We start from the raw sequence: 144,179 nt of genomic DNA, 5'->3' as shown, positions 1-144,179 counted from the left end.
AAGCACAAGAATAATGGAGCTCTTACTTCATCATCAAAGTTTACCCCTGCAGAACTTAACTGACTTGTAACTGTATTAAAATCATTCAAATGGTCTGCAATAGATCCACCTTGTGACATCTTCATATTAAATAATTGTTTCATAAGAAACACCTTGTTTTAGGCCGATGGTTTTTCATATAGTTTCTCCAACGCCTGAATCAAACCCTCTGTCATTGTTTCCTTCGAAATGTTGAAGGTGACCAACACTGCGAGGCACAACCGTACTGTTCTGAGTGCTCTTCTATCGAGAATGTTCCATTCTGCATCTGTCATAGCCATTGGCTTATTTTCTTTTCTGCTCAATGGTAGGTACAGATCTTTCTGATATAGATAATCTTCCATCTGCATCTTCCACAGCGGGAATTTTTGGCCGTTAAATTTCTCGACCCTGAACTTACCATCTTCTGCCATTTCTCCCACTCAAACGAGGAACCCTTCTTTCCTACGAGTTTATCAGTGAAATAGACCTTCAGCTCTGATACCAATTATTAGAAAAATTATATATGACCGAGAAATGCAAGACATATAATATGCAGAAAAAACACAAACACATAAAACAAGAGAGACACAGATATACGTGGTTCACCCAGTTTGGGCTGTGTCCACCCCGAACAGCCAATCCTTCCTTTTTATTATTGATCTAGAATTTATCCATGATAAAGAATGAAAGGTATTACAGACTCATGTGCATGGATGTGCCTATGTTACTTATGCAATGGATCGATAATATTGCTAGAATACATAGACACTGAGGCAATCAAAGAAAACATAACAGTAAAAGATGTAAACAAAACAAGTTTAATAAGGAGTTTACCCAATGCTCCTAGGCTACGTCTCCTAGTCCGGCCTTTCAGTGGTGGCCTCTCTATTATGTTTTCAAGCAAATTTTTTACAACAGTGAGCTCAATTCGAGACTCACTAAACATAATGAAGTCAGTAGGAATGGAGTGCACAGACTCTCCTTACTGAAACTCGACCTCTGAGGGTCATAGTAGTATGACAGGCCTATGTCGAGGAGTTTGCTTGAACCTCTCAAGCCTTAAATGGAGTACACAGACTCTCTGACTCTCTCTAGCTCTGTCTGGCTTGATGTTGCCTTCAGGTTAGCTCAGCCTCTACTCTCTATTCTCTGCTATTAGCTTTATGCATCTCTTCGTTGTATGCGTCTGTGTTCTGCTTCTGTCAGTTCATGGCTTTAAAGCCTGTCTGTTCTTTAACTGCTCATTTCCGCTTCTCAGCCTTTTGGTTTCCTTTCCTCTATCAGTTCGAGTTCCTCTGCTCTGCGTCATCATCACTGGGTAACGCCTCGCAGGGATGTGGCCACCTGTTTGCTACCAAACTAGTTGTCAACTTCCCTGAATCATATTCGAATGGCCATTAAATTTGTTTGCTTCAAGATCACCCGCGAACACGAATCGTTTTCCCACTCATCATCCATGTCGGGCTTCAAATCCCCTGTCATCTTGCTTTTTGACCTATCAAATCTGGTCAGTCATTGGGACGCATCTCTGCCATTGATCTAGGCCCCCCAAATCCTACGGTCGTCCTTCATATCGGGCAGACAAGTCACATGGTGTTTACCCATCTAATGCGGGCGGTTTTCTCTCTCTTCTGCCAGACGCATGTCATTCAATGTGTGGCATCAGGTGGGACTTAGTCAAAACTGCTTACCGCCTCGAAGCCTTCCGATATCCTGCTGGTTTTGGGGAATCCTATGCTATGGAATTGAAACAGTTACTCTTCCAAATTTTATAGCGTTTTCAAGTCTGGGTGATTCGGGGCATTCCTCCACTAAGGGGGACGCCCTGCGATACGCGATTAATCACGTATCAGAATCCACCTCTGTTTCTTGATCTGGCCTCTGGTTTTGCCAGTTTTGTGCCATTTCGCTTTACCATGGGCCAACGGTCTGTACGCTCGACTGAGGGTGCTCGTTGCTCCGCTATGGCCACAACTGCAATTGTTATGAGGATTCCTTCTGATAGCTTTGATCTTTTCTAGGACTTGAATCTTTTAGCATAATTTGAAATAGTCATGAAAACTTAGAGAGTTTTTAGGATCCAATTCGGATCACGGCCTTCCCACTGAAAAAGCTTTTGGACCACCAAAATTTGGTTTTCTTTAAAGTATCAATCAAGTGAGGGTATTGCTTCCTTGCTTGCTCAATTTCTATCCATTTCGTACTGCTTGGCTTTGAACCTTTGAGTTCGATCCTGAGGTACTCAACATTTCCTCTACATGTAGTTCTTACCTTCCTGTCCAGAACTGTATCTTCCTGAAACTCATTAATATATTCAGGTAACAAATCATCAATAGAAGGCAATTGACTCTGCTCTTCGGGATCTTCAATTAATGAAGGTTCAAATAGTCTCAAGCTGTCTGCATTAACAACAGAGTAGATGTGCATGTAAGCTGGTAGATCAAGGCGAAAGCATTCTCACCAATTTTTTCAAGTATCTTGAAACATCCATACCTTATTGGCTTCAGCTTCTTACCTTCAACTTGCATTCTGTCTTTGCTGATATACAGCCAGACTTGGTCACCAACTTGGAGCTATGCTCCATCCGATGCTTGTCATGCCTTACCTTGTACTTGGCTTGGCTCTTTTCCAGCTGTTCCTATACTGCCTAGTGAATCTCTTGGATTTGTTCAATGAACTTGGTTGCCTTATCCACATCACTATGTCCATCAACTACTATGTCTTTACCAAAGACAAAATCCAAGGGTGACCTTGGTGTGAAACCAAAACAGGTCTCGAAAGGAGATCTCTGTGTAGAAGAATGTTTAGCTCGGTTGTAAGCATGCTGCACAAAACATAAATGTTAATCCCAAAGTTTGGGATGCTTGCTGCAATAGCCTCTGAGCAACTGGATCACTGTCATGTTGACCACTTTTGTTTGGCCATCTATTTGCGGATGAAAAGTTGTGCTTTTCTTCAGCCTATTGTCCTTCAATTCCGACAAGCTTGACCAAAATTTCCCAACAAATCGAGTATCTCGATCAGATATTATGGAAGTGGGTAATCCAAAATGAACCTATACATGTTGAAAGAACAACTTTGTAGTTTGTTCAGCTGTAATATGTTTGTTACAAGGTATTAAAATGCACATTTTGCTGAACCTATCCACAACAACATATAAATAGTCATGACCTTTCCTAGATTTAGGCAGTCCTCCAACAAAGTCCATGGAAACACTTTCCCAAGGATGAGAAGGAACTGGTAGTGGAGTGTACAAGCCTAGTTTTCTATTGTTGAGCTTTCTTTTAGCACACATGGTACACCCTCTTACATATCTAGAAAGTGTCTCATTCATTTTCGGCCAATAACAAAATCTTTCCAACAGTGCAACCGTTTTACTTACACTTACCTGATATTAGAGAAGTGTGTGCTTCTCGAATTATCTTTACTCTTTCAATTTGTGGAATGCATAGCTTCCCACAATGATACAAGAGTTGGTCCTTAATATGATAATCCAATTCTTCTACTTGTTTTCCTTTACTTAAAGTTGCATATACATCTTTAACATATATATCTTGAGCATATTGTTCAATGTAGCTCTCATGCAATATTGCATTATGCTTAAGTATAGTAGATGCATTTATAATTGGTCTAGATAACATATCTACAAATTTATTGTGTATGCCCTTTTTATATCTGATGACTAAATGAAATTGTTGTAGAAAACTCATCCATCTATAGTGTCTTGATTGTTGCAACTTATTTTGGGAGTGTAGATATTGAAGTGGTTAATGATCAGTATGTATAACTGTCTCTTTGCCTATTAAGTAATGTTTTCACTTTTTCACACTCTATACTAATGCATACAATTCTTTATCATATGTGGGATAGTTAACTACTGCAGAATTAAATGTCTCAGAATGATAACATATGGGTTTACCGTGCTGCATCAACACTGCTCCCATGGCATAGTCACTGGCATATATTTCAAACTCAAATGGTCTTTGAAGATCGGAAATGCTAGTACTGGTGTTGTACTAATCTTTTCTTTCAAGGTGTCGAAGGCTTTCTGTTGTTTGCCTCCCCACTGAAACACCTTGTTCAATCCTGTTAAATCATGTAAGGGAGCTGCAATTAAGGAAAAGTTAGAAATAAACTTTCTCCAATATTGTGTTGCTCCTTAGAAGTTTCTAACTTCTGTAGCAAATTTGGGTTTAGGCCAGTTTACAATGACTGCAACCTTAGAGGGATCTATCTTCAATTCACCACCCCCTACTATATGTCCTAAATAATTCAAAGATGTTTTTCCAAATTCACATTTTGAGAGTTTAACATAAAGTTTTTCTCTTTTCAAAACGTTTAGTGTCTGCTTAACATGCTTTAAATGTTCTTCCCACATTTTGCTAAATATAAGAATGTCATCCAGATATACAATAGCAAAATCATCAAGAAAAGGTTTGAGTACATCATTCATTACTCTCATGAAAGTAGCAGGAGCATTAGTTAAGACAAAAGGCATAACCAGCCACTCATACAATCCCTGCTTCATTTTGAAAGCAATCTTCCATGCATCTTGCTCTACAACTCTAACCTGATGATAGCCACTATGCAAGTCTAACTTGGAAAAATAAACAGATTCTTTTAACTGATATAATAGATCATCTATGCGAGGAAGGGGATAATGATTTTTGATCGTTATCTTATTCAATGCTCGGTAATCAATGCACATTCTCCACGAGCCATCTTTCTTTTTCACCAAAACAATTGGAGATCTGCATGGTGATGTGCTAGTTCTGATGAACCCCTTCTCGAGCAGCTCCTGTACCTGCTTCTTGATTTCTGCATTCTAAAGCGGAAAACCTTTTATACCTGTGGCTGCAATTGTTGCTTCATCCTGAGTCTGACCCCAAATCTTTTTGAATAACTGCAGTAGTCTTCTTCTTCTTGCCCTTGAACTTCTTAGGTTTCAGCTCCAGATGCAGAATGCAGCAGTGTTCATCGTCATGCCCATCCTTCTTACAGTGAGTGCATGAGGACTTTCTTTTTTTTCAGTGCTTGTCTTCCTTTCTTTCCATTCTTGTTTTCTTTTCTCCTTATTTTTTCTTACAGTGGGTTGGGATGATCCCCCAACTTCTGGGTTCCCATTCTCACCTCTAGCTTCTAGATGCGTAGCCTGAACGGATACCTCATCTATGCTAGTGGGATTAAACATGAGGATAGTGTGCCTCATGTAGTTGTGTAGACCACCTATATACTTCAATAGAGTCTCAGGTGAGTCTAAAGAAATTCCTATAATCAAATCTCTTTTCCTAAATTCTTGAGTGTAACCTTGTACACTTTTCCCTTTTAGTTGTTGAAGAGTTTGCCAGCTCATCATGGCTTGCTGCATGTAGGCTACTAGATAGAATTGCTTTTTAATTGCAGAAGCAAATTCACTCCAAACAGAAAGAATCTTACCATGTTTCTTCGTGTCAGCTTGTGTCCTGCCTTCCCAACTTACCAAGACAGTGCCTCCAAAGCATAGGTTGGCCAGCTGAATCTTACTCTTGTCTGAGTCAATGCTTTGCACTCTGCTCTGCATTCAACTCTCCATCATATATTGGTAAATCAAATTTAACATCTAATTTAATCAAAGATGTCTTCTTTTTATTTTCAGGGCTATTAGGAGGCGTGAGAAATTTTTCTTCTTTCCCTTTGCCTTTAGAGTGGTCATGGAGGAGAGATTCTTCTACTCCTTTGTCTTGTTTGGAGCTTGATGAATATTCATCTCTATGTTTCTTAAAGTCCCTATACATTTCCTCCACCATGGATTTCAAGGTCATAAAACTATCTATGAATTGGGGGTCTGATTCCAAGGGATTTTCTTTTGAAATTTTCCTCTTAGAATAGACTCTTTCAATTTTCAGGTTAGTTTCAGCCAATTCTCCTTCTCCTAATTTAAGCTTTGATCTAGTTAGAATTCAACAACAAAATCCAACACAAACTTGTCTAACCTTAGTAACCCTATGCTCTGATACCACTTGATCTGGGATTTATCCAAGATAAAGAATGAAATGTATTACAGACTCATGTGCATGGATGTGCCTATGTTACTTATGCAACAGATCGATAAGATTGCTGGAATACATAGACACTGAGGCAATCAGAGAAAACATAACAGTCAAACATGTAAACAAAACAAGTTTAATAAGGAGTTCACCCAATGCTCCTCGGCTACGTCTATTGGTCCAGTCTTTCAGTGGCGGCCTCTCTATTATGTTTTCAAGCAGAGTTTTTACAACAGTGAGCTCGATTCGAGACTCACTAAATAGAATGAAGTCAGTAGAAATGGAGTGCACAGACTCTCCTTACTGAAACTCGACCTTTAAGGGTCATAGTAGTATGACAAGCCTATGCCGAGGAGTTTGCTTGAACCTCTCAAGCCTTCAATGGAGTACACAGACTCTCTGACTCTCTCTGGCTCTGTCTGGCTCAATGTTGCCTTCAGGTCAGCTCGGCCTCTACTCTCCATTCTCTATTATTACATTTCTGCGTTTCTTTATTGTCTGCCTCTGTGTTCTGCTTCTGTCAGTTCATGGCTTTAAAGCCAGTTTGTTCTTTGACTGCTCGTTTCTGCTTCCCAACGTTCTGGTTTCCTTTCCTCGGTCCGTTCGAATTCCTCTGCTCTGTGTCAATGCCTCGCAGGGAGGTGGCCACCTGTTTGCTAATGAATTGGGTGTCAGATTCCCTGAATCATATTCGAATGGTTGTTAAATCTGTTTGCTTCAATATCGCTCGTGAACACGAATCGTTTGCCCAGCCATCATCCACGTTGGAATTCAAATCCCCTATCATATTGCTTTTTGACTTGTTAAATCCGGTCAGTCATCGGGACGCATCTCTGCCTTTTATCTAGGCCCCCTAGATTCTACAGTCTTCCTTCATATCGGGCAGACAAGTCGCACGGTGTTTACACATCCAATGCACGCAGTTTTCTCTGTCTTCCACCGAACGCGTGTCATTCGATGTGTGGCATCGGGCGAGACTCAGTCAAAATTTTTTACTGCCTCGAAGCCTTCTGATATCCTGCCGGTTTTGGGGAATCTCGTGCTATAGAACTGAAACAGTTACTCTTCCGAATTTGATAGCGTTTTCGGGTCAGGGCGCTTCGGGACTTTCCTTCACTAAGGGGGGCGCCTTGCGATACACGATTAATCGCGTATCAGAATCCACCTCTGTTTCTTGATCTGGCCTCCAGTTTTGCCAGTTTTGTGCCATTGCACTTTACCATGGGCCAACGGTTGCGCGCTCGATCAAGGGTCCTCGTTGCTCCACTCTGGCCACAACTGAAATTGTTATGAGGATTCCTTCTAATAGCTTCGATCTTTTCTAGGACTTGAATCTTTTAGCATACTTTGAAACAGTCATGAAAACTTAGAGAGTTTTTAGGATCCAATTCAGATCAATTATCCAGCAAAATGAAGAGACACAACCTACAGTAGATCCGTTGTAATATCCTCTGTTTTCTCTCACAGTCTCACCTATCTGTTTCTCACTCTAAGAATACATGTCTATTACACAGCCTCAATGCAATGCCCTCATACAAAGAGAGGGGTTGCCTTCTAGGGAAAAAAACCCTAAACTAAACATAAATTCTACCATCAAATCATCTACCTAATGAACGGCCCATATTGACTAGAAATTACTATACTTTTACAAGGCAATTTTACATCCCCTCCTCACACCCCCCCCCCCCCCCCCCCATGGAGGCGTGTACAATCTTCCTAGGGTATACATCCGACGGAAACAAAGACCTCTAAATAATCATGATCCACACCCAATACAACAGTGACTATTCGCGTGGTATGGCTCAACTAGAGTTAAAAACTGCGCAGTTTTTAAGGGGAACAGTCTGGGCTACAAGAAGGCTGGGCAGGAGAAATCTGTGCAATTTTCGGAACGAGCGGGCAGCGGGGCTTGGCAGCAAAAACTGCACAATTTTTGGAGGAACAAGTTAGGCTGCAGGGAGGATTGGTAGACAAAAATTGTGAAATTTTTTGAAGGAACTGGCTGGGAGCTTGGTAGCCAAAATTGCACGATTCCTAGAGGTAATTGACAGCTAGATGTTGGGTAACCAGCAGCAGAAACTACGCAATTCCAGAGGGTAACTGGAATTTTGTTGCTGGGAGCTACTAGTGAGAAAAATTTCGTTGATGCTGGGAGGCCGCCCTACTGATCACCTCTGCACAATTTCTGGGCTAAGCAGACTGATGGGCAGCAGAGGGGTTGCTCATGAAAACTGCGCAATTTTTTGGGTGAGTAGTCGATTGACTGTCGAGAGGGCTGGCTGGAAAAATTGCGCAATTTTCTAGGGTAGACAAGGACGGGCACTTAGTGTTTGTCTAGCCTATCTGCGTAATTTTCACAGTCAGCAGAGTGGGCAATGTTTGCAGCCTCTGCACAATTTTTTAGGGGAGTCAGCCCCGGGGTGGCTGCTGGGTCAAACTCTTCAGTTGACCAACATGGAGACTGATTTATTTGCTTACAATCAACACAGCTTGAAATGACTTGCTTGGTGCTTCGACACTATTTTGGGTGACATTCGATTGAGCGGATGGCGGGGTGATGGTCTGGCTGTCAGAGGGGAGTCTGGTCATCATATCCTCAGTAAAATGACTAAGTATGTGAATGAGTGAAAGATTCATATGTGATCTCGCGAACACACACTTGCATGACTTGACGATGAGACAACTCAAACCATCCAGACATACATGTTCAACATGACTAATTGACAGTACAAGTGGCAAGCGCAACACTTGTGATTGATTGTTGGTCGACTTTGACGATGCTTGCACGACAGTGAATGTGACTCCATGTGTGAGTACGACATATGTTTTCATAGTGAACACAGCAAGTACACATGAAGCGAAGACTTTGAGCATGACCACAACATGGTCGTAAGAATGAATTTGACATCAACATGAAAAACTTGGATGAAATAAACAAGAAAGGTGGATTTTAAGACTCACACGAGCTCACAGAGTGAACCCAAGTGTGTAAAGTCATCAAGCGATACTCTCAAGGGAGGCTCTGAAATTGGTTGCAGGCCAAAATTTTGGAGGGTAGTTGTAGCCGCTACAACACTTGGTGGCACATTGGTGGAACTCCAGCTTCTCTGTTTTGGTTCATTGCTAACATAGGGTCTTTGTCTTTCGGGGAGTATTGAATCGTTGTGCAGGTTACTTCGGCTTCCCCACTTCCCCCATGGACATACGTGGGTCACCTTTTTCCAACTCAGTCAAACACAATCAAAAGTTCAACCTGATCACAGTGTTTCAAATCCGGGAAGGGTAGTTTATCTCATGAGTTGAATATTTTCAAAGTATAAATTTTCATCTCTGGTGTTGCTCCACTACCAACAGGCCTGGACAATACCCTGACGAAGTCACGCGGGACACACGCATTGCTCCACTACCAGCGAGCATGGTCAATACCCCAATGGATTTGAATGTTTCACCTCTCTATGCAGGAAGCCTTTCTCTTCTTTTGCCTTTGTATTTTTTAAGAGGACTGTGCATAGGCACTTATTTACTTTTTGGGTGGAAGAGGGATCCCGACTTATTGAGAGAAGAAGAGGTTTTTCCTTCAGAGAATCTTGTAAGACCTCTAACATAGGTTTTCTCATTTAGATTTTCCCCTTCTCCATTTCTACTAGTTGGACGAGCTTGAACACATAGAGCAAAGGGTTGAGTACAAGCATGGGGATTCCCAGTGTGGACACAAGTTCATGGTTGAACCAAAACTTCCATTGCATATGGCTCGTATTTTCCGTCAATACTTCATTGGTCAAAGGTTGTAACCATGCACAGAGAAGATGGACACAAGATTGGCCAAATGCTTGCAATGTCACAAGTCTCTTCAAATTTCGGCCACATACTCTATTCAAAATCCAGAACGTAGTGGTTGGCAGCACTTATTTCTGGAAACAAAAATAGTAAGATATCAAGCAAACAAAATTAATGCAAACAAAATAGTAAGTAGAAAAACGAAATAAAAACAAAGACAGTAAGCAAGGAAAACAAGATGAAAACAACAAGCACCAAGCAGACTATGTACATGGCATGAGCGCGACCCGGCGTACTAAAAGCAATGCTTGAGATCATGGTCATTGGAAGGAAGGTTTTCAACCCTCTCTTCAAGTGATTGCAAATGGCATGTGTGTGTGTCACACTTCTCACTGGCCAGTATTACGCTACCAAGTTCCGCTACCAGAACTTGGTGGTGTTCCAAAAGACCTTTGAGTGAAAACGACACCACTGCTTCAGATATTGTTTGCAGCATAGGCGCAACTGATGGCATGGGGTAGTAGCTTTTATTCCGGGAGCGGTTCAAGTTTCTGAAATCAATGCATAAGAAAATTTCCCCAGATTTATTATGTGCAGAAATTAAATTAGAAACCCAAGTATGATGACGAACTTTGTAAGTAATCCAATCATCCAAAATCTTAGTCAATTTTTTTTGTATAAGGAGTTCAAACGACATATGTGTTTTACCTGGCTTTTTCTGCAATGGCTTGGCTCCTCCTTTACTTGGGATCCCATGTTGGATTACTCGCATGTAGTGTGTACTCGGGTCATCATCTACCCATGCGAACACATCCCGGTACTATTTGATCAAGCGGTCAAAGACTTGTCGCTGTTGTGGTGTGTAGTTTGTACCAAGACTGACTATCTTCAAATCATGATTGGTTCCCAGGTTGCTCTGTTTGTTCGTAGTGGTGGACCTTTGGGTTATGTTGTTTCTTAGCCCTTGACAGAAGTTCTACAAATCATAAAGTTTGTTGAGAGCAACCACACCCTTGGGGATGGGGTTTCCTTTCTTTCCCTTAGCTGCAGCTTTCATTGGTTGCTTGTGCTTGCCTTCATCAGTTGTTATGTCCTTGAAAGCATCAACATTGTTCGCAGGGTGCAATATCACTTTGAGTGTGACCACGTTGGGGCTGATGGTCCTTTGTAAGCTCAACATGAGTGCTTCGTACTCAACAATGTTTTTTGTGCACTTGACCTTCAAGTAGCTTGAACTAATGCATTTTCTATTGTTTTGGGCGACTGAGATATACCCAATCCTTGAGTCGTCATGTGTCTTTGATTCGTCAAAATCCATGGCCCACAATTTGTCTGTACATGGACCGTTTGATATGCTAGTATTGTTGCTACTGCTAATGATATTATTGGTACAATGCACTTTACATGTTTAATTACCATTAATTGGGCAAGGAAGGAGTCCCAACTACGTGTCTAGTGGGGTTGGATTTGGTCGTGCAGGATAACACCCCAATGTTGTTTCTAGGAGGCAGTTGCCAAACATGAGTTCTGCGAAGGCCAACGGTTTATTCTCACCATTAAGGGGGGTAAAATTGTGCTTCATATATGTCTCGGACAAAACCTGGATTTGGTTGCATTTTCCCTTGTATGGAAGCCACATGTGGGACCAGTCTGTAGCAAAATATTTTTCCAGCTTGCTAGACTCACAAATGGTTGGTACCTATGTTTGATCAAGTTGGATGATTCGCACAGATGTCTCGCTCCATTGCGCATTGATCTTCTTCAAGATGGAGAGTGGCATGACGTTGGTGGCTACGCCAGAATCAACCAAGTAGTTGTGAACATTGTAGTTAAAATTTTCAAAGGATAGCAGGAATGTAGGGAAACCTAATTTTTCTTCTTCCCTCTGGAGCAAGTTGAGCACAGTAGAAATTGATCCCAGAGGTGTGCTTTCTCCATTGTTGGTAGAGCCTGTGTTGTACATTGTTTTCTATCCTAATGCGTGCAACAGAATGTCTCGTTGACTCTAGATCTTACCTAACTCGAAAAAACTGATGTTCACCCAGTTTTTCCTCATGTCATCAACAATGTTTTAGTCCATAGGTGGTAGACTCACCGAGGTGTCCGGGGTAGAATGGATGTTTGTGTCGTTTGGCAGGGTGTTCTATAGTTTGTTGCTCATGGAGGAACTCGTGTCCGTCGTTGTCTTCCCAGACTTGTTTTGTGCTTTGGGGCAGTCGGTGGATCAGCCTTCCTCATCAAAAGTCTCATCTTTTCTTGTGCTTCCCCAAGTGTAAGGGGATCCCCTTTACTCCTGATATTGTATTGGTTACTTTTCTTTTGGGGTTACTTCTCAGTGTTCATCTTCGACATTGCTTGCGAGAACTGATACGCATTCACCACATGCCCATAACTTGATGGTTCATCAAGTGCAACCTCTTCATCATCATCAGTGTCTTCTAATTGCTCCTATATACTGTTTCTCGCATCGAGTGTATGACTACATACAGAGCTTGTGACTTGCTTCCAGTCTGAACAAGAGTTCTCGCGGTGATGTTCTTTATGGAATGAATAGAACTTGGGATTTGTGCATTATTCAACCTGTAACACATATTTTTGCACAGTTTTTGAAGCGAACTGGTTTCTGCCTACCTCTGCTTGGGTGGATGTCTTCTTGCACATGTGTATGTTTTCCATTATTTGATTTCAGACACTTCCGTAGTCAAGTTCTTGACGAGGTGAATGATGGTTTCAATATCAGTCGCTTCCTTATATCTACCCTTGCTTGCCATCGCTTGGGACTTCCTACTCGCATCTTTGGAGTCCTTTGTTGGTTTGTCATCCTTGATGACTCCAATTGTGCACGTCTTTTTCAACAGCAATAGCCCCTTCACAGCTTTCCAAGAGTGTTGTTTTTGCAGCTCGCTTGATGAACTACACAATGTTGGTTGGCAGTGCAGACGTGTAGTAATCAACAGTGATGGAGTCATGAGGTTTAGTGTCCACTGCAAACTTGTTCAATATGTGTGTAAACCTATGATTGAAGTCTTTTACTTTTTCTTTTCCCTCCATCTTCAGGCTTCCCAATTCTTTGAGTAGCATGGCTCGGGTCTTGTCATTAGCAAATTTTTCAAGGAACATGCGTTTGAATGCACCCCAGTTCTGTATAGAGTTTGGTGGAAGGTTGTGATACCATGCAGCTGCGTGACCATCCAAGGTACATGGAAATAATCTACATGCTACATCGTCATACCGTACCTCAAGGGTCTGCAACTGCAAGTAGAAGTTGTCCAAGTGATCTTCTGCCTTCACCATGCTGTCAAGGTTAAACTTGATGTTCATTCTCTCCACTCGCTTTGGCATCTTGTGCAGAAAATTCGGGAGAGCCAATGGTCCCTAAGTCATCAATTCCAGATTTGGGTCAGCCATCTCTTCTTCTTCTTCGTCCTCTTCCTTTCTTTCATAATCTAGCAGTTCCGGCTCTGAATCCATTGGTTCATCTCCACCTCCGCCTCCTCCATTGCCTTCCCCTCTACCTCATGTACTAGACTCTTATCCCAAGATCAAAAGAGTGTCTTTTTCACCTTGCCGAAAGACCAGAGGTTCCTCTCCATCTTCAATAGCTTCTGCCATTTTCCTTCGAGGGTGGCAAGGACTTCTTCTTCCACTAATGATACAACAACTCATGCAGGAGTGGCTTTTGGCTTCCTTGATACATATGGAACATGTTGTATGCATGGGATCAGTCTGACTACTTTTACAAATTGGCGAGTAATGGGATGGACGGAGTGAAGGTGATGATACGGAATCTTGTGTTCAGTCCTGGGAGGTGAGGAGTAACCAACCACAAAGTTGCGCGTAGGTGAGAGGGAGTGCGAGTTACTGCCTTGACCAAATGGTTGATGAATGAGTGTGATAGGAAATTTAGCCATATATAATTGGTTTCCCTCCTTCTAGTGCCAAAAATGTTGACGGTGTTGAACCCGCCAACATTCAGGAGATCACCCCGGTATGAAGTCCCAAATAGACCTCACACTGTTTGGTGTGGGAGTCTCATCCGGTGATGTCCTGGTTTCCATTATCTTAAATATTTTCCTCAACTCTTGCTTGTCAGCACAGGAGAGTGGTCTATTTTGTCTTCGAGAAGTGATGTTCGCATTCCTAGTGATTGTAAGTGTTACTTGTGTCAATGGTTCTTTCACTGTACAGGGAGAGGGTGAGAGTTGGTAGTAAGTCCCAACTATGCTAGGAACACACAACACAATAGGACATTCACAGCTTCCGGAGGAACAGTCCACATGGATGCGATAGTCACAACACATAAGGGAGGATAACACAAGTGCAACAGTTGTTACAACAAGTTTTATGTGAAAGGTATGTCTGATGTCCGGGAAGGTAGCCACCACGAGCGAGATAGCGTTAACAGCATATACAACACATTTTCATTAATATATTATGTATTACAACAAGTGAAATAGTTCAAGTGTGAAACATAGGTTAAAGAAACATGCATCACAAGTGTTTAAGATTATTCTTACAATAGTTACAATACATGTGTGAAAACTTGTTGTCATGTTAGGAGGCTTATGAATTAAGCGAAATTTCCAAGACACATCATTACACCATAAATCACTGACCACGTGAGCGGGGCGTTAGAGCCACTACTTACTCCTCAAAGAAAATATTACAGACTCTCTTGGCTATGTGGGAGGAGCAGAGGTGAAAATTCATTTGCATGTACAAATGAGGGGGTATTTATAGTCAAGGGTGAAACTAGCCCTTGTGGTTGGTTGACTACCCTCATGACTGTTTGACTTCCAAGACTCTTCAAATTTACATGACTCTTTGTACAACAAGTGGGTCTCTTGGGCTTCTACGTTACATTACATTGGTAGACAGTATGTCCCATAGTAGAGATGTGGATGACATGACTCATGACACGACTCGACATGATAATGTTGGTACATTCGTGCTATTGCTGGTGTGCATGTCAAGCCACAGTGTTTTTGGGTGATGGATGTCCTCATGGTGTGTCACAGCTTCACCTCTGCATGGCAAATTGGGCAGAGTCTTCGATGGTCATTGGTTTGCTTGATATTTCTTTTGCACTTTTCTCCTTTCTTGTATGTTGGAAGGCTTGATAGGTTCGTCTGTTTGTGAAAGGTGCGTGTTCGTCTGTTCATCCGTCCGTGAGCACATCTTGCATGTTTTCTCGTATGTCCATCCACGAACACATCTTTGCATAATCATTTGTTCACGAGCACATCCCTTTACATGCATCATTTGCTCGTCCGTTGGTGAACCTGCCCTTCTTCATGTGCTCCCTTCGTTCATCCCATCCATCGTCGGGCCATGTTTGTTTGTTTACAGGTTCCTACAGTCACTCATGACAAGATGACTCAAATCCAAAAACCTCTAGTCTACCATGATATGTGATCATTTCGGATGCAGGTTACCGGGAGAGGCAACAAGGTTGCAAGGTGAGATGGAGGCTTTGGGCACTACTGATGAAAATTGCGCAAGAGTCACTGGTTGATGAATATGGGAAATCCATATCGACATTGATTTTCCATGTGGTCTGGCTCAGCTAGAGGACAAAACTGCACAGTTTTTTAGTGGAACAGTTCAGGCTGCAAGAAGGTTGGGCAGGCAAAATCTGCACAGTTTCCGAAACGAGTGGGCAACAGGGCTTGGCAGCAAAAATTGTGCAACCTTTTGGAGGAATAGGACAGACTACAGGGATGCTTGGCAGACAAAAATTGAGCAATTTTCTGGAGGCACTGGCCGGGAGCTTGGCAGCCAAAACTACGCAATTCCTTGAGGGAATTGGCAGCTGGCTGTTGAGTCACTACCAGCAGAAACTGTGCAATTCCATAGGGGAACTAGAAGTCTGTTGCTCGGAGCCGCTGGCGAGAAAAATTGCATTGATGCTAGGAGGCCAGCCTGCTAATCATCTCTGTGCAATTTCTAGGTTGAGCAGACTACTAGGCAGCAGAGGGCCTGCTCATGAAAACTGCGCAATTTTCGGGGTGAGCAGCCAGTCGACTGTCAAGAGGGTTGGCTGGAAAAATTGCGCAAATTTTATAGGAGAGATACGGACAAGCATTGGGTGTTTGTTTGGCCTGTCTGCACAATTTTCTCAGTCAGCAGAGCGGGCAATGCTTGCAGCCTCTACGCAATTTTTTAGGGGAGTCAACCCCGTGGTGGCTACTGGATCAAACTCTATGGTTGACCAACATGGAGACTAATTGATTTGCTTGCAATCAGCGCAACTTGAAATGACTTGCTTGGTGCTTTGGCACTGTTCTGGGTAACATTCGATCAAGTGGATGGCGGGGTGATGGTCTGGCTATCAGAGGGGAGTCTGGTCGTTAGAACTTCAGTAAAATGACTAAGTGTGTGAATGAGTGAAAGATGCATATGTGATCTCATGAACACACACTTGCATGACTTGACGATGAGATGACTCAAACCATCCAGACATATATGTTCAACATGACTAACTGACGGTATGAGCAACAACAACAACACTTGTGATCGATTGTCGGTCGACCATTATGAAGCTTGCGTGACAATGAATGTGACTCCATGTGTGAGTGTGACATATGTTTTCATAGAGAACACAGCAAGTACACACGAACTGAAGACTTTGAGCAGGACCAGAACATGGTTGCAAGCATGACTTTGACATCAACTTGAAAAACTTGGATGAAATCAACAAGCAAGGTGGATTTAAAGACTCACACGAGCTCACAGAGTGAACCCGAGTGTGTGCAATCATCAAGCAAAACTCTTATGGGAGTCTCTAAAATTGGGTGCAGACCAAAATTTTGGAGGGTGGTTGTAGCTACTAAAACATGATCATTCACTCATAAATAACTCATGCATGCCAAATCTTAGAGTTACACAGTTAAGATAGGAGTTCAGGGATAGTGTACTATCAGTTGTATAATCATCCAAATTGTACAGGTGGTGCATGCAGTAAGAGGAAGGCCTATGAGAATTACGCAACTCATATTGAGGAATTTCCCTAATTAATAGAGGGCTAATTCACAAGGAAAAAATGCAAGGAAATAGGGACTTGGGCAAGCAGAAAATTGGTTAAATATTGGTATGGTCTTGTCTAGGAAGCTACGAGACATATAGATCTAGTACAGGGGTTGCTCAGGCTTGAGAAAAACATCGTAATCTTCTAATATTTTCTTAATAATGAAATATACAGATAGCAGGGGTTTTTAGTTGTGGTTTTCCCCAGGAAATCATTGTGTAATGTGTTGATTGAATCATTTCTCTTGTATGCTTCATGATTTCATGATTGTTTAATTGTTTACGTTGATGAGTAGAGTAGATTCAAGTCTATTGTTCTAGTAAATTACAAATATCAGTTTGAATCTATAAGGAATTTCTACAGCTCTCTCCTCCACAATGTTACATTCATTTGGTGTGACTGGGTATAAGGCCTCCCTATCTACAACATTCCTTTCAGCTCTCATTAATACAAACTAGGGGCATTGGCTAACCCATTTATGTGAGCCTTGGTTAGGATCTTCCTTTCCACTTCTAGTATTATTCAACTGCTTTAGAATTAGCAAGTCCCCCTCCTATTGACAGTTTTGGATCCCACCAACATATAGGGGGTCTCCCTGATATGAATTCCCAATTAGACCTCACACCATTTTCTATAGGAGCCCCATCCAGAAATGTGGCCCGACTGCCATATACTTAAATATTTTCCTTGGTTTCAGTCATTAGCATGAGGGAGTGACACACATGTACTTTTGAATGAGCAAGTAAGTATGCCTTGTGAAATGTTCAACTATAATACGTATCCAAATTTTTTCACCATAAAGGAAGATAAAGTGAACCTTTAGAAGAAAAGTATTAGTATTATACCAATAAAGACGCATGCATATACATATTAAAGAATTGTTGATTGTCTAGCGAAATAGTTCACATGGACATAACAATCATTAAAACAATTGCAAATCGCATTCAAGAAGGTGAGCACCAAAGCCAATGAAATAGTTCAGCTTCTTTAGTACGTATGAACAACACACATACTGCAAACATATAAAGAATAGTCTTTTTACATTCATGATATATGCATGAAAGTGTGTTGGCTCAATGAGCTTCAAATATTAAGCGAAAGTTCCAAAATACATTGATACAATGAGACACCACTAGATCCAGTAGTGGACCCTTAATCCACTACTTTCTCTCCAAAAGAACAATCTCTCTCTAATTCCTAGGTGGAGAAGCCAAGTGTTATAGACATTTTTGTGCCTTACAGCATGAAGCATGAAATGTCCATAATCTAAGGGATCCAAAGTCCCTAAACATGTTGTTCCTACCCCTAGGGGAACAAGGTCAGCAATCCACAGCAATCCAAACAAGTTCTCCACTGAAAATTACTCAAAAACAAGGCAATTCTGGATCATGTCAACTGCTCCACTGAGCATCTGTGCTGAATGTCAACTACTCCATGGACCACCTGCGTTGAATTTCAACTCCAACAAAGGCTACCTGCGCTGAGCGAGTTTTGACATGTGGAAGTCTCATTCCTCAATGAGTCAATGCCCAGGAAGCTTCCAAAATGACACTTGGATCAAGGAATTCGACTGGTGATAAGTAAGAGGTTCTAGATCTCCAAGTGGAAGCAAGAACCTCCAAGTGGACTCAAGAACTGAAGAAGAACTGGAGTGGGAGAGGACACTAGTCACATCTCAGGCTGACTCATCCTCTCTCCAAACTCCTATATATGGATCTCTCTCCCATGAGATCCAGGGGCTGGAATATTGTGAATGTAAAGAATTGTTGTTGGTTTGAGTTTAGAACTATTGGGTGATTTGCTTTGAAGGAGGTGAAGAGGAGATTTCTTTCTGCTGGGAAGGTGATGCTGGATTGGGCCTCTTATGGTTGTATCACTTCCTGAACCTTACTTCTTCCATTAATAAAGCATTTGAGGTTCTTCTATATACATGTGTCTCAATGGTGTATTGTTATACTTGTGTATTTGATTTATTCTAATCCTTGAATCAATTATGAATGTATGCTTCTTGTAGTTTCCCTCTCTTGCCATTTTGCAGGATCTTGGTGTAGCTGAGCTAGTGAAAGAGCAAGGAGCTGGGGGGCAAGCAGCAAGGAGAGAAGATTGGATCAACCATTAGCGAAAGACATCGGTTAAGTGGATCTCTTTCTCCCCTATTTTACATTTCATAAAGAAGTAATCTCAGATAGCTTTGCTTTGATTGTTGCTAAGGAACTATCACCCTTAGAGTGGGATAGGGTCATTCCGTATTGGATACTTTTCCCAACAACAAATTGGCGACTCCGCTGGGGATTGTATCTTGTTGGTTGTTTGTGTTTTTGCTATTCATTTCCTAAACACAGGGAGTACCGAATCGAACTGCATTTGGGTCTTTCAAATGCAAAGTAGAGGGCAGCTACTCTAGCTCAGTTTCTGGGCATGTTTATGATTTGAAGAGCTGATCCACAAGGACTCTGAACAGCTCTTAGTGATAGCTTTTCATCCTCCTTTGAATCATCCTTTAGTGTGTACTTGATTGGTAGCTTTGATTTGGCCAAAAAATGTTGATTTTTGAGCAATCTGTGACCCAGAACCCAAGAGAAACGAGAGTTTCTCTCTTCATTGCAGGCACTGTGAAGGCAGTCTGCATTTCAACGCAGGTCCCGAAGGGGCTACCTGCGCTGAATGTCAAACTAACAGTGTTCTACCTACGCTGAACCAGTGTGGCCTTGTGCAACTGGGGTTCTCTGCTTTCTGTTGCCCTGTTTTCATCCCTGTTTTTGCAGCCTGTTATCAGTCAATGTACCTATCTGAAACCACCTTTCTTTGCCACTATTCCACCTCGGTTGTGTAAAGAAACTGTATTTGTTCTTTGTGTATTTCTTACATCATTTGCAGTTTCCCATAACGAAAGTGAACTAGTCTTGTTGTGGCCTCTTAGATCTAGACCTGCAATAAGTGTCGTTCTGATCTTAAGAGTTAGTTTGTTTGTTGTTCATAGCTGATTGAGCTTTTGCTTTCGTCATATGGTTTGAATTTATGTATTTCTAGTGTTGAAACAAGTAAATCTTAAGGTGTCTTTCGATTTTGGACAAAAGCTTGTTTGCTTTCACTTGAAATTGAATTCGAAGTTATACAACAGTTTTCTTTTTTGTAGTACATCAACATTAAGAAAGAGAAAAGAAATACCTGCATTGTGCATGTGCATTTTGACAGCTTGCATGTTGATTTAGGAAAAAGTGCATTAGTGTGTGCTCTATGATCTGTGTGAAAAGATGATGTCTTTCTTTTCCCTCAGTAGTTAAGATTTTCATAAGTTGAAAAGATTGAAAAAGCTTGGTTCTCATCTTTAGACTGCATTTAGGAGTTGTACCATACATCTCGTGGTGATCCATAAAGGCAAACTGCTAAACAATATCAACCTAAAATAAATTGAATTTACATAACAACGCTTTGAAACATAACGCAAACACATAAAGGTCTAAGCTAGAGACGTGTTCCGGCGTCGTTAAACGTGATATCTTAGCGTTGAGTGGTTGGGTGATTCCTCCACGGTGAAGCGATAAGTATCAATACGGACTTGTGCTCCCACGTACCGTCGCGTATATATTGGGAGACCCCTATAGGAACAAAGCCTTTATCCATAGCAAGCCGTGTCGGCCACCCTACTGATCGCAATGCAGTGAACACAACATTCACGAAGATCGACCACCCGTACCGTAAAACGTATTATGTGGTTTTGCGAAAAGTTTGGCACACCCTCTGCCTAGAACTCCAGAGTAGTTTCTTTTGGCCTTTTTCAAACTCTATAACTGAAAAAGTCCATCCGAGCATTTGTCACTTCGGGCTCGTTAAAACATCGAAGGAGACTAGAGTCATCTTTAGCTTTTTCTCGACTCTTAAAAAGTGAAAAAGCAAGTTGTGTCTAAAGCATCGTTATAAAATTTATTTTAAAACGGAACATAATCACCTCCTATTCCTGCGTTGATTTGTAGGTTGAGAACATGGAACACACCAACCAAGGAATTCCCCATGATGGAAATCCTAGTCCTTTATCCTCTTGGGGAGAAGTTGGTGCGCCCCACATGGCCACATTGTCGCTTCCAAGACTGACAATTGGCCTGCCAATCTGGCTATTCTCAACCAATGTAGTTCAGAACACCATGGTTCCTGAACAGTCGAGTCAACAGTTAGATCAGTCTAGAGCTGCCCACCAGCCTTCTACTTCCTATAACTCTTCCTCCAATCCTTCATCTTCGCAAGGTAGAGCCGGCAAAAGCCAAGCTCCCATGGAGAAGAAGGAGAAGAAGAAGAGAGAGAAGAAGAAGAAGGAGCCTAAGGCGACTGGGGGCAAGCAAAAGACATCTGACAAAAATTCACACACAGCACAGACCGGGCCTAAATCGCCATGTGTCATATGTAGAGGAGACCACTTCCACAGAGATTGTCCCTGTATTCCCTGGATACTAAGGGACTGGTCCCCTTGTTTGCACAGTTCGGGAGCATCAACCTCTGATAGCCATGTTGAATGCTTACCGTCAACCAGCGAAAGTGAAGGTTCAAGACAAAGAGGGGGAGCAAGATCCCCCTGCAGACTGTGTGAAGGCGATCACGCCATCCACCGTTGTCCCTTCTTAGACGAAGCGAAGAGAGTTTTGGAAGATCGTCCGGTTTCACCGTTGAGACTTCCTCCTGGATACAAAAAACTCGTGCCAAGTCCTTCATTGGTTGAGAACACAGCTGGCCCACTCAAGTGGTCAGCTGAAGCGTCAGTCATTGAAAATGAACCTACTGAATCCAGACCGGACGAAAGTCCAAAGGTCGAAACGGCAGTTGACCCGGTTCTCCCTTCAGAAGTTTCATCTTCAAATGACACCCTCACTGAAGAGAATAAGGATGACACCATCCAGATTCTTTTCATCAACACAGACTCTGACGAGCGTCAGGGCAATGCGCCCATTCCTTTATCGCAGGAAGGAACATCGTCAGGTTCATATCCGGCCGTGTATTCGGTCCCACCACCAAGCAACCTGGTTATGTCCTTTGACTGGAACCAACTAGGCAGACCCCGGTTGCCACCCAGTATACCATTCAGAATCATAGTCCAAATATACAGAATGGTAATGGCTGGCACTATCATTGATGAAGGGGCATCTGTGAGTATCCTTTCCTCTGTTGCTTGGAAAGCACTGGGTTCCCCGGCGCTTTTGCCTGAGATAAGAAATCTCTCGGGTTTCGATAAAGGAACCAGTCGACCATTAGGGATCCTCCCCAATGTGCCCATTACATTGAAAGGGAAGGTCGTTCAAATGAACGTGATGATCGTTCAAGGACCATTGGATTATAACCTACTCCTTGGACGAGACTATATATATTGCATGGGAGCAATAGTCTCCTCACTCTTTAGAGTAATGTGTTTTCCACACGAAGGAAGAATGGTCAAGCTCGTAGACCAACTTTCATTTCCGGGATCACGCATCGCAAATAGTCACATACCAACCCTGAATGGTCTATTCAATCAAGAAATGTCTCCACCCCCAGTCCTTCTTCCCGATGAGTGCGAGTGATTCGGAAAGATGGGACTGGAACCCAGGGGGCATGCGTCCTGGTCTGCTTCGGGCAGAGAAAACCTCAGGTATAGGGTAGGTTTCCGCGGGAGAATATGACTAGTCCATACCCCGTCCGTCTAGGAAGAGGGGTTGTTCTGGAATAAGATTCTTTTGTCAAAGTCATGTGAGTTGGCGATCATCGTCGCTCACCTTTGGTAGACATTGCCGAAGAAGTGTTTCGTTTGAAAAATTAATAGAACAATCTTTGGGTGACCTGAAAGAGGTAAGCCTCTCTCGGTAAAACAAATGTTTTGTCTTTGAGTAGTGTTCTTCTCTTGTCGCAAGTAGCTGTTCTCTTGTCGCAAGTAGTTGTTCTCTTGCGATCTTGCAAAAATCTATTGAAGTTGGGCTAACGAGAAGGCAAGTAGTTGTTCTCTTGTGATCTCGTATAGATCCGCTAAAGTTGAACTAGCAAGACAACAAGTACCTGTGAACATCCAAAGAAAAGCAGAGGTGGAATCGTAAGGCTAACCTTGAAACCTTATTTTATACCTGGGGGCATGCAACCCTTTTGGAGTGCAAGCAAAGAGCGGTTATTTATCTGTTTTTTGGATTAGCCGTTTCCGAACTTGCATAAAGAAAGGAGCGGAGCAAAGCTTAGTGAGATGAAGCTCCATAAAAAATAGAATCTTGAGGGGACATTTCTTATCTTATGACTGGTATAACGAGCAGTTTTAGTAAGGTTCATGCTCGTTAAAAAATAAACGCACAATTGAGCAGTTTTAGCAAGAGTTCATGCTCGTTAAAAAATAAATGCACCTGTGAGCAAGCTTACCCCCAGAGTTCAAGCTCATCCAGAAAAAATGAACCGGTAAATAACCATTTGAGACCGTAAATTCATCAGCCATAAAAGCCTTGGTCGTGTTTGCACCGTCACCTCCACTTTTCATTTGGCCGATCGTTCACCTCCACTTGATTGTTTACCTATTTTGAGGAACAGCTGCGAAGAGTGATTTCACCTAGCCATCCTTATGACACTGCCGCGATTGGAAAATTCCAACCTGTACCTGGAATCTGCTGCTATCCCTGTTTATCGCTCATTCCTCGAAATACGAGTCTTCTTTGAGCTCTTTTCTTCTGACTCGTAAAAAATGAAAAGTTTGCCGAGTTTTGGCCTTCCAGCTCGTTAAAATGACCGGAAGAGCTATCCCTCCTCTAGATTTTAATCTTTTTGGACCTGAGGGATTATTGTACAAAAGATCGAGCGCTTGTCTGGTTCGGCTCGATAAAACTATCGAACATTCATCCCTTCTGTATTGTTTTATACTTTTTCGGACTTAAGGGATTAGATGACGAAAAAGGACCTTTGGAGTTAACTTTACGTACCTTTTCAGACTCTCTAAAAATGAAAAGGACCGAGTTGTCGTTGTCGCTAGACTCGTTAAAATGCAGTAAATAGCGACAAACTTGTCTTTAGACGAGAACGAGTTTCCCTATCGCTAGGCTCGTTAAAACATAGCGATGGGCTTACCCGAAGGGCAGGTTATAGAACAAGTATATGTTATCCTCCTCAAGCTTGACAAAAATAAAGAGGTACTAGTCAGAAATGACTGGGGAAAAATTGGGAGAACCCCAAAGCTTTAATGGTAGCAAGTCGCTCTTTGAACATGACACTTTTCCTCCGTACCGCATCGGGTTGGTTTGTTTCCTTCACCGGTCTCATCACCATGGTCTCGCCAAACCATCCACATTTGGGGTAATGCTACCTCCATCGCATCAGTGTCATTATATGTTCAAGAGATGTTGTTCAGAAAGAGTCAACCGTATCCCATCCACTACCATACATCATCTTTCATCCTCTCATGACCGCCACCATGAATCATATTTCACAGATCGTTTTCACCTTCATCACAATCATTAGCTCCATTCCGTGTCACTGATGTGGGATTCATTAAGGCCCTCCTTTGACGAATCGCTTCTTGTCGACTTCAGCTCATTATCCAAGAAGTTGATCTAGGAACACCCCCCTCAGTACTTTGAAGCTTGCATGCCTCAATGGCAAGTTTCTCACTTCCAGCGACAGGTATACATCAATGACCTTCGACCGAAATATTTTTCGTGGTGTTCGACGCCAAGTCCTTTATTCACACCACGTGGATTGTACTGCCGTACCTTGAGGGTCATCATCATTATCGGTGATTCCTCTCGTGCTTGTTAACAGTGTACATCATTGACTGGTAATCAAGCGATGTCTTTCCATGTTCGACTCCAAGAAATTCTCACATGGATCGACTTGTACTTAGAGTGAAGATCGGACGAGTTTGAAGACCCCGGATCTAGTTTCATCCATCCAGGCTGCGATATATATTCAGGAAATAAATACATTGACATTTGCAGCAGATGATCATCCTACTCAAAGGATGATAATTTCAACCGAGAATTATCAGTCTACCATCAGACGATTGTCTGTTCTATGTACAGAAAAATGTATTTATAAAGTTGAGCATGGGAATGCCCGCCTCAGCTAGATCATGAAAGCAGTATGAAAAATAATGTATTGTATTGTATCTTATTACAAGTCACCTGTCAACGATTGAATGAACTTCGGATCCTCCTGATAAAGCATTTCACCCGATAAACGACCTCATACTTTAGGGGGCAACTGTTATAGACATTTTTGTGCCTTACAGCATGAAGCATGAAATGTCCATAATCTAAGGGATCCAAAGTCCCTAAACATGTTGTTCCTAACCCTAGGGGAACAAGGTCAGCAATCCACAACAATCCAAACAAGTTCTCCACTGACAATTACTCAAAAACAAGGCAATTCTGGATCATGTCAACTGCTCCACTGAGCATCTGCGCTGAATGTCAACTGCTCCATGGACCACCTGCGTTGAATGTCAACTCCAACAAAGGCTACCTGTGCTGAGTGAGTTTTGACATGTGGAAGTCTCATTCCTCAATGAGTCAATGCCCAGGAAGCTTCCAAAATGACACTTGGATCAAGGAATTTGACTGGTGATAAGTAAGAGGTTCTAGATCTCCAAGTGGAAGCAAGAACCTCCAAGTGGACTCAAGAACTGAAGAAGAACTGGAGTGGGAGAGGACACTAGTCACATCTCAGGCTGACTCATCCTCTCTCCAAACTCCTATATATGGATCTCTCTCCCATGAGATCCAGGGGCTGGAATCTTGTGAATGTAAAGAATTGTTGTTGGTTTGAGTTTAGAACTATTGGGTGATTTGCTTTGAAGGAGGTGAAGAGGAGATTTCTTTCTGCTGGGAAGGTGATGCTGGATTGGGCCTCTTATGGTTGTATCACTTCCTGAACCTTACTTCTTCCATTAATAAAGCATTTGAGGTTCTTCTATATGCATGTGTCTCAATGGTGTATTGTTATAATTGTGTGTTTGATTTATTCTAATCCTTGAATCAATTATGAATGTATGCTTCTTGTAGTTTCCCTCTCTTGCCATTTTGCAGGATCTTGGTGTAGCTGAGCCAGTGAAAGAGCAAGGAGCTGGGGGCAAGCAGCAAGGAGAGAAGATTGGATCAACCATTAGTGAAAGACATCGGTTAGTGGATCTCTTTCTCCCCTATTTTACATTTCATAAAGAAGTAATCTCAGATAGATTTGCTTTGATTGTTGCTAAGGAACTATCACCCTTAGAGTGGGATAGGGTCATTCCGTATTGGATACTTTTCCCAACAACACCAAGGTGAAAAGTATTTTGCTTGAGTAATGAGGCTTCTTTTAAAACAAGAGGAATTACCTTCCATATTCCTCATTACTCTTGGACTATCCTCATGATTCTTGGATTTATAATGTGACCTTTTGACTTCTATGGGACTTTTGGACTTTTCCTAATGACTCTGTGACACTTGGACTTCCACATATTTACATTTACAATATTTTCCAGAATCACATCATCATGTGATGACAACATGACAAGTCATAGACATTGATACTTGAACATGGAGTTCTTTGAGAAGTGACGACATTTCCACTATGTCTTCAATATTTGTAACAGATATTGCATTGTTGTTTCCTTCTACCCTCCAAAGGGTCTTGAGAAATCATGGAATCTTCATGAGTCACTTTGATCATATGTATCCATCATTCCTTCAATTGTCACATCAAGGTTCCTTTGTGCCTTTGTCTTCAAGAAGCTTATATGGGTTGTAAATGCCTTCAAGATTCTTATGTCGGTTTCTTTTCCTGAAAAATCTCCTCACATATATTTTTCATGCTTTATTGAACACTTGCAAATATAGATCACTCATAGCAAGCAGACATTAGCTAAAAAACCTCCTACGCTATCATGTTTCATGCAAATTTTATAATAGTGGCTCAACAGTGCATAAAGGAGCGAGGGAGAGACCTTATGGGAACAAAGTTCATTTGCAAGAGATAGAGGAGGGCTTCACTTCTCATTGATACTACACCATGCACAGCTTTGGAAGAGGAGGATGCATGATGGTTGTAGGTCGTTGTTGCAAGAGGTAAGGCATCATCATTGTTCACCAAAAATGCGCCATGCACTAGGGAGGAGATCCAGAACCACAAGGATAGCATAGGGTGCACTTGTAAGGCACATAGGAAGGAATTACTACCTACTATAAGTGCACAGTGCGCTCAACTGGGAGACAAAGGTTTGACTCGTGTAGGATGGAGAAACAAGCAGGGTCTGTTGACTAGAAATGCATTGTGATATGGGAGGGAGAGAGAGGAATTTTATGGATGTAGGGCATGGTTCTAACTAAAAAGGATGGTATCCACTAGACCTTAGGAGTGCATAGTGCACTCTTCCTAGCCTAGAGGATAGGCTTGCAAAGTCCGAAAAATGTCTAAGTCTAGAAGGGTGAAAGATGGAAAAACACACTGACTTAGGGGTATTTTCAAGCGTAAGATATCCCAACTCATTAGAAAACCTTATACAAGACCTTTGAATAAGAAATATACATCAAAATGCGAGTTCACAAGCAATCTCCAAGTGCAACAGACAAATTATGCGCAGTTGTGACCAATAAGTGTTGTTTTGTGACTAGGAAGTGTCCTGTGACTCCAAAGTGCATGAGTGTTTCTCTTACTGATCCAATGACACTTAGGAAGGAGCATGGACACTTTTAAAATGTGTAGAAACATAAAATTACACTTTATTACCAAAAGAGACACTTCACATACTAGAAGGTGGGCTCCAAAATTTGAATATAACAAAATTTTGGAGGGCGTTGTAGCAACGACAACACTTGGCGACACATTGGGTGAATTTCATCTTCTCTGTCTGGGGGTTATCTTTCAGTAAATATTTATCCCTTTAGGAATTATTTATTCATCAAATGGATTACTTATAATTTCCCACTTAACCCGGTTATAGATGTAGCACCCACATTTCCTTCCTTGGTTTAACACACCAAAAACTCTTGCCATTTCACAATTATTTCGATCTAGGAGAAAGGTAATATGTAATTTTGAGTTAAAGATAATCAGAGTCTTATTTTTCATATTTGGTGTTGTTCTACTACTAGAAATCCTATTCAGTACCCCAGCAGAGTCACTACAGGAACACAAGCATCGCTTTGCTGCCAACAAGCCTGTTCAGTACCTCGATGAAGCTGCTTGCTTCACCTCTCTGCACATAAAGCATTTCTCTTCTTTCACCCTTTATTTATTTGTTTATATAACTATACTTAGGCACTTATTACTTGACAAGGGAGGAAGAGGGATCTTGACTTATAGAGAGCAGAAAATTTTGTTCCTTAAGAGAAGGTTATATATACCTTTGATATTCGTTTGCTCGTTATTTATTTTCCCCTTTCCCTTCTCTACTTGATTGGATTAGCATGTAGAACACCAAGTAAATTGAATACCAAGTTAAGGAATCAATATTATAGAATAGATACGAGTATCATGGTTCCACTCAAAGGTTTCCTCTTGAATGTATCATATTTTCGATCTAGAAATTACTTGACTTAAGGAATTTTTCCACAAAAGGAAGGAGAGCTAACAGATAGCCAATTATTGAGGTTGTCACAACCCTTGTTCATTTCACAACATAGTATTTTTATGCCATACATACAGTCTCACACAAGGTCTTATTTATGCACATTGACTAATACAAAGGAAAAAGAAACCACACTTGATAGGAACAAACAACACAAAATCAAGAAAGAAAACTATATACAAGAAGGGTCATAGACCAAGGATGCTACTGAAAGTAGTGTTTAAGATATCATCCATTGATGAGAAGAGCATCAATCCTCCCATCTAGAAATTTTAGCTTGTAATAATGGTGGACAAGCTTTTCAATGATCATGTATGGTCTAATCCAAAGAGCTTGAAATTTGGTGTGCTTTCCTTTCTCTTCATGGGCTTTGTCCCACTTCAACGCTAAGTCACCCACACTGATATTTTTATTCCATGAAAACTTCTTATCAAACCATTGCTTGATTCAATTTTGATGTATGGAAAAGTTCACTTTTTCTTTGAGCCTTTCTTCCTCAAGCATGAGAAGAGTATCTATCCAATTTTTAAAAAGGAGAAACAGTTTTCCTTGAGATTCCTTAGAAATATGCAAGGTGGGAAAGTATATCTTCGGCAAAAGGATAGCCTCTTATCCATATACCAAGAAATAGGGAGAAGTTTTTGGAGAGGGTTTGGGAGTGACACGACCAGCCCATAGTGCATTCACCAAATTTTAATTTTTTTAACTACGGTCAAATTCAACTTTGGACACCTCATATGATGAAGATAATAGTTGCAATGGATTCCTCTTTTCGAGAGGACCAAAATTGACCTAAATATCACCTTATTTGGACAAGTTGAAGTTGGTTTTTGAAATTATTTATTTATTCATGTATATTGGATTGGGTTGGCCTGAGCACTTGTACAATTGGACAGGTCGGCCTCAACCCCAAGTGGATCCTCATGAAATCCTATATATATAAGAGAACTAGAGTTCATTTGGACATGTTGATCGAGTCATATTCTCTTCTCTTAATCTCTTCGTTCGCATGGGTATGACGGAGCAAAGATCATGCAAAGGGTATGGATCTTCATGGTCGAATCTCAGATGTGTCTAGGGTTTATGGATCTTCGACGTTGGCTCGTAATTAAGGTTTTTCATCCCTAGACGCTGGCACAGTATGGTTAGGAGAGAATTCGAGAAGCCTCAGATGTTGCCACAAAGTATCTAAGGGAGCGTCTGAGAGGCTAGGGTTTCTGCATATCAGTTGGTCCCAAACATTGGAACAGAATGGTCTAGGGAGCGTCTGGGCTGCCATAGACATTGGCACAATAGCCTCAAAGGAGTGTCTAGGTTTCCTTAGACGCTCGCACATAAGCCTTGTTGGAGAATCCAGGGTTTGAGGTAGATCTGAGTATGTTTGACCCTGGACGCCCTCATCCAATTCTCTAAAGAGCGTCTAGATCTGTCCCAAATGGTGTCATCCAATTCTGCACAGAGCATCCAAATTTTTCTTAGAAGCTCACACATAGTGTCTTTGCATGTGTCCAGGACCCAAAGATGAGTTATCAGTTTGCAGTAATGTTCAGCATTGTTCATCATAGTGGCAACAGTATGTAGCAGTTGTCTATAGTTAGTGACAGCACATTACAATCCTCATAATCAAGGTTTTTATTATAAGCATGATTAGATCCATTTCATGGATAGCATAGTTGTTTTGTTTCATAGATAAAGTTATGGACCATTATACTCTCTTTTTCTGAATCATTTGATGACGATATAAGAAGAAGAAGATTTGCAAGGGTTTTCTCCATAGTGGGTTTTGTCCTGGTCTCGGATCAATCTGGTGTCTCTATGTGTGTGCATGATTTTATTCTATTGTTCCTTTATGTTCTGCTACATTGATGATGGTGATGATGATGTTGTTCTTTCTACATAGTTGCATATGCTAATAAATAATGATGTAAATATGAATAATGTAATGATTATATGGGGTGAACTTAATGTGTTAATGAAGAAATGAAATTATCAAAGCAAAGAACAATGTAGCCCTATGAAAAATTAACATGGTATCAGAGTTGGGCTCAAGAAAAGCTAAGGATATAACCCAGATGATGAGATGTTTTGATGGAAGCAAGATTAGGATGGTGAAGACCTAAAAAAATCCTAGGGTTTGAAGAAAACCCTAGGAAACTTAATTATTAGGATTTGATGGATTCTATTAGGGTTAGGGTTTCAGAGAAACCCTGGTTTAGGGAAACAATATGAGATATGAAACCTAGTATGGTCAATGTGAAAATGCTCAAGCACTTTTTGAAGATTTGATGAAGCCATAGATGGGATAATATCTAGTAGGCACCATTGGTTTATGGATTATGGACATCAATGGCTCTTGAAGGTTGGATCAAGAGGGAAAGAATCACCTCTCATTGAAGATAAGTATTTCTTAACCTGTGATGCCTCTTACTCTTGTTTAGACTTATGGATCCGATTATCATGTTAATTGTTTTTACTTCATGCATATGTATTTCAGTATATGGATGTTTCTAACCTCCTTGATGAGCTAAGATGAGTGGATCCTTCTTGAGGATAATTTGAAATGTAGGAAATATGGCTAGAGCTGGAAAAGGTTAAGAGGCACTATCAGATGACAAAGTGCTTCAAGTTTCCTAAGTCTAATGAAAAGGTGAAGATGTATTTGAATACCACAAGGTATGAATGGTATGTTGTAATAACATTTATGGATAGGTAATCCGTAAGGTATGATGAGCATGTCTTTTTCCTTAATGGCTCATACATGACTATGAAAGTGACTTGGATATATGTTTACTATGATAAAATGAAGCACCTGGTGTTGAACATTTTGATCTTCTTGAACTCTATGAGGCTACCTAATGTTGATACATTGATAAACTTGATGTTTGGCCAACATCTATCTATTATCTTTATCCTGTAAAGAAGTTTGGCACCCTGACTCTAGTAGATGATACTCTTGATACTTTCATGTATAGGTCATGATGGATTTCATATAGAAGGAAAGTTCATTGATACTACTGATAATGTTTGTGATAAGCATGATGAAAGCATATGGTAAGAAATATTGACACTCTTGTTGCTTTGACTTTATTAAATGACCTTACTTGATCTTATTGATAATGAAAAGCATGGTAACCTTGATGTTAGAGGTATAACTATGAGATTGATATCTAGATATCTTACTAACTATGGTCATGTCTTGATGTGATGAGTAACTATGGCATATCTGATTGACCTAACTTGTGGGATTATCTCCATAAAAAGTGTTATTATACTCATAATCTTTGAGATATGATGTTACACTTGTCTGTTTCTCTAATCTTTCAATTCTAATCACTTCATGAAAGATTGATGACATAATGTTGATGAACATGATAAATATATATTTATGATCTAATAGATATGTTGTTGCACGACTCAAGTAGAGACACGTTGATGACATGAATGAAGTAGATTCCCAGTCAGAGGGAGAATCTCTTCTCAAGATTTGTACTCACATTACTTTTTGTATTTTTTTTGAAATATAATTTATGTGCATCTAACATTATTGTAGCAAAGTCTCAAATCTGAAGCCCATACAAAATTAGAGTTTATGTTCCGAACGCACACACGGAACTGGTAGATTTCGTTCAGGAAGATAAAGACACTTCCATGCTAACCTGAAGGGAGAGTCCAGGGGTTTGAATATAGTTTACCATCATATAAATCTATCTAAATTTGTTTGAACTCTGAATCAAGGTGTCTCTGACATATTCTACAACTGTAAACTGATTTCTAAAGTTGTTGAGTTAAATTGTTGAGCACGCACCCCAAAGCTTCAATGACTAAAAAACAAAAAAACCTTCCTCTTTTCCAAAGATTACTAACCTTTTAAACTAGCTCACTTGGTCAAAGTTACTTTATGAGAATAGAGGTCTTCAGTTCAAGTCTTTATTTACGTTGAGTTACTTTTTCAAAAAGCACATGTATCTTATGTTTTAAAGTTACTTTATGTAAAAGTGTTCTCACCCATTATAAAAAGTGAGTTACTTATAATTCTAAAGTCTCTTCATCTCTTATTTAAGTTAAAATTTAGTGGGTAGCTCATAAAGTACCATTGTAAAAGTGACTTTCACTTATTTATAAAAGTGGGTCACATAAAAAATAAAAAAAGTGAGCTAATTAGCTTAAGTTTGGAAAGGAGGAGAGGGGGGATTTTTTTTTAATATAATATTATCATTCACTTCCGCACATTCACGCACTTCGTCAACATCTTCAACAAATTTTCTTCAAAAATCCATAACTTCTTCATCCGAAAGTCGTTTTCAGAGCCGTTTTTTTTAATTGGCCTAATTTTTCGAGATCTTTCCATTGGAACACTTAGTTTCAGCATCTACAACTTCAGTTTTTGTTAAAATGGAAAGTCCATGCCAAGTTATTCTTGAAAACATCAACTACTTCCAATGGTGGTCCTACATTGTGGATTTACTTAGAAGTAAAGGTCTTTACAGAATAGCCCTAGGCCAAGAAACTAAACCTAAAGATGAAGATAAGGCAGCCAAATGGGAAAATGGACAAGATCAAGCACGTGGGTTGATAGGGATGTCTATTTCTCCAGAACTTAGATTCCATATCGCAGAACTTGATACCCCTAATGAAGAAATGAAACATCTCACTAAATTTTTTGGAATCAAAAATGAAATTAGAGCCCATCAACTCAAATATGAGTTGCTTACATTGACCTGAATAATTTTTCTTCCATTGAAGATTTTTTGTCCAAATTCAAGACCCTTAGACTTCTCTTGGAAGGTGTTAAGGTTAAGAAAGAAGATGGTAGCCTTATCTATTCCATTCTTACTAAGTTGGGACCAGTCTGCTCTGTGTTTATTTACACCTTCCATTCTACTAGAGAAGCCTTTATTTCTCAAGGACAACTACAAGTCCCCCTCTTTTAATGTCTTTTGTGATTCTTAAATAAGAGAATAAGAAAAACTTTTACATCTTGGTCTTCTTAATCTTGGAAACTCTTCTAATAAAGCCTTAGCCACCCAGAAACAACCAAATCCAAAGAATCCTAAGAAGCAGTATCCTAAAAAGAATGGTCCTAAACAAAACAAGGGTCCTGATAAATTTCAGTTTCAAAATGAAAAATCAATTCAAAAAAATGATAAGGCAAATAAAAACGAAGGGAAGAATACTAATAGACATTGCAACTTTTGTAATCAAGATGGCCACTTAGAATCCAAATGCTTTAATAAGATGGAAGCCTTGGAAGCAACAATGAAGAAGCATAACATCCATTTGGAGCACTCTTCAACTTCAACTTCATCTTTAGGAATAGAACTTTCTGCATGTGGTTTTCAAGCATCTCGGTTTGGTTATGCACTAAATGTATCTTTTTCTTCTCATTCTCATCAGTGGCTCATTGATTCTGGAGCTTCTTATCACATGGCCAAAAACAAAGCCATGTTTTCTTCTTTAAATGGTTGTAACACCAAAAATATATATGTTGGTGATGATAGATCTCTTAGTGTTGTAGAGACTGGAACTATTCATCTAGAAAATGGTCAATTTAATTATGTATTATGTGTTCCAACCTTATCCTCCAACCTTCTATCTGTATATCAGATAACTCATTCAGGTGAAGGTAAAACCGTTGAATTTTCACCTCACGATGTTGTAATTAAGGACCTAAGAGATCCTAGACAGATTTTAGCTATTGGAATTGTTGATAATTCTACAAGGTTGTATAAGTTTAACAAATTTGGGTCATCAAATCTTCCCTCGGTATTTGTTGCTCATAATGATGAAGTGATCAAACTTTGGCATGAGCGATTTGGTCACTTAAACTATTTCTCCATTCAAAATATATGTAAAGAAAACATGGTGAAATCTATTCCTATGGCATCTTGTAGATGTGGTGTTTGTTTCGGATGTGTAATCGGAAAACATCATCAGGATAATTTTGAAAAATGTGCCTCTTGGCACGCCTCAACCCCTTTACAGCTTGTGCATAGTGATTTATGTCGTCCACTTCCAATTGTTTCATTCTCTGGCTACAAGTATTTCTTAACTTTCGTTGATGATTTCTCCAGACACACTTGGGTATACTTCTTAAAACTCAAGAGTGAAGTATTTAACATGTTCTTGGCCTTTAAGGTCTTTGTTGAGAAACAATCTGGACATCAAATTCTTAATCTAAGATCTGATAATGGCGGAAAATATGTTAACAACAAATTCATCAACTTTAACACTGAGCATGGAATTCAAATGCAACATACTATTCCATATACTCCACAACAAAATGGTGTAGCTGAAAGGAAGAATCGCACCTTAAAGGAAATGGCTAATTGTATGCTTCAATCTAAAGGACTTAATCTTTATTTTTGGGCAGAAGATATTAGCTGTGCAAATTACATAGTAAATCGAACTCCTACTAAGGTTTTAAAGAATATCACTCCAGAAGAAGCATGGAGCTCAATTAAACCAGATGTAAGTCACTTTCATGTTTTTGTAAGTGAAGCATGGGCCCATATTCCAGATGAGAAACATAAAGCTTTAGAACCTAAGAGTGAAAAATGTATTTTTGTTGGATATTCTAAAGATTTCAAAGGATATAGACTTATTCCACTTAAGTCCAAAAATGTTATCATTAGAAGAGATGTAAATTTTGTTGAAAATATATCGGCCTACGAGACTATTTCGGTGGATGTGCCACCTCTCTCTATCCCTTTTACTTCTGAAAATATTTCTTCTTCAGATGATGATAGTGAGGATGACAATCCTCCTCCACCTTCTCAGGATCCTCCTTCAGCTCCTCAGCTTCCAAAATGGGTCTTTTCTACTCGCGATGTAGCAAGTGATCCTACAGATCAGCGATGTACACGTTCTCATTTCGATAGAGCCTCTTCTTTACTGGCTCAAGCTTCAGTGAATTGTGATCCTCACACCTTTGTAGAAGCTCCAGGCCACCCAGATTGGGACACAGCTATGAATAAAGAATATCGTTCATTATTGGCAAATGATACATCGGATCTTGTTCCTCTTCCAAAGGGACGAAAATTGTTAGATATAAATGGGTTTACAGAACCAAGTTTGGACCATATGGAAAAGTTGATAAACATAAAGATTGTCGTATTGCTAAGGGTTTTTCACAAGTTGAAGGCATTGACTATACTAAAACCTTCTCCCCTATTTCCAAAATGATCTCTATTTGCCTTGTTCTTTCCCTTGCTACCTCTTTTAAATGGGAAGTCCATCAGATGGATGTTAAATCTACCTTCTTTCATGGGGACTTGCATGAATAAATCTATATGGAACAACCTCCTAGCTTTATACAAACAGACTCCAACCTTGTATGACGACTTAATAAATACATTTATGGTCTCAAGCAAGCCCCTCGGGATTGGTATGCCAAAATGGATAGATTTCTTTTAGATGTTAGCATTTCTAGGTGTCATTCTGAAAATACTATCTACACCGAGAAAGTGGGTAAGTCTCTTATCATTCTTGTTAACAATGTAAACTTTGAAATGGGAACTATAAACTCAAAATGGGAACTCTGGCCAAAAAACCCCAAAAAAACATCAAAAATAGTGCTAAAAACGAAAAGTGTGTCTACTGGAACGATGTTTTTATTTTTTAGGTGTCAATTTTGAACATGTTTTAAAAATGGCGGTGACTACGAAATTACTATGAAATTTTCATGCAAAATATAGCTTCAAAATGAAAGTGATGATACTCAAACAATGATTTTTTTTTTAGGGTTAATTTTCAAAATTTTAAAAAAATGCTAGTAAAACCAAATTTTTATGTGTCAAACAAAGTTGTTTATGAGGGAAAAAAACACATTAATGTTTTTGGTAGAATATTTCCTAAGTATAAATTCAACATGTTTTCAACCATAACATGCTAGATACAAAAGAAATTGAAATTTTTTCAACTGTAAAATTAAAAAACCATGACATTATGAACAAATTACATCACTAAATGAATTCAAAAGTAATTATTTGTATATTGAATAAAACATACATTATATCTCTAATTTAATATTACATTGTAGATATTTTAAACAATAAAATTTATCATAATTAAGACATATAATCCAACAACATAAAAATGACACATAACTTCTCATTTAACACCATATGGAAAACATTAATTTTATTTGAAGATACGATGCATACATCAGTTATATAAACTGTCTTAAAAAATTAGTCAAAATCACTCATATTTTCTTGCACACCATCATAATTCACATCTTCAGATGAGTGACTGGATGCTGACGAAGATGTTCCATATTCTTCTCTTTCATCAACTAGTGCCCCATCTGAGTCCACATGCATGCCCAACATTTCAGGTTTCACAATTCTTCTAGATCTACGACTGGTTTCAGCAAACTCCCATGTCAACATTGTTCCTTCTGGTAACAACCTTTTCAGAATCTCTATCGTCTTGAAGCGAAAGTTCCTCTCTTTGTTAAATTGAAGTCATAAACAAGTATGTCAACATCCTCCAATTTTAATATGTCTGTGCGGCGGCGATTTATATTTGTACCCTTTCTTTTTCTCTTTCTGCCATTTTTTTTGTCAACTACCATCTCTGGCTTATACACACCATTGAATGGGTGTGTATTTGTGGCATACCAATGTACTTCAACACTTTTAACATCCTCATTTTCTGTAAAGACCTTTATGACTTTAGCAACCCAAAATGGATAGCCATTGGGATCTCCATCTGCTAGCACTGCAATCATGCAACCCTCCTTAAGATCCTGTACTGAACCCCTATAAAGGTCTTCCATGGCTTCACGTTATGCATGATATCTTCTGGAACCAATATACATCTCTCTTTCCGCTACCTGTGAAGAATTAATAATACCTTGAGATTGTTGTTATTCAACAATGTTTACTTCCTCATGTTCATTCGACACATTTTGTGGCCAAATAAATGGATTTTTCAAAGGTATATCTTCATTTGTTTTTGTTGAAATGATATCACTTTGATTATCGAAAAATGACTCCCACCAAACTGAATCAGCAATGTCGAAGTACTCATATGTATATCTAATACATTTTTTAATTTATTCCAGGCAATCAGAATAATTTATATCTCTATTCTGTCTGCGTGCATTCTAAACTTCACCAACTGATTGTAATAACAATATTTTTGATGCAAATATTGGATGATCTGGAATGAACTTCAAAAATTGCAAACTTGATGACGGTGCCCATTCTGTAGTAGTTGAATACTTCTTGCCCCATATTAGTGTTTTCCCATCAATTTTTTTGATACGAAATTGATGTTGGAAGCTAATGTCATTAAGTTGCTCAATGCATTTCCCCTCACCATATGATCCCATAATAAACCTTCGCATGTCAACAGTTTCTTCCAACACATCAAAAGTAGGCTCTGACATGTATGATTTCTTAATACATTCAATTAGTGATCGCAAGCTCCCAACTTCCTTCCTCCTCAATGTGACTGAAAAACCACTGAACATCTGATCAATATGGTCATGGGTGTGCCCAACAAGAAGGAAACCAACCTTTACCTTTTGAAAAATTCTCAATTCAACAAGCATGTTTAGATATCCAAAAACAACCTGATTTTTGTTTTCACGGCAAGTGTTGTCCAATTGTAGATACAAAACTTCAAGAAGATTACCAGACCAATGAGAAATCACATCATGAATTATGGTTATGTTCAGATTTGCATCATTATGAATATTTGGAGCTGTGAAGTACACCCTTGGCAACATTTTCCCACTGAAGACCATACAACTGACCAAGTGAAACTGAATAAAATTTTCCTCCTGTAAATTTTTGGGTGTGCGAACAAAATGTGGTAAAAGTGTTTTCTTCTGGTCCATACCATCAATTAGCAAACCCAAATATTTATTCGGATTATCATAACACTTCTTTCGATGCTTGTACAACTTCTTCCTTTTGTTTTTTTGTTGTTCGCGATGCTCCTGAAGTTCTTTGACAGTTAAATCTACACAACATAAGAAATTCATTAAAAAATATGTTTTCATAGTTGAGGACTATACAATTTTAAAAGTTAAAGTTATGAATTATTACCTCTTTCTGAGCCTTCATATTTGTCCCTTTTTTATTTAAGAGAAGCACATGTACTGCAAATCCCCATCCTTTTCTTCTTAGGAATACGGACATTGTTGAATTCTTTCTTCCATACCTTCACAAAATATTGATATGTAATAAACCAGCCATGTCCCTCAGCAACTTCTGCATATTCTTTGTATAAGTTGTAGATTTCTCGTCTTGAAAAATTATCTGGAATATGTATTGTCTCTCTATTTGGCATACACTCTCCATGCTTTGAAAAGAAATCTTTCATACATGACATTGCAGTATTTGATAATGGCCCAAACTGTCTGTTATGACGTACTTCTAAATAAAATGTGGGATCCTTTTCCAAATTTTCTTGAATTCTCGAGAGACAAAAATTCCCAATCGAATGAAACATTTTGAAAGCTTTTCTACACATAAATAAATTCCTAATATAATAATCATAACCTAACAATGTAGATTGCATGCACCCAACTAAATATGAATTTTGCATGCTTTTATTCATTGACAAATATCTCTTCCTGCTTTCTAATGCAAATGTGAAATCCATATGTTTCAAGCAATTTTTTTGGCAACATTCACTTGAAATGAGAGCGTTGATAGAACTTCTTCTCGTCATATATTCTGCTCTACCCCTTATATACTAGAACAGCTTGCATTGATACGAAAAGGTATGCTCCTACTCCTCGATACAATATTTCTTGGCAACATCTCCATCATTGGATCATCATTTGTATAAGGATTTTCATCATCATTAAGAGGAATGTTATCCACACTATGACCAACTCTGCTTTTCAAATATTGACTTGGAGGATATTCTTCATCTTCCCCTTCTTCAGTGCTACTGTCATAGTCTTTAGAATTCGGACTAAATGGAAAATTTGACTCGATGTTTAATGGATATTCTTCCTCATGTGCATTGTCAATGCTACTCTCATAGTCCATAGAATTAGGACTATGTCAAAAATGTGACTGTTTACTTATTGAAGATGCTACATCCTGTCCTTTGTCACTAGTGCCTTTATACTCATTAGAATTAGGACTAAGTCAATCATCCTATCCTTCATCGTTGTTGTCTCATAGTCCTTAGAATTAGGACTAAGAGGACGCTGTGACACTCCATTCTTTTGAAATTCATCATCACGCTCTTCATAATTGTTGCTCTCATAGTCCTTAGAATTAGGACTAAGTGGACACCGTGACACTCCAATATTTTGAAATTCATCATCCCGCTCTTCATCACTACTGCTCTCATAGTCCTTAGAATTAGGACTAACTAGACACCATGACACTCCATACTTTTGAAATTCATCATCATGCTCTTCATCACTGCTGCTCTCATAGTCCTTAGAATTAGGACTAAGTGGACACTTTGACACTCCATTCTTTTGAAATTCATTATCATGCTTTTCATCACTGCTGCTCTCATAGTCCTTAGAATTAGGACTAAGTGGACACCGTGACACTCCATTCTTTTGAAATTCGCCATCATGCTCTTCAAAACTGTTGCTCTCATAGTCCTCAGAATTAGGACTAAGTGGACACCGTGACACTCCATTCTTTTGAACTTCACCATCATGCTCTTCAAAACTGATACTCTCATAGTCCTCGGAATTAGGACTAAGTGGACATCGTGACACTCCATTCTTTTGAACCTCACCATCATGCTCTTCATCACTGCTGCTTTCATAGTCCTTAGAATTAGGACTAAGTGGAATATGTGACTCTTTATTTATTTGAAATTCTCCATCCCCTCTTTCATCAGTGCTGCTCTCATAGTCCTTAGAATCAAGACTAAGTGGAAAAATTGACTTTATATTCATAGTGGAAGAATTCCCGATATATTCATCAATATGAATAGATTGTTACGCGATGAAGATGTTGATGGTGTATAAATCGAAACTTCACTATCAGAACAATCCATCCCTTTCAAATAGAAGATGTTGAATGATACAAATGGAGAGTGTCCTAAGGATATTATATAGCTTAAAGAATGAAATTTTCCCTCCAAAATTATTCCCTCCAAAAAGTTTCACGAAAATATTTCCCTGGAAAAATTTTCGCGAAAATATTTCCCTCCAAAAATTTTGTTAGATTTATTTACCTTCATTATTTTATTCTACAATTTATTGAAAAATGTAAACTAAATTTTTTTATGAAATAAATCACTAAAATTAAAATTGTAAACTACAACTTCTACATTAATTATTTTAATAGTTAAAATATATAATATTTATTAAACAATTGAATTTTTTTTAATTTTTATAATATATTCTAAAACAAATTAATCCCACATTGAACCCGTTGTAAAACAATTCTACAATATTCGCTTTATAATATTTTAAAACAAATTATCCCACATTAACCATATGGTAAAACATCTTCGTAATTTCACATATATTAAATTTCATTATCACTATTACTCACGTCACATCCAGGTTTTCTGAAGTTCGTTGAAAGACACGTGAACTTGTGGAGCAGCTATATTGCTATCAACAACATATTCAACGAAGAATTCTCGAAAGGTAAGTTAATTTTTTTTTCCTTGAAAAGTTTCATATTAAATTAATTTAATGAAGAAGAATTTTTTTTTAAATTAATAATTTTTTTGAGCCAAAATAACAATTACGTCCATCGTGAGCATGGTGGGCCCGATCAAACTCAATCACCCAATAGCTGTGGGTGGGCCGCCATGGTGTCAGGCGGTGAGCGGGGAGGTCAGGCAGGGTGTGAGGGCGCAGGGGGGTGGGGTGTGAGAGTTGCGGCGCCCACCCCGGTAGCTCGCCCACCTGTCGCGGGGGTTGGGTGATTCTCAGAATGACCCAACCCCCACAGCGGGCGAGCGAGCTGCCCGGGTGGACATCGCAGCCCGACTCGCCCCTATCACCAACCCCCCAACCTCAACACTATGACCCCCTTCAACCACACCATGTGCCCCTGCCTCCTTACCCCCCCTCCACATCCCCACATGACTCGTCACCACTCCCATCCCTACCCGCACCTACCCCCTCACCCGCATTCCCTCCCCGTCATCCACCCCCTCACCTCACGCGCAACCCTCCCCACCCCCTCACACTCGCCCTCCCGCCCACCTCTCCCGCCCCCGCTCCCTCCCGCCCCCGCTCTCCTCACCCCAACCCTTCCCCCCGCGCCCACCTTCCACCACTCCCAGCCCGCTCCTTACCCCCTCCCACGGCCTCCCCACACCCCTTCCCGCTAGGCCCCCCTCCTTCCCCACGCCCTCCTCCCCCTCTCCACCCACAGCCTCCCCCTCACACTCCCCCCTTCCCCCCCTCACACTCCCGCCCTCCTCCCTCGCCCACTCCCCTCCACCCCCCCCCTCGCCCCCCCTCACACGCCTCCCCTCCCTCACCCCTCCCTCGCACACGACCCCCCCCCCACCCCCCTTGCCCCCTAACACTCCCCCTCCCTCGCCTCGCCCCCCTACCTACCCCCACTCCTCCCCCCCCTTCACACTCCCCCTCCCTCACCTCGCCCCCCTCCACTCCCCTCCCCCCCTCTCCTCCCATGGCCTCCCCCGCCCCTCCCTCCCCCTGCCGCCCACGGCCCCTCCGCAACGCCTCTCCCCCCTCCCCTCCCCTTCCTCCCTCCTGCCCCTCCTCCCCCCGCCGCCCACGGCCCCTCCCCACCCCCTCTCCGCCCCTCCCACGGCCTCCACCAGTCGGGCGGGGGGGCAGGCCATCGGTGAGGGCTGGGGAGACCAAGGGAGGGGAGGGAAGAGGCCGTGGGTGGCGGGGGGGAAGGGGGATAGGGGGTGGGGAGGGGTCGTGGGCAGTGGGGGGAGGGAGGGGCGAGGGAGGTCATGGGAGGGGAGGGAGGGAGAGGGGGATGGGAGGGGAGGGGAGGGAGGGAGAGGGGGACAAGGCAAGGGAGGGGGAGTGTGAGGGGGGTCAGGGGGAGAGTGTGGCGAGGGGGGGAAGCGGGTTAAGGGGTAGGGAGGGGTCGTGGGTGAGGGGACAGTGTGGGTGGAGAGTGTGAGGCTGGGTGGGGGTAGGGGGAAGGGAAGGGTCGTGGGCGAGGGAGGGGTTCGGGGCGGTCAGTGAGGGGGAGTGTGAAGGGGGGGTAGGGGGTGGAGAGGAGTCGTGGGCGGGAGGAGGATGTGGGTTGGGAGTGTGAGGGGGAGGAAGGGGCATGGGGGGAGTGTGAAGCGGGGGGTGCGGGGAGTGTGAGGGTCGTGGGTGGCGGGTGGTGTGGGGAGGGTGGGAAGTGTGAGGGGGGGCGAGGGGGGAGGGGTCATGGGCGGGGGGGGTAGGGGGAGGGTGTGGGTGAGGGGGAGTGAGAGGGAGGGGCAGGGCGTGAGGGGGTGGGTGAGGGGAGTGCGCGTTTGTGGGGAGGTGGGGGCACGTGGGTGGAGAGAGTGGCGGGGAGGGCGTGCGGGTGAGGGGGGGCGAGAGGGATGGCAGAGAGGCGGGTGGGTGTGAGGGAAGAGGGTCGGCGTGGGCACGTGGGGGTGGAAGGGGGCCTGGTGCGGCACCCTTGCACGCTCGCCCCTTCCACACCCGCGCACCCCTCTCGCCCACACCCACCCGACCCGCCCGCCCTCACCCGCTCGGCTGTCCACCCCACCCCACCATCCTTCACCTAACCTCCTGCCCGCCCACCGACCCGTCCGCCTGCCCGTTAGGGTGGATGGGCGATTTGGATTATACAAATAAAAAATTTATGATATATTTTCGTTGTTAATTTAAGTTAATATGTTTTTGTTATTTACTGATTTATGTGTTTCTATTTTTCAGGAAAATGGCATCAAAGAAAATTTCTGTGAATCTTTATGGACCAAAGACTCTTAAAAGTGCATCTTCAAAAAACATTGGTGAACGAACTCCACCTGAGCTCATGGCTACAAATATTTCAAGTGCCTCAAGTCATAAGAAGATAATTTCAGACTGGAAGAATTCAAAAGAGGTAAAATTTCTATCAAGGGTCTAGTATGTGAAAGAAAAAGAAAGCACAAATATCAATATATATCTATATATTAATATACCGAATGATAATGGAAATTTTGAGGTGATGGGAAGAGTCATAGATATGTGTTTGGTACCGAACACTGAAGTTGTTTACATACTTACAAAAGCTCCCAAGTCACATGAAATGATTAAATACCGACTATCATATTCATTGTATGACACGAGAGAGGTATCTACAAAGTTGTGTAAACAAATCATAAATGAGATGACACAAAACATCGTAAGTATTGTTATTTATATTTGTATTTTGCGTTCTTGAAAGTGTCTCGCTATATTTTTTTAACTTTGTTTTTATTGACATATGATATTTTGTTTGGCAGAATTTTATTGAAAGTTGTTCAATTAGGTTGGGAGGCATTCATTTCATAGAGCATGATATCATGAAAGTTGTCAGTAGTTTTTACTCAATGTTAGAAGAAGATATGGAAAACAAGCAAAATGTAATAATTGATGATGCTACAAAACTACATCCAAAGAATCAGGAAAAAAAAAGAGCCTCTGTTGGATAAATCTAGCAAGGGTAAACAAGTTACTTTTGAGGACGATGAAGTTGAAACTGACTATGAAGCATATGTTTCCATTACTGAAGATGACATTGGAACTCAAAAAAGTCGTAAACAACCAAAATTAATAATGCCCAAGAATAAATTTGTTGAGAATGTTATGACGAAGAAAAGTAAAGTTGAAGATTTTGAAATACTCATTACCAGCAGCCAAGAACCTAGTGAAACTTCAAAATAAAGCAAAGAAATCATTACACCATGAGTTGATTTAGATGATGGCATTATCAAAACAAAACAAAATGTCATTCGACAGAATTTGACAAAGAGAAACTTAATTGATAGTGGTCATACATTTCAGCTTAATGTCAGACAAACCTATAAGGCAAGTGAAGGACAATGTCAATATCAAGTCAGAAAGCCACATCATCTGCATGTTCACAACTTGAAGACATTGATGAGGTACAATCCATATGCTCATGTGGTTAGTTATGTGCTTCTTGTTGATCCACTTCAAGTTCCCAACAAAGAAGCATTTGATAAGTCAAAATGTTTTGAATACAATTATTATGTGCTTGGGGGGAACCATTCTGTAGAAGCTCAAAGACAATTGATGGAGGAATATCCTAATAACCCACGTTTTCAAACAATGAAATGTATCATTTATGCTAGTTTAAGTGAAACAGAAGCAAAGTTAGTGGCATGGGATCATAATTCAGATAATGAATATAGGATGTCTATTGCTTTCATCCAAAGGGTTAGATTTATTCATAGTGAATTTCAAGAAAAATGTGGTGGGGATAGCATAAATGTTACTACAAATTTCCGAAAGGAATATTGTATGGAAATAGGCTATCAAATTGAAGAGAAAACCAATTCAAAAGGTGGAAAAGGCAACAAAAATAGTGATTTATTCAGAGGTGTTGATAACATTTTCCAATTGGCATTTAGAACTGGAGATGTTTGGAAGTTGATTAATGAAATTTTTAGCATGTGGGAAGACATTGGCATTAAAAACCAGAGGGTCAAAAAGTCTAAGCCATTGATATGTAGCAGCAGTAAATCAGCTCCTGAACTGAAGCAACTTCCAGAAGATATGACTATCACGCCTTGGAGGGCGATGCAAGGAGTGAAAGATGAAAAAATTGTCAAAAAAATATTATCTCGTGTGAGGTCAGGGGAATTATCATTGGATGAAATGTCTGAAGAATTTCAAAAGTAAGTTTGTTGAATTATTTTTATTTATTTCTAGATTATAGTTATCTTTTAAATAAAACATGTTGTTCTTGGTAGTATTTGTTATACATATCATTATATTAACTTTTTATTACTTTATCTATGCAGTCACAAAGTTTACATGAAAATTCAAGAACAAATGGTTAGATTGTTGAATGAAGATAGTTCGGATGATGTTGTACGCAATTATCCAGATTCAAGTTCTACATCAACATTAAAATATTTTTATCTTGCGTTTAAAAAGGTATCTTGATTTATACATTCATTTTTATTCATCTGTGTACTATTTTTAATTTATAACTTACACATATATTTTTTTATTTTATAAAAGATGAGGAAGAAAGATAATGGAGCACCAGACAGTTTCAAGACTTTTATTGAAAAATAAAGATCGAAAGATTGAGGAAGCAACGTATTAAGAATGTTGAACTTGATCCAACTCTTAATCATTTCATTTGGAATGGGCTAGACACTATTCAATATCAAGTAATACAAGGCGACTGTGAAGACATTGCTAAACTCATACCAAAAAGGGATTATGCCCTAGTTATTGCAGATATTCCCCATGGTTTCAATATTCCAAACATTTACTATGATAGTGACCCTTATACTTATCAAGCTTTTAATAAAGTGGTTGCGGGATTTGTAGAAGTGACGTCATCACCATTATGGAGATTTGTGACATTTCATTCAGACACACAATTGGCAATGATATTGTCAAGCTTCAAGGGGAAAACAAATTCAATGATGCAGCTTAAATGGTAAGACTTTTAAAATGTATATTTGATTAATGTTGAAATTTTCATTTATGTACAAGTTAATTGAACTTTTACTATTTCATGTTACAGGCAAAAGTCAAATATTCTTAACAATGAATATCAACAATTTATAAATGATTGTGAGTTCATTCATATTGATAGTTGGGCAAAAGATGATAACCATATGTCTATGATTTTTAATCGGGTGGACGAAAAGAGTCATAGACAAATATTGACTTATGATGCTGTTGTGAGAAAACTAACATATGACGACAAAGAAACAAAAGGAGAGATAGTTAACATTTATCAAAAACCACAATTATTGATTAGCTATCTTCTAGACATATGTTCAAATGAAGGAGATTGGGTTCTGGATTTATTTTCTGGCTCAGGTAAGTTTTATTACATGGAATTGAATTTCAATATGTTATTTTTTTAATTAATATGTCATTGTACTAATTTACTTCATTATTTCTTTTGTGCTCAATAATTAGGTACAACACTAGCATGCTGCCTTCAAAAAGGAAGAAATTTCATTGCAATTGAGAAAGATCCATTACAATGCAATTTCATTCAGCAAAGAATTAATGCTCTTCAATTTCTTTCAGATGCAATGCAAGAAATTGGGTTGAAGAAAGGGGACTTTATTGAATCACATGTGGCAAAAAAGGCAAAGGAACCCCAACCACCATTACATGGAATGTTTGGAAAGACATACATTGGGAGATTCGCAGACATCAAAGATCCATTAGAAGAGGAAAATGAGCAAAAGGAAGCAGAAAATATTGTGGAAGAAGACAATGATGAAACTCTAGAGGACGAAGAGTTTGGATTACGTGACATTGTTGATTAAATTTAAGTTATGCTTGGAAATCAAGCTTTGCAATGTTTTGACTTTGACATTTTATGAGAAGAATAATCAATCAATTAAGGTTTTTATGCGTTCAATATTTGTAATATGTGATTTTCGCATTGATTTTCAAGTTAATCATTATTTTTTGAAAAAAAAATGATTATTATTATTTTTTTGACATGAAGTTCATTAAAAAAAAAAAAAAAAAACTATTATTTAACCATTTTTAGTTAAAATTTTGGTATAAAAATTGTGATTTTGACATTTCAATTCTAGCAAAAAATTATCAAAACGTGTATTTTTTTGTTATATTTATGTTAAAAATGGTTATTTTTATGTCCATTGTTAAAAAATATTGTTTTTTAGAAACAATTATTTCATATGGAATGAAAAATTAATTAAGTATAAATATGTAGATTATCGAAAATTCAAAATATCGACTTTCTAATTTAAAAATGAAAAACAATAAAAACCTCACTACAAAAAAAATTAAAATTAAAATAAAAAACAAGAAAATATGAAGAAAACGACCACTTCAAAAACTATTAAATTTAAAAAATAATTATTTACATTTCATACATTAGAAAATTTAAAGTCAAAAAATAAGTCTTTTAAAAAAAGGGTGTGATGTAGAATACTCAATTTTTTAAATCAGCATGAAAATCACTATCATTCTAAAATGTAATGTACATAAAAAAAATAAAGTGCCAAAAACTATGCTCTAAAAAAAACATGTGTGTTCTGCATCACCCCTTTTCAAAAACAGGTCACTTTTTTGCTATCTCTACGAAATGGGTAACAGTGTCAGTTCTCGTTTCAAAGTTTACACTGTTTGTTCTTTATGTTGATGATATTATCCTTACTGGTAGTGATCCCTACCTTATAAACCATGTGAATTCCAGCGTTAAAAATCATTTTGAAATGACAGACTTAGGACACTTGCATTATTTTCTTGGTCTTTAAGTCTTGCAATCCAAGGAAGGCATTTCCCTTTCCCAATCCAAGTATACCTGTGATATTCTACATCACTTTCACATGGAAGAATGTAAGCCATCTCCTTCTCCCTTTCATTCTGGAGCTAAACTTTTAGTCACTTGTACTTCCCCTGAAGTTTTTGCTACCTTATACCTTCAGCTTGTAGGAAAACTTTTGTTTTTGACCCATACTTGTCCTGACCTTTCCTTTGTTGTTGGCCTTATTGCTCAGTTTATGCAAAACCCACATGAAATTCATTGGAAAGCAGCTAAAAGAATACTTCATTATGTTCGAGGTACAGTTCAGTTTGGGATTCATTACAGTGCAGAAGCATCTCCTCTATTAGTTGGTTTCACTAATTCTGATTGGGCTGGTGACCTTGATGGTCAGAAGTCTACTGCAAGTTATGTCTTCACTCTTGGTTCTGGACCTATTACATGGGCTTGCAAGAAACAAAGTGCCATTTCTCTTTCTTCAGTAAAAGAAAAGTACCATGGCGTCGTAGAAGCTAGTAAAGAAGCCATGTGGCTTCGTCAGATCCTGTCATATTTTGGCTTTCAACAGTGGCATCCGACTACACTTTGGTGTGATAATCAAAGTTTCATTCAACTATGCAAATATCCAGTCCAACGGCAGTGCAGCAAACACATTGAGCTACACATGCACTTAATCAGAAAGCTCATTCATGGCCATGTTCTTGAAGTGAAATATTGTTCAACCTATGATAAAGTTGCAGACATCTTTACAAAGGCTCTCATAGAGGCAAAGTTTACTAAACTTCAATTTATGGTTGGAGTTCAGGAAGTTGTCACTAAGGGGGGATAGGCTCTTATGCCTCCTCCCTTCTCCTATTGTTTCATATTTGTACATCCTTCAATCCTATCACAAATTGTTCTTAAGGGGGGGATGTTAGGATATTCTGACACATAGGAAATAGTTAAGTATAACTTGGTCTAATGTAGAGTTAGGTAAAGTGTGTTTCTTACTATGTACTTTTGTAACTTACAATCTGACGGTCACGATATGTTCTACACATGAAGTGATCCAATGGTTCATTCTCTCCTCAGTATTACCGACACTTGATCTGTGGCTTAACACCTTTTTGGTCCATGATCTCTATTTAAAGATCATGGAGGGTCATTTGTAGGGTGATCGTTCATGAGAGAATCTTATGTAAATTTTCTTTCTTTTATTAATAAATTACCTGAAGTGGTCGTGTTGGCTCAGGTCATGGATTGTTTCCCTCTTTGAGGGTTTTAACCACGTCAAGAATACTCGTGTATTGATCTGTGATTTGCTTGTGAGCAGTTTCCTTTGGTGTTCTATCTAAGGAACTTACCCTGTAAATTCCTACAAAAGATGCAGTATTGTGCATGAAATCATATGGTCATCTAGAGGATGTCAGTACCATAAATGTGTTGCAGATAATAGTAAGATCTAAAAGCAGGAAAAAATTGAATGATTATCTTAATATGAACATTCAGACTGAACTTATGTTTACAAGTGATTGGGACATACATATAGATATGTCACTATGTTTATGCTATAAGAGGTTTGCATGATTTGGTTGATTGATATAGATGAATAGTGTTTTGTCATGATGCTTGACAATAACTTTGAATTGATGATTGAAATATGTTTTGACTATATATCTCTCTATGATAGAAAATTTGGACTTGACCTGATGTCTAATGATATGATTTAACAATTGTTGATTTGCTCTAATGTTTTTGCTATGTGGGCATAATGACTTATGTGGGTATTTGGAAAATGGTTTTGTATTAACCTCCCTATTCCTATCACAATGGTTGAGGTAGTGATAATTGTGATTCAACATGAAAATGGAACCTACATGACACATCATTGGCATATGAATTTGCACCTAGTGAAAGAAATAACATATATTATGACTATGAGAATTACTTGGTGAAGTTTGGATTGGTATTGCATGATAGACGATAACTTGTTGGCATAAATGAAATCAAGACTTGATATGAGCTCTACCTATCACCCGACTGATTATGTTGGCTTAGTAAGGTATTATGCTTGTAGAGAGCATTGCATTAAGCAAGCTCCCCGATCCAGATATGTCCATATTTGACAGTTATCTGATAAAGTCAGGATAATGAGTTCCAAGGTATGGCTTTGATTTTGACTATGGTTTTGGTTTTATATCTTGATGGTTGACTCTTGACAAGTGATGATCCTATGATGATCTAAGTAAGAGGGATATGGCCTCTGAAGCTGGAAATGATGTATCATGGCATGATGAATCAATTTCTGGAATTTGGGAAAGAAATTCCATATTGTAAATCTATTTGAAAATGTTTTTGAACAATGGAAATGAAAATCCTTGGACACTCCTATTTGAAGTTAAAAATGTTATTGAAGTTGACATGGCATCCGACAGTTGTTTGAAGCATTGATGTTTCATTTTAAACATCCATCTATATATATATGATGCACATAGAACCTGAATAAATTCATGAGTAAGCCGCTTCATTCACATAGACTTGCCATCATGCATCCTTTGAAATATCTGCAAGAGGTGTTCTATTTTTTAAGCTGAGATATTTCTCCTATGATATGTGACTGCATGGATGTATTGTTGATGTTTGAGATTGATGAGCACATTTGGATGTTGCTTTAGTATAAGATCTACCATGATATCTTGGATGAGAGGTCCATAGCATGACCGAGGTTGAATATGATGTTGCTAGCATGGCTAGCTGCGAGGCAGGATGAAGAAGCTCCTTAGAGAACTATCTAAGCATGATCTGGATATGATATGGATACATTGCGATGACATAGAGTGGGATCCGATTGGCAGAAAATCCCATATATATAGTTGGGACTGAGATACTCTCATATATTGAGATAGTGCAGCTATTCGAAACAAGCTTAGGCTTGTGGTTGGAACCTCCTTGAGAGGAAGGATGATTTTGGTATCCTTTGTGATTTATATGATTATTTATGATCTAACATGGTATTTTATTTGATGTCTTGTATGAAAAAGAAACAACTTCTATTGATACAAGAAGACACCAGATTTGAGTATGATGAGAGTAGTGCTAATTGAGGACATTGAGCCAGCTCTTCCTCCTTGTCTGAGCTCCCAGGGTGAGGAATTGAGATAGAGGGCTCCTGGGGTTAAGGGAACTCTGTACAATAGGGTATGACCCCTATCTATTACCCATAGGGTTGGAGATGTTTCTCCCCTATCTTCATAGGGTCAGAGAATGTTGCTCCCATGTTTGGTCTTTGAAGAGTATACCCCAGTTGGCAACATACCCACAAGTTGGGCTTGTCGTGAATACCACTCCCCATTTGGCCAACGGGTTGAGAGTGTACTTGGGGTGTACAACCCAAATTGATTATGATGCAAGTGTTCTACCACATGACTATTTCGGGTCATCGATGGGAATATCAGTAGGCAATAGGATGGGTTGGGATAACCCTATGCGATTCCAAGTTGAGATTGAGCTCCTTGATGTGATCCTAGGGTTGAGATGTGCTCCCATGTGTGTTTGGATATCCTATTTCTTGTTATGGGATTGTATATGTATAGCCCCTAAATGAGATTTTGAGTTGAGATGTGCTCACCGATATGGTTCCAGGCTGAGATGTGCTCCTTGATGATATGCTCTATGATGATGATATTCCAGGTAGTAGCCCATTGGCAGAGATTTCGGATAATAACCTGATGGATAGAGGGTGGTAGCTTAAGCTCCCCTCCGGTAACAAATTCTTCTTCTTCTATATTTGAGAATGTTCAACATATGAGCAGGAACAATCAAGAGATAATCATAAATAAGTAAGGATAGATCGAGATGTACATTGATGATTTATGATGATGAGATACTTGAGGTAGTCATGGCATGATGACTACATGAAAAATATGATCAGTGATGATACGTGATGACACTTGAAGATTCTAGAATGGCATATTGATCTATAGACAGATATTGGCAGGTGGAATTCTCCCTAGTTGAGAGGGAGTGTTAATTTTTTCAACTACGGAAAAATTCCACTTTGGACAGCTCATATCATGAAGATAATAATTTCAATAGATTCCTCTCTTCGAGAGGACCAAAATTGACCTAAAGATCACCTTATTTGGACAAGCATAAGTTGGTTTTTCAATTTATTTATTTATTCATGTATATTGGATTGGGTTGGCCCTAAGCACATGTACAATTGGACAGATCGACCTCAACCCCAAGTGGACCCTCATGAAAGCCTATAAATAGAAGATACTTTAAGCTCATTTGGACACATTGATCAATCCATCTTATCTTATCTTATTGTCTTGGTTCGCACAGGTCTAACGGAGGAAAGTTCGCGCAAAGGATTTGGATCTTCAGGGTTGAAGCTCACACATGTCTAGGGTTTCTAGATCTCTAACGTTGGATCATAACTAAGGATTTTCATCCCTGGACATTCACAGAGTATGGTCAAGAGAGCTTTAGGAAGCCTCAGACACTGGCACAGTGTGTTTAAGGGAGCATCTGGGAGGCTAGGGTTTTCGCAGATCAGTTTGGTCCCCAGACGTTGGCACAGTAGCCTCAAGGGAGCATCCAAGCTTCCTTAGATGCTTGCATAGAAGCCTTGTGGGAGCGTCCATAGTTTGAGGCATATTTGAATATGTTTGACCCTAGACGCCTTCATCCAGTTCTCCAGAGAGTGTCCAGATCTGTTCCAGACGTTGTCATCCAATTCTATAGAGAGTGTCCATATTTGTTTTAGACGCTCGCACATAGTATCTTTGCATGTGCACAGGACCCAAAGATGATTTATCAGTTCACAACAGTGTTCAGCACATTAACAGCAGTACCCAGCAGTTACCTATAGTTAGTGACAACACATTACAATCCTCAAAATCAAGGTTTTGGTTATAACCATGATTATAATTGTTTCATGGATAGCATAGTTGTTTTGTTGCATAGATAAAGTTATGGATCATCGTACTCTATTTTACTAAATCATTTGATGGCGATCTACAAAGAATAATATTTACAAGGGTTTTCCCCATAGTGGGTTTTGCCCTGGTCTCGGACCAATCCTAGTGCCTCTATGTGTGTGCATGCTTTTCTTCTATTGTTCCTTTATGTTCCATTGCATTGACAATGATGATGATGATGTTTTTCTTTCTACATAGTTGCATATGTTGATACATAATGATGTAAATATGAATAATGTAATGATGATATAGGGTGAGCTTAATGCGTTAATGAAGAAATGCAATTATCAAAGCAAAGAACAATGTAGCCCTATGAAAAATTAACATCAAAGCCTTATGTCAGTTCTTTTGTTCAGAGAAGACAGTTTTCTTGATAATGTGGATCATACTTTTGTTGGTTGTTAGAGCTGAATCGTTTCCCTATGGGTAGTAGTTTGATGCATCCTTTAAAACAATACCATTTCTAATGCAAACTAATAAATATTTAGCGAAGAAAAATAGCCTTGAATTATCAAAAAAAAGTGATGTAGGAACATCGAACCTGCTTATGATGTTTTGTTTAAGAAATTAGGCTTCTTCCTGATCATTTACTTATCTTAGCATAACTGCTTCGGTCCACGAAATAATTTGTTGTAGTTAGAATGTATCGATGTTGCTTTGATGAATGAGGGAAGATTTCACCATTAACATCCAATCCCCAATGTTGAAATGGTTCTTCGACTGTTATGGGTAGCAATGGGGCAACTGACCTTAGATCATGACCAACACATCTTTGACACGTTGGGCACTTTTGGGCATAAGCATGAGTATCCTTAAGAAATGTAGGACAATAATAACCGGCCCTCATCACATTATGATCAATGGTATTGCCAACGAAATGTCCACCTATTGGTCCATCGTGAAGGTCTCTTAACACCCTTCTGAATTTGGAGGCTCTAAGCATCTAAGCAAGACACCAATTTGGTGCTTTCGAAAAAGCACACCATGCATAGGCTAGTAAGATAACGCTTCCAAGCATATTTCCATCTTTTGTTTAGCCGATAGATGTGAAGGCAAGGTGCATGATCTAAATATTATCACATATCTGAATACCAAGACGTGGTTGTACTTGTAGGAGGAACTTTCTCAATATTATACATCACTATTTCTTGTTCCCAACGAGAAGGATCTTCTTCTAGTGAATCCACCACTTCAGGTGTGAGCCGACAGAGACCATGGCCTTTGACAGTATGAACTGGCTTGAATTCAAATTCATATTCTTGTAAACACGTCATCTAGTTCACTCTCCTCTCACCCATCTCTCGTTGTACAAAAAGTGTCCTAACATATGGATGAGGTACATAGATAATCGTGTGAGCTTTCAAGAAGTAGGGCCTAAAATGCTTGACCACCTTATACATTGTGTACACCTCCTTATCAATGATGAGATAATTTAGTTCTTATCCTTGTAAGCCAACACTCATGAAAGATATAGGCCGCTTGTTTCCTTGATTGTATTTATGTATTAATACGGCCACAATAGATGAGTCAGAAGTGAAAATATACAACATGAAATCTTTGCCAAAATCTGGACTATATAAGGCTGAAGCATAACTATGGCTTGCTTCATCTAGGAAAAAACATATTTTCCCCTCTTATCCCATTTATATGTAGCATCTTTCTTTATCATCTCTTGTAATGGTTTGAAAATATGTGTGTAGTTAGAGAGGAACTGGCGCAGGAAATTAATCTTTCCCAAGAAAGAGTGTATTGCTTTCTTGTTCACGAGAAAAGGGATTTGAGAAATAGTTCGGACCCTTTCTGCATTGACCTTCATTCCACTCTTAGAAATGATATGTCCTAATAGATTACCTTTGGACACACTAGAGATGACAAATATGAGCAAACCTCTTCTTAGAAAATGTTGTTACATCATCCAAGTAGACAACTACACTTTGTCGATTCAATCCACAGAATGTGATTTCCATGGCACATTGAAATGTAGTGCCAACATTGATAAGCCCAAATAGCATGCACTTAAAACCAAAATTTCCCCACTTCATCCTGAAAGTGGTCTTTAATTTGTTTGATTATGCTACTAGAACCTGATTACATCTAGAGAATCCATCCAGTAGTGATAATATCTCCGACCCAGATATCATATGGAGTATCTTCTCCATCAATGGCACAGGGCAATTGTCCTTGTCTGAATCCTAGTTGAGGTTGTGAAAGTCAACACATAGGCCTATCTCACCGGACTTTTTCCTATCAAGAACCAAGTTGGAAACTAATGTAGAATGTCGAACTTTAAAAATGATATGAGCATCCAGCAACTTCCTTAATTCCTTTTGAATCAAGGGTTCAAGCGTCGAATGAACTTTCCTTAACTTCTGTTGAAACGAATTCACCCCTTCCTTAATAGGAATGACATGTTGGATGATGCATGTATCATATGTATTTAAATCATCATATATCCATGCAAATACATCTCGATACTCTTTAAAAAGGAAAATAAAATCTTTTCATTCTTAAGCAAAACAACATGTACTGAGGTTCACATACTTTGAATTTTCTTTGGTTTCTAGATTGACTTGTTCATGTGATATCGTTGAGATCTAAGTCTTTGTATTCACTAGTCCTCTGAAAAGGTTTTGTAGGTCATATAATTTCTCAAGAGACACCACATCTTTCGACATTGGATTCCCTTTAGATGCTTGCACTGCTTCCTACAAAGCCTTCTCGTGATCATCTTCTTCAATAGTCGTGTCTTTGAACACATCCGCATTGTCCATGAAATGCAGTATATGTTGGTCATCATTAAATACGCAAAAGTTAGTGAAATTTTCGGGCACAAATGGCTTTAAATAAATAATTTCAATAGAAAAACCATCATTTAATGGTGACATTCTAGCAACTACATTGGTTAATGTATATGTGGCAACATTACCAACTCTAGGAACATAACTAATATTAAATTCTTTAAAAGAATGTGTCGCCATCTCTCTTGTTGGTAGTTTTTCAAGTTAGGTGAAACACAGTGAATCATATTCCGTACCTGACAGATAACAATATTTGAAACACCAATTACCTTAAGTACCTCTACCTTGATGTTTATGGCTTTATTTAACCCCAAAATGAGTGTTTCGTATTCAGCAATGTTATTTGTGCACTTGAACTCGAAGAAACATGATGAGATATACCTTTTATTCTGAGGGTTAGTGAGAATACAACTAGCTCCATGACCGTCTTGAGTCTTAGAACCATCAAAGTATAAGGTCCAAATATCAGTAGTTGTTAAGCTAGTTCCTACACTAGTATTATGCACATCTATATTACATGTTTCATTTGCACAGTTGGATGACAAGGAAGGAGATCCAACTGTTGGTATAAGTGAAGGATGTGCTTGATAAAACTCGTGATCAACTTCTAGAAACCAAGTTCCAAAGATAATATATGTAAAGTCGACTGGCTCATTATGTCCCTCAAGTGTTTTCATGGTGTATTTCATGTAAGGCTCACTTTCCACTCGAATCTAATTATTTTTGCCCTTATAAGAAAGCCATAGTGTGTCCAATTAGTTGAAAAATACCCTTGTAGTTTGGTGGACCAATCTCTACTCAAAAGCAAACCATAGGCTTCGGGAATGTCCACGATAACAATATTAATGCATTAGTGAACTTTGTGGTCTGATGAAAAATGAATGATAAAATTATTAAGTTCACCAATTGCTCGAAGTAATGATCTATCCAGTTGTATGATCCATGCATCAGTTTTTTCCCAATTAGCATTGAATTTCTTAGCAACAGATAATGACATGACATTTGCAGATGCATTGAAATCAATGAGTCAATTATTGACATTATAATTAAATGTTTCAAATGTTAAGAGAAAAGGGGGGCAGAGAATGTTAGTATTTAAATTAACATTAACTATAGACTCGAGAATTCCACGATACTTATCGGACATAACTTAAGAATCATAAACCTCCTTACCTAACAAAGGTTTTGATGCAAGTGCTTGGATGATCAATTCACGTTGCCCTGTTATCTTTGCGAGCTCAAAGATTGAAATGTTGGCACGAGCTCTTTTCATATCCTCAACAATTTTATAATCAATACTTTCATTTCTAATAGGTTGTGTTGAAGTATCTGGTGGTGTAGCTTTGTTTGAAACTTCAGGAGTGGTGTACTTACTCTTATTGTTGGAAGTGTTTTTCGGAGTAGGGGCACTTCTTATTCTGCAAACTCTAAGCAGGAATAGTAAGCGGTAAAATATTTCTCAATAATTTCCCTTTAATCTCTTGCTCATAAATAGGTCCTTTGCTCCTCAAATTATATTGGTTAGTTGTTTGTGGAGGAGGAGCTTCACTCACAGGTGGTTCATCAACACTTTGTTTAGCAGCATTATATGATACCAAATGTATTAACTGAATGCCCAACACTTGAACTTTTCTTGATCATAGTAGATTCATTTGCTTCTTCAGTTTGCTCAAATTTCTTTTCTACTAATAAAGTGTCTACAAAGTTGGTCATCATAGCAGTCATGTTGTGGTTCCGTTGGGGACATGCTTTATCATAATGCCTCTCCTGATGGAAAGTACAAAAGTTGTCCATGCCCAACCTTTCACCATTAAACACAACATTGGAACTCTTAGCAGATTTAGCCAATTGACTATTGTTAGTCTTCGTAAATAAATGCGGCTTAAAATACAAACTATTGGTAGTTACCTCAATTGACTTCCTATTTAGTTAAGATAATTCATTAGTGAGAAACTTCAAATATTTAGTCGAGCTTTCCATGTCAAAAGATTCTTTCTCTTTGGCTTTAGTGGAAAAGGCTTGAGTCTTCTTACCAGTATCTTTGGAGTCTCTAAACTCTTTGTGATCATCAATGGCTCCAACAAAACGCAAGTCCTTTTCAACTACAATCGTTTATGCAAGGTTCAAAACTAGTGTATCCTTTGCGGCTATTTTAATAAACACGTAAATATTATTAGGCAAGGCAAATGTGTAATAACTTTTAGTGATAGTATCATATGGTTGAACATCTGTAGGGAATTTATTCAACAAGTGTGTAAATGTATGATTAAAATCCTTCACATTTTCCTTTCCCCCCATCTTAAGATTATTGAGTTCTTTGAGCAACATGAAGGGAGTTTTATCATCGGGAAATGTATCCAAGAATAACTTCTTAAACTCCCTCCAACTACGGATAGAATTAGGCGGAAGATTGTGATACTAGACTGACGTTCTACCTTCTAGAGTGTACGAAAAAACTCTACAAGCAACATCACCAAAACATACCTAAAGCATTAGAAAATGCATGTAGATTTCATCAATATGATCCTCATATTTCGTCTTCTTATCAAGATCAAACTTTGAAAATAGCTTTTTTGGGTGTTTAGGCATGCGTGTTGAAAATAGCAACAAGAAATGCTATAAATAGCATTTCAGGTACCAGTGTTGGAAATAGCAACAAGGAATGATAAATTAGATTCCAATTTTAGTTAGTCCCTGAACTAAAATTGATAATTAAATTTGAATTTGATCTTAGCCGATGTTTGAAAAATAATTAATTCATTCATCTTGAGTTAATTAATTGGAGAAAATCAAACATGAAGTCTTTGTGAAGACATGCAACAGTTATCCCTTTGATTGAGAAAGTTATCTCTTAATTAAGGAGATAAGGATGAGTTGTAATTAGTTAGCTCAGTTAATTGAGTTAAGTCCAGTTATATTAGTTCCAAACAGTTTGTGGAACTGATTGTGAGTTCAGTCAGTTAATGCATGCATGCATGCAACTAGTGTTCTCCAGATAACTGAATATTCTCTCTTAAATAACTCATGCATGTCAGTTCAGAGAAATACCCAGATGAAATTAAAGGAAGGGATAGTTTACTATCAGTTGGAAGAATTTTCCTATAAAGGAAACTCACCCATGGAGAAAGAATTATCTCCTTTAGGATTGCGCAGTTATTTCAGAGGTTAGTGAGCAGTGAGTGAGGTAATTACACACAGGTGGAAGCTTGAGGACCCAGGAGAAACTGCGTAAGGAAATAGGAGGCTTGGAGGACTGAAGGAAGGCATATGTGTTGTCTATTCTATCTATGAGCAACAGTGAGGGATTGTACTGAGAGGTGGATAGCTTGTGAGCTAAGCTTTGTGTAATCCTAAGATATTTCCACTTGTATGATAATACAGATATCGGGGTTTTTAGCTGAGGCTTTCCCCAGAGTATTCTTTTGTGCTCATGTGTGATTGATTTCTCATTCTCTGTTATATGTGTTCTATTTGATCTTGCTCAAAATCAATTAAGCTTCCGCAAGTTTGTTTGTAGAAGTAGATCAAGTATTTTTCTTAGTATATTGCATTATCAGTTTAATCTATGGTGAAATTTCTTCATGGTATCAAAGCAAAGGTGATCAAAGCGAAGAATAGTATACAAAGAAGGGATAAGTTCAAAGTTTGAAGTTCCTAATTATAGAATTTGAATTCTTATCACATCTCAAATTTCACCAATGGCGTTCAACGGTTTAAGACTCGAGTATGCCCTCGATGGCAGCGAATAATATAGCTTGGAAGGATCGCATGGAAGCAGTGTTAAAGGACAACGGTTTGAAGGACTTCATTGATCAAGAAGTCCCCGAGCTAGCAGCAGCTAATGCTACATAATTGGAAAAATGGAAGAAATGTGTGGCTAGAGCGAGGAGAATCCTTCTGGAGGGACTTCGAGACCACATAGTCTCGAGTCTCCATGGGAAGGAGACACCGTTTTCAATGTGGAAAACATTGAAAGATCTATATTAGAATAGCAGCGATCATAGAAAGTTGGCGCTGAAAGACAAGCTTTGGAAAATCAAGTGTGAAAAGGGCGACACGATCTCTATATATCTGAACAAGCTCACCACCTGCGGGGATGAGCTTGGAAGTGTAGGGATCACGACAGCCGATGATGACATGGTGAGTCTTGCTCTCCTCGGTCTTCCTAAGAGCTGGCATAGCTACCAAGACTCGGTAAATGGAAGAGAGAAACTGTCAGATTGGGAATGACTTTGGTCGAATCTGATGCAAGAGGAGATAAGGAGAAGCACCAGAGATGGTTCTTCATCCAAGGAGGATGAAGAAAAATTGTGCCTTAGCGAGAAAGGCAAAGAAAGGTAAGGAGAAGGATTCTCATCCCAAATCAAGTTCTTCCTATGGTGGGAAGAAGTTTGACAAATCGAAAGTGTGATGCTTTCATTGTCATGAGGTGAGCCATTTTGCTACAAATTGTCCACTGAAGAAATCCAATAAGGGATCCAAGGAAGGATTAGAAGGTGAGGCACTGGCGTCACAGTTCGAGTTGGATTTCACCCTCTTCGCATGCATGGTTTCATCCATGGTGGGATGTGGTTGGTTTAGCTTTATTCCACATGACCGACAATAAGATTTTGTTCAGTACCTTGGAGGAGAAATATCTCTAGATACTCATAGCGATGGGTAATGATTTAAAGTATAGTGTCCCAGGTGTAGGCATAGTTGTTTTTCAAAGGGAGCATGGAGCTCGCATTACCTTGACAGATGTGAAGTATGTGCCAGGACTGAGGAAAAACTTGGTATCGATCGCAATGATGTAAGACAAAGGCTATGATGTAGTCTTCAATAAGGGAAAGGTTTTCCTTAGACACATCACCACGAGACAGGTGAAGCAGATCAGTTCACGAGTCAAGAACCTATATGCTCTTAAGGTTCAAGATAGATGCAAATCCTTAAGGAGCAAGGCAACTGTTGGAGACTTGGTGGTTGAGAGGGAGAGTATATTACCTCTCAACATGCAGCACCAGAAGAAGTCTCAGACAATTATGGAGGAGCCACAATTGATGAAGCAGCTTCAGAGGGTTGTGGAGCAGCCACAACTGGAGAAGACAAAAGGAGACCGAGTGGAGGCATCCACTCATGCAAAGACCTCCAGTAGTGGGAAATTTCAAACCAAGTGGGCAAAGGGATCACATGCATCCATACCTCCAAGTGGGAGGTGGGGCAATGTGGAGTGATAGTTCCAAGAAGGTTGAAATAGGTGTAGAATCCTTGAGGTACCCAGCCTCTTTGATTATACCTTGCTACAAGAGCCCCGACAAGGAGTAGTAGGACTAGCTGAGTGGGTAGAGACAGATGTGGATGGAGCGGCAGAGGAAGCTTCAACATCAGAGGATTTTTCTAGCCCAACAGGGAGGTCAGTTGGGAGATCAGTTACTTACTTCTCAGTAACTAAGTTGTAGTGCAGCAGTGGGCAGAACGATGCAACATGATGAGAGGAGATGCAGTGTGGATGCAATGCTGGGAGACAGGACCAGCAGTAGCACGAATGCAACAGGAGGAATCAGTGTGATTGATGTAGTCAGAGATCAAAGTGACAGAGGCTAGAGCAGTTAGATACTGAAGAGCACAGAGGTGCAGAGTTTTTCAATCGACAAAGGCAATAGCAGTCAGAGACTTTGATGACAAAGGCATCATTCTGATTCAGGTTGGATAATTTTTTTGTTTCTAGAGTTGCTGGAGCAACAACACTAGGGAGAAGTGTTGCATGCAAAACATTCCAAAGGTTCAGGATCGGGTTCGAGTTGAATGTCTTTCTTGTTGAGAGGGAATGTTGAAAATAGCAACAAGAAATGATAAAAATAGAAATGTTATAAATAGCATTTCAGGTACCAGTGTTGGAAATAGCAACAAGTAATGATAAAATAGAAATGCTAAAAATAGCATTGCTATAAATAGCATTTCGGGATAGATTCCAATTCTAGTTAGTCGCTGAACTAAAATTGAGAATTAAAATTCGAAATTGATCTTAGCAGTTGTTTGAAAAATAATTAATTAATTCATCTTGATTTAATTAGTTGGACAAAATCAAACATGAAGTCTTTGTGAAGACATGCAACAGTTATCCCTTTGATTGAGGAAGTTATCCCTTAATTAAGGAGATAAGGATGAGTTGTATTTGAGTTGTAATTAATGAGCTCAGTTAACTGAGCTAAGTCCAGTTTGATTAATTCCAAACAGTTTGTAGAACTGATTATGAGTTCAATCAGTTAATGCATGCATGCATGCAACTAGTGTTCTCTAGATAACTGAATATTCTCTCATAAATAACTCATGCATGTCAGTTCAAAGAAAGACTCAGTTGAGTTAAAGGAAGGGACAGTGTACTATCAATTGGAAAAATTTTCCTATAAAGGAAAATCATCCATGCAGAAGGAATTATATCCTTTAGGATTGCACAGTTATTTCATAGGCTAGTGAGCAGCGTGTGAGGTAATTACATACAAGTGGCAGCTTGAGGACCCAAGAGAAACTGCGCAAGGGAATAGGAGGCTTGGAGGACTGAAAGAAGGAATATGTGTTGTCTATTCTATCTATGAGCAGCAGTGAGGGATTGCACTGAGAGCTGGATAGCTTATGAGCTAAAGCTTTGTGTAATCCTGAGATATTTCCACTTGTATGATAATACAGATAGCGGGATTTTTAGCTGAGGCTTTCCCCAAAGAATTCTTCTATGTTCATGTGTGATTGATTTCTTATTCTCTGTTATATGTGTTCTATTTGATCTTTCTCAAAATCGATTAAGCTTCCGCAAGTTTGTTTGTAGAAGTATATCAAGTATTTTGCTTTAGTATATTGCATTATCAGTTTAATCTACAATGAAATTTCTACAATGCGATGAAGATTTCTCGAAAGAGAAAGAGGCCCTTGGTCCATCTAATCCAACTGTTAATCAACCATGTGCTCTTCTTCCTCCCTTTCTCCTTTTGATTCTAAAGAGTCTTCCCCTTCACCGTTCAAATCTTCATTATAATCGGGCTCTTCTTCTTGTCTTGATTATTCTTTCCCAGAAAATTGAAAATCCTCCTTGTCTCCTTCCTCCTCAATGGGTGGAAGATCCCCTTGTTGATGTGTTCTTTCAGTAGAATCAATTAACTCTTCAAGGGTTGCAATAACCAAATATTTCATTGAAGAAACCAGTACGTCATGGCGAGTTGTTTCTTTCTTTATCGGCTTATGAGGAAGAATAGCAACGACAGGAAGGAAGCTAAGAGCTCTTGCAAATTGACAAGTAATAAGCCAGATTGTCCAAAGTTGATCATATGTAACTTCAAAAGATTGTTCCAGACTTCAATGAGAGGACTCCCCTATCTCATGAATATGAGTCGGATTTGAACTCATACCATTACTATCGTACACGAATTGTTAGTTGTTAGGATGTGATTCATCAGGCATATAAAGGTTTCCCTCCTTGTAACGTCAGAATGTTGATAGTGCTAGATCTCGGCAACATACAAGGAGTCTCCCCTATATAAAGTCCCAATTAAACCTCACAATGTTTGGTATAGGAGCTCCATCCGAAAATGTGGCTCGGCTACCATACACTTAAAGATTTTTCTTGGTTGCAGTCGTTAGCATTAGAGAGCGACACACATGTACTTTCGAGTAGCAAGTATGCCTTGTGAAAAGTTCAATTGCAATATGTATCCAAGTTCTTTCACCGGAAAAGAAGAGAAAGTGAGTCTTTAGAAGAAAAATATTAGTATTATTCCAATAAAGACACATGCATATAACTATGAAAGAATCGTTGATTGTATACTGAAATAGTTCACATGGACATAACGATCATTAAAACAATTAAAACATAAATTCAACAAGGTGAGAACCAAAGCCAATGAAATATTTCATTTTCTTCAGTGCATATGAACAATACACATAAAGAATAGTCTTATTACATTCACGATATATGCATAAAAGTGTGTTGGCTCAATGAGCTTCAAATATTAAGCGAAAGTTCCAAAATACGTTGATCCAATGAGACACCACTAACTCCAATAGTGGAGCCTTAAGCCACTCCTTGCTCTCCAACAGAACAATCTCTCTAATGCCTAGGTGGAGAAGCTAAGGTGAAAAGTTTTTTGCTTGAGTAATGAGGCTTCTTTTATAACAAGAGAAAGGACCTTTCATATTCCTCATGACTTTTGGACTACCCTCATGACTCTTGGATTTCTAATGTGACCTTTTGACTTCCATGAGACTTTTGGACTTTTCCTAATGACTCTTTTGTCCATATGTGACTCTTGGACTTCCATATATTTACATTTACAATATTTTCCAAAATTACATCATCATGTGATGACAACATGACAAGTCATAGACATTGATGACTTGGACTTGTAGTGACTTGTAACATGGAGTTCTTTGAGAAGTGACGACACTGCCACTATGTCTTCAATACTTGTAACAGATCTTGCATTGTTGTTGCCTTCTACCCTCCAAAGGATCTTGAGATATCATGGAGTCTTCATAAGTCACCTTGATCATCCAAATCCATCATTCCTTCAACTATCGCATCAAGGTTCCTTTGTGCCTTTGTCTTCAAGATGCTTCCATGGGCAGCTTTTCCGGAGAAATCTCCTCACAAATCTTTGTCGTGCTTTATTGAACACCTGCAAGTATAGATCACTCGTAGAAAGCAATCATTAGCTTAAAAATCTCCTACTCTATCGTGTTTCATATAAATTTTCTAACAGTGGCTCAACAATGCGCAAAGGAGAGAGAGTGAGGCCTTCTAGACGCAAAGTAAAATTGCAGGGGACATAGGAGGGCTTCACTGCTCATTGAGATTGTGCCATGCGTAGCTCTAGAAGAGGAGGAGGCTTGATGGGCGCAGGTCACAGTTGCAAGAGGCAAGGCAACATCATTGTTCACTAAAATTGCGCCATGCGCTAGGGAGGAAAGTCAGGACCACAAGGAGGGCATGGGGCAAACTTGCATGGCACGAAGGAAGGCATCATTGCCCACTAGAAGTGGACAATGCGCTCAACTAAGAGATAGAGGCTTGACTGGAGCAAAATGGAGAGACAAGCACGATTGACTGACTAGAAATGTGTTGTGTGCTAGGAGGAAGAGAGAGGAATTGTCTGGGCACAAGGCACAGTTCTAACTAACAAGAAGGGTCTCGACTAGGCCTTAGGAGTATGCAATGCACTCTTCCTAGCCTAAAGGGCAAACTTTCAAAGTCTGAAAAATGTCCAAGTCTGGAAGGGTGAAACATGGAAAAACACACTGAGTTAGGGGTATTTTCAAGCCTAACAAATCTCAACTCATCAGAAAAACTTAGACAAGACCCATGACTAAGAAATATACATCAAAACGTCAATTCATAAGCAATATCCAAGTGCAACAGAGAATGTATGCACAATTGCGACAAATAAGCGTCATTTTGTGACTAGGAAGTGTATTGTGACTCCAACATGCATAATTGTTTCTCTTAGTGATCTAATGACACTTAGGAAGGAGCATGGAAACTTGTAACATGTAGAAACAAAAAACGACGCTTGAAGACCAAAAAAGACACTTCACATACTAGAAGGAAGGCTCCAAAATTCAAATATAGCAAAATTTTGGAGGGTGATGTAGCAATGACAACACCTCCCCAACTGGAGACTCAATGACCCTTTCCAATTGGCACCCTGGAATATTGGCACGAATCTTCTCTTTCGCTCTCGTTGCAAAATTAATGCGCATGTTTTGGCCTCCAACACTGATTCCCTTTGCATGTTAGCGAACAGTCTCGGTGGGCGTTGGAACTCTTCAACGGGAGCTATCTAATTGCCTTTAGTTTGCATCCCTATCTTTGTCTGGTTTCTATTTATGTTTTTGAACCTGCTATTGGTACTACTTTGGCCGGCGTTCTTACTAGCCACTCTCCAAGCATTTCTCAGTCTGCTCTTTGGGCTTGGTTCTTTTTCTCAGGGCCATCTCTCGCATATTCCTACTTCCTCGGTACGCTCTATGTTTTCCTCTACACTCTTCTGACCCTCAACTTCATCTAACATTTGTTTACCTAGCCCCTCCTCCACCTCACGTGGCACATCTCCTTGGGCCTACCACTTGTCTCCTCACGTTCCTGACAGTTTGCTCTTATATCCTTGTCAGGGCTCTCACCATGCCCCATCAGTGTACACGTGCCCAACGAGGAGAAGCCTACTACCAAGAGCAAGCTTCTCAGGGATATACACGTACCCACCAACGCATGGAAGAATCAGTGATCGGGTTTTGGGATCTCACCTCAGGCCCCATCCAGGAGGAGCTAACTTGTATGGAATGCAAGAGAGCCTCCCAACTACAACAACTTTCAAACACAAAATTTATTGCTAAATTGGTTGATTGAGTGTCAAATGTTGGACATACGCACCACTGCTTCAACTAGTACATGTACATCATGGACTTATATTGGCACTTGAATTTTCTCCTTGGTAGAATTTTGATGGATTGGTTTGAGCATCAAACAAACATCCTACACTCTCCACAGTGGTTGCACCATCACGTTAGGGACATGGAAAAGCGCTTGAATCACATTGAGCAACATCTTAACATTCCTCCACCAATGGGAAACACCTCCAACAACAATGAAAGCCCCATTCAAGGTGTCGGTACCAACTTTGATCCGTCTACTTAGTCTTATGTTGTGCTCCAACTTATTTTGCACTCTAATTTCACAGCTCATCCTAATGGCCAACCCGACCTATTTTCAATAAATGGATCATCTTTTAGTCTTTTTTTAAATTATGATATCCTAAGCCTATCTATGAAGAGTGCAGTTTTGGTTATGGTTTAATCTTCTTAATGAAGGATTGACCTAAAATATCTAGCATAACCATATATATTTTAACTTAAGACAATACAATACTTACTCAAAAAAATTACCAACACTCAATTTCACATTATAATTTAAAAATAAAAAATTAAATAAACATATTAACACTACTTCATGTTATAATTTGAAAATTACAGCAATAATATTTTGCACACTAACATTTTTTCGTCATATTATGCTTTCCAAAAATATTCTTCAATTTTAATTAGAATTCACCATTTATATAGATGGTTGAATTGATATGCAGCGTAAAGATATGTTTTTACATGCTTGTATTTATGCTTATAAACATTTTTTAGCCTTTAATTTTAATTAAAATTCCCCACACTTCATTTCAAAAAAAATTAAAAGCATAAGAAACATATTTTTATGCATCATTTCAATTCAACCATCTTTATGAACATTTTGTTTATTTTTATCTTATATTTAAAAAATAGATATCTAGTATATTTTTATTAGAAATAAAAAATTAAAATTAAATCAAAATACATATATATTGCACCCCTTTATGATTCCTTTTTAAATATTATAAGTTTATATATTTTTTAAATAATAATAATATAATTTTAGGGTCACATTCAAAATAAACATTGAATTGGCATATAAGACATCCTTATTTGTGGGACAACAAAAGTCCTTGATGCAACAATTTGATGTTAAAGTTTACAAAAGCATACAAACTCTACCCCACTCTAAGTTTGAACCTATGACCTCCTCGGAAGAAACACATATTTTTATCCATTTAAGCCACTCAACTTATACCTAAACATGCCTACATAAAGTACTTAATAAAATTCTAATAAAATCTAAACATCAAATTTCAATCTACATTTCAAAAAACGAAAATCAAATCTAAAATTGAAATTAAAATTTTATTTGCAACCTTATGTTCAAGAATCTTTTCACAATTTTTGATTTGCTACCAAGACATACATCAATCCATTTACCCCTTTACCCCTTTGCATCTAAACCTCTATTACCTTTTCCAATATCACTATATAATAAAATCTTCTCCTATGTCACGATATAAAATAAAATCTTGAGCTTCCCTTACTCCAATAAGATAAAGCAGATACTATAACATAATATTTCTAAATACTATCATGACATTTCAATTCTTGAAGTCTTGAACTCTGCCCAACCGCTTTTGCCTAGATAGTGCCACTAAATTAATGCATAAACAACAATTTGATTGCTAAAGTTTATAAAAGCGCACATACTCTATTCCCTTTAGATTTGAACCTATGACCACATAGAAAAAAATTATGTTTTTAACCATTAAACCTACTCTAAGTTGTACTCACACATGCCTTATTAAGTGCTTAATAAAACTCTATTAATCTAAACATCAAATTTCAATCTACATTTCAATAAACAAAAAATCAAATCAGAAACTAAAAATTTATTTTACATTCTCATGTTCAAGAATTTTTTCACAAATCTCAATTTTCTACCGAGACATACATTAATTCATTACCCCTTTGCATCTAAACATTTATCACCTCTCCAATCTCACTATATAAACAACTTGAGCATTCCTTACTATGATAAGATAATGCAGAAGCTACAACATAATATTTCTATATAACATGTTACTACTAGTCTGGAAGTCTTTTACTTAGATAGTGTAATTAAATGCACACATAATAATTTGACAGCTAGCCTACAAAGGTGTAAATACTCTACCCCATCTAGATCTGAACCTATGACCCCCTCACATGTGAGATTCGGAATGGGAAATAAAGTTGAGAAAGCTATCCATACTCTACCCCTTGTAGATTTGAACCTATAACCTCGTAGGAGGAAACACACATTTTAAATCATTAAAACCATTCAATTTATACTTAAACATGACTAATAAAGTATATAGTATATTTCTAATAAAGTATAAACATCAAATTTCCATCTACATTTCAGGGAACAAAAAAGTCAAATCTGAAATTGAAACTCTATCCTGCATTCTCATGTGCAAGAATCTTTTCGCACTTCTCAATTTGATACCAAAACTTACATCAATCCATTACCCTTTTGCATAATCTAAAGATCTATTATCTTCTTCAATCTCACTATATAAACAACTAAAGCTTTCCTTAATCTGATAAGATAATGCGGCTACTACAACATAATAATTGTAAATTCTCTAACATTATTTTATTATATTTTTTAAAATAATGTACGCACAATAATCAATTTGACTACCAAATTTTATAAAGTTGCACATACTCTAACCAGAACCTCAACCATTAAACCTACTCAAGCTATAATTAGCTTAAAATATAAATAATGTACGCACAATAATCAATTTGACTACCAAATTTTATAAAGTTGCACATACTCTACCCGTCTAACTTTGAACCTATAATTTACAAGGAAAACACATTTTCAACCATTAAACCTACTCAAGCTATAATTAAAATATGCTAAATAAAATAGGAGGAAAACACATATTTTCAATCATTAAACTCACTCTAAGGAAAACACATTTTCAACCATTAAACCCACTCAAGCTATAATTAAAATATGCTAAATAAAATAGGAGGAAATCACATATTTTCAATCATTAAACCCACTCAATCTGTAATTAAAATATACTAAATAAATACTTAATCCAATTCTAATCAAATATAAACATCATATTTCAATCTACATTTGAAGAAACAAAAAAAAACTCAAATCGAAACTGAAACTTCATCCCACATTCTCATATTCAAAAATCTTTTCACAATTTTCAGGTTCAAAAATCTTTTTACCATTCTCAATTTGCTACCAGACATACATCAATCCTCCATTAATCCCTTCGAAAAATCTAAACATCTATTGCCTTCTCCAGTCTTACTATATAAACAATTTGAGCTTTCCTTTACTCTGATAAGATAACACAGGAACCAGCTTTCCTTAACCTGATAAAATAACGGAGATACTACAACATATATACTATTTCTAGATATCATAACATGATATTTCTAGTGTGTGAAGTTTTAACTTTCCCTGGCCTCTTTCGCTTAGATAGCTATGTTATTATGTCGTTAAAATAATGCACACAACTATGATCTATTTCAAGACAAACTGACTTCCACCACTTTGTTCAACCAAAGTTTCATTGCTATTAGTCTGATACTGGATTCTTTTATCTGAATGAAAAAAGATATGTATATTTGAATCATGAAACAAAACTACTCGTCACGAGCCTATGAGAGCAACATAGCGATTTCATGCAACAGGACGAATAAGTAATCATAATGTGGAAATGTTTATCCTCGTGGGAAACGTTCGTATCCAAGGCTCATTAAAATTCCAAATCAATTGGAACAATCCCGTGCGTGGCAAAATATATAGTTCCCATAACACATTCTTGCACATGAGCATGCGCAAACAAACTTTTTCAGCTTAACAACGAACACCTCTCTTACTTTAATCATATAAGAGTAGATTGAATCATGTTCTTATGTAATAGACCAGAGATGAAATCCGTCTTACCTTTTAAGAGTCCAATAAAATAAAGTCAGTCATAACAATAGCCTGTTTTTTAATCAACACTTCTATATACCACCAAGCATTGCAGTTGATTAAATCGTCTTTACACAATTCAAATAATATTCAACAGAAGATCCATATCCAAAACATCACTCACAAACAAATAACCTGCAAATACTTACACGAGCACTTCAAAAAAGCTGAATCTCTAGCAGTACACTACCTGTACAATGAATTGAACATTTTAACTTTTACCTTTATTCTTTTTGTCATTTTTCCGTGTGAAAAAATATTTCATCCTCACAGCTGAAGATAACCTCTTTGAAAAGAGAGTTAAGAGCATTGAGATGGTGTTGTATTCTTAAAATCATTTTCACAATTAATGCACATACAAATATAAAGGGAATTAATTTTGGCATCTCAACTAGCTCATAGTTATTAAGAGTTATCAAGATTATTTGAGAGATTAAAACCGGTCAATACAAGTTAGTTATATACTATAAGCTTAAATAACACCACTTTCACTAGCCAAGAATGATATGCTATTGTCCATTTTCAAGATAACTTATGCCGGTCAATAAAAGTCCATTAGTCACTATAGCTTAGATAGTACCACATTCATTAGCCAAGAATGATTTGCACTCGTCCAATTTCAACATAACTTATACCGGTCAATAAAAGTTGGCTAAATACTACAGCTGACATAGTACTACATTCATTAGCCAATAACGATCTTCCTTTGTCCACTTTCAAGGAGACTTAAACCGGTCAATAAAAGTTGGTTAAATACTAAAGCTTAAATAGTATCACATTCATTAGCCAAGAATGATTTGCCTTTGTCCATTTCAATGCAGGTCAATGGAGTTCTCCCCTGCCTCAGCACCACATAAAACTACAGCATAGTTGTTGTTCTAGTGTCTCGAGTCCAGACACAAATATACCAAGTTCAAGAGAAGGCCAGGTAAAAAGATCAGCTTCAGAATCGGAAAAGAGATCTAATCTCAGATGTATGCTGAACCCTTTTCCTTCCTTGAAGAATATCTTGTCAAGGAAGCTGCATGACAAGATATGACAAGTTTACACACAGACCAACCTTCCATTATACATTTTACAAAATAAAAATGTTAAGCTATGCATGGATATCTTTTTACAAAAATCAACATTAACTAGCAACTTAGCTTTTGGACAGTAGAGACAGCTTACGTCCGACTTTTCAATAAACTATGGACACTGAACAGGACATACATACGATGCCCCACCTGACTTCATTGGGTTGCTACTGCTGTATGGTGGCCTCCATTTGAAACCATGCCTCCCACTTGGCCACTTTCTGCTTTCCCAGATGAAATAGAATGAAATGCAGATGAATGAAATCCTCGCCTCTGAGGATAATTGTAATGTGCGCCATTTGTCACACTTACAGCCACTCCTACTTGACCAGGACCAACAGTTCCAGGATGAGGAGTGCTAATGCCATTGCCTATAAATGCTACACCATCAGTACGTTGCATCCTGTCAGACACTTGTAATGCAACATCCTTCCCTGCATCAGGATTGACCACCTTATTATCTTGGCCTGTAGAATCATGAGAATCCTGATCTCCTGACGCAACTTCCTGATTATTTCCGTCTTTTTTGGTGTTAAGAAAACGACCACCACAACCCCTTGCTCGTCTTAAAGCATGGAGGTGCCGGGATTCATGAAGATATGGCTGCAAAAATGATTTCAGTAAGTAAGAACTTTATCTCTTCAATGTTTGAAAACTGAACAAGTGACCTTGAAATCTCCATCTCACAGAACTGATGATTCAATCTTCACATTTGAACATCAACTTAGACCACAAAACTCTGCAGATAAAAAGAAATTGAGGAATACCTACCTTTGCTAACACAAATGCACTAGTAAAGATCAGACCACCACATCATAGAGAAAGTTTACTGTTTGAACTAAAAAGCTGTTGACAGCCCAGAAAGAGACATCTACAGACTCTTCAAAATTGCTACTTGTGGAAAACCTACTGCCCACAAAATATAAACATTTCTGAAACGACCATAATAGGCCTGAAATGTTTTTCCAAAAGTGGCAGCACCAATATCCATCACAATTTTAATTATTAAGAGTATCTAAACAGTTGTTTCAAAAACCATCCCATCTTCAGATACCAATTGCTGGAATAAGTTTTCCGGTAGAAATCTCGGATACATAGATTTGGGCTACAAAGAATGGAATCAATTATCAACTTCAGTTGGAAAGCACCAAGATAGAAGGCTCCTTTGAAATTGCATTCAATAATGCTTGGATTGCACCATGGTATTTGCAAATGTCCATTCAAAAAATGGCACCATCGCTTCCAGCAAACAAATCTAGTTCAAGCAAATATTTGAGTCTGGATCCAGGAGAAAATCCTAATTGCACAAGTGAAAGGCTTCATGACAAAAGAAAATAAGTCTATGGATACTACAAAAGTAGAAGAAACAAAAGACTGTTCTCGAGAAATTATCTTCTTTTGATTTTACTGTTCTAGTCATTGGATAAAATAAGCATTACCGAGCAATGCCAAAAGGAAAGAACATAAACAACTCAGGCTCAAGAATGATGGATCAAAAGATTAATTGATATAGACCTAAACATTTCCTGCTATGAACCATCCTGTAGGAATCTCAAGAAAATAGGATCTATCTTAAATACAATGATCAGTTTATTGGTAATGAATCATCAGAATAAGGGTGAATGGTCATACTACCTTATATGCCTTTCAAAATATAACAGTTCGTGTTTCTTAGACAATTGACTCAGTAAAGCCACAAATCTTAAAAATCTGGACCCTGGAAGTTAAGGATGGACTCCATAGACAGCTATAAACAACCTGCTTACATCGCCATTTATGAAGACTGCAGAAAAATATCCCTAATGTATAAATAAATAAATAGATGATAGATGATGAAGGATAATATCATATTACATATATTGTGAATACTTTTGTTGCAGGAAAAGCCTCCCCTCCCCATGTATCTGAGTCGTGAAACAGTTTAGTTACAGATATGTGTCCAGAACATGATGAAATACACGGGTGGGTGGGAGGCACACAGCCTGAACAGTATGCCGCATTTTGGACCCAGAAATATGCCACCATTTGGGCCATGCAGGTGCTTAAAGATACATAAACCCAAATATACTTTCCTAAATTGTTATTTAGGTACCATTGTAATTTTCTCCATCATTTCATTCTAAATTTCCTGGTAATGTGCTATTAAAAACAAGATCTGTTTTTTGAAATATTTGAACTTTTGGTAGTTTTTAAATACCCTATTTCCTAAATTTTTGGGTGGCCGTGGGCCATGCTTCCATGCTGTACTGATTTCAAAATGCAGTTCCCCATTTCCAAGCTTTGAAAAACTTAGGGCTATATTTATAGAAATACATATGAAGGGACACTTGAAAATTTTATCTTATGCAAAAATATATAAATATATATTGAACATAAATATATAAATAAACATTTATTGTTATTATTGTCAATTGGGGTTATCCCGGGTGGTTGGGAGTTTGGGAGGAAGGAATGTAATTCTCCCCACCCAAGATGAGCATTTTGTGCACTGTAGCAGCCCACGGGGCATAGGCCTCACTTCTTTGTACTTGCATCCATTTCCATTCAGAGAAAGAGAGCAGAGCAACCTCACCTTCCAGTTGGGTTTCTCCAAAAAGTGTTCCTAGGTTAAGATGTGGATTGTGTGTTTTATTTCGCTATTCTCTATTTTCTGTGTATTTTATCTATTGCATGCATAAGCATAACATAGTAATTAGCAAATCCAAAAATCTAAAGATAAATTAACCCTCATAGGGTAGATTTCAGATTTTAAGCATAATTTTATCAGATCTATTGTGACAAACTGTTCAGTGGAATATCCACAGAAATTTACAGATCTAATAGCAATTCAGAAGTAGAATGCAAGGAAAAAATTAAATACGAAAGATGAAAAGGCCACACCCGAGATAACGCTTGCTACAATAACAAGAATAGCGCAACCCCAAATATTGAAACTAAAAGAACAAGTGAAAAAAAATGTCATCATACTCAGACACAAGAATCACCCATAACTCCATAGATATAAATCAATGTTGCGAACATCGCGATCGGGACATGAAAGGTACCTTATGAATCTTACCACGTGGTTGGCTGCGGAATGTGGCTCCCCATCGAACATTGGCATATTCTTCATGGATTTCGATGAAGAATATCTTGGGGTCTCTGTCATATCTATGGCAGGAATATATGTGGTCAACATGTTGCTAGGTCCTTAATGACATGGGAGTCGCGAGGGTGAATGAAATTGCCTTAACAAATGTTTGCTTCACCCTAGAAGCATTGAATTTGAAGTTCAATGACGAACTAGGGCTTCATTCTTCAAATGGAGTCACCAATAATGTTATGTCAATATGTCGTATGGGGAACAAACACACACTTCGTGTCCCCGACAACGACACCAAAATGTTACCACTCAACCTAGCAAGGGGCATAAAAGGGACTCCTAAAGGGACAACTGCTAGATCAAGGGAAACGGTGGAGGTTTAACCCACCGTCACCTCAGCTAAGACAACTTACTCTTTACAAACTTTCATTGATGGAAGGAGACCCGATATATAGAAAGTCATTTGTGAAGGATGAATCAACCAATGGATGTGAAGTGACCTTAATGATCCTTTTCTTAAAAGGGGGGGTTAAGAACAGAGCTTGCTTTCTAAGCAAAGTACAAAGATTTCTAGGATAGGGAGGTGGGTATTTGAGGGTTAACCTTGTAAAGGAGTTTCCCAATCCTAAAATCCTTATTGAACTTGACTTCCCGAATGGTTCTTGAAGAATTGCTTTTCAAAGGTGTGGGACCACACGGGACCAAGTGGACCCAACCTAGGTTAAGGGGAGAGAATCTAGCAACCAATGATGTTCTTAACCTAGACAAGGAAGGGGAAAGGATCAAAGCAAGAATTTCCAATTAAAAGTATCAAATTGATCCTATGAGATGCTAGCCTAGGGTATACCAGCGCAAAATTTGATCTCAGAGCTAGAGCTTGGGTTATATGACAACTCCACCATCGGAATGGCTTCAAAATTGGGAGGAGGCCTTGAGGACACAGCAACATAGAAGAGGCTAAGAGATTGAACTTTTTCTTGGGCTATTTTGTCGGGATAGTGATGCCCTAGGTGACCCAACTTGGTTAGACCTAGAAGAGAGAGGGAAAGGTGGAGAAAAATGTTCTTTGAGTGATTACCTATTGGAGGACAAGTGCCTTAATACCTTGGGGAGAATGGAGGCTAGGAGAATGATGAGAAAGGAACTTGTATTTCGGTCAAGGAGGCCTTAAGGACTACTTCACATAGGCTTTCGGGCAAGAAGAAGAGACCTAAAAACTTGTATACATCGCTTGGCATAAGAGATGGCTTATCAAGATAAATTCACTGGTCGAATTATCCCTAGGAGATTTCATTCACACACATGGCCCAAACATTGATAGATGTTATATAGAAACAATAATTATACAATTTTGCAATTATGCAATGCAACAATTAGCCCTAGTATAGCGAAAATCCCATTCAATGCATATGACAAAAATAAAACAAGAATAACATTAAATGTATGTACTTACATGTAATAGAACATATCCAACCATCATCAATTTGACAATAAAGAAGCTCCAAGATAAAATACTCCAATCCAAACATCAAAATTCATCCATGCTCCAATTCATCATCCCAGAAAAAGTGCGAAATTTGCTAAAGAGAACACTGATCCAATCCCGATCCCGATGTTCCATAGATATAAATCAATGTTGCGAACATCACAATCTCCCACTATTGTGAGCAATCATAAAGACTCTGCAACACAAAAAGTGAATATAAAGAGAGTCCTATTGATGACCTTCTTCTTGAGGCATTTTATCAAAATCATGTAGTAAATACCTTGGAGATCATTCTTCAAGAAAGGATGAAGGAGGAAAAGTCCTACCTGTCTAAAGAAGAGTATGAATGGCATCCTAACTAACACCAAATATATAATGAAGAATGCGAGGATTCTGAGGAAGATCATGATAGTCGAATAAACGAAGAAGCTACGAGTGACTTTTGGGTTGTTGATTGGGGAATTGGGTATGATTATAGAAATGAAGACCCCATGGTTTCTCATGTCCATAAGAATAAGCTCAGGGGAGAAGAAAAATGCTATGCCCCTTCTGAATAACAATGTCAATCCTTAAAAAATACAAGATCTCAAAGAGAAGTGTTGGGTTGTGTTATATTCTTTCCACGTAGTTAATAGGGGGTTTGAAGGGCACTCGTAACTCCACTTTATGGGGTCTAGGGCAGGGCCCTGAAAAATTTTGGTTTTGGACCCTATGTTAGGTTGGGCGGACCCACCTATAGTTTTGTGCATGATTTTCGCACATGTTTTTTGAACGTGATGGTTTTCAGTCCATGGTATTGGACGTGATGGTTTTCGGTCGATGATATTGGATGCTTCGGCATGTATAAATATGTATTGTAACATTGAAAGGAATATAATGAAAAATCAAGCTGGTAGTCCCGGTTTTGGGATCCAGGGAAAATCTCTGTGTATATGTGTTTTATGTGTTCTGCACTCGCATTATTTATTTTCTGTGTTTTAGAATTCATATGCAGAATACATATGCAGGTAATTTTTGTACGGGGTTAAAACCTACATTTGGTATCAGAGCAGATTTGGCTTCAAGGGGACGCCTTTGTTGCTGAGGGGTTTTGCTCAGGCCTATTGTAGACCCTGTTCAGTGGAAGATCTGCGAGATTGATTCTGGTGGTGAAAGAAGATGGCGAGCAGTGGAAAGATAGAGATCGAGAAATTTAATGGTCAAAGTTTTGAGTTGTGGAAACTCAAGATGGAGGATCTGTTGGTGGATAAAGATCAGTGGATCGCGGTAGATCCACGTACTAAACCAACGGGGGTGTTCGATGAAGAATGGAAGAAGTTGGATCGGAAGGCAAAGAGCACAATACGATTGTGTGTCTCATATTCAGTATTGTTGAATGTATCAGGGGAAGCTACAGCAAAGGCTTTGTGGGACAAGTTAGGGACTTTGTACCAATATAAGTCTCTGGTGAATAAACTGTTCCTGCGGAAAAAGCTGTATAACCTGAGGATGAAAGATGGAGACTCAGTGACAGAGCATCTTTTAATACTGTGGTAAGTCAGTTAGCATCTGTTGATATTAAAATTTCAGATGAAGATAAGTGCATCAGTTTGTTGTGTTCTCTACCAGATTCGTGGTATAGTTTGGTTATTGTAATAGGTAGCAATGCAATTGCCTTGCAGTTTGAGGAAATAGTCTCAGCCTTGCTGACGGAGGAGATGAGATGGAAAGATATGGAGAGCCAAAATGGTGATGCCATGTCTGTACGAGGACAGTCCCAGAACAGAAACAAAAATAAGTCATCAAGTGGGAGATCTAAATCTCCAGGAAAAGCTGTAAAGGTGGTGTGCTGGAAATGCGGAAAGGAAGGCCACTTCAAAAGGGACTATAAATCTAGAGCTCCTGACAAAGAAAAGGGATCTGATGAGGCTCCTTCTGCAGAGGCGAAAACCACCTCAGATGAAGGTGGGGATGTGTACTTGGCTTCTTCAAGTACACATGTAGATCATGAGGCATAGTTGATTGACTCAGGTGCATCATTTCACTTCACTCCCCATAGAGAGTGGTTCTGTGAGTATGAGAAATATGATGGTGGTGATGTCTTCTTGGGGGATGACAGGAAGGCTAGAATCATTGGTCGTGGAAAAGTAAAGTTGAAGTTGCAAGGTGGAAGGGTTAGAACACTTCCGGGTATTCTACATATTCCTACATTAACCAGAAATCTGATTTCTGTTAGTAAGATGGATGATGCAGGTGTAAAAACAATGTTTGAGAAGGATACCTGCAAGATGGTTCGGGGAGCACTGGTATTGATGCGGAGAGTTCGGATTGGAACTATGTACAAGCTGCAAGGTAGCACTGTTGTTAATGGATGCAACAATTCTGTGGTTCCTGAAAGTGGAGCAGAAAATCTAGTGGTCTCTGGAGAAGAGACCATGCTGTGGCATCAAAGGCTTGGACATATTGGAGAGAAGGACCTTCGAATACTTCATGGTAAAGGTATAGTAGAAAGTATGAGTAATAGCTCTCTAAATTTTGATTTCTGTGAAAATTGTGTATAACGAGAAGCAAAATCGGGTGAGTTTCCCCTCTGGTGGTAAGAGGGTGAAACATATATTGAGCTTGTGCACAGGGATGTGTTTGGACCTGTGAAGGTTTCATCACTGGGTAAGTCTGTGTACTATGTATCATTTATAGATGACTTTTCAAGGAATACATGGATATACTTCCTTAAGAAGAAATCTGAAGTCTTTGATAGGTTTAAAGAATTTAAGGCTCTAGGGGAAAACCAGACAAAGAAGAAGATCAAGGTGCTGAGGACAGATAATGGTGGAGAGTTTTGCATTAAGAAATTTGAAGAATTCTGCAAAAAGTGTGGTATAGCACGGCAGAAGACTACTCCATATACACCTCAGCAAAATGGAGTTGCAGAAAGAATGAACAACACGTTGATGGAAAGGGCAAGAAGCATGCTCAATGGTGTCGGGTTAGGACAGGAATTCTGGGCAGAGGCGGTGGACACTGCATGTTATCTGGTCAACAAGTCACCTTCATCAGCGTTGGAGGATAAGACTCCACAAGAGGTATGGATTGATAAGAAACCCTTTCTTTCACATCTGAGGGTATTTGGATGTGATGCATATGTACATGTTCCAAAGGAGAAAAGAACAAAGTTGGATAGTAAATCTGAAAAGTGCATCTTTATTGGGTATAAGGATGGTTTAAAGGGTTATTTTCTTTGGAACCCAGTAACAAGGAAGGTTATGTACAGCCGAGATGTGGTGTTCAAAGAGGTGAAAGATGTTATTAAACTTGAAGTCCAACCAAAGGAACCTGAGAAGATAGAGTTTGAGCTAAAGGAGGAAGAATCAGACTCTACAATAGAGGAGGAATCAGAAGATGAAAAGCCACAAACTCCGGCTGTGAAAAGATCAGTTCGAGAAAGAAGGCAGCCAGAAAGGTATAGTCCATCTGCTTTCTGTTCAAATTTTGCTTTGTCTGTTACTAATGATGATCCCAGAACTGTGGAGGAAGCAGTGGATTTAGAAGATGGAAAACTCTGAAAAGAGGCCATGGTTGATGAAATGGCATCTTTGCACAAAAATGAGGCTTCAGATCTGGTGGAGTTACCGGCTGGAAGGAAACCCATTGGCAGCAAATGGGTGTTTAAAAAGAAGACAAATGCAGAAGGAAAAGTGGACAAATTCAAAGCTCGGTTGGTAGCAAAAGGTTATTCCCAGGTGCCGGGAATTGATTTTGGTGATATTTTTTCTCCTGTTGCCAAGGTAACTTCTATTAGATTACTTTTATCTGTTGTTGCTGCTTTTAATTTTGAGGTAGAACAGATGGATGTGAAGACAACATTTCTTCACGAGGATCTGGAAGAGGAGATCTACATGAAGCAACCTGAAGGCTTTGCGGTAAAGGGTAAGAAAGAACTGGTATGTAAGTTAAAGAAGTCTCTATATGGGTTAAAACAGTCACCAAGGATGTGGTATCAAAAATTTGATACATTCATACCAGGACTTGGCTTCACCGGAAGCAAAGTAGATCAATGTGTGTATTTTAAATTAAATGGTGACTGTGTTATTTATCTGGTCTTATATGTGGATGATATGTTGTTGGTTGGAAATGACAAAGAAGTTATCCAGGATTTGAAGACCCAATTGTCCTCCAAATTCGACATGAAAGATCTTGGTGCTGCAAACTATATTTTGGGCATGGAAATTAAAAGAGATCGGGCAAAGATGAAGCTCTGGTTAAACCAGAGGAAATATGTCGAGACAATATTGCAAAGGTTTAATATGCAGGATAGTAAACCGATGAAGGTTCCTATTCCTATAGGTGTGAGGTTATCTGCTGAACAATGTCCCAAGACACAAGAAGAGCACATGTTTCGTGTTTCATATGCAAGTGCAGTTGGTAGCCTGATGTATTCAATGGTCTATACTAGACCAGAGATTGCACATGTTGTGGGAGCATTGAGCAGGTTTATGTCAAAACCAGGGAAGGAGCACTGGACAGCAGTGAAGCGGGTTTTCAGGGATTTGCGTGGCACTAGTGATTATGGTTTGTGCTACCAAGGAAGACCAAGATTGGACAGAGTATTGGATATTCATGGCTTTGTTGATGCAGACTGGGTTGGAGATCTGGATCAGAGAAGATCTACAAGTGGGTATGTGTTTAACCTATTTGGAGGTGCAGTCAATTGGATGAGTAAGAAACAATCTGTAGTGGCACTATCAACTACAGAGGCAGAATACATGGCAGCCACTCATGCAAGTAAGGAAGCAGTTTGGTTGCAGAGATTGTGTTCAAGTATGGGGTTAGTACAGGAAGCTACAAGGATAGACTGTGACAACCAAAGTGCAATTTTCTTGGCAAAGAACCCCGCATATCATTCAAAAACAAAGCACATTGATGTTCAGTATCACTTTGTGAGAGATATGATAGAAGACAAAAAGGTGTTGCTGGTAAAGGTGGACACTTTGAAGAATATTGCAGATGCATTGACAAAATCTGTGAGCTCTGAGAAGTTCTCTTGGTGTAGAGACAATGGGCATTTCAAGGTTGGAAAAATGACTAAGCTCTCTTGTGGCCCCCTGTGGAAAGAAAACAAGTGGGAGAATGTTGGGTTGTGTTATATTCTTTCCACATAGTTAACAGGGGGTTTGAAGGGCCCCCGTAACCCCACTTTATGGAGTCCGTGGCAGCGCCCCGGAAAATTTTGGTTTTGGACCCTATGTTAGGTTGGGCGGACCCACCTATGGTTTTGTGCATAATTTTCGCACATGTTTTTTTGATGCGATGGTTTTCGGTCCATGGTATTGGACGCGATGGTTTTTGGTCCATGGTATTGGATGCTTCAGCATGTATAAATATGTATTGTAACATTGAAAGGAATATAATGAAAAATCAAGCTGGTAGTCCCGGTTTTGAGATCCAGGGGAAAATCTCTGTGTATATGTGTTTTATGTGTTCTGCTCTCGCATTATTTATTTTCTATGTTTTAGAACTCATATGCAGAATTCATATGAAGGTAATTTCTGTACGGGGTTAAAACCTACAAGAAGAGCAGAAGATATCGATTGCAGGAGCGTCGCAAGAAAATAAATTATGCCCCAAGGTTCTTCTCCATGCTTACCAACGCGCTACCCCCCACGTTTGCAAAGGAGGGATTGCAGATGTAACCCACATCATACACAATAACAGAGATTGGATACAGATTCAACTCAAGGATCCCGGCGCTCTGCTTTTCAGAGGATTCCCTGTCGGATCGGCCACAGATTTCAGCTCATTAGTTAAAGCGCTTGGGTGGGAGGAGCAACCGTATAAGGGTTTTGTTCCCAGAAAAAGGGTGGAGGACTACGTCTACACCACCAACGAAACTCCCCTACATGAGCAGATAGGGTTCCACCATGAAATGGGTTGGATGGCGATCGATATGCTCTGTGCTTCCCCGCCTTCCACTGCAATCTGCATGAGCCCGGACCTGATCAATCTCTGGGGGACCCGACATCATACCACAGATCCGGTGCTCCCTGAAACCGCATGGAATCCGATAAGGTTACACTCCTCTCATCGAGGAATCTCTGTTGTGCATGGCCCTGGATCGATCTCCCTCATCATGGAAGGGTGCATTTATCCCAGATCTGCCAATGATCTAATAGATCTAGTGCTAAACAGACGGATCAGCCCACGCCAAGCTCAGACCTGAAGACATGCTCGCACAAAAGCTCTCCTCGGCACTGGATCACAGCCCCAGAGCGTAGATCTGACTCAGGGACTCGCATCTGTTAAGATAGATCTGGAGGAATCAGATCCTGAAATGCCTGAGGATAAACAAAGTTCACTCTTTATCAGATCTATGGAAGGGAACACAGTCTGCATCAAGATAGGGAGCTCGGAGGACATAAAAACACTAAAACAGAGGATACAAGAAAGGATAGGTATCCCATCATGCAAACAGCTCCTGATCTACACAGGAAAAGTGTTGCAGGAGGAGCACAAACTAAAAGAATATGGCATAGGCAACGACTCAACCATCTACCTTAGCACAAGGCTTCGCGGAGGCTCCCCAAGCACGAGCTCAAAATCCTTCAAAGATGCGGTGAAAGGGAAGATGGAATCTAAAGCACAAACAGAACAGCAAACTACAATCCCTGGTGCCTACATCGTCGAGCAGACAGCTCAGAACCCGGCAATAACAATTGCTATACCTGAGGTAAATGATATATATGATGAATATTTATCTAAAGCAGTGATCTGCAGGTTTAATGGATTTTGGCCCAAGCCGAATGCCCTTCGTCAATGGATATACTCCATATGGACAACAAACTGTGATCTCCACCTCTGTTCAAGAGAGTTTTTTGTTGTCAAATTCGACACAGTAGAGGACAAGGACTACGCATTGAACGAGGGACCATGGTTCTGGGGTAATGTCGAACTTTTTATGACATCTTGGTTCCCGGCATTTAACCCCAACACCATGGTGGTCTCCAAAATGCCTGTCTGGGTTAGGTTATATAACCTACCCCTGCACTTTTGGCACTTCAAAGTATTAGCAAGTATTGGCAACGCTTTGGGGAAATTCTTAAAAGTAGACAATGAGCACCTCTCCGAGGATATTACATTTGCCAGGATCTGTGTGGAGGTTGATCTCAGTCAGGGATTACCAGACCACATCCTCTTACTCCACAACGAAAAGCAATGGGCACAGCCACTCGATTATGAAAACACTGCCTTCAGATGCCGCTTATGTCGTCAAACTAGTCATCTACAAAGTGGGTGCCCACAAAACAAAAAAGACAGGAAAAGAAGACAGCCAACAAAGCCCAAAGGATGGCAGTTTTCAGAAACATGGACAAATGACATAGAAGAGGAAAAAAACACAGAAACTACCAACATATACCAAGAAAGCAAAGCAGAAGAAGACGAACAAATAGTACAGGACAACACACAAAAAGAAGAGGAAGCCCCCAACAACCCCATGCAGCAACAAGTTTCCCAGCCATCAGGACAGAAAATACTCGTCAACAAGAGAGCTCATGGATCAGAAGGATCGGAGTCGGACAAGGATTCTCCCACAACAGCAACAGAAAATCAGCTATCCATTGTAACAGCCACCCCCAACACTGGTGGATGGCAAAAGGTGGAGAAGAAGAAAGGGAGAAAACAATAGCCACATCAATTTTTTATTTTTTCTTTTATTTCAGCTTTTTGCTTTCGGTGAAAGCCGGAACAAAACATCTGCATATGCTCTTGAGCATCTACAAAATGTAATTTTGTCTCATGAATAAAATTACGACTTTTTCTACGGGAAAAAAACAATGTCAATCCTTATGAAGCCCTTCCTAGTGGTTAGAAAGGTCTCTTCTTTATGTTCCAAGATGATTCAATCAAAGAAGAGCCTTCCAAGATTGTGGAAAATTTTGATGACTATAATATAGAAGAAATCAAGGAAGATGCTTCCATAGGCCATGCCAGTGATAAAGGATGTTTATTCATGTTTGAGTGTTCTTCCCTTGCCCTGGAAATAGATGTTTGTGATGATGTTCATTCCCCTAGTCTTGATGAAGAGCTGCTTTCCCCTATGAAGGACCAAGAATCATGGTTTTTCCCCAAATACGATGATGGGTCCACTTCTTGTTTTCCCAATGACCAAAATAGTATCATCCTAAACATGTCTGAGTCTTTCACTCCTTCTTACCCTAAGGATGATAGGCCCGAGATAGTTCTTCATCAAAGATTCATATACTTGGTCATTGACATTTCCATCTCCTGGTTGGAGGATCAAATCCAATCCTCTCGACTGGTGTCTTTTCCTTCTTCCAGGGTTCCTTTCTATGGCATGTGGGTCTCTTCTTTTCCCACCTCCCTCCCTCGCAACCCCTCGTATCATTGTTCCCATTTGTATTGTTAGGTCCGCTGCAAAAAAAATCATGGAAGCATGCATTCTTGTATTGATCAATTGACATGTTGGTTGCATTGAGTTTATGATTATATCTATCACTTAACATTTTATGTTATGCATGTTAGAGTAAGATGCATCACATGTTGATTTTGCATTAGGACTAACCTCATGATATTTCTCATGGTAGATTAGATGCATTTAAATTAAAATTTGCATATTTTATTTTTCTGTTGATTTTACGGCCTAACACTAAGCATGTGCGATCATGAGACTTCGCAAAAGCATGCTGCCCCATGTTCTTCATCTATTATATGTGCAGGTAACAGGTCTCTAGTAACCAAGAGATTGTTGGACTTTTCGTGACCTCCCGTTCGAATAGCTTCGTCCACTTCTTCGAGAGATCATGTCCCAGTTGGAGCCAGATGTTACCCACCATTTTGTGGGTGATATCCCTAGGAGAAATTTTTTCTCCAAGATGGTCCTCAGCCGGCAATCAGTAGCCACCAACTAGCTCGTTGTTCTACTTCTCTGCCACCTGAGCCAGTCATGTTGTCCCTCACCCATCTGTCATGATTGTATGTCTAAAGGTGGGCCTCTTGAACCTAAAGGTATGCCTTGTCATTTGGTAATTAAGTATTGTAGTTTGCTTATCATGGACACTCTTGGGCATGGATTAATGGGGGGATTCGGCGGAAAGAATGGGCTAGGTTTGTGCTCTTGTTCCCTAGACCCCTTTTCAGATATTAACCTTGGATTCTAGTCCTGTGAGATCGTGCTCTTGTCCCCTAGACCCCCTTTCGGATATTAACCTTGGATTCTAGTCCCGCGGGATCTCTTTTACTGATCATTTGGCTTTAGGGATGGTATTTCATGGGAAACCCTGCTTTTGGTTGTGTGTTCTCGCTCCCTCATCCGCATATATTACCCCTTTTCCACTCATTATTACCCCATTCATCATTTCTCCCACTTGGGTCCACATTCCCCCATTGGGTCCACATAGAGCTAGCTCTCCTCTTCCCTTTTCCCACACCTTGGGTTAGACCTGAAATGATGCCCGGAGGTTGATGCAGCTAAAAAGAAAAGTAAAAGCACAATTGGCCACATTCAACAGGAAAATGTACTACAAAATGCAAAAGATGGCCAGGACAAACACATTTAGCACGTGGGAAAAAGCCAATACATGATCTCTGCCCTATCATCATGGCCATCACCCTAGTTCCTACAGGTTCTATGAGCCTCCTTCATCATATTGGAATCCATGACTGTCCCAACCCCTGGTGGGCAATGAACCGCCCAACCTTAAAAGGGGGTACCCACTGCTATATCTCACACATCATGCTCTTAACCCTTGAGCCCCGAGCAATTAATTAAAGAAATATCATAAAAAGGCAAAAGGCATATAAAGAAGGGTGGAAAGATCAAGTTGAGGCACCTCATGTACCACGATTGCTCCCTCCTATACATTATATACCCAAGTGTGGGCTTCCCTTCTACTAGCTACCCTTGTACCCCAGCATGTGGCCCAGGGCTGCCCCTTCTCATTCCCTACTCCATTCACCTCTTTATCACATGCCACCACCTTTAAAGGATGTACCTTGGACATATTATCCCCTTTAAAAGTAGAAACCACCTAATGGGATACTTGGTTAACCCCATTTGGAGTTTGGAGACATTAGCACATGCCAAAGCCCATTATGGAAGGGCAGGCCATTATGAAGTCCCCATTTGTGGTCCATGGTTTGTAAGCTCTTTTATTCGATTTCCTTGATGACTTGTTGTATTGGAAGGCTAGGGGACGCATTGGATCTTATGCAAGATTGCAGATGGTCTCCATCTTGGGTTTGGTCTCCCTATACGGGGTCTTAACCCTCCAAAGGGCCACATTGGCACATGTAGGGTGTGTGTTGAGAGCCATGGGCCTCCACAGCGTTAAACAACACTCCACGGATCCTGAGAGATGTTCAGAGATTGCTCAAGATTCACCTATTGGATGAGGAAGATGCATCTGGTAACTGATTCACCTTTACCTAGCCGACCCCACAAATGTACAATGCACTTGGCTGCTAACCCAGGGCTTGTAGGATGATGTGGCATCACCTACACCATCATCTGAGCCTTTATAGATGGTCTACAGGCATCTTCGACTTACTTGGAGACCCATGAGGTCACTTGTGTGCCCTCACAGCCATTGGGAGCACCACATCTTTATTATGTGGAGAACAAGGGGCCAACCCCTTGTCCATTACTTTTGGAATTCCAACTCATCATTTTTGCACTTATGCACTTCATCACGCCTCTAAGAGAGCCCAACAACATGTATTATTGATCATTCGACCTCTTGGGAGGCTTATTATTTTATTTGTGAGCTAATATGGTGGGCTTGTCACCATTAGATAGTTATTGCACATTATTTTAGTTGATGGGCTAATGTAGGCTCAAATTAGGTAATTTGAACTCCTAATGAGTGTATAAATAGGAAAGGCATGAATTCATTTGTATCATCACTTTGGATTGGATCATTCATCTCTTTAGAGAATTTCGCACTTTTTTTGGGATGATGAATTGGAGCATGGATGAATTTTGATGTTTGGATTGGATTATTTTATCTTGGAGCTTCTTTATTGTCACATTGTTGATGGTTGGATATGTTTTATTACATGTAAGTACATATATTTAATGTTATTCTTGTTTTACTTTTGGCATATGCATTGAATGGGATTTTCCCTATACCGGGGCTAATTGTTGCATTGCATAATTACAAAATTGTGGAATTATTGTTTCTATATAGCATCTCTATTAAAATTGGAAACTAGGGCCAAACTCCACCTTGGACAACACGTATGATGGAGATGATATTTTTATTGGATTCCTCTTTCCGAGAGGTGGATGATTGATCTAAAGATCATCTCATTCTAACAAGTAGAAATGGAATTATGAATTTATTTCTTCTATGGACAAATTGTCAAGGTTGGCCAGAAGTCTAATATAGGCTCATGAGGCCTAACAAACGTGTCTCTTCACCCTCAACGTTGTGTATAAATAGAAGAGGCACTTTCCTCATTTGGACACACAACAACTCACTCATCTTTCTCTCCCTTCATCTGATTGGGTCATACAAATCACAGGCAGTCTATTCTTCTCCACACGTGCGAAGGTTTGACTAGGCATTTATGTTTTTTGTGTTGACCGAGTTGTAGTCATCTTTGACTAGCGTTGAACAGCCAGTGTTTGACTTCATTTGGCTACGTTTTTGTGGGAAATTCTTTGTTTGGGCAGGCCGCATATTCTGGCACTAAAATCGAGATTTTCTTAGCAAGTTGACGAACATTGACTACAACCCTTTGACCGTAGATATTTGACTATGCGTTGACCAAGTTTGACCAGATTTTTCAAGATTGTTTTGGGCTAATTTGGGCTATCTTTGGAAGCTGAGTTGACTAGGTTTGACCAAGCTGAAATGGAGGAGAATTTCTATTGGCTTGACCAACGTTGACTTTCTGGTTAGGGCATCTTGTTGCCTGTAGTTTGACTGGACTGTTTTTGACAATATTTGGGCAAGTAAATTTTGTATATTGCATTCTCTCTCTGTTGAACTTTTGAAGAATAATAAGAAGATTTGATCAAAGGGTTTTCCCCACATTGGGGTTTTTCTCTAGCATCCGCCAAATATTGTGTCCTCTTATCTTGGCTTGTCTTCTGCTTATTGTTTATGTTCTATGTGCATTTACTATCAATGTTAATGTGATTGCTAATCTGGAAATTGATATTGGGCTAATACGAAAAATTGAAGTAAATTGCTCTTAAGCATAGAACATACCATTGTTATCTAAAATTAACAATCTCTCAATGTTGGGCCATGTATGTGAATGAAATCTCCTAAGGATAATTCCACTAGTGAATTTAGCTTGACAAGTCATCTCTTTTGCCAAGCGAAGTATAAAAGCTTTCAGGGCTCTTCTTCTTGCCCTAAAGGCTAAGCGAAGTAGTCCTTAAGGCCTCGTTGACTGAAATACAAGTTCCTTTCTCATCATTCTCCTAGACTCCATTCTCCCCAAGGGATTAAAGCACTGGTCCTCCAATAGGTGATCACTCAAAGAACATTTTTCTCCACCTTTCCCTCTCTCTTCTAGGTCTAACCAAGTTGGGTCGCCTAGGGCATTACTTTCCCGAAAAAATAGCCCAAGAAAAGGTTCGATCTCTTAGCCTCTATTGCATTGATGTGTCCTCAAGGCCTCCTCCAATTTTGAAGCCATTTCGACGATGTAGTTGTGAAATAACCCAAGCCCTAGCTCTGAGATCAAACTTTGTCCTAGTATTCTCTAGGCTAGCACCTCATAGGTTCAATTTGATACTTTTAATTGGAAATTTTTGCTTTGATCCTTTCCCCTTCCTTGTCTCGGTTAAGAACATAATTGGTTGCTAGATTCTCTCCCCTTAACCTAGGTTCGGTCCACTTGGTCACGTGTGGTCCCACACCTTTGAAAAGTCAATTCTTCAAGAACCATTCGAAAACTCAAGTTCAATAAGGATTTTAGGATTGGGAAACTCCTTTACAAGGCATATTCCTTTAACCTAGCCCTCAAATCCTCACCTCCCTATCCTAGAAATCTTTGAACCTTGCTTTAAAAGCAAGCTCTATTCTTAAGCCCCTCCTTCTAAGAAAAGGATCATTAAGGTCACTTCACATACATTGGTTGATTCATCCTTCACAAGTGAATTTCTATATACCGAGCCTCCTCCCATTAGTGAAAGTCTGTAAAGAGTAGGGAGTCTTAGCTGAGGTGACAGTGAGCTAAGCCTCCACCATTTCCCTTCATCTAGCAATTGCCCCTTTAGGAGTCCCTTTTATGCCTCCTGCTAGTTGGAGCGGTAACAGGACCAAAATCCCAATTTTGAATGGGAAAATCACATTCTATGGTACAAGATTAGAATTTATCTAATTCTATCTTCAATGTTTAAAAGGCCAGTCTTAAAGGAGTCACAGAGTTCTCTAGCAGCAGGACACATTAAATTTTTTGAAACATATTATGATGCACGACAATCCTATATTGGAAAGGGATGAGTAAAGATATTCAAAAGTTCATTATTGAATGTGACACATGTCAAAGAAATAAAAATGTGAACATCATGACATTGGGGTTACTTCACCCCTTACTCATTCTTACTCAAAAATGTGAAGATATATTGATGGATATCATCAAAGGATTACCCATGTTTGATGGAAATAATAGGATTTTGGTCGTAGTCAACTGATTAACTAAAAATGCACATTTTACGGCAGTGAAAAAGTCAAATTCAACAAAACGGATTGTTTATGTCTTTATAGAAACATCTATAAATTGCACGGGTTTCCGAAGGTCATTGTGAGTGATAGGGATCCAAAATTTAAAGGGAAATTTTTAAGATAATCTTGCAAACAAACCAGAATATCCCTTAATATGAGTTTAGACTAACATCCGCAAATAGATGGACAAACAAAAATTGTAAATAAATGCTTGGAAACTTACCTTTGTTGTTTTGTGATAGATAAGCAAAACAAGTGGTCCCAATGGTTGCATTTAGCCAAATGGTGGTATAATTCTACCTACCACACATCCACCAAAATGACTCCCTTCCAAGCCTTATATGGTTATGAACCACCAAAATGGAAGGAATTTGCACTAATTGACACTAAGGTCCAAGCAGTGAAGAATCAACTTGACAAAGAGCAAAAGATCATCAAAATATTAAAAGAAAATTTAGCTACAACTCGTAATAGAATGAAACAACAAGCAAACCAACATAAGATCAGAAAGAAGGTTCGAAGAAGGCAATTGGGTGTTTGTAAGACGCCAACCTTGCAAGCAATTATCACTTAAACAACAAGGAAAAAAACAAATTGGCTACAAAATCCTATGGACCTATTCAAATCAAACCAAAAATTAGCGAAATGGCCAATGGGTTGAAGTTACTAGACAATTGTTGCATCCATAATGTCTTCCATGTGTCTTGCTCGAATAAGGTGTTGGGACAAGCCCAACCTATTCAAACAAAGATTCCCAATTTCGATGACGAAGGAAGAATTATTTTAAAACCAAAAGGAATTCTTGCAACAAAGGAAAAATTGTTATGTTCCATAACCATCAAATAATACCTTGTCAAATGGAAAAAACCTTCCAAAAGAAGATGCATCATGGGAAGTAGGGAATTTTTGCCAACAACACCCCTCATTACCCTTGCTTTAAGGAAAAAGCAATTTCAAAGGGGGTGGCAATGTTGCAAATAAAATAATAATTAATTAATCAGTATGGTTATAAATAAAATAAATAATAAATAATTAGTTAGTAAAAGTTGCATTTTGTACACTCACTTGTGACCAATCAATGCTATATAGCACACCATCCATGTGACATTATAATCATCAATTCTTAATCATATTCAATATAATAATTATTATCTACAAACATTTTTTTGTAACACATGAGTAGTCAATGCATATGAGTATACCATCACATGGTATTATATCAATCAATTATATCATGTCTATCATTCATTATTCATTTCTTAAAGTACTTGTCCTATATGGATTTCAACCTATTGTCCTTCTCATGTTGGATATTCTTTAGTTATTAAAGTAGTTGTCCTATATTGATTTCAACTCATTGTCCTTCTCGTGTTGGTTATTCCTCAGTAGATGAATTATTGCTCATTGCATCGAGTATCATAGCCACATTTTGATCTGCCCATGGGCCACACCTTTTAGTAGAACCTATCTAATCTGGCCTTTATCCATATATTTATTTCAATTGGTATCATAGCCACATTATGGTGTGACCCCAAGGCACGCCTTTTAGAAGACCCTAACTGATCTGGCCTTTGGCTATATATTTACCAGAGTTTCTTTAATCTATGTTTTTGACCACAACTAGCTTTCGACCAAAAAATTTCAAATAATAGTTACCCACCAAAATGGGTAACCGTATAGGAGAAAAAGAATTCTCCTATCTTGGATAGCCATCCAACCAAAATCCCTACACATTTGCTCATTGACAATGATATGCCAATTTCCTCCACCATCTATACTAGTCATACACCTCTCACCATTCGGCATTCCTCTTTAGATGAAGGTGGGCTACCACTCAACAATTATTTTGACAATTTTGCAATCAAGTGCTTTACTTAATGTTTTGGACATTTTAGCATGGATAAAGGGGCGATTTGGATCATTGATCGATCTTAATGTTTCGGGCATTTTAATACAGATAAAGAGGTGATTTGGATGATTGACCAATCTTGACTATAAATTCGTTCTCTCACCTTGCTAAGGCAGTTAATCTTTAGCCCTAGTCTAATGGGACCTCTGCTAATGGGGCCTCGGATGTTAGGAGTAGCGGACTCCCACATCCGCGTCCCCAGGGTCTTCTTCACCAGTGATCCTACGACGCAGTCTAGAGATCAACAGGCGTGGCCGGGATCGGAGCTCCATACGCTCTTCCCAACCCGCCTCGTTTTTAGTTTCTATCTTCCTTTCAGCATTTGTCTTTCTGAGGAGACCGATTGGTTCTCCTACTGGGCACGGCCCCTTATGTAACCGGCAGTCCCGTTGACCTACTTTGTGGTCATTCGTTGGACATTAATAAAATTATCTTATCTTATCTTATCTAAGGCCTTACGGTCATAGGAGGGGCACTACTTGTGAAACTTGGATTGAAGTAGTGTGTCCATTCTCCTTTTGCATACTTAACATTTTCCATGTCACATCATCTTCATTAATATCATCTCGATCATTTGGGAAAACAGTCATTGGCTCAAAGGGATTTAACACTCACATATTCACATCCTAGAGTTAGGCCATGAAACATTGCCTTAGAGGTTGATGCAACTAAAAGAATGAAAAAACATAAGATGGCCACAATGAAAGAAAAAAATTAAAACGCAAAAGACGACCAGGACATAAGTTAGCACATGGCAAAAAGCCTAGTATGAGATCTTCCCCCCTCATTAGCAATCACTCGATTCTTGAGCACTTGATGCTCCCTCTCATCAAAAGGAATTTTTGCATATCCTAATCCTAATGAGTGAAAATACTGCATCATCTTAAGGGTCAAAACAAATGCTACATCATAAAGAGAAAGCTTTAATTCGAGAGTTATGCACCAATTAAAAAGCATTACCTAAAAGAAGTAAAAGGCGCACCAAAGGGGTAGAAAAAGCAAGCTGAGAGTGATAATTCATGCCTTCACAATTGCTCCCTCCATTGCATCTATACACTCAGGATGTGGACTCTCGTTAGTTGGTCCCCTAAACATGGCACTTGGCCATGAAGTCCTTCCCCTCCATTGTCAGCGATTCTCACAAACACTTAATTGAAAGGTTAACCTTGGAAATGCCACCTCCCCTTGGGGGTTGGAAGCACCTAATAGGATTGATTACTTAGCCACCCCTACAAAGGTAAGGAACACTTTTACGGGACTTCCACTAGTTCAATATTTGAAGGTGATCCCAATTTGAAGTATTAATATGCCCTTAACACTTAAGTATGGTCCACTTAGCGGCATTTATGGTCATAGTCTCTAATGAATGGTTGCTTTCAATTGAATTTGAGATGGTTTTGCCAAGTGAACAAGAGTAGTTGGGGCCTTGAGGGTACCCTACTCCACATGATGCCTAGGCCATACTACACTCTCAGAGAGCATGATAATCTTTCAAATGCAACTTTGCCCCTATACAACAAAGCATTGCAAACTTTGATGATCTTAGCAGTTGATGGATATGCCAAAGCACCCTTATATGCCAGAATGTTAAGCTTCTCTTGCTTGGCATGCAGGATTCTTGATGATGTACCAATGAACCCAACATGCCCCCAGGTTGGCCTTGACACTACTTGATGGGCATGCCTTATTCCAGAGCCCAAATGAGGATAGTTATCCCCCAAGATGATTGAGGAGGGCTTGTTGCACCTAATGGAGCCCCAACACTTGAGAGAGCACATTGCGATGTCTCCTTGGCACCCATAGAGAGACGTAGGGCACCCATAGTTGGATTTTAGACACATGGAGATTCTTTGAGGCTTGATTTGAGGACCCATCCTCGAATTGAGGATGATCATCAAGCTTGAGACCTTTGTAACCCTTCCAGTGCATCGTTGGAGCATTTTGAGCCCTAAAAGGGCATCAAGTCATCCATTTTAGAGGCTTACACCTCACACATGTGGGCTTCAATCGACATATTTTGTTGTTAAACTAGTGGCTTGGCTTGTAACCCAATTTTACTTTATGTCTACTCAAAATCAAACTTGTTCTAGGGGATTTTAGTCAATTATTATAGGTGATAGACTTCATTTAAGTAGAGAATCACCTCTTTCATTTATCATCACAATTGTGGATTACAACCTCTCTAGAAGAGGTCGACTTTGCTTTGTTGTACTTCTCTACTTGTGGAGATGTGATCTTGTGTGGATTTTGGCTATTGAAGACTATTTTTTGTTGTGGAGACATCATTTTGGGATTGAAAGAAAGGATATTCCTCGATAAATTGTGAATATTTTGTTGAATATCTTTATGGTTTTGCATGTAATGGAATATGCTAGGGTTTATATTTTTCCTTGTTTAAATGCATGTGTTTATTTGAAAGTCTTCGTAATTATTGCATGCTAAATATTTTATCCTTGAACTCCCTAGAAAAACTTCCTAGAGAGCTTTTCCTAGTAAATGTCTCCACTTCTAAAATGATAGCTAGGGTTAGAATGTGAGAACTAGGGTACTCCCCCTTACTCCCTTCAAAGATTTAATATTTCCATGGTTAAAATTCATAAGACTCCATCATCCAAGTATGGAAACGGCACTAGCATCTCTTTTGATGATCAAAACCTTGAAAAAAAAATTCCTCTTCCTTATCTTTTCGACCCTTCAAGGCAAGCCGCTAGGGCTAGGGTTGAATTCAACTAAGGTTTGCCTCGTGTCAACATTGAAGCTGATTTGGCTTGTTTCCACCTCATGTGACCCTATTAACTCAAAATATAGCCTTTTTCTTTGTGGAAATTCCTTAACTAGGGTTGACACCATCAACCCTAGGCAATCTAGGCCTCTTGAACCCTAGTTTAGCAAAAAGGCTTCAACTTAGGGCTCATTGAAGGTTTTTCCTTCCATTTCTTGATCATATCTTTCAAAGCAAACCTTTTCCTTCTGCTTGTACGCCTAGATGTACAATTATTGAATCATATGTTGAAACCCAAGACTTCAAGTGTTATTTCCTAGGCTTCCTCATAGGTACATTGTTCCTTTACACAAAGAATTATGCCTTGTTCCAAGTGACAAGTACCTTGATCAAACCTTCTTTAAATCACCTTGATCCCATTAACTTAGAATACCCTTTAGGTGATATATACTGGGAAGCCTCCCATGTGGTGAAATTCCACTAAAGAGCAGGATGTGGAGTGCTAAGGTGACAGTGGCAGCGATCTCATTGTTGCATTATAGTCTAGCCCCTGCCTTGCGAGCCCTCTCACAAGACCTGCTAGATTCTAAGGCAATGGTAATATCAAGAAATATACTAGAAGAGAGCTAATACCCATTGGCAGTAAAGGACGACCCTAAACAATTCATTTTTTCCAAACAAGAGTTGGAAAACAAAACAGCGCTTCAACCTATTGAACAATTTGTCTCTGCCCTCTTATGCACAAATTCGATAGTCACAAGGGACAAATCTGCATCTGGTCAAAATGGAAGCAAGGACATTGGCTCACAGCCACAAACTCCACCATACATTACACATTCAAAACACTAACATAGCTGCCACAAATTTGCCCAAATCAATCCCTCAACTATCAGGTCGTGATTGTTAATTTGGTGAACTTTGTGAGGCAGTTCTCCACATATATTCAAAGGTATCATAAGTCGTGCACTATGGAGTATATTCATGCCCTTCAAGGTAATATCAACATCTTTAAATAAAAAATTTAATTATTCCATATACGATGGAGCATTAAGTCACAACTTACCAAAAAAATATTGCACTTTTTTTAAATTGTGTTCCATTTGGCATAATAAGTAACCAATACTTGTATAATTATTTCACAAGGCAAGTAGTAAAAGGTGACTGCTCGATGAGAATATCAAATATATTTTGGGGTTTTCAAATCAAGTGCCATTAAAAAAGAGATGCCATTACACCCGCATACATATATAAGCGAAATGTTAGGGCATTTCGAGGAAGTATTGAGTTAAAAAAGGTGGATTAAAAAGTACTTTAATATATAGAGAAACACAAGTCAAGGATATAAGCACATTATTTGCGAGTCTCTTGCACCTTTTACACCCATTTATTATGAAGAATATAGAAGTTTCTATATCAATGGTATATTCTGAATGAATAAAAAAAAATCAAAGAAAACAAATGAAGCTTAAAAACAAAAAATAGGAAAGATTTTCTAACTCGCATACAAAATATGCTCTTGCACTATTATTGTTTAAAGGGACTAATGCAAGGGATATTAACATTGCTATTTGTCCAATTGACAAGGAAAAATGCATTAATGTTTATATAGCTAATCAATTAATAATCATTAAGTCAAGTGTAATTGGAAAAAGAACAGCTTTGGACAAAAAACAATATAACCAAGTCAAGCGTAATTGAAAAGATAGATATTGTAGGTTTAACCTAAATGTTAACACTAGGTACTTTCATTTTAAATATGAAGACAATGTCTTTGACATTATACTATAAGAACAAAATAACATTGTCCAACGTTACAATGGAGTCATGCTTAGTAACGCCTTCATCAAAAGTCCTAAAGGATGTATCAGAAGTGATCCTTCAAGATACCCATACATCAATATAAGAGTTGCAAGACAACCAAAAAGATTTGGACAAGGGTGTCGCTAATAAAAAAGAAGAAATTTCTCATCAGGAGTCCTAAAGGATGTATCAGAAGTGATCCTTCAAGATACCCATACATCAATATAAAAGTTGCAGGACAGCCAAAAAGATTTGGACAAGGGTGTCGCTGATAAAAAAGAAGAAATTTCTCATCCTAAGAATCATAGTCAAACCTTCACCACACATATTAAGAGGTTAAAAAGAGAAAGAAGTTGCCACAAGAAATATTGAAGTGACTTACCGACAACGAATTAGTAATCAATTAAAAAGTAATTAAAGATTCCATTGAAATAAAGAAGTCCTCACATGTAAAGATCAAAACAATGGAGAAATGCATCAATACAAGATCACAAATCCAATAAACATCAAGAATCAGAAAGATCCTAACATTCAAATCTTATCAACCAATAAGTCACCAAAAGTATCAAATGAGGAAGGTTCTAAAAACAACTAAAACAAGACACAAGATAAAAGGATCTTTATCGTCAGCCTAATTATGAATTCGTCGTATTATTCAACAAATTAACCAAACACGACATCATATGAGAAAGTAAGTGAAGATCTTAATTTATTGAAGAGAAACTTAGGTGTGGAAACTTTTTATTCCCCAAATCACCCGTGAAGCAGGGGTACCCGAACCCAGGGGTGTGGTACTCGTACCTGTACCTGATTTGCGCACCTAAGCAATAGAAACCTAATCGGGTTCTTCTTAAATGCACCCTTCCAAACCCGGTTCGGGTATGGAGAACCCAATACTCTGAAAATTAAAAATGGGTTCTTCCTTTGTGACAAGTACTTGGAATACCGTAAAAGGGTGCGTGGTTCCCCCGAAAATGGGTACACGGAGGGTACACCTACTAAGTCAATCACAATGTTTTTTTGCTGGATTTTTAATAAAATATTAAAAATTGATGACATGGCTTTGTGATGTTGATCATGATGACATGGACGTTGATGAGTGATGACATGGCTTGAGGAAGCCAAATCAATTATATTAAGACTTGTTCATTGTTTAGTTTCACTTTTTTTTGGAATTTCACTTAAACTCATGATGACAACATGAGTTTTAAGTGAACTTAGTGATGTTGATCATGATGACATGGATGGTGATGAGTGATGGCATGGCTTGAGGAAGCCAAATCAGTTATCTTGAGACTTGTTCATTGTTAAGTTCACTTGTTTTTGGAATTTTTTATTTCATGTGTAGAAATGCCTTAAGGCAAATTTTGAATGTAGTATGACAATAGAGTCCTAGACATATAATATATATCTATGATCATGATTCATATCTCTCTACTTGATATTAAATTTGAAATTTCAATGTGAATGTTCAACATTTTATTTTTCTTGTTGTAAATTGGAAGATTTCAAAATTAAAAATTCATAATTTAAATTTCATAATTCAAATTTCATATATATTATAATTTATATAATATATATATAAACTATAATATAGTATATACCTTTGATGAACCATGCACGTTGTTTTAAAAAGTGACATACCCATCCCTGTCCCCATACCCATACCTGTGTTTCCTGGCAACTTAGCAAATCACATAAGTCGTTGCCACACAACTCTAGAATAAAATTGAATTAGGGTGTTTTTGTTGGAAAATCTAGAGACTTGCATATTATAGCTTATTTTCCTTAGCTTGATAATTACTTGTGATGTTATATGTTCTTTTATTATTTCTTTAATTTTGTTCATCAAGCAATTACCAAAACAAGATCACAAAGAGACAGAGTACACAAGATATAGGCTCAAGCCAGGGGAAAACTCGTAAAATGCTTCTCTTCTTCTATAGAATCTATTTACAAAAGAGATATCCAAGACCCAAAGACCTAAGCCAATAAACCCTCCAAGTCCCAAGCCAGCCCCCAGCAAGATCTTCTTGAAGACAACTTCCAGATCTTTGATACTGCTACTGCAACTTCAACCCTAGCTACAAAATTTCGGCCTTGCAACTTCGGCACCTTTCAATTGCTTCAGAACTTCAACTTCTTATAGATGGTGTTGAGAAATCTAGGGGCAGCTAGACTAGATGATTTCTCTTACTTTGATATATCTTCTTTTTTTTCACTTTATCCTAATTAGCCTCTTCTTGAACTTGATTATTATTCTGTTCTTATTATCAAACATCTACCAAACAATAAAGTAAAATGAGACAAGAGGACACAAGATATAGGCTATCAGCCAGGGCCAAAACCTCTACTTTTGAGAGGAAAACCTACAAGAACTCTTCTCTTCTTATAGAACTTCAATTGACGAATTCCAAGACCTATGACCCTTGAACAAGACTCCTCCAAGACCAAGTCAACCTTCCTTCTTGATTTGCACAGCTTCCAGCAACAAACTTCGACCTTCTAGCAACTTCTTTAGCAAATTCAACTCGCAGCAACAATTTTTGCAAATTAGACCTAGTAGATTCACAGATTCGACCTTGATGCAGCTTCACAGCTTCGACCTTGCAACTTTATAGCTTTGACCTGGAAGCAACTTCATAACTTCGACCTTGCAGCTTCACAATTTTGACCTAAAAGCAGCTTCGAAATTTCGTAATGCCCAGAAACTGTAGAAATCCTAACACAAAAGGGAGAGAAAGAGAGATCCAAAACTTCAATCTTGCTTTTCTTCTTCTTTTTCGTCCCTTTTCTAGCTTCTATCTTAGGAGATCAAACTTGCTTGAGAGTGTGTCCAAATGAGGTCGAGTTCCTTCTTATTTATAGGCTTTTGAGGGGTATGAATTGTTATCTTTAGGCCGACTTGTCCCTTCATGTAGGCCAACTTGATCTTTGCACCATGACGAGGTCTTGGAGGGTCTTTTGACTTTCTTTTGACTCAAATAAATTTTCTTTACAATATGTAACATGCCCAAAAGGGTCTTTCATACATGACAATGACTCAATTGACTTGTAGACTCAATGAAAATCCCTAAAAGCACTCAATGGGTGCTTGACTTCAAAATAAATCTCCCTTGAGCATGAAATCCATGCCTCAAGAATAACAATAATAAATTTGTTTTTATCTTTTCATTAAATACATAAAATCATGATTACATATGTCATTATGAAGATCGAGCATAGTTACATATTTCAACACACCCTCTTAACTACGGAGGTATTCATAATCCATACAAGGTACTTGGACATTCTCAATCTGAAGAATTCTCATAAGAAGGGCCGGATTGGTAACCCACCTGTTTAGCATCATATCATCCAGCATTGTCATATAGCAAGGCCTTGACTAATAGCTCTATCTCTCCACAAGTTCAAAGCACAACGCTGGCGAGACCAATGACTTATAGACACCATCATCATTGTCTCTCAAGGCACATACCCCACCCAGGTGTTCACAGAGTATGTCCTTTCGGGACTATTCTTATCTTGGATTCCCAATCCTCAAAGAATATCGGTCCTCTACGACTACTCTTATCTTGGATGCCCTATTTTATCCTCAAAGTGCATCGGATGCCAAATGCTTACCCAATCCTCCATTCTTTCTTCCAAAGCGAAGACAAGAATGATGTTTCTATCTCTCCCTATCAACTAGGGAGGATATACCCATTCCTATGAAGGAATGTACCCATTCCTATAAAAGGGATGTATCCAAGCTCCCTCTTATCCAGCAACTTGTCCAAGCCCCTTTTTAAATAGGGACTTGCTTCCAGCAACTTTTTGCTCTAAGTGGAGATCATGGGACTATCAGTTGCTTGTGGGGCTACATCTTTTGATGTCATGAAGTTCATTTTTAACATTATGGAGCCTTCATCTTTTGGGACTACTTCATAGGGCATCAACCTTCCATCACTTTCCTTCACGAGCCACATCGGTCATGTCATCCTTCTCTCTGTCAAAAAGTGATCCTCTAGTCCCCATCTGACTTTTTCCTCATACAACTCTCTTTTCAATAGCCCTATATCAACCCATCCAGATGTTGTTCAAAACTCAAAAATGAACATCAAATCAAAGTTACCTTTTGTGATGGCCTTTCATCATGACATCTTGTTTGCCTGCAACATCTTGCACATTCATAAACACATCTCCAAGACTTCATATGTCAAGGCTCTCCTTTCTTTACAGATCTTATCACGGTCTTCTTCTCTATGGAGATGTCATGATCAATTCTTCTAGTCGTCGGATGTTGACTTCCTGTGACCGTAGTTGCATCTTTCACGATCTCTTCTTTCTTTCTTCACATATTGCTTCCCAAGAACTTTCCATACATGGTTCCTTCATCTTTGACAACTATCTCATATTCCATATGACATATTATGTTGATTTCATCTTATCAATATGTGAACCACGCCTTCATGCAGCTTTTCAAAAGAAGAGATCCTTGATCATGCTCACGAGGTAGAGAATTTACCTATGTTATCTGCAACTATATGATGACATGACTTAATCTATCAAATATATACATACATCTTCTCTCCTTTTGGTCATCTAGACTTCCTTCAGTAGCTTCCTTTCCTTAATTGAGAGTACTTCAATCATCTTGACCTCCTGCACTCCTTTGTCAGCATACCATCATCCTTTAAAACAATGTATCCCACACAAGGTGGAATGATCAGCGAGACACTTACTTCTTCCAAGTAGAGGTGAACCTTGTAATGAAGATTCCAACGAAGGATCTTGATTATCCTCATCCAACGAATGCTCCTTTCTCATGATGATGTATGATGAATCCCTTCTATCATGCTAGATGACTTTCTTTCAATCATATGTACTATATATGATTTCAATGAGGTTACCAAGAGATACTTCCTTTATATGATAACTGCTACATCTTTGTAGACTTCTACTTCAACTATTCTTTCAAGCTTCTGTAATGATGTCATGAGCTCTTGCTTTAACGGTATGTTTCTAGTATGATGCCATCTTCTACTAAGATGCATCTCGTCATAATACTTCTCATCTTGACTGCCATGGTGGAGATCTTTTCACCTCCTACTTCTCCTAGCTACGCATTGGAGAAACTCTAATAGTGAAGATCTATCCCTTTGGATTTCTTCTCATTAGGTTCTCCCACTTCTTCGGTGATATGAGCTTCATTTCTTTCTTTCCTCTCGTAAAAGGATTCACTTGTAAAGGAATAGAGTACAAGGCAACTTCACAACAACACCAATGCTCAAATATGATGCAAGATTATTAATGGTCTCACAATGATGCGGGATGGATGGTCAACATTGTAGGGTGAGATGAAGAGAGGAACATGCAAGACAATATAGGATGGAAGGTCCACATTGCACTAACCATCACCTAACAGATATCAAAGATCAATTGCAATGTGTTACCCCCTAAGGGGTAGCCACCTTAGAGGCACCTTTAAAGGGGTATATTTTGATTCTATAATCCCTCTTGCTTGAACTCTCCAAACTCAAACAGTTATGTCATTTTCTCCTTTAGATACATCATTGTATTGGCTCATTTGTGGCATATCAAATGCCCCACCCTCACCTTTCAGAATTACGAAGGCACTTATGGATGATATAGCTTGATTACAACATATTCTTTTGTATAATTGCATGTATTAGTTGCTTTATTTAGATCCAATGCTATAACTTCTTTGATCTTGCTATGAAAGTGGTAAACGTCGTTGAAGAAAGTGTAACTAGGTTTAGTCTTCATAAATGTAATTTTGATCTTTGTACCTGAAAAAGAAAAAAATTATTATTTTTGTCATTATCAAAAATGAGTTTCTTGCTCATTGAATAGGTCAAGCACATGTTTGAGTGCTTCTAGGAAAGTCAAAGAGTCAATGTCATTGTTGAAGACCCTTATGGGCATGTTACACTATGTAAACATATGTATTAGAGTCAAAGATATATGTCAAAAGAGATCCTCCAAAGCAAAGACAAGTCTCCTCTTCAAGTCGGTTCAAAGAAACGAATTTTTATGCACAAATGTCAAGTCGGCCTCACCGGTTGATCAAGTCGGCCTAAAAGGAGGGACAGACTCCTATATATAGGGAAGTTTGACCTCACAAAAGGATCACTACTCATCTCTTAAATTAGCGAAGAAGAGAGGACGAAAAAGAGGTACGAAAAAGGAGCATTGAAGTGCTTCTAGGGCAGCGAAAAGGAGAAGAAAGAAATCTGAGTTTTTGGGACTGTTTTAGGGCTCTTTTCGATCACACGTGCGAAGGTAACAGAGGCCATTTTGTTGCTGCAACAAGTCAGGAATTGCAGCTCTACAAGAAGTTTCAATTGGGTCGAAAAGAGGCTCCAAATAGGCCTCCATCTCAAGCCAAGGAGGTCCCACACCTAGCGAAGGAAAGGAGCAAGTGAAAGGGTTGATTTCAATCCCTAGATCAGCCACATGTGCGAAGAAATCAGAGCAGCAATAAGGGTTAAGAGGATCAGCCTCTAACCTCAAGGACATACCTCAAGAAAGGCCTCATTCTCTAGCCTAAGAATCAAGGAGAAGAAAAATTGCCAAGCGAGGTAAGGAAGGACAGAAGGACACCAAAGAAGACCTAGGGTTTCTGCAGTTGCCGGAAGAAGTGTGAAGGAAGAGATCAAGGTGCAAACCAGAAGAAGGCATCAATTGAAGGACAAAGAAAGAGAGATTGTGTCTTGTGCTTGGAGGATCTACTTGTCAAGGGTCTAGGGTTTGGCATTTCTCAATTGAAGCTTCAATAAGAGAAATTTGCAAAAGGGTTTTCCTCTCTAGGTGAGAGAGGTTTTGCCCTAGCTGAGAGCCAACATCTTGTGTTCTTGTCTCTTTTGTTTTTGGTAATTGTTTGATGAAGAAAGAGATCACACACTAATAATAATAAGAGAAGATTGTGTTAATAAGAAAAAGTAAAAAGTGCTTCACAAATAGTTATCATCATCAGAAGAATCTCACTATACCCAGATGCCCTAGATTCTTCAACATGGAATCAGAGCTAAGGTGACACATCAAGGAAGGGCATCTCAAGAGCACATGGAAGGTTGAAGCATCAGATCTACAAGCAAGATTTCCATATCCATCAAAGACAAGAAGGATTACTATCTTCTCTCCTAGATCCATCGAGAAGAACTACGATCCTGGAAACAAAGAAAGAAGAAAGCCTTCCATCTAAAGGCATCTACAAAAAAGTTCATCCTACAAGGGTTTACATCAAAAGACTCATCATCTTCAAAGGAAAGCACCTTGAAGGAAGCATCTTGAAGAACTCCAAGATCCAAGAAGATGAGACTTCATTCATCAAGGAAGCAGCAAGATCTCCTCATCACTAACACTCTCAAGTAAGTATTTTTATGTCCTCTTTTGAAAATATCAAAATGTCTTTTTGCAAGGAAAGCAACAAATTGGTTGGTACTGCTAATTTCCTTGCATGGACAAAGAGGACTGGTCTACTTCTCAAAGAAAATGAACTTTTGGACTACGTCAAAGGGAGTGTCACTATTCCTGCTAAGGAACAATCTCAAGCCCTAGCAAAGTATAATAAGGATGAAACAAGGGCTAATAAGGATGAAACAAGGGCTCAAAGGATTCTCATAGAATCCATCAAAGACCCTCTCATTCCTTATGTTTCCAAACTTGAAACATCTAAAGAAATCTATGATAAGCTGGTGGAGCTATTCTCAATTATTACAGTTGGAGAAGTGATATCGTTGCGTAATGAATTATATAAAATGAAGATATCCAAGGTGGAAGGAATAGCTCCCTACCTCATGAAGGTCTCTAAGATGAGAGACCAATTGCAAGAACTAGGAGAAGTTATGTCAAACAAAGAAATGATGACTGTGGTGCTCAATGCATTACCTGAGGAATGGGACAACTTCAAATCAAGTATATATGCCAAGAAGGAAGCTACCCCGTTGAATGAACTTTGGTCTCTATGCAAAATTGAGGAGACTACACTCAAAGCCAAAGATGATGTGGGATCAAAGGAGCAGACATTTGCTATTATGGCCAAAAGAAAAGGGAAAATTGGCAAGCTTGATCCATAGAGAAAGGGTAAAAGAGATATGTCCAAGTCCAATGCTTTGGTTGCCAAGAATATGGACACTAGAAGAGGGATTGTCCCAAGTTCAAGAAAGACAACAACAAGAGAAAACGAGAAGAAGCCCACATTACCTTAGAAGTAAAAGAAGAAGATAAGAAGCAGAAGGAGGAGGACCCTTCGGATCTCTACTATGGTTGAGATAAACTTCTTCACATAAGTATTCTTTAAATTTTTGGGTATCATAGGAACATGTAGCAGTAGGATAGAATGCATGATTTATGAGAATCGCATCTTCAGGAATATAGGAGCATTATGTATAAATAGCTCAAATAATGATATTCATGTAGGAAGGATGTAACCATTGAATGAACTCATCAATGCATAAAGGAATGATCATGACCAAGAAGAATCATCTTAGAAAGCCACTATCATCAACAGGAAGGAGCATTTGCAAAATGAGGACTATAAGGATCCTCCGGTGGAATCTTCAATAGAAGGTTCATGACTTTCAGGAAAGGCAGATGTCTCAATAGGAATTCCACTTATGGGGATTTAGGAAAGGATGATATGTAGGCAAAGAAAGATGTAGCAGAATGAAGAAGATTGAGATAATCTCAATCAAGGAAGCTGCCATAAGAACTTGAGATAATCTTAACCAAGGAAGATGTCAAAGGAAGCCGAGATGATCAAGAAAAGAATTAAGTTGAGGTATGTATGCATCTATGTTTTCAATTAAATTCATGTCATCATTCGTATCAATGAGCATGGGGAATTGCTCTGGTAGCATGATCAAAAACAGGGTAGATCTCTTTCATTAAAAAAATGCACGAAGGCAAGGTTCACTCACTGATAAAGGTCAACATGAGAAATGTCCTCATATGGAGTATAAAGTGGTTGACAAAGAAAATCTATAAAGAATCATATGAGAAAAATAGATCATGAATAAAAGGACACTAGGAATCAACATCCAACAAATTTGTTGAAGGCATCTCCCAGAAGAAGGCATGAGAATTCTGACAAAGGAAGAAAAAGATCAAAGGACCCTTGACACTTGGAAAGGCCTTAGAGATGTGGAAATACATGATGTTGATGACTCAAGTCAACAAGATGTCATGATGGAAAGCCATCTCGTAAGGTACTATTTGATTTAATGCTATGTTTTTATTTCTTGAATAATATATGGATAAGTTCATGCAGGGCTATTGGAACAAGGGTTATAAGTGCACGTACAACTTGCATTCATGTGGTGGATGGAAATTCCTAAAGGCAACATAATGAAAAAGAAGTAGCCATATGACGAAGGTTCCAAATATGTATCAAGAATGCCACTTTCAATGAAGAAAAGAATGGCATGACGAACCAAAAACAAAAGCGATCGATGGTTGATGCCTGCAAAGAAGAAGCTCAACTGTAATTCATGACATCAAGAAAATAAAGTGATCAAGCAACTGAAGGACCCACAAAGAAGATGTTGTTGATGGAAAGGAGAGTCCCTAGTTGAGAGGGAACTCTGACAAGTCTCTAATTAAGAAGGAGCTTGGGCAAGTTCCTGGCCAGAGGGAGCTTGGGTACATTCCTCACAGGAATGGGTATATCTTCCATAGTTGAGTGGGAGAGATAGACACAACATTCTTGTCTTCACCTGGAAAGAAAGAATGGAGGATTGGGTAATCATCTAGCATCTGATGCTCTTTGAGCATGTGTAGGGCATCCAAGATAAGAGTAGGCAAGAGGACCGATATTCTTTGAGGGTTGGGAACCCAAAACAAGAATAATCCTAGAAGGTCAACTCAGTGAACACTCAGGTGGGTATATACCTTGAGAGACAATGATGAAGGTGTCTATAGTCACTAGTCTCGCCAACATTGTGCTCTGATCTATTGAGAGACAGTTGTCAGTCAAGGCCTTGTTGTGGAAACAATGTTGGTTACTATGATGCTATAACAAATGGATTTCCAATCTGATTTCTCTTATGTGAATTCTTTAGATTGAAAATGTCCAAACACCTTGTAAGTGATTTATGAATACCTCCCTAGTTAAGAGGGAGTGTTGAAAGTGTAACTAGGTTCAATTTTCATAAATGTAATTTTGATCTTTGTACTTGTAAAAGAACAGAATAATTATTTTTTTCATTATCAAAAATAAGTTTCTTGCTCATTGCACAGGTCAAGCAGATGTTCAAGTGGTTCTAGTAAAGTCAAAGAGTCGATGTAACTGTCGAAGACCCTTATGGGCATGTTACACTATGTAAACATATGTATTAGAGTCAAAGATATATGCCAAAAGAGATCCTCCAAAGCAAAGACAAGTCTCCTCTTCAAGTCGGTTCAAGGAAATGAATTTTTATGCACAAATGTCAAGTCGGCCTCACCAGTTGATCAATTTGGCCTAAAAGGAGGGACAGACTCCTATATATAGGGAAGTTCGACCTCACAAAAGGATCACTACTCATCTCTTAAATTAGCGAAGAAGAGAGGACGAAAAAGAGGTACGGAAAAGGAGCATTGAAGTGCTTCTAGGGCAGCGAAAAGGAGAAGAAAGAAATCTGAGTTTTTGGGACTGTTTTAGGGCTCTTTTCTGTCACACGTGCAAAGGTAAGAGAGGCCATTTTGTTGCTACAACAAGTCAAGAATTTCCGCTCTACAAGAAGTTTCGATTGGGTGGAAAAGAGGCTCCAAATAGGCCTCCATCTCAAGCCAAGGAGGTCCCACACCTAGCGAAGGAAAGGAGCAAGTGAAAGGGTTGATTTCAATCTCTAGATCAGCCACACGTGCAAATAAATCAAACAGCAGTAAGGGCTAAGAGGATCAGCCTCTAACCTCAAGGACATACCTCAAGAAAGGCCTCATTCTCTAGCCTAAGTATCAAGGAGAAGAAAAAAAGGTAAGCGAGGTAGAAGAGGAGAGCAGGATACCAAAGAAGACCTAGGGTTTTTGCAGTTGCCGTAAAAAGAGTTGTCAGTTGCCGGAAGAAGTGTGAAGGAAGGGATCGAGGTGCAAACCAAAAGAAGACGTCAATTGAAGGACAAAGAAAGAGAGACTGTGTCTTGTGCTTGGAGGATCTACTTGTCAAGTGTCTAGGGTTTGGCATTTCTCAATTGAAGCTTCAATAAAAGAAGTTTTCAGAAGGGTTTTCCTCTCTAGGTGAGAAAGGTTTTGCCTTGGTTGAGAGCCAACATCTTGTGTTCTTGTCTCTTTTGTTTTTGGTAAATGTTTGATGAAAAAAGAGATCACACACTAATAATAATACATGAAGATTGTGTTAATAAGAAGAAGTAAAAAGTGCTTCACAAATATTTATCATTGTCAGAAGAATCTCACTATACCATGATGCCCTAGATTCTTCAACAAACACTAATGAAATCAGATAAACTTCATAACATATAGTTTTATTCTTTGCCTCATCATACCAGAGGGCCATGGTTTTTCTTTTAGAAGTGTTGTCATTTCCTAGGTCAGTTTGTACTATTGGAAAACTAGTTAAAAGAACATCTTACACATCCCCAACCATACTTGACGATCTCTAGTGCACCCCTTCACTACATCCCGTCCATAAAAATGCTTTCCCCTTTAATGTTTCACTTACCAAAGGTCAAAAAATGGTTTTAATGAAGAAAAAACAAAAAGTATAAAAGGAGGAGAGCAAATCAAATTAAAAGACAGAAAATTTAACGCTCAAGTGAATGCCACTTCACTATGAGAACATTGCCCATAGTCCCATGATTGTCTATGAATATCTAAAGAAAAAAGGACTTGTTTAATGAAATGAACACTTCAAAAAAAAGGCAAAAGGGGTAGAAAGAACCAATGTCGAGGAAACACAAATCAATGTTAAGCTCCCTCTTTAAAGTCTACCATACACAAAATGTCTACCTCTAGAAAGCTAGATGATAAAAAAATGTAATACCTTTGCATCATTACTAGACTTTGAAAGTCATTGCATAAAATTCTTCCCTTAACCTTTCATGATTTTCCATCACCTCAATTATCTTTTATTTAGGGACCTAGAAAACACACTTTGTCCTAGGACTTGACACACCTATAGGGTTAATTGGTGCACAATGTTAGCATTTACAAACTTTTCATCATTTACATATTGCATTCACCCCATAACATCATTAGCAATGATGTAGAAAGAACAATAACAACAACAATGCAACGGAACAATAAAAAATAGTAGAAGAAAAGCATGCACAATAAATACACCAGGGGTTAGGTGACAGACCGGGGCAAAACCCCACAAGGGGGAAAACCCAACCAGATTCTTCTTCTATTACATATTCATCAATTGTTTAGCTGAGATACAAAGTACAATGAGAATGAGATACATCAATCACATCAGGCCTCCTCGGGCCAACCCAGGTCAATTCACAACTTTGTTTGTGAACTGAACGATATAAAGGATTGTTGCCATATCACAATTTACTAGAAACAAAATAAGTGTCATCATTACTGCAAAGATATCAACATACATTAGAGATACATTTTTCCATATACAAGGTCTCTGCCGTCAAGGTCACTGCCATCACTATCATCTGAAGGTTAGGTCATGTCTATCAACAAGATCACAGTCATCAAGAGAACTATCATCAGGGAGCATTATCATCAGGGTCACTGCATTATGTATCATAGTTTCTATCGTACAAAGGGTCACAGTCATGTCAGATTCTTGTCATACTTGATCACTATAAGAGCAAGGTTATTGTCATCATATATCATAAACAAGGTTGTTGATGAGGACTCTGTTACTGTCATACTTATATAGTGTTATAGTCAAATAGCGTTCACTGCCATACAATATCAAAACCAACATTGCCATGTATTATTTCAGCCATATCACCGGTCACTATCATGCCAAGCTTACAGTTACACATATAGACATATACTTCAAGTTATTGTTGCATAGATTAGATCATTGTCATATTGTGTCAACTATCTTTCATCAAGGTGTAGATCATAGTCTAGTCATTGTAATATAGAATCTAGATTGTTGTCTTATATTGAATTCTAGCTACAATGATTAACTTAAAAGATGTAATGCAAACTTGTAATATAATTCAATGCCATAGAAGTGTATCGATTCAATTGCAATGCCATAGTAAAAATAATGCAGAGAATAGAAGCTATGCCAATGTAATACTATGCCACTGAAAATAAAAACGCACCATAGAGATTGCAAGCTACTGTCATAGAGATACCGGGTTACCATAATACGAGTAACTATCACGGAGTTAACATATATTGGCCACTATATATACTACGAGCCAGTGTTGCGAACATCTCGATAACATCCCGATTTTACCTCAAAATCACGATTTTTTGGCATGGTCGGTGTTTGCCGATTTTTCCCTGATTTTTACGATTTTTTCATTTTTCGAACCCTTGTCGATTTTATCTCGATGTCGATGTTCACAACATTGCTACGAGCAGCAAAGATTTGATAAGCGAGAAAATTGAGATACTATGTGATCCGTAAGAAACAAGCCACTGTAAGGAAAGTGTGAGCCATAGGAAATAAGTCAATGTATAGGAAATGAACCACAATTGAACCACCACAGAAATGCGAGCTACTATTGAACCACTATAATGAATCATGAATAATGAACCACAAAAAGATCAACTCATATGAAGTGCGAGCTTCATGAGTAAGATGGTGAGCTTCAAAACCTGAGAAATGCAAGCCATTGTCATAAGGAAAAATGCAAGCCTATAATGCGAGAACTATGTGCGAGCCTGTAATGCAAGAACCATGACCCTGTAATGTAATGTCACTATAATGTGTGATTGTGATGCAATGACAATGCCATTGTGATGACGTCGAGCGATGTTATTGCAAATCAAATATGTTGCCATGCCAAATACAATTTTGTAGAGGAAAAACCATAGAGATTAGATATAAAACGAACCATAGATAGATGAGTGAGCCTCGATAGAAATTTTGAAACACAACAGAGAAATGTGAGTCATATTTTTGAACTGAATTCCCTTAATTTGGAGAGAAGCATTGCTCTCTTTTTATAGCCTCCTTCAAGAACGAATCGGTCCCAATAGGAGTAGAGCAAACTTGTCATATTTGCAGGGAACAACCACAAATTCAAATTTAGCTCAAAAATAATATTTTATCTCTCTTTAATAATTTCCTGCCCAATGTGGAATTTGACATATTGAATAATATTTCCTTTTGCCCAATTTGATTTCTTCTTTGGGGCAGTAGGGTTTCCAAAGGGAAATTCATCCTGAAGCTACCCAATTTCCAACACACAAGGGGGCCAACCTAAACACCAAAAATAATAAAATACTCCAAGCACGAGAAGCATTTTGAAGGGTGTGCAAAGTGGTTCGATCCATTATTAATATCATTAAGGCAAGAGCCAAAACCATGCACCGATTTGCAAAACCACGCGTTGTTTACCCAAAAACATGTGCATTAGTGGAAGGTGACCTAGATGAGTGTTGAGAAATCTAGGGCATGAATAGTTAAAAGATTTCTCGGTTAGATAATTGCTTGTGATACACTTTTACTTCTTAGCTTATAGTCTTTTCTTAGTTATGTTATTATTGTGTTCTTTTCATCAAGACAATTATCAAAATGCACAACAAAAGACAAGAGACACAATATGTAGGCTTGTCAGCGAGGGCCAAAACCTCTCACCTCTTGACAGGAAAACTCGATCAAAATTCTTCTTCTAGATCTTCAATTGATGAGTACCAAGACCATGACAAAGACCCTTGACTCTAGTATTCTCCCAAGAACCTTGTCACTAACCTTGATGCTCTGCTTCTTCCCTTTCTTGAATTTCTTCTTGATCTCGCACTGCTCTCCTCGTCTCCTTCTAGAAAAACTCGGTCTCTATCCCTCACACTACTTCTTCTCGACTCCTTTAGAGAAACTCAGTCTCTATGATCTCACTGGCTTCCTCTAGAGAATCTCGGTCTCTAGATCTCTATCTCTGTCACCCAAAACAAGTACCCCGGAAGGATCCTTTCTTTGCTATCCCAAAAGAAAAAATTTCATTCGCTATCCAAGAAGAAACTTCTCCTTCACTTGCCCAAAAGAACTCTCCTTCATTGACCCCAAAAGAATCTACCTTCGTTGACCCCAAAAGAATCTCTTTCGCAATACCCAAAAGAATCCTTCTTCTCACTTCTACTATTGGACTGTACTTCGCACTTTTCCTTGATCAAATGCTTGTTGAGTTTCTTGCCTTTGAGTGAGGCCGAGTGTGGCTATATATACACTTCATCACAAGAGTTAGGCCAACTTCTTCTAGCATGTTCTTCCATCGTTGGAGGCCGACTTGAAGAGGATAAGTGAGAAGGTCTTAGAGGATACTTTACATAGACAAGATTGACCTTTTACAAAGTGTAACATGACTTCATTACGTGACAAAGACTCTATCATTTTATGACTAGATGACAAACAATTCCTAAAGACTCTCAATGGGAGTCTTAGACTCAAAAACAAAATCTCTTGCTCACGCCCATAAATTAAGTCAATACAATAATTTTATTTTTCTTCTTTACATCTCATTACATAAAATCATAATTACATGTCATTATGAAGACCGAACCTAGTTACACTTTTCAACACTCCCTCTTAACTAGGAAGGTATTCATAATGGTACTTGGACTTTCTCAATCTGAAGAATTCGTATTGGTAACTCATTTGCATAGCATCATATCAACCAACATTGTTACATAGCAAGGCCGTGACTAACAGCTCCATCTCTCCACAAGATTTGATCTCAACGCTGACGAGACCAATGATTTATAGACACTCTCATCATTGTCTCTCTAAGAACATCCCCTACCCAGGTACTCAAGGTGTGTTCCATGAGGACTATTCTTATCTTGGACTCCTTGTCCCTCAAAGAATACTAGTCCTCCATGACTACTCTTCTATTAAATAACCTATATCATCCTCAAAGAGGATTGAATGCCAAATAATTACTCAATCCTCCATTCTGTCTTCCCAGGTGAAGACCAAAATGACATGTCTATCTCTCCCTCTCAAATTTGGAGGACATATTCCAATAAAGGAATGTACTCATTCCTACAAAAAGAATGTACCTAAGCTCCCTCTTGGCTTAGGAATTTCCAAGTTTCTTCCAAGTAAGAAACTTCTTTTCAGGCTCCCTCTTAACTAAGGACCTATAGCAACCCCTCGTGTGGAGATCATGGAACAATTAGCTGCTTGATGAGCTCCTTCCTTTTGATGTCATTCAATCTTCGTCATGGAGTCTTCATCTTTCGAGGATTTTTTCATAGGGCACAGACCATCCATCACTTTCATCCATGAGTTAGTCATGTCCTCATATCATTAAAAAGTGATCCATCAGTTTTCCATCTGGCTTTGCTTCATGTCATTTTGCTTTCATGCCATATTTTTCGGAAGGATCTTACGTCCCTCAATATGGTCCTCTTGGAAGTAATCTATAGATCTTCCCTTTGGTAGTCCTACATAAGCCCATCCAGATATTAGTTCAAAAATAAGAGATGAACACTTAAATCAAAATTACCTTTGTAATGGTCTTTCATCATGACATCTTCCTATAGGTATCAGCATCCTGTATGTAGATTGACACATTTCCCAAAGATATCCATTGTCAAGGGTCTCCATCTTTTTTTCGACTCCTATCAAAGTCTTCATATCTTTCTAGGAGATATTCTAGTCAACTCTTCTTGGTCTCGGATGTTGAATGCCTTCTACCTTTGTTGCATATTTTTACGATCTCTTCCTTTCTTTTCACACTTCATTCCCAAGAGCTTCCAATCAGAGTTCATCAATTTAGCTTTCTCATGATTCATTGTGAGAACATATTATGTTGATTTCATCTAGTGCAACTTATGCTTTTATGCTAACTTCCAAATGAGGAGATCATTTCTTCTTTTGATCATGTTTCCCAAGATGGAAATAGTGATCCATATTACCTGCAACCATATGACATGACTTTCATAATATCCTATGTAAGCATGCATACCTCATCTTTCCTTTCGGTCATCCAAACATTTTGTAGCAACTTCATTTGAATGAAAGAACTTTATCCTTTAGACCTGCTTCATTGTTATGTCATCATACCATTATTCCTTGAATCCCATGAGTTGGAATTCTTAATGAACACTTTCTTTCTAGATCAATGAATCCTTTGATGAGGATTCCATCAAAGAAGCTTGAGGATCTTTCATATCCTCACCCAGCATATGTTTCCTTATTGACTATGGTATGATGATCCCAGTGGATGATAACCTCTACTTCTTTCTATAAGTATCACTGGAGATTTCAATGAGGTTTCCAAGAGCTCTTATTCTTTGTACTCAATAGAATTTCTTCCAGACATTATTTTTGTTTTCCATGTCACGAGCTCTTACTTCTAATGCTTCTATCATGATGCTATTTTCTAATCTGATGCATCCTATCTTATTTACATTGCCTCCTATCTATAAATTACAAGTGGAAAGTACCTTCTAGTGAAGAAGATCATCTCAATCATAGTAGAGATCTTTTTACTTCTTCCTTCTTAAGCTTCTTTGTCTCATGTTCTTTCACTTCCTCAGTAATATGGGCTTCTTCCTTGTACCTCTTACATTTAGGACAATCTCTTCTATAGTGCCCATGTTTCTGACAACCATAGCATCTTTCCTTATCCATGATCTTCATTTTCTTTGGAGGACCAAACTTTCCAAATTTCCCTTTTCTTTTTGTCACTGATTGATCCCTTGTATCTGATCTTTTGTTACTTTCTTTCTTCAACCTGTCTTCTTCTGCCTTGTAGAGAGACCATAATTTGATGAATGGGATAGCTTCATCTTCCCTAGTAGATATGAGGTTACCTTGTTCATCAGTGAATGCATTTAGAATAATGGAGATCATTTCGTTATCAAATACCATCTCTCCTAGATCATGCAATTGACCTTTTATTTGAGATGCTTTTGAAAGGCATGACGATATCCCTTCATCCTTTGACACCTTCAATTTATATAGATCAGATCTAAGTGATATGATCTTTTCTATTGTGCTTTCAGAGAAAAGTTCTACCAGTTTATCATATATTTCTTTAGATGTCTCTAGCTCGGCTACATAGGGAATGAGAGGATCTTTAATAGATTCCTTAAGAATCTTTTGAGCCTTGAGATCCCTTTCCATGTATTCAGATAATGCTTGTTCTTCGAATCGCTTGGAGACCTTTCCATGGATATGATTAATAAATTATTCACTTCGAGGACTATGTCTATCCTTCTTTTCCATGCAAGGAAGTTTGATCTCCCAACCAGCTTATGGTTCTCCTTGAAACAGGAAGTCATTTTTACTAGATTAAATTATAAAAAGGTACTTACTTGTGAAGATTGAATCTTCAACCTAATGATGAACTTGTCGCTTCAGATGATCCCTTTAAGAAGGCGCTTACTTCGGTGAAGGAAAACTGCCTTCTTTAGGATGATCTATTTCAGTTGAGATCCTTGCTTCAATAGAGAGAAGATTGCCTTTCGATTTGACCTTCCTTAGATTTGAAGAGCTTCCACTTCTTTGGTGATGTATGAGTGATGATCTCTGGAGTGCTTCTAGGGTTTCGATCTTTCTTCCTACTTCCTTATTGAAGATAATTTCAAGACTCTTGTTTAGAGTATATTTCTTCGATCTAAGGTTTGAGTAGATATTGATTTCTTGCTTGGTGTTCTTTGACTTGCTTTGAAGTTCGATTCTCATGTGTCAACTTACTTTGAATGCCCCTTCTTGACTTCATCACCTAATCTCTGATACCATGTTGAGAAATCTAGGGAACGAATAGTTAAAAGATTTCTCTGTTACCTAATTGCTTGTGACACACTTTTACTTCTTAGCTTATAGTCTTTTCTTCGTTATGTTATTATTGTGTTCTTTTCATCAAGACAATTATCAATATGCACAACAAAAGACAAGTGACACAATATGTAGGTTGTCAGCCAAGGCCAAAACCTCTCACCTCTTGAGAGGAAAACCCGATCAAAATTCTTCTTCTATATCTTCAATTGATGAGTATCAAGACCATGACAAAGACCCTTGACTCTAGTATCCTCCCAAGAACCTTGATGCTCTACCTCTTTCCTTTCTCGACTTTCTTCTTGATCTCGAACTACTCTCCTCAGCTCCTTCTAGAGAAACTCGGTCTCTATCCTTCACACTGCTTCTTCTCGACTTCCTTTAGAGAAACTTGGTCTCTATGATCTCACTAGCTTCCTCTAGATAATCTCATTGTGTAGACCTCTATCTCTATCACCCAAAACAAGTACCCCAGAAGGATCCTTTCTTCGCTATCACAGAAGAAAACTTTTCCTTCGCTATCCCAAAAGAAACGTCTCCTTCGCTTGCCCAGAAGAAATCTCCTTCGTTGACCCCAGAAGAATCTACCTTTGCTGGCCCTGAAGAATCTCTCTTTTGCAATACCCAGAAGAATCCTTCTTCGCACTTTTCCTTGATCGAATGCTTGTCGAGTTTCTTGCCTTTGAGTGACGCCGAGTGTGGTTATATATACACTTCATCTCATGTCCTTTAGGCCGACATAATCACAAGAGTTAGGCCGACTTCTTCTAGTTTGTTCTTCTATTGTTGGAGGCCGACTTGAAGAGGATAAGTGACAAGGTCTTGGAGAATACTTTACATAGACAAGATTGACCTTTTACAAAGTGTAACTGACTTCATTACATGACAAAGACTATCATTTTATGACTAGATGACAAATAATTCCTAAAGACTCTCAATAGGAGTCTTGACTCAAAAACAAAAGAAAGGGTAGATGCTTCATTTGTAACAGGTTTGGCCACTATGGAAGAAAGGGTAGATGCTTCATTTGTAACAGGTTTGGCCACTATGCTAGGGAGTGTCCTAATAAAAGGGATACACCTCGGGATGATGACAACAACAAGCACAACAATTTCAGGGGCAACAACAATCAAAGGAATGGCAGGTTTAACAACAAAGGAAAAAGGAATGCTCTTGCTACTCATCATGGAAATAGTTGGCCTCCCAAAACATCAAGAAACTCCAGGCATGATGAATCTAATGTTGTAGATAACAAGCAAAAAGAATTTTATCTTATATCTGCCCTCTCTACTGCATCTCCTCTGGATACCTTGGGAAATTAGTTGATTGATAGTGGTGCCTCAAGGCACTTCACTGGGATTAAGGAAGCTCTTTCAAATCTAATAGAAAATAATATAAATTTGGAAATCATTCTTGGAGACAATGCCACCTATCCCATGAAAGGAGTTGGGAATGTTACTCTTCAATTGAATCAAGGTAACACCATTCATCTACAAGAAGTACTATATGTACCCGATCTAAAGAAGAAACTAGTATCTATCTCGGCGATGGAGGACAAAGGATTCAAGGTGGCATTCATTGATGGAAAGGTACATGTTTGGAAAAGAAATTTCAAATAAGCATTTACTCTTAGATTCAAGGTTGACAGCCTATATCAAGTTGGAGGAAGTCCATTAGGAGCTATGTCTTGCGGTACATCTCTTCAATCTGAATTATGGCACCAAAGATTTGCTCATCTTCATTATAAAGCCCTCCCCGATGCAAGGAAGACAGTGACAGGTATGCCCGAATTTAAAGTAGAATGGATGTACCGAAGGAAAACATACAAGGGGATCATTCCCATCAAGTGATAGCAAGACTACCGACATTTTGCAATTGGTTCATTCTGATCCATCTAGTATGTGGTCTGTGACATCTTTGGGAGGATATTTATATTATGCTTTCTTTGTGGATGACTTCTCTCGCAAAACTTGGATTTATTTCTTGAAGAAGAAAGACGAAGTGTTAACATGGTTCCGCTCTTTCAAAGCCTTGGTCGAAAATCAAACAGGAAAGAAGATCAAAATATTGAGGATTGATAATGGAACTGAATATGAATCAATGAGTTCAATGACTATTGTAGAAAAGTTGGCATTAAGAGGGAGACTACTACTGCATATACTCTTGAGCAAAATGGTGTTGTTGAAAGGAAGAATCGTTCTATTATAGAAGCCACTCGTGCCATGCTTCATGATCAAGGCCTTGCAAAGTTCCTATGGGGAGAAGAAGCCAAAATTGTCATGTATGTTCAAAATAGATGCCCTCATCAGGACTCGGAAACTCCCGAAGAAGTTTTCACTGGTAAGAAACTTGATGTTTCTCATTTTAGAAATTTTGGTAGCCCCGTGTATTTTCATGTGCCGAAATAAAAGAGAAGTAAATTGGATGCATCTGGGAAGAAAAGAACATTTGTGGGCTATAGTGAAACTTCAAAGGCATATAGAATCTATGTGTTTGGTCAAAGAGAAGTGGAAATAAGTCATGATGTCACCTTCGAAGAAGATGTTGCCCTTGGGAAGATTAGGAACCTTCCTATTCCAAGGAAGGACAAAGAAGAAGATAGGAGAAAGTAGGGAGAACCGCAGGATGAGTTGATGCCCGATGTTGAAGGATCAATGGATCCCACTGATCCACCTTCCCATGAGTCCTCCTTAAAAAGGAGACCCTCATGGCTTAGGGACACTCTCGAAGATGCAAAGAGACATATTGCACCAAGGGGGACATTTCATGAAAGTAAGAAGCCGAATAGGTACCAAGGGTACTTAGCTGCCATGAGCACCATTGTTCAAACTGAGCCTTGCACATTTCAAGAAGTTGTGAAGCACCAAGTTTGGAAGGATGCTATGAACGAAAAGTATGAGTCGATTATGAAGTATGATGTTTGGGATGTGGTCCCTAGACCCAAGCACAAATCTCTTGTCACCTCAAAATGGCTCTACAAGATCAAGCATGGAGTTAATAGAAGTGCTGAAAAGTTCAAGGCCAGGTTTGTTGCTCGGGGCTTCTCTCAAAAGGAATGTGTGGACTATGATGAGATATTTGCACCAGTTGCCCAATATACCACCATTTGTTCGATCATTACCCTTACTGCCTCTCAAGGATGGAATTTACATCAAATGGATGTCAAGATCGCCTTCTTGCATGGTTCACTTAAGGAGGAAGTCTATGTATAACAACCCGAGGTGTTTGAAGTTCTAGATCGAAAGACACATGTATGCAAGTTGAAGAAAGCCCTCTATGGGTTGAAGCAAGCTCCCCGAGCTTGGTATGAGAGGATCGACAGTTATCTGATGAAGTTGGGTTTTACAAGAAGTGAAGCTGATCTGAACCTTTACTTCAAGGTTGAAAATGATAGACCTCTCATCTTGGTACTTTATGTGGACAATCTCTTTTTGACAGGTGCAGACCCTCTTATTTATCAATGCAAGAGGGAGTTGGCTTCCGAATTCGAGATGAAGGACCTAGGATTGATGCACTACTTCCTAGGCTTGGAGGTCTGGCAAAAGCCAGGTGAGATTTTCCTTTCCCAAGGAAAATACATTGTGAAGCTACTTGAAAGATTTGGGATGGTGGATTGTAAGTCCATGACTACTCCAATGGAACTTAACTTCAAGAAGTTATGCGGAAGTGCTACTAGGCCCAATTTGGGAAATCCTTCTAATAAGTATTGTCAACTCGTGGGGGCCCTAATGTTCTTGGTGAACTCCCGTCCGAACATATGCTTTGAAGTGAATACATTGAGTCAATTTGTGATTGAGCCTCATCACATACATTAGATTGCTGCCAAGAATCTCTTGAGATATCTCCAGGGAAAATCACCTATTAGCTAAGATACACTGCCGGGAATTTGAGGCTCCATGGTTATTATGATGCTGATTGGGCTGGCAGTGTGGTGGATCATAAGAGCACATCAGGATGTTGCTTCTCATTAGGTTTTGCTTCGATATCCTGGATGAGCAAGAAGCAGAAATCGGTTGCTTTGAGCACCGCCGAGGCCGAATATATTGCTGCAAGTATGGCCTCCTGTGAAGTTGTTTGGTTGAGGAAGCTCTTTAGTGAGTTGTTTGGGCATGTGTTGGATACCACTGTGATCTACTGCGACAACCAAAGTGGGATTCATCTTTTTGAGAATCCCATGTTTCATGACCACTCCAAGAATATTGATATCAGGTACCACTTTATCCGAGATATGGTACAATGGGGAGCAATAAGGATCCATCACATTTGGACTGATGAACAGGTCACAGATATTTTTATGAAGCCCCTGGTGAAGATCCAATTCTTAACCTTCCGTGAACGACTTGGAGTCGTGGAAAGACCCTCTTATGAGAGTCCCTTTTGAGTTGGATATTGAGCTCTGGGAGCTCTGGGGGGCTTGGGGTACTTCTTGGAGCTATGAGCAACCAAAGGGTGAGTGGTTCACCTTCCCCTAGTGGTGCGTTGTGTACAGGGTGAGTGGTTCACCTTCCCCTGTGATACCCCATGATAGTTGATATATGCATAGGATGAGTGGTTCACCTTCTCCTATGGCATATGAGCAGGATGAGTGGTTCACCTTCTCCTATCGATACATCCTACCCATGTAGTCGGGACTCATGGGAAGTACCTCTCATCTAACCAATGAGTTGGGAAATGAGGATAGGGACCATAGTACTACCGATGGACGCATCGTGTACTACCGTACTCCCTATTCTAGGATGTTTTATATTGATCTGGGATCAATGGAGAGTGGTATGATACACTCTCGATCATTTCTTCTTCATTATTTCTTCATGGTTCAGCAGAGCAGAGCAGGGATGTCAGAGATGGTACAAATTGACAGATGGTTTGGCAGGTGGATTTCTCCCTAGTTGAGAGGGAGTGTTAAATTTGGCAACTAGGGCCAAACTCCACCTTGGACAGCTCATATGATGGAGATGATATCTTTATTGGATTCCTCTCTCCAAGAGGTGCAAGATGATCTCAAGATCATCTCATTCTGACAAGTAGAAATGGAATTATGAATTTATTTCTTCTATGGACAAATTGTCAAGGTCGGCCAGAAGTCTAATGTAGGCTCATGAAGCCCAATAGACGTGTCTCTTCACCCTCAACATTGTGTATAAATAAAAGAGGCATTTTCCTCATTTGGACACCATCAACACATCTTTCTCTCTTATTCTCACTGGTTAGTACAACAAACAGGAGCATCTTCTTCTTCATGCATTGACTTGGGTTGACTAAAATTTCAAGCCGAAAATTACAGATCTATTTTGGGCAAATTACAAGAATGTTGACCAATGTTGACCGAGGGTCAAGCTCCCTCCTTTGACTGCATTTTTCAGGCAGGAAATTCAATTTCCTTAAGCTGCATCCCCTAGCACAGAAATTGAGGAATTTACAACTGTTTGACCAACATTGACCGCAACGTTGACTCTGCATTAACCAAGTTTGACCGAGAATTTTAGGATTGTTTTGGGCTGATTCAGACTGTCTTTGGAGACCGAGTTGACTGGGTTTGAATGAGCTTATTTGAAGGAAATTTTCTACTGGTTTGACCAGCGTTGACTTTCTAATTAGGGCATCTTGCTGAATGTTGTTTGACTAAACTGTTTTACAGTGATTGGGCAAGTAAATTTCGTATGATGTATACTCTCTCTATTCAACTTTTGAAGAATAATAAGAAGATTTGACAAAAGGGTTTTCCCCACATTGGGGTTCCTAGCATCCACCAAATATTGTGTCCTCTTGTATTGGCTTGTCTTCTGCTTATTGTTTATGTTCTATGCATAGTTGAGGGGGAGCGCCTCCCCCCTCCCCTCGATCCCGCTCCCAATCCGCGCTCCGGGCGAGAGCGACTCGGGAGCGGGTCGAGAGCGCGCTCCCAAAAAAGGAGCGATTTCGGGAGCGCGCTCCCTAAAAAAAATCGCTCTCTGCCTTTTTGGGAGCGTTTTCGGGAGCGTTTTGCCTTTTTTGCAATGATGTTCCAAATGCAATTGTTTTTCAAAAAAACAAATAAGTTTTTAGTGGGGCAACTTAATGATCAAGTCTATGGCCCTAGTATTGATATGCGATTCATGGTAATGTTAAATTCTTAAAGTAAAAGTGACACTCTTTAATCTTCATTTTCATCCTTTTACCTTAAGAATTTAACATTACCATGAATCGCATATCAATACTAGGGCCATAGACTTGATCATTAAGCTGCCCCACTAAAAACTTATTTGTTTCTTTGAAAAACAATTGCATTTGGAACATCATTGCAAAAAAAAATTGCAAAAAAGGCAAAACACTCCCAAAAAGGCAAGGAGCGATTTTTTTTAAGGAGCGCGCTCCCGACCTCATTGGATTTCATATGCAAAAAGTAAAATTTTAGATTTCGTTCAAAATCCAGCAGACTTATCAGTTTTTTAGAATTGCATTGTTTCCATTTAATTTTGTCATGTATTAGGGTATGGAACTCGTATTTAATCAAGAGCACCAATCCCTCTATGTACCTTGATGTTAGTGACATTGGTTATCGAACTCCTCTATCATGACCCTCCTAAAAATGTACGCATCACTCAAACAAAATCTTGACTTGACATGCTATGCTTTTTTTAATCTTATGTTAATGCTTAGAGAGTGATATTAATGACAAAGATCCCTATACAGATACAGAGGTAATGACAAAGATACCTCTAGATATTAATGCTTAGAGGGTGATATTAATGATAAAGATCCTGATTTTCCAACAAGACTAAAAAATTAGACATTTCTCATTGTGGCAAGAGGCCCAAGCATAAGCAATAGATAATAGATTTACTTGTCTTTTCTAGTTTCTAGTAGTTTTTATAACTATTAACTCTTTCATATTTATTATGATATTTTTTTAAACAATATATGACAATTTAAGTTTGAAGTTGGCAATTATAACTCAATAGTAATGAATTATGAATATGATGCTTCAGGAAAGTTGAAAGTTGTTACATTTCATGTTAGATATTATTTGTTGTAATGGTTACACTTAGCTTACAAGTACAACTTTGGTGATCAATGATGATAAATGTTATATATTGAATTTTGAAAGCTTGAAACTTTAAGATTGATGAATCATGACTCAATATGTTGTATGTTACTAACTTGTGGACATGGTTGATGAAGATTATAACTTCTAGATGATTGTTGTTATATGGTTCAATCTATGTTATTTTATGTTTTTTTATATCTAATTCATCATTCTACATGTTTTTGTTGACATATATGTATCAAAAAAAAATATATATATATATAAAACACTCCGGGATTCGCTCCCAAACAGGGAGCTTTTCAAAATGTCGCTCCCGCTCCCAAGTAACACTGGTTCTATCTGCTTTTACTATCAATGTTAATGTGATTGCTAATCTGGAAATTGATATTGGGCTAATAAGAAAAATTGAAGTAAATTGCTCTAAAGCATAGAACATAGCATCGTTATCTAAAATTAACAATAATTACCCTTAATTATAGTGAATTACAAAATAGAAAGGAACCCTTTTGGACAACTTCCACGTGTTCAACACTAGACCTATGCAGAAGTTCCTCTTTGATGCTACAAACATCAAAGCTCCCTCTTAACGAGAAAGGAACTTCTTAAAGAACAACCTAGGACTGGCTTTCCCTTCAGCCTTGGCACAATGTTCCACACATCATCCTCCACCATGGCATTCCTCCAAACCTATTGTGTGTTACTTATTCAATGATGCTACTTATTAGTGTCATATAGTTTGAAAACTTCTTCAGAGGATTGATCTCCCAAATTGTGCTCTTGGGACTCTTGACATGCTCTTCGGCATCTCTTAATGTAGAAATTCCACGAAATTCTACAACTGCTAATATGAGCAATCTGAAACTAATTTATTTTCATATAGACACAGAATTTCTCTACTTATTTTGCAGCGGAATAAGAACATAAATAAATACACAATCACACAATTCAACAACACAGTTTTTCTAAGCAACCTAATTGGGAAAACCCTCTGCTTGATTGAGAATTTTATTGACAAGGTTTGAGAAAATAGAATTTATTACAAGGCAAATTGTTTCACCAGAGAACTGGTTGTTCTCACTGTTAATACTTAGCTGAAACTTGCTTGCAAGAAACCCCTATCTCAGCTCCTAAATCCTTATGCTAGCCTGGAAATTTCCTCCTATTTCCTAGCACACAACAACAAGCAATTTCTCTACCAAAACTCCGCATATAGGTCTCTCCTTCACGCTCTTCCTAGCTCTACTAGCTCACACCAAAATTGGCACAATCCCTCACTGATCCGAATTGGATCCTAGAACACTCTCTAAGTTTTCATGAACTCTGTAAAATTCATGCCAAAGTTCCAAAGTCTTATAAAGATCGAGCTTATCAAAGATATCCTCATAATAGTTGCAATTTGTGATTAGCGCGGAGCAACGAGGACCCTCAGTCAAGTGCGCAGACCGTCGGCCCATGGTAACGCGCGTTGTCACGAATTAGCAGAACGAGAGGTCAATTCAAGAAACGGGGGCAGTTTCTGATATGCGAGTCACTAATCACATATCGCCGGGCAAACCCCTAGAAGAAGGAAAACCCCCGAGCAATCGGACCCGAAAAGTTATAAAATGTAACGGATATCGCGCCGATTCCGTCAAAGGTGGGGTCCCACATAAACCGGCAGAATATCGGAAGGCCTTCGAGCGGTAAGCGGTTTCACCCAAGTCCTGCTCGATGCCACACAATGAGTGCCACGCGTCCAGCAGAAGAGAGAGAAATCCGCTCACATCGGACGGGTAAATGTCATGCTACTTATCCGCCCAATATGGACGATAACCGTAGGATCTGGAGGCTCCAGATCGATGGCGGAGACACAATCCAATGGATGACCAGATTCGACGGGGTAAACAGGCAGAGTTGTATAAGATTTGAAGTCCGACGTGGACATGCGTTGACAAAAGATCGTGTTCGCAGGCATTCTTGGAGTTAATGGTTAAAATAGTCGTTCGAAAACGTCCAAGAGAACTGACACTCAGTTCGTTATGAAACAGGTGGCCACCTCCCTGTGAGGCGTTATACAGTGATGATGACACAGAAACAGAGGAATTCAAACAACAGAGGCAAGGGAACCAGAAAGCCGGGAAGCAGAAACGAATAGTAAAAAAAAGCAAATTGGCTTTAAAGCCACAAGCTGACAAAGAAAGAAGAAATCAGTTAGCAAGTAAGTTAGAAGCAGGATGCTGAGAGCAAAGAACAGAGAGAAGAAATCGAGCTAACCTGCAAAAGCAAAAGGCAGCATCGAGACAGAGACAAAGACAGAGAGAGTAGAGAGTCTGTGTACTCCAGAGAAGGCTTGAGAGGTTCAAGCGAACTCCTTTAAAAATACCTGTCATGTATTGAGTCTCAGATTAGACTCATACCCTTGTGACCCATAGGAGGTCGAGAATCAGTAAAGAGGTTCTGTGTACTCCAGAGACTTGGGGAATCCAAGTACACTCTTGCTGATATCTATCTGTTGAGTGAGACTCAAATTGAGCTCACTATTGTAAAAACTTTGCTTTGAAAACATAATAGAGAGGCTACCAATAAAGGCTGGACTGGCAGACGTAGCCCAGAAGTATTGGGTGAACTCCTTATTAAACTTGTTGTGTTTATATGCTTTCCCTGTTGTGTTTTCTCTAACTGCTTCAGTGTCTATGTATTTCACAATCTTATCGATCCATTGCATAAAATAACATAGGCACATCCATGCACATGAGTCTGTAATACCTTATTGTTTGTCTTCGATCAATTCCGATTCAAGTGGTATCAAAGCTCTAGGTTGTTAAGGTTAGACAAGCTTGTGTTGGATTTTGTTGTTGAATGCTAACTAGGACAAAGCTCAAATTAGGAGGAGAGTTGGTTGAAGCTAACCCAGAAATTGGAAGAGTCTACCCTAAGAGGAAAATGTCAGAAGAAAGTCCCTTGGAATCAGACTCCCAGTTCATGGATAGTTTCATGACCATGAGAGCCATGTTGGAGGAAATGTATAGAGAATTTAAGAAAGGTAGAGATGAAGATTTAGCAAACTCCAAACAAGATAAAGGAGTAGAAGAATCTCTCTTCCATGACCATTCTAAAGGAAAAGGGAAAGAAGAAAAGCTTCCCACACCTCCTAATAACCCAGAAAATAAAAACATCTTTGATTAAATTAGATGTTAAATTCGATTTATAGATATATGATGGAGAGTTGAATGCAAAGAAGCTGGATAATTGGATTAGACAGATTGATGTGTATTGCAGGGTGCAGAGCATTGATTCAGACAAAAGTAAGATTCAGCTGGCCAGCCTATGCCTTGGAGGCACTGCCTTGGTATGGTGGGAAGGCAGGACACAAGCTGACATGAAGAAGCATGGTAAAATTCTTTCTGTCTTGAGTGAATTTGTTTCTGCAATTAAAAAGCAATTCTATCCACTAGCTTATATGCAGCAAGCCATGATGAGCTAGCAAACTCTTCGCCAATTAAAAGGGCAAAGTGTACAAGGTTACACTCAAGAATTTAGAAAGAGATCTTTGATTCTAGGAATTTCTTTAGACTCACTTTAAACTCTGTTGAAATATATAGGTGGTCTACACAGCTATTTAAAGCACACCATTCTCTTGTTTAATCCCACTAACATAGATGAGGTATCTGTTCAAGCTACACATCTAGAGGCTAGAGGCAAGAATGTGAACCCAGAAGTTGGGGGATCATCAAAACCCACTGCAAGAAAAAGCAAGGAAAAGAGAATAGAAATGGATAGAGAGGAAGACAAATGCTATACAAAAGACCAAGCCTTCGTGCACTCACTGCAAGAAGGATGGACATGATGATGAACATTGCTGGATTCTGCATCCGGAGCTGAGACCCAAGAAGTTCGATGGCAAAAAGAAGAAGATTGTTGCAGCTATTCAAAAGGATTTGGGGTCAGACTCAGGAGATGAAACAACAATTGCGGCCACAGATATAAAAGGTAAAAATTCTGAAGCATCTACTAGTAATTCTGCACAATCCACTGATAATGAAGAAAATGAGAGGAAAAGACATGAGCTTTTTCATATTCGAGTTATTTCCAAGCATCAAAAGATTGATACTTTGTTTGATAGTGGCTCACAAGTAAATTTAATTTCTGAAGCAATTGTAAAGAAGCTGGGATTACTAACCACACCTCACAAGAAGCCATATCCATTAGGTTGGTTATGTGATAAAGCAAAGCTACAAGTGACTAGACAATGTAAACTTAAGTTTTCTTTTGGGTCAGCATTTGTAGATGAGGTTGAGTTAGATATAGTTCCTTTGGATATATGTGGAATTGTTTTAGGAAGTCCTTACTTGTATGATAGGAAAGTTATTTTCTATAGAGCTGAAAACAAGTATCAACTCGTTAAAAATGGAATCGAATATATTGTAAGAGCTCATAAACTCAAGAATAATTATACTCTCATAAACTCAGGGCATATGAAAATAATTGTAAATTCATGCAAACAATTTTTACTAATGGTTGTAAAGGAAAAGAAACCTAAATAAACTAATATATTTGAGGGTTGTAATGCTAAACAGCAAGCTGATTTAGAAAAAGTTGTTTCAAAATATGATATACTATTTCAAGAACCTAAAAGTCTGCCACCCCAAAAGGAAATAGTACATGATATTAATTTGCAGCAAGATGCTCCATTGCCTAACATCAAAATGTACAGGTTGTCCGCTTTAGAGAATGCAGAAATCAAGAAGCAGGGACAGGAGCTGCTCGAGAAAGGGTTCATAAGACCTAGCACATCACCATGTGGGTCTCCTATTGTCTTGGTAAGAAAGAAAGATGGCTCATGGAGAATGTGCATTGATTACCGAGCATTGAATAATATAACGATCAAAAATCGTTATCCCCTTCCTCGCATAGATGATCTATTAGATCAGTTAAAAGAAGTTGTTTATTTTTCCAAGTTGGACTTGCATAGTGGCTACCATCAGGTCAGAGTTGCAGAGCAAGATGCATGGAAGACTGCTTTCAAAACAAAGCAGGGATTGTATGAGTGGTTAGTTATGCCTTTTGGCTTAACCAATGCTCCTGCTACTTTCATGAGAGTAATTAATGTACTCAGGCCTTTTATTGATGATTTTGTCATTGTATATTTAGATGACATTTTTATATTTAGTAAAACATGGGGGGGTCATATTGTAAGGAGTGGTGAATTGAAGATAGATCCCTCTAAGGTTACAGTCATTGTAAACTGGCCTAAACCCAAATCTGCTACAGAAGTTAGAAGCTTCTTAGGAGCCGCATAGTATTGGAGAAAGTTTATTGCTAACTTTTCCTTGATTGCAGCTCCCTTACATGCTTTAACCGGATTGAACAAGGTGTTTCAATGGGGAGGCAAACAGCAGAAAGCCTTCGACACCTTAAAAGAAAAGATTAGTACAGCACCAGTACTAGCACTGCCCGATCTTCAAAGACCATTTGAGATTGAAACAGATGCCAGTGACTATGCCATGGGAGCAGTGTTGATGCAACACGGTAAACCCATATGTTATCATTCCGAGACAATTCTGCAGTAGTTAATTATCCCACATATGATAAGGAATTGTATGCATTAGTACAGAGTGTGAAAAAGTGGAAACATTATTTAATGGGCAAAGAGACAATTATACATACTGATCATCAACCACTTCAATATTTACACTCCCAAACTAAGTTGCAGCAATCAAGACACTATAGGTGGATGGGTTTTCTACAACAATTTCATCTTGTCATCAGATATAAAAAGGGCATACACAATAAAGTTGCAGATATGTTGTCCAAACCAATCATAAATGCATCTACTATACTTAAGCATAATTCAATGTTGCATGAAAGCTACATTGGATAGTATGCTCAAGATATAGATTTTAAAGATGTATATGCAACTTTAAGTCGCAGCAAACAAGTAGAAGAATTGGATTATCATCTTAAGGACCAATTCTTGTATCAATTTGGAAAGTTATGCATTCCACAAACTGAAAGAGTAAAGATAATTCGAGAAGCACACACTTCTCTAATATCAGGTCACTTTGGTGTAAGTAAAACAGTTGCACAGCTGCAAAGATTTTGTTATTGGCCAAAAATGAATGAGACGGTTTCTAGATATGTAAGAGGATGTACTATGTGTGCTAAAAGCAAGCCCAGCAATAGAAAACCAGGCTTGTACACTCCACTACCAATTCCTTCTCATCCTTGGGAAAGTGTTTTCATGGACTTTGTTGGGGGACTACCTAAATCTAGAAAAGGTCATGACTATTTATATGTTATTGTGGATAGGTTCAGCAAAATGTGTATTTTAATACCTTGTAACAAACAGATTACAGCTGAACAAACAACAAAGTTGTTCTTTCAGCATGTATGGGTTCATTTTGGATTACCCACTTCCATTGTATCTAATCGAGATTCCTGATTGATTGGAAAGTTTTGGTCGAGTCTGTGGGAATTGATGGACACCAGATTGAAGAAGAGCACAGCGTTTCATCCACAAACAGAAGTGGTCAAAAGGATAGTGATCTAGTTGCTCAGAGGCTATTGCAGTAAGCATCCCAAGCTTTGGGATGAACATTTATGTTATGTGCAGCATGCTTACAACCGTGCTAAACATTCTTCTACACAGAGATCTCCTTTCGAGGCCTATTTTGGTTTCACACCAAGGTCTCCCTTGGATTTTGTCTTTGGTAAAGACATAGCAATTGATGGACATAGTGATGTGGACAAGGCAACCAAGTTCATTGAAAAAATCCAAGAGATTCACCAGGCAGTACAGGAACAATTGGAAAAGAGCCAAGCCAAATACAAGGCAAGGCATGATAAGCATCGAATTGAGCATAATTTCCAAGTTGGTGATCAAGTCTGGCTGTATATCAGCAAGGACAGAATGCAAGGTGAAGGTAAGAAGTTGAAGCTAATAAGGTATGGACCTTTCAAAATACTTGAAAAAATTGGTGAGAATGCTTTTCGCCTTGATTTGCCAGCTTACATGCACATCTATTCAGTTGTTAATGCAGAAAGCTTGAGACTATTCGAACCTTCATTGATTGAAGATCCCGAAGAGCAGAGTCAATTGCCTTCTATTGATGATATGTTACCTGAATATCTCAATGAATTTCAAGAAGATACAGTTCTGGACAGGAAGGTGAGAACTACGCGCAGAGGGGATGTTGAGTACCACAGGATTTGACTCAAAGTTTCAAAACCAAGCAATGCGAAATGGATAGAAATTGGGCAAGCGAGGAATTTGTACCCTCACTTGATTGATGCTTAAAAACCAACTTTTGGTGGTCCAAAAGCTTTTTCAGTGAGAAGGTCGTGATCCGAATTGGATCCTAGAACACTCTCTAAGTTTTCATGAACTCTGTAAAATTCATGCTAAAGTTTCAAAGTCTTATAAAGATCAAGTTTACCAGATATATCCTCGTGATCAGCACAGAGCAACGAGGACCCTTGATCAAGCGTGCAGACCGTCGGCCCATGGTAACGCGCGTTGTCACAAATTAGCAGAACGAGAGGTCATTTCAAGAAACGGGGGCAGTTTCTGGTATGTGATTAGCGACGACCGGGCAAAACCCTCGAAGAAGGAAAAGCCCCGAGTAACCGGACACGAAAAGTTATAAAATGTAACGGATATTGCACTGATTCTGTCAGAGGCAGGGTCCCACATAAACCGGCAGAATATCGGAAAGACTTCGAGTGGTAAGCGGTTTCACCCGAGTCCCGCCCAATGCCACACAATGGGTGCCACGCGTTCGGCAGAAGAGAGAGAAAACCGCTCACATCAAACGGGTAAATGTCATGCTACTTATCCACTCGATATGGACGATAACCGTAGGATCTAGAGGCTCCAGATCGATGGCGGAGACACAATCTGATGGATGACCGGATTCAACGGGGTAAACAGGCAGAGTTGTATAAGATTTGAAGTCCGACGTGGACGATGCATTGGCAGAAGATCGTGTTCGCGGGCATTCTTGGAGTTAACGGTAAAAACAGTCGTTCGAAAACGTCCAAGAGAACTGACACTCAGTTCGTTATGAAACAGGTGTCCACCTCTCTGTGAGGCGTTATACAGTGATGATGACGCAAAAACAGAGGAATTCAAATGGACAGAGGCAGGGGAACTAGAAAGCCGAGAAGCGGAAATGAACAGTCAAAAAAAGCAGATTGGCTTTAAAGCCACAAGCTGACAGAGAAAGAAGAAAGCAGTTAGCAAGTAAGTTAGAAGCGGAAAGCTGAGAGCAGAGAACAGAGAGAAGAAATCGAGCTGACCTGCAGAAGCAAAAGGCAGCATCGAGACAGAGACAGAGAGAGCAGAGAGTTTGTGTACTCCAAAGAAGGCTTGAGAGGTTCAAGCGAACTCCTTTATAAATACCTGTCATGTATTGAGTCTCAGATTGGACTCATACCCTTGTGACCCATAGGAGGTCGAGAATCAGTAAAGAGAGTCTGTGTACTCCAGACACTTGGGGAATCCAAGTACAGTCTTGCTGATATCCATCTGTTGAGTGAGACTCAAATTGAGCTCACTATTGTAAAAACTCTGCTTTGAAAACATAATAGAGAGGCCACCACTGAAGGCTGGACCGGGAGACGTAGCCCAAGAGTATTGGGTGAACTCCTTATTAAACTTGTTGTGTTTATATGTTTTGCCTGTTGTATTTTCTCTAACTACTTCAGTGTCTGTGTATTTCGAAATCTTATCGATCCGTTGCATAAAATAACATAGGCACATCGATGCACATGAGTCTGTAATACCTTATTGTTTGTCGTCGATCAATTCCGGATCACTCACAAACCTGTCAGCTCTATTGTCTTGTCTCACAACCTTGTATTCACAAAACAATGAAACAAGTATGTGCCTTCGTCCTCCTTATAAGCTTTTTGAATAGGCTAAATCTAGCAAGCTATATTTTTGGAACTCAAACTAGTGATTAATGAGTTAACTTAGTCTAACTTACTCATGCAACTCGCCCATCTCAATTTAGAACTTGAGACTCACTCATTTGTCTTTTTCCAAAGACAACTCGCACTAGAAGACAACAAGTTGAACCTTCCACTGCTGCATATCAATCAAATTGCTTCATGAACTATCCTAACTTATAGGAATTTGTCCTGATTTTTAGGAATTCTTCCTAAATTTTAGGAACTTGTGCATGTTAAGGAAAACTGCTTCTTGGTCTCTTTGACTGAGGCACAAGTCAAAGAAGGACCTTTCTCGCTACTATTTTCAACACCCCCTCTTAGCGAGGAAGTTGCTTCTAGAAGAACCTCGTCCACCATGATCTGTCTCAAACACTACCACGTTCTCTATTGCTATCGTTGCTACCTCTGAACTAGAAAACTTCCCTACTTTCTTCTACGAATCTGAAGACCTATTCTTTCCCACCATGTTCTAGGAGTCCATCACTTCAATCATAAGTGCCATGTACCATGTGTACCTTTGTGGTTGTTGTTGAAAAATGCAGCAAGAAAATATCAATTTGATTTTACCTTGATTAAATTGATAAAATCTGAATTTCCACATCAACAGACAACTTGGATGATGTTACCTTGTGTGACATGGCTTGTGTCACCCAGTTTACTCAGTAAATTCGAGTTGGAGGAGTTAGAGTTCAATATAGCATGTGTGATTGCTAATTTGTAGCAATCAAGATCAGTTATCTCAGGTTGTTTTCAATTAAACTAGTTCCAAATTTTGGAGGAACTAGTGGAAGGTCAGTTAAGCAGTGGGACTTCAATCAAACTCAGTGATCATCCAGTTAATTGATAAATCAACCCAAAATAGCTAGTGCATGCAGAGAATTCGAGTTCCCCAAGCTTAGTGGAGATTCCAAGGCAGTTTAACATCAGTTGCAGACTAGTATTGAGTGTACAGGTGTTGCATGCAATCAGATGATCAACCTAAAGGAATTGCACAATCAATTTGAGGACTCTCCTAAATAATAGGGGCCTAATTTTTCAAGGAACAGCGAAAGGAAATAGGAGCTCAAGCAAAGGCAAAATTTGACTAAGTCTGGGTCAGAGCCTTTTAGTGAGCAAAGAGATAGGTTATTCACTTGTAGGGTGTGCTTAGTTGAGCAAAGCAATTGTGATACATCTCTATTCTTTTGATTTAATGCAAGCAGGCATTGGGGCTTTTTTGCAATTGCTTTCCCCGGGAAAAATACTTGTTGCATGTGTGTTATTTCTTATTGCATGTCTAAAAATTTTGTTCTAGATTGTGAATTAATTTTCGCAAAGCAGTACATTAATTTTGTGTCTTGTGATTTGGATTAAAACTTCATGAGCAGTTGCAAATCTACATCATAATTTCTACATGGTATCAAAGCAAGATACGCATTAGAGCAAGAAATCGAAGTTGTTCTCAAGAGGTTCGCTTTTGGAGCTCAGTGCAGCAAGATTTCTTTAGAGGTGAGAAGATGGCCTTCAATGGACTAAGGCTAGAGTATGCCTTGGAAGGCACCTCAAATTTTGTTGCATGGAAGGATCGCATGGAGGCGATATTGGATGACATTGGATTGCTAGAATACATCAAGTCAAATGTTGCAAAACCAAAAGCATCTGATGTCCAGAACCTTGCTCAGGGGAAGAAATATGTAGCCAAGGCGAGGAGAATAATCTTGGACGGAGTACAAGATCACATTGTTTCAAATTCCACGGAAAAGAAACTCCATTCGTAATGTAGAAAGCACTGACAGAATTGTTCGAGAATAATAGTGACCACAGGAAGATTACGCTTAAGGATAAATTTTTAAGTATCAAGATGTAGAAGAATGACACAATTTCGCAGTATTTGAGCAAGTTTACACAGTGTCGAGATCAACTTGGTGGGGTCGGTGTTACTGTCCCTGAAGAAGAATAGGTAAGCCTAGCCCTTCTGAGTCTTCCCAAGAGCTACCATAGCTATCAAAGTTCGGTGAATGGAAGTGAGAAATTGTCGTATTGGGAACGCTTATCGTCTGATTTGGTGCAAAAGGAAATAAGGTGGAATACTGTGTACTTGAGTCTTGGTGGTGGCCAAGTGGCCTATTTTGTAAACATTATTATTTGAATTTTGGACATGACTCGTGTTGACAGTTGCTCACTTGCTAGATAAGTTACTTGAATGTTTGATGATTTAATCTTCTAAATGTTTTATGTTTTATGTTATGCTTAAAAAATTGATGCATGTTTGTAGCTACTAGAATCTAGATGGTTGATGCTCGAATAATTAATCATTGATGTACAATGGAATCATGGATGCCATATCTTCTACAACTAAAATTTAATATGCATGCTCGAATAACTAATTAAAAACATGCATGTTTTCATGTCTTCTACAACTAATTGGTATTTTGGATGTTTTTAATATAAATGCAACAAAATATTTAAATATATATATAGTAGACACTTAGCTTCCTAGATTTTTGGGAAATGATGCTTCCAAAAAACGTCCCCGCTTCGTGCAACATTGGTTGTAACAACTATACAGACAGAACTGCCTCCTTGCACAAGCTATCTCAGCCTCCTCAAGTGATGCGCTCTGGCTCTCCCTGACCTCCCGCCTTAATTTGGAACTATTTTCCTGAGCTCAAAACACACAAATTCTTGCTAATGCATAATCATATGTTTCACCAAGTTTGTGTCCTTGTCTATATAGAATCAAATTACTCTTAAAGTCATGCAAACTGGCTCCTTGAACCCAAGTTGAACCACCTCACTAAACTCAAGTCTCACTGACATCTTGAACTCAAGCAAACTAGCCTCTTGAACTCAAGTCAAACTACCTCACTGAACTGAAGTCGAACTAAGATAAAATCTCCATGCATGTTGAGTTTGATTTACTATTTTTCACTAAAGGAAAATTACAGAATTTTCCTAAGTCAACACTAAGAGAAAGTAAGACTGCACCTTAGCTTCACATGCGGGTTCTTCTGCCATATATAGTGCACTTCTAAATTTAGCAAAACGCTTCCATCTCTAACTTCAATTAACATGGACCTTTCAAGATCATATAGCAAATGGCTAACATGTTTTTGACCTTGATCTTCCTATCTATATGGGTATTTATTATGTCATTAATGTTGACAAGATAAAACTTTTTGAACCATGAATGCTTAATGAGGGTTGGACAAAACCATTGTTGCCAACAATGACTAACTTAGTAATGGACCAACAAGGAAGGTTGCTAGAAGACACCATCTTGTAGAAGGGTCATGAAACCAAGAAAAAATCACATGAACTATTGTAGGTTGGATTAAAAGCGCAAGCGTGGGGTAATGCCAAGTGGTTTACAAAGAAACAAATCTATGAGAGATTCCCAAACCTCAAAGTCACCACGATTTTGCACCACAAAAAGCCTCCTAAGTGGGGAGGTATGATTTGTAAAGGATCAAATTCAAGCTAAAGCCAACATAATTGCAAGTCTATGACAAAGTCAAAAATACTCGATGGGATCCAAAATTTGACAAAGGTTGATGGATGGCAATCAACAAACCTAAAAACTGACAAAGTCGAGGAAGTCATCTAACATAGTGCCAATAAGAACTTTTAGGATGAAACTAATGATGGATACAAGTGGGTGGAACACCACTACACCACAACCAAGCAAAGTCGAAAACAATCTACATCATTGGGAATCAAAGTGGCAGACAAGTACAGAATAGCTAATTGGGCAGTTGCCAAGAGAGCAATTTATGACAACTGAAATGACATGCAACTTCTTGCCCATTGAGAGGTCGAGCCTAACTACTAAGAAGCCCATGGAGAATGAGCTTTGATCGGAAATTCAAAAGGTTTGGACATAAGATAAGAGTTTGGAACATTTTTAAAGCATGTCTTAGAGTTCAAAGGTAGAAGAGAGTATCAAAGCATTCACTAAGAAAGAAATAGTAGCAAAATAGAATCTAAGTAGAGATGAGCTTGGAAGAAGACCCTTAGTGAAACTCAAACTGATTGTAATAGTTGTTATTCAAGTTTTAAAAATCTAGAGTTTTTATTCCTCACGAGGACTTTCTCCAATTAAAAGAATTATGTCTGATGTGAGAATTTGTGTGCACATTTTACATTCCATTAGTGTTAGATTGTGTATGCAAGTTAATTGGTAGATGGAAAAGTCCAATGAATGCCATTGGGAGATCACTATCATCATGCCAAAGAATTATGATGTTTGTCCTTCCAACATCAATAACTAGATCAGAATTTGTTTGTATAAATAGGATCTATTATGTCATTTGGCCTTCCAATGTTGACAGTCACTAAGGTTCTAATAGCAGAATTTATTTATTGGGTACTTGTAAAAAGAGATAGCCATTTGCTGCCAAAGTTTACGGCTTTACACACGTGTAAAATTGGGGTTCTTTGTATTACATATTTTGAAATAATAGCATTTTTACAAATGACTGTGGTGTAGCATCCTAAGTCTGTGTGTTGCACTAGTATTATTTCTTTTGGTATAGTCTATGTTATGCTATTGTTTATTTTCTTCATCTAATCTGTTGCTAGTTCTTTTGAGAGATTTAGTGGATAAAGAAGTGCAATCTCTAAAAAGTTAAAACACCATGTGAAACCCTTAAGCTAGAAGCAAAGGCCCTTGTATGGAAAAGTTGTGTCTAGAGACCACTGACTCAAAGAAAATTTCAAAGAATCTGCTAAGAGAGCTACAATGGAAAGGTGCATGACACATATGGAACAAAGTTCCAAATCACTTTGGTATTAAAGCAAATCTAGGGGTTTCAGCTTGCTCCCCTGCATGCAAGCAAAGTTCCCACTTCCAGAGGTATTATTCTTCCTCCATGAGATCAAATGAGCAGAGACTTAAAAGTATCTGCAGTCAACACATAAATTGGAAAAAAAATATATGCTATTAAAAATGGAATTTGCATGGATTGAATCAATGGCATCCTTGATGACCAAGCTTGGATGCATGTATGTAAACAAGTGTAATATTATTGGACAATTAATGGACAACAATCTCTACAAATTATAGAGCTACAACAAGCAAACCTTATTAAAGAGTATGATTACCAAATCAAGGCAATGTGCAAACAATTTGGTTGCAAACCTTCCACTCCTAAAATTATGTTGTTGATATTGTAGTCCAGAGAAGTCCTATTTCCACATTCCAAGCGATCACATTTTACAAACAACTACTTCATTGAATTTGTGTTAGCAGTTATGAAATATTTGCCAATCTCCCTAGGGTCTAAACAAAAGAGTTTTCATTCATGGCCCATGAAGTAATTAATAATGGTTCATGTTTTCTATCAAAGAAAGGTAACAGGAGACTAGAATCATGTTACCTTTATAAGAAAACAATAAACAAACCCAAAAAACAGCTCAAATAGATTCTAGCACCTTGGTGATTGCACATCCTATGTGAAACCAAGCCCAACATAATTAAAACAATAACTGCACCACCAAGAAAATTGTATTCTTGCTCTAAAAGTAATTGAATAAAACAAGATAACAAAACTCACCTTTCTAGACTTTATCAGCTTGTTCTCAGACTCTGCTTTTGCTCGTGATTGTCGTCGTCTCAAAATTCCATGATATTGTTTTGCATTTACATAGACGGGAGGTTCCTCAACGGCATCTGATGGTGGTAATGGAAGACCAGCTTGATGCACCCCCAGCATATGAGAAGGAATCTACACAATATTGATCATTCAGGAAACTCCAATAAATCATAATATTTTGCTTAGAAGTAGTTGATTTTGTAACATACTAAAACATAAAGATGACAAAATGCCAGGAGAGCAATTTTTGGCATGCAAAATACCACAATTCAACTTCTGCAGGGAAAACATAAGTGGACAGAATATCTCAACCACTGACTTCAACCCAATCAACCAAACTATTTACAAAAATCACTCGTGATTCAGCCAAATATAATATACCATGGCTTGTGCACCATATGCTGCGACATAGTTTCCATAAAAGGGATCAGGATATAGATATGCAGTTCGAGCTTGCCACAAAGTATCAGTTCCCTTCAAAATGAGATAGCATTGTCAGAAATTTGAGATCCAAAATATTTAACAAAACTGGCATATACTTCATTGTACTAGATGGGCATCTCAATTCATGCCCATCCAAATACATTTGATGAATTGAACTCCACATTGGATATGTTATCCATAACAAACATCCTATTTTACCACACTTCCTTATAAGCAATCCATTTAGGTAAATTTCACATGGCTTGCAGCATTAACAGTATGTCAATTTAGCCCAGAGGAAAATGCAGTACATTGATAACTGGTTAGGTAAAAAAACTCACAGTGTGCCCTAGCTCAAGTTGAGTTTGTCGTGTCATAAATTCTGCATGTGCAGGTGATATGCCTGTTGGCGGAACCTGCTGCTGGTGCAGTGGCTGTTTCTGTTGCTCATCTGATGGACTGCTTTCAGTGCCTACTAAATATCAAAACAAAACATCAATGAACTTTTCTAGAGGTGAACTGTGTAGAAAATTATGAAATGTCCAACATCTGAGGTGAACACTCCATCCATCATTGGAGCCACAAAGATGTAATGATTTAGGAAAAACATCAATGTGTTTTTTTCCTAAAAGATGAAGTGAATATAACTTGTTTCAAACTTGATAACAACACTAAAGTGTAAAGATAAATGAGTACATCCAAAAAGAAAGGATCACAACCTCTACAACCAACACATCAGTGAATGGCAGGGTTGACAAGTTGCCCATCAAACCAAGATAGAAATAAAATAAAATATAGTAACGTCTACTCATGACCAAAGAAAGGTCAAAGGGATTCAAGAATACTGTCAGTAACAAATAACGAATCTCCTAAACAAGTAACAAATCTAGACCAACAATAATGCATGAAGATAAAAAGGGAAAGATTACAAGGGTTTCAGCAACGAAGGAAACCCTGTACAACGTATAAGAGAATTTTCTAGAATTACATAAACACATGGAAAAATGGGAACTAGTCTCAGAATGAAGCTACTCTCAGTCACTGGAAGAGTTTGCAATGTTGTCAATCACAGTAAATTCCCCGATACTAAACATTATTATGTTGTTGGGAGAGTGCCACAGAACGAGAGGAGGTATTTGGACTAACTAGGAGGGTTGTAAGAAGCACCTCAGAATGGCTCTCCTACTATCCGAGGTTGACATACTCGTGAAGGGGAGGAACCAAATGAGACATTCTTCCTGGACTAGACATGGAGGGGGATTGTCGTGTATCTCTGCATAACTCTAGAACTATCTAGAGGGTGAAGGGGCAATGTCGGACTGGTCTGTTGCTTCCCATCCCAATATTCATGGCATCTACTAAAAGTTTGCCCTCTCCCCATACTACTGCGATGGGCCAAACGAAAGAGGTGATTAGCCTAGGGCCTCTAGTAAACCCATGCAACGATGAGAGTGGGAATGTAGCTGTCTCTCTAATAAAGAAGCCAAACATCTCTAGCCAGGGCAACTGAAGAAAGAGGACAATGGCCCCTGAGACCTTGTAGAGACTGTAAAATCTTCTTTGAATGGATATTTTGAAGATGATAGATGGGATGTTGAAGATGAAGTGTTTATGAGGCTCAACCTCCTGAAGCGGTCGGAGCCTCTAAATCCTAGAGAGATATGGTGATCTGACTCAACAGAAAGCTGGAGAGACATCATTTTCAACTGGCCAAAGGAATCCTAGGACTATAAGACTGATGCCGCTGTGAATAATCAGGCCATATAATATGACCATCAATAATCAGCAACAAGTGTTCAGCCTACAAGGCCGAGAGAATTATAAGAAATACAACTACCAACAAAACAAAAAGTGGTGGTTTTCTCATCCTACTTGCCAACGCCCGGACGTCTGCAGAATGGCTCCGGGAAACTGTGGCAGTAACAGTATGCCATCGGCAAAAAGGATTGGGTACTCGTTATTACATATAATGATTGTGAATGGATATTTTATGAGGCCGCCTACCTGTTGCACAGCCTCTTCTCAGTGAAGTGAAAAGTGATTCAGGTTAAACCCGAGCAAGACCTTCCACACCACAGTTGGTTCAGCTTCCAATTAAAAGTAAATTCGACTGCGGACTTCTTAATTTATTTACTTAATTTAGTGTAGACTATCGGATTAGTGATAAGCTACCCTAACCTTGAATAAAGGTTGCAGATTCACGACGTTACTTTACAATCCGATCTTAAATCATATTGTCAAATATAATTTACTTTAATTAATCTCCCTATAAAACGCCTACAGACCCAGCCTTTTTAGCATTATGAACTGACTGCCGAGATGCCTGATCTCATGATTTACTCCAATTTGCCAGAAAATAAATTAAGCCCATTTCCGAAATAGCCCCCTCTCAGCAAACCCCACACAGAGCTAAATTGAAAATTAAAAACAGGAGACAGTTAGAGGAGCACCGAGTTTTGTAGTCATGTTCTGCATCATAAATTACTCGCTGTTTGACGACTTATTTTTCTTCTCAGAGGGATTCGAACAGGGGAAGGGCGTTTCTTTGGGACTACCTCAGACACTCCACGGAGCTACGCGTCAGCTTTGCAGTCCTCCCTGCCACCGCCATTAAAATTTAACTGGTAAAAATAAATTAAGCAGAAGAAAATAGTTTAAAAATTAAATAAGCATATGACGTCATGAATTATCATATCCAAGCGATTAACATGGAACGTGAAACTTAGGGTCTGTTCCGTCAAAAGCTGAAATATTGTAATGATCATCAAAATCTCGGATACTGATACCCAACTTCGTCCTAATACAACATCCTATGGGGAACAGCCCTTTGTCTGGCTTCCATACTATCTATGTACAAAGAAATTTAATTTACCTCACCAACCTGAGAAGTGCCGGACTTTTTCTTGATGCCCAAAACGAAAATTTACAATGTCCGTGGGTTGGATCAGTCTTAGCCACCAATTACAAGAAACAAAACAACTTACAAACTACAGAACCACCTGACTGTACAGTTGGAAAAGCAAATTCTGTACAGTTTGATCTGCTCCAAGTTTAAGCAGTTAAGGCTTCAAATTTAATTATGGACTGTGCCAAACAACAGCTTGGAAGTGAAAAGGAAAAAATGGACGGAAAAAACGAGGGTTGGGCTGCTCACCTTCGTAGTCTCCTGGGAACTGAAGTCATGGTTGGTGCTTCCTGTGTCTATCTGCCGATCTCCGGAAGGAACAGATGGCAAGTTTCAGAAATTTGGGAAGGGAGGAGAGGGAGCTAAAACCAAAGCCCAATATTTATAGAATATGCTTGGATGGCCCCACCCCTCTGTGTTTGTGAATTATGTATTGTAGGATTGGGTAAACCTCGCTTTCTTGTTTCTAATTTCACGAATTCAGATCCCGATTGCTTGGTACTTCAATTTACTTGGCGTCTTTCTGTTACATTAAATCTTCTCGTCTCATAGGATGAAAAGATGGACAAAATCGCTTGTTAGGCCAGTGTGGTTTCTTTCTTTTAATTTGATATTTAATATTCTTAACTAATCAAAATTGGTGAATGGTGTACCTTGAAAAGGATTGTTTAAGGAGAAAAAAAATAAGATTATCAAAAATTGGTTTGGTTTTAAGAGTAGGGGAAGCATAGAGCTTATGGTACTAAGGTTAGGGGTTAGCTCAATCCATTAGGAAAGAGCTAACCAGCCATATATTGGGTATTTAATGCCGAAATATATGCACGCAAGTTAGCACGATAACACGAGAGCGCCCAAATATTATTTAATGCCGAAATTGCCCGTTCCCGTGTTATCGCGTTAACTTGCGTGCATATATTTCGGTATTAAATACCCAATATATGGCTGGTTAGCTCTTTCCAATCCATTATGGGTAGGGTTAGTAGATTATCAAGAATTGGTTTTTAAGAGTAGAGGAAGTATAGAGCTTATAGTACTAAGGTTAGGGGTTAGCTCAATCCATTGTGGGTAGGGTTAGTTTGGTAAAGTTATTGTTTGTTAATGAAAATAAATAAAAATGGTCATTGTGTTAAAGTCTTTGTTGGTTAATAAAAATAAATAGTTGTTGTGAAATGAGAATTTAAGAGAAAGTGATAAAAAATTAAATTATTTATTAAGTCTAAATATATGTTTATTTAGGATTTGCGACAAATGGTCTTTTACGATGAAACAGCGTTGTAGAAGAAGGCATTCTCACACCCATTATAACTTCCTTTGCCAAAGAAAGATAATCTTTCTTTAAAATTCATGGGATATCACCTTCTTTGAAAGACCAAGAGGGACCTACCGAGATCAAATCCCTGGGATGATGTGGCATGGTAGGCCACCATTATAGGTGTGTATGTCAACAAGGTGGAAAGCCCAAATTCTTGTATACTGAGTAAGTCATGGATCACAGGGTTCAAAGATTATGTGGGACCCAGTCCACGTGGAGGAAGGGGAAGTAACTTATCATGTTTATGTTGTGGAGATTAAGGAAATTAACCTCGGTCTGGGAAAGTGCTCCTAGAAGCTCACCCACCTGTGACATTCTCCACTTGAAAATATTGAAGAAAAGGAGGATAATACTCCTCAAGCTAATGCACCTCCCTACCCTGAAAAGGTTGATCCAACCTAAACAACACACCCTAGAACAGGCCAAACTTCCACAAAAGACACCTTTTGGGGGCGCTTGCAAACCACCCCTAAAAAGCCGCTTTTGGTGTCAGTTTGGAACCCCCCTTGAAAAGTGACCTTTTGGGGGGGATTTTTTAAAAATCCTTCCTAAAAGAATCAAGTCTAAAAGTCAATCCTTTTATGGGGATTTTTTGAAGAGATATGAACCCCCCTTGTACAAACTTTTAGGGGCATTAAGAACCCCTCTTGCAGCAACTTTTGGTTCATTATTAGCGCCCCACGTAGTATAGTTTAGGGGTATTAGGATCCCCCCCATAACAACTTACGAGGGGGGTTTAGAACCCCTTTATAGTAGCTTTCAATGGCAATTATAAAGCCCCCTTTCAAAGTATATATATATATATATTCCAGAGAGGCATGTTGATTGCCAACTTAGTTGCAAAACATATGACAACATGCATATTTGTACATCAATGAAGATAGAAATGGCATCCATGGTACATTAATATACACACACACATAGTATTGCATCTGGACCATTGCTTTCTATAGAAAACAAATGCTTCTTCATCAATGCTTTAATAAACACGCTTCAAACATGCTTGTTCATTGCTTCTTTAGCAATTAAGTTTAAAAAAAATGAAAAAGTATTTTAATTTCAATATGAATTATTGATTTTATAAGGTATTTTGATTAATTCTCTAGGATTTTCGTAGCAATGAGAAAGTAAAATAGAGAGTAGAAAGTAAGTAAGATTTATCTTCTAATAAAATTATGTGTTTTACCTAAAAACGAAATGATCCAGTGGATCAAAAATATGCTCAAAATCACTTAAAACATGCGCCAAATCGTAGATCTTGTTATTCTGATTTCAATGACGCTTAAATCGCCTCAATCTAACACCGTATGTGAAAGTTATCGCGTTCTGGAATTTTTGGCAAAAAGCTAAAAAGACAACTTATAGGGTTTGACCGAGCTGCTGATTGGTCAGGTCGTACAGGTGACGTCGTGCTGACATCAGCAAGTGACTACGCAGATACTGCGGACAAATGGGCTAATCACATGCTAACACGTGGCATGACCATACGGGGACAAGTGGTGGAAATTTATTGGTTTTTGTGTTTTTGGGTGGACCAATTAGGAGGTGCCACGTGGCCCAATGGGAGAGTACCACATGGCCCTCACGGTTTGTGTCAAAAGTTTGTTGGATTGACCGACCAACCAAGCAAGGGTTCGACCCCACAACCTAACCTCAATAAACTAACTACCAAACCACTAGACCACTAGAGTTGCTTATTAATACATAGTGGCAATTTTATATTTAAAATGTTGTGGTTTTATGTTTGGCAGAGGGGGCAAGGCACGTGGCCCCAACCCCTAGTTATGTGGTAGTGTACATGACCATGGCGGAAGGCGGAGGGGGTAGGCGATTATCTTGACCCCTAGCCTGATCCGAGTTAGATGCATTCGGAGTGGAAAAAGTGGAGGAATCAGCTCATGGGACTGTTTTTACCAACGGGACCCAGTTTGGCGAAACGGGGCCTGAAACCTTTCAAGAGCATTTTGAGGCATCAAATGAAATTTTTGGGAGCAAAAATTTCCCACTTTGGCTCCACCCCTTTTAAGTAGTTCTACACACAAAGATCTTTCCAACGACGCAAGAAGCGTGTCAATTGGAGTCTGTATGCAAAAGTTATGCCACTCAGAAGTTATCCGACCTGTTTTCACACCTATAATTATGGAGGATGTCTCATCAGCCCCCATTATTCATGGAAAATGGGTTATCCACGTGATTTTGATGTAAAAGACTCTAGAAAAATCTATATTGTAACTCTAGTTAAGAGTTGATGTAGTCAAACTTAACCACTAGTAGGCTATCGAGTTGTGTTATAACCAAGCCACTGTGAGGAAGAGGCATTCCATTCTTTCGAGAGCATTATGTTCCATAGATGAGAAAATATAGCCAAGAGGGATATGAGGTAGAGCACACAAGGAGGATTTGTGCATTGTAGCATGCCACAGGCCTTACTTCTTTGCACCTGTAGCCATATTTCCAAATAGAGAAAGAGAGTGAAGCAGCCTCACCTTCCGATTGGGTTTTCTCCCAAAAGGGTTTCCCAGAGCATATTTTGTTTCTTATGTCTGTATGTGAGCTTATTTTTTCTTTCTCTATTTTTCTGCATAATTTCCATTTGCATGCAATCACTAATTACAGTTAAATCTACATATCTTAAAGTTTAATAAAATTGTAATAATATAGAATCTCAAATTTTTAATAATATTATCAAATCTGTTAAGACGAACTGTCTAGTGGAATATCCATGGTAGTTACGGATCATATGGGTATCAGAGCGAGTTTCTTTGGGTTGTGGAGTTTGAAGGGGATCTAGGTTGGTGGGGTTAAAAATCATAAAACTCTAATCATGACCGACGAATCTGTAAATGACCCTCGTGATCCTATAGAGGTGAGGTTTTCACAATTGGAACAACAAGTCACAGATATAAACCACAATGCAAACCTCCTCGTGAATCTGTAGAGGTGAGGGTTTGAATGCAGAGGATAAATCAGAAGGGGGATCAAGATATCAGGAAGAAACAAAGAACCAACCGAAGAAAGAACTCAAAAAAGTTCAACCCAGTTCAAGTGTTGTGAATCAGTCCCTGTTTAAAATGGAAGCAAAAGCCAATTTCAAGTTGTACCATGATGACATCGATGCTCTGAAGTTGAACCATTGGTTGCAACAACTGGAAATTTATTTCAGCGTCCATCAAATCAAGGAAGGGCAAAAGATCTCATTTGCGTGACTGAAATTAGAGGGTCATACACTAACTTGGTGGGAAAGCCACACGGAAACCCTAAGGTTGTTGGGAGAACCTCCAATAACTAAGTGGGAAGATTTCAAAACCTTCATTAAGTCACAGTTTTATCCCATTGGGTATGTGGAGGACCAATGGATCGGGTGCCATTACTTCAGGTAAAAGTCAGGCCAAAGTGTGTAGGAGTACACCACGAAATTCATAAAGATGGTTATAATGTTGGGCATCTCTTCAAAGAACCCAAATGTACTCCTTAAGTATTTGGGGGGTCTGCACCA

The 144,179-nt window shown here is 38.9% G+C and overlaps 1 protein-coding gene across 1 annotated transcript; it reads right to left on the bottom strand.

Annotated features, from left to right (window-relative positions):
* Positions 1-70,443: 70,443 nt before the first annotated feature.
* On the bottom strand, positions 70,444-139,861 carry LOC149259615 (nuclear transcription factor Y subunit A-7-like). Its single transcript, XM_089418845.1, has 7 exons — positions 139,621-139,861; positions 138,917-139,064; positions 136,808-136,938; positions 136,425-136,517; positions 136,005-136,175; positions 71,114-71,566; positions 70,444-70,908 (listed from the first exon to the last, which is right to left on the bottom strand). The coding sequence occupies exons 2-6, from the start codon at positions 138,942-138,944 to the stop codon at positions 71,120-71,122; spliced, it is 870 nt and encodes a 289-aa protein (XP_089274971.1). The 5' UTR covers positions 138,945-139,064; positions 139,621-139,861; the 3' UTR covers positions 70,444-70,908; positions 71,114-71,119.
* Positions 139,862-144,179: the final 4,318 nt, after the last annotated feature.

Source organism: Pinus tabuliformis, chromosome 6, assembly GCF_031772625.1.
Source record: "Pinus tabuliformis cultivar Carrire ecotype Pingquan chromosome 6, CPIR1, whole genome shotgun sequence".
NCBI lineage: Eukaryota > Viridiplantae > Streptophyta > Pinopsida > Pinales > Pinaceae > Pinus > Pinus tabuliformis.
The sequence above is the reverse complement of the archived record's forward strand: the minus strand, read 5'-3'. Positions and strand labels throughout refer to the sequence as shown.

Coding starts and splice junctions, on each gene's coding strand:
- LOC149259615 (XM_089418845.1), bottom strand. CDS start 138,944: ATGATGCAGAACATGACTACAAAACTCG. Junction 136,939..138,916: donor GAACATGACTACAAAACTCG/GTGCTCCTCTAA, acceptor GATATTTAGTAG/GCACTGAAAGCAGTCCATCA. Junction 71,567..136,004: donor AGCTGATAAAGTCTAGAAAG/GTGAGTTTTGTT, acceptor TCATTTTTGCAG/CCATATCTTCATGAATCCCG.